Below are 117,652 nucleotides of genomic sequence, written 5' to 3'. Positions count from 1 at the left end.
CCTCATCTCTGGTGTGCTTATGAAAGATGATAGAGGTTAAGTTAACCAACTGAAGAAAGTTATTAACAGACACAACATGGTAAAAAATGTCAAGCAAACTTCGACAGTTTTTACTTTTTATAAATGCAAATCTGAAAAGTGTGTCCTGCATTACTCTGATGCTCCTGAATGAAACCTATTTAATCTAACCTTCAGATGTCCGCTAGTAAAAACTGACTCCTCTTGCATGTAATTTAATCACAGTATTCTTTTTATTAAAAATAATGATACTCTCAAACATATCAACGCTGAAAGTTATGGTATAGATAGTAAGGACAGTTGTTTGGATACTTTGCTTATCGTTCATTTCACATGTCTGGATTATTTGCTCATTAGAAAAATAAAACCTCAGACATCCTTAAAATATTGTGAAGTGTAATATTTAAGTTACTTATTTTGCATTTATTTGCATTCTTATTTAACAAAAATTTGTAACCATTTTGAGATTCATGCAGTTTTATGTTGAAATTACAAAGTTATTATTTTTGTGTTAACATAAACATTTTTGATGCCTTTAATTATTTGTCATTTTATTTATTCCTATAGGATCCAAAATAGTATTGAGCATCAGATATATACCTTAGTAGTAATGTTGGGTTGTAAGTTTAGCACCTTAACAGCCCTATTAAGTATACATGATTGTGAAGATCTTCGTAATTTGTTAGAAAATATTTTATTATTTTTATATTGCAGTCAAACTGTTTAAGGTTAATTATAATCAGTTCAAATTAATTAAATCCAACAATGGAGATTAATTCAGATCAAAGAAATACCAGACCAGTGATATTCCAGATGTGATACAGTAAAGTCAGTTGATTAGAAGATGGCAATTAGCAAAAAGTCTTGACATGTCTGTAAAATATTTTTAGTTTACAAACAGCATCATAAAGCTAAAAAGCACAGCAGACACCTCAGGGATGAAGGTCTAGAGACATTAATGATAAAGATATGCAGTGAGGGTCTCTACGGTTTAGAACTCAAACCACAGAGCTGAGGCCTCCTTACATGGGTAACCCTGCACCACTGCTGTGCCTGAAAATTAAACCTCATGGCCAGCGTGCAAAAAGCTGCTGGAAGTAAACTCATTGAAGGGTCTTCAATGTTCCAGTCAATAGATGTGGAAACCAGCTAGACATACCCGCCCCCCCCAAAAAAAAAAAAAAACTAAAAGCTATCATTGCACTGGAATATGGTTCCACATAGTTCTGTAACAGAGAGGAGTATGGATATACGGCACACTTTTCAGATCTTAACTGAAACATCCCAGTTTTGCACCACTCTGTATTGTTGCTTGATACAGATATCAATAATAAATGCACTGATGTTTGAACTGACAAAATGGAAAACTTCAACTAACAGGAAAACTGCTGCAAGGCATATAAGTATAAATCAGTATGTAAGACTGTTGGAAAAGAAACCAAAAACTTTAGCAGAGTTCCTTTTGAATCATCTCCTGTGATTATAAAGCTTTGTGTATCAGGTGTACTGCGGAGCATTAATAAAACTTGGCCTGGATCAGAGCCATCAGCAGCTGCCATGCTGGTGAGAGAGCTGCCTCCATCAGTGTCGGGGGGCTCTTCACACTGATATGGAGCTTCATCAGTCAGGGTGACTCCAGCTGTCAGACTGTAGATTTATTCAGCAGAGCGCGGCTCTCACAGAGTATAAGTATTGACTGATTACGCTGGGGAGGGCATGTGTGATTGTGTGTGCTCCCCCTAACCATAAACACACAGTCTTCCCACAGTCCCACAGCCATGGGAAACTAAATCCGTACCTGCTGCTCAGGAGGAATCTCTGTCTCTACGTTTTGGACAGCAGAGCCAGTGTGAAGTGTGCATCTGATGCTTTTCTATTATTAGCAGCAGCAGGGAATGATACACTTTTCATTACTCGACTGTGTTAGATGATTTGCATGCATCAGCAGCTGAATAGAACAGAGGTTCTGGTTTCTTTAATGATACTTTTAAGACCCTTTATACTCTCAATTCTTATTTTTACTTAATGCAATTTTTATTGCAATTCTCAGAGATCATTTATAGTTCTGACAAGTATTCGCAGCTTGGAATTTTGAAGGGATTCATTAAGTGTGAATCCATTGTACAAAAACAAAGTCTACCCCAAACAAAGTATCTTTTAATATAAAGCTTTTTCTGCATAAATGGGCCTCGTAGACTGGAAACCTAGGGGGGTATATTTAGGTTTTTATAAGCACCTTTTCCTTTTTCAATGATGAGGTAAGACCCCATGCAAGAAAGGTAGAAATAACAACACCCTCAAACCTATTTCGTCATTTTGCATTTAGGTTCTACAGCATTTTAAGGACCAAAAAAGTTTGAACTTGATGTTTTGATCTTGCTCTGATATATTTCAAGTCTTATCCTTATATCAGCATTAAAAGGATATAGTCAAGAAGACGCCACATGCCTCTCGCTTAGAGAGCGGTGTGAATCAGATTTAAAGGTTTCCAAGTATTTAATCACACTAAATGATTTTCCTGTGTGAACTTCAAGTTTTATGACTCTAATGTAAACAATGAGGACAGTGATACTATGGTAGGTGAAAAAAGCTCACCAATCCACTCTGCGTTGGTGTAATCATTCACTCAGCCAGGCATGGGATAATCTCAAAGGAAGGTAAACATACCTGTGGAAGTTTTTTAAAAGCTTCAGCTTTATTGTCTATTTGACAGATTGCAGCCAAGTCATAAAAAAAAAAAAAAAATAAAAACATTATCAGAGGAATCATTGCTCTTGGTAGCCTGAGGTTGATTTATGCTGATTGTACAATCTCTTAATTTAAAGCTAAGGTCATCAGCAAAGGTCATACCCATGCAGTGCATGTTGCAGAGCATGATACACTAATTTAGTGTTAACAAGTTATTTTCTTGCAAAAATGAGGGGACTTTGTCAGAATGTTTGTGTCAGGAACTAAGACGGCGTGCATGAGAAAGTTTTTGCGTCAAAGCGTTCCACAGTGGTCAAAAGGTGGAGAGTCCGGGAGCGCCACGACCCAACGGCAGCAGAGACATCCTTTGGAGGTAGATGTCTGGAGGAGAGGAGGGGTGACTGAACAGGTGAGAAGGAGGAGTGCTGGTGTCTGTATGTGAACACGTCCTGTAAACTGACCTGTGGCAGGGCCAGGTGGACAGGAATGTGCTGTTTAGTGTGGACGGGATCCTCCCTTCAGCACCCCAGCATGCCCACCATCACCCTACACCAGTGGGCTATTTATACCATGCTGTGGGAAAATAACATCCCCGGCAGTGCAATCTGGATCCGGCAGCGTTTATACTCTCCACCCACATAAACGCATGCAAAACAACACCCTAGTTCCCAACTCCCTGTCACAGACCGCTCTGGGCTAAAGTGCAGCAAGTAGCCACACTGAGGGAGGAAGCAACTCACCCATGTGTCGCTCTAGAGCACCGTACAGCCATTCTGGGTTTCAATTTAATCTACCAGATTGAACTCAAAAGTAAAATATCCAGAGCAAAGAAAAGAATAAACTGCAACTTCAGTAAAGATCCAACATGATTAAAACTATTATTTGTCTAAATCAAGCAGACTGGAAGAGTTTTATCACAGCACTTTGCTGAAGTATCCACACCTTTTTCACTTTTTTCATCTATTCTCACCAAAACCACAAACTACAGTATATCTAAGTGGGATTTTATAATAATTTTATGTTAAAGAGATGGACCAGCACAAAGTAGTCCACAGTTGCAAAGTGGGGAATTATGGAAATAGGAAATGATTTCCCAATGCAAAATAGCTTAGCTGAATCTCATAGTGAAAAACTGTAAGCATCATTGTTTAAGCCATCCCAATGTTCTCAGGTGCATTTTTTTTCCTAGGCTTTCATTGAGCCATTCTAGCCATAAAAAGGATTCAATCTAAACCATCCCGTTGTTAATCTGTTTAGTTATTTTTTTTTGCTGCTGGAAGCCGAACTTCTAACAGGTTTCCTTCCAGGACTGTCCTTTATTCAGCCCTTATCTCAACAGCGTTAAACTTGAACCACCTTGAATGGTGAGGTTATGTGCAGGCTTACTTCTCTGGCACATTCTGTCCAATATAAAAACCCTAAATGGTATATGCCGTCTACTTACAGTATATAGTTCTTTTTCAAGTCAGGAGTCTCGACCAAGTGCTTTACACTACATTTAGTTATTCACCCATTTACTTCCCACTGATGGTGGAAAGCTACTGTACATTGTAGCCACAGTGACAGAAGTGAGGCTGCTGTGCACAGACGCCACCTTGCCCTATAACCACCATCAGTAGGCAATGCAGGGGAAGTGTCTTGCCCAAGGACACTGCGGCAATGAAAGCCATAGCCGGGGCTGGAATCGACAACCCACTGTTTGCAGGGCAAAAGTTCGGCATCCAACGCCACTGTCATCCCTAGGTTAAAAAAAACACAGTTTCTCCGTGATCTATTTACTGTGTCTGATGGTCTTAATACTGCAGCACAGCTGGACTCTACAGGAAAGGGGGCCTCAAAAGACATTGTGGATTTCATTTAAGAGCAACTAAGTGAAGGGGGTTGAAAAATGCATGCCAATACTTTTTGGATTATTTGTCTTCAAAGAAAATTAAAAACAATGTATATTTTAATTTCAAATATTTCAAATATTTCAAATATTCTGCTTTGTGTAAATCCAAACCAGTGGTTAAAATGTGAGGAAATGTGAAAAGGTGCAATGTGCATAATTGCTGTTTTTTTGGCGGCCTCGTCTAACCCAAATTTTTGTGGGGAAGTAAAAAACCTTTAAATGATTGGTTAAATATGATCTGCCATGGTCTGAGGAAGCTTTTGACCCACATGCAGAATCAATAACAGACCAGCTTCAGATTAGATTGTTTAATGTTCTTTCAAGCAAGTGTTAGATGGTAGGTTAGGTTTAAACCTGGCGTGCCAGTCCAACCTCAGCGGGCTAAAGAGCAGGGAAGGTTAAGAGTTGCTGGCATTGGAGCCCCAGGAGAAAACCGAGCTGAAGGAAATCTGGAAGAAGGTGATAATCTGCTGATCTGATCCAGAGAAGCAGGAGAGAACCAAGCAGGTTACCTGAGAGTGCAAGGATTATAGCGTGGAAACAGCCAATTAAACATTTTTCATCAGGGACCTCTACCACATATGGTTTACCCAATGGCTCCCGAAGTGGTCTGATTTCAGATGCTGCCAATTCTCCAGCAGAAATCCTCTAAAAAGGGAAGGACTGTTTACCAGGGGCCAGAATATTTTTACCTTTACTGTATTGAAAAAATTTTCTATTTGTATGAACAAGAACCAGGAGAATAAGGGTCCCCCAGGGACGTGTTCTCACCCTCTCCTTTTCTCTTTGTAAAGGAATGACGGCACTGAAGCAGACCTGTATGTGAAACTCCCTAAGGTTGTAGAAGAGCAGGCATAAAGAGAGGTGGTGATCCACCCAGTGGCGGCAGAGCCAACTGGTGCCTGATCTCCCTAGGACTGTGGAGAACCAAACTTCCAGAACTCCTTGGCTGGCTTAAAATTCATTTTATATGTTAAAGCTGTGGAAAAAAATGTGATTCTTAGTTGTTGTTTTTTTCTCCAATATTATCAAATAGTAAAAGGATAAATCTAGATTACATATAATCAAAAAAGTTTCCCTTTTATTGACAATAAAATATTTTTTGTGAATTGTGTGTTTTGTGTGTTGCTCTGGTCATAGAGGAAGAATGCACTAAATTCATCTGTTTTTACTAGACCCTTTTTATGCAAATACCTTTATTATACCTCTACATAGTGCACCCATCGTGCTGATATCATCTTAGAAATTCACATATAGTGGACACTGCATGCATGGAACCCTGCTTTAGAACATAAGCGAATAAACAAAGTCAGTGTAACACCTGTTATGTTCATTTACAGCGTTTCAGACCTAAAAATACTTTGCAGTCATGTTAGTCTGGGGTAAAATGAATACAGTTCAGCAAAGATAAGCATATAACCTGAAGTGCTATCTCTTAATCAGCGTGTATGTTGGTACACACACATATATGTATATATACATATATACATGTATATATATATATATATATATATATATGTTAATATATTTGGGTTGAAAAATAACTGTGGGGTCCTCTATGCTGAATGTGTAACATACTGGGCCGCCCACACCACGCTTGTCTGCATTTTTTGTGCATTTAGCTTGCAGGCTACAAGTCATGGAGTGTAAAGTGAGCGCATTGGACTCATCTCCCAGGGTTAATTGTATCATAAATTCACAAGCTGCTGAAAGACAAGCATGGCTGGAATTCACACATGACACATTCACCTCACTTTCTGCCAGCCAACAGCCCAATGCTGTGAGTGTGTGTGGGTGACCCAGCTATTAAGTTACATTTTCATTATTAAAACAAATATTTGAACAAATTGAAAAACACTGATGGATTTGGTGAACGTTTCAAAGCTAGAAAAGTCCGACATGCCCAAATAAATATGAGGGATGGCAATAGACTTTTACCAAAGTTGTACTGGTTTAAGGGTGGGCACACTTTAGAAATGATTTAGAAATCTAGACAAAGATCAGACAGGAATTTATACTCTTCCACCACCTCCACTTCTTTTCCCATGTTGGTAATAGTATTTGACTTGCTCTTGCTTCCTCTGAAATCATTCACATTCAGGATCAGATGATCGTTTTCCCTCAAGGCTAAAAAGTGGTACATCAGCCCCTTTCTGATGCACCCAGCGACTGCAGAGTCACAACTGTTTTGTACTGGAAGTCAGAGGTGTGCAGAGTAAGAAGGAATGGTGAGAGAAGCGTCCCTGCGGTCTGTTTATCTTTCAAAGAAAATCAGACTGAATTTTGCTAAATGGAAAGTATACTAAAGAAGCATTATAAAAAGAGAACATAAAAAACAAAATGTATTCTTTATTTGTATCTGTTTTTAGTTTATCCTGAATGCAGCATCTCCAATTCTGACTGAAACCCGTAGTAAACAGAACATTTCACCTGTACTGGGTGGCTGCACTGAAAGGTTTAAGATTTAAATCATTGAATGCATAACCACATGCATATACAGATACTCTCTGTGGAGGAGATAAATGAACAAAGGTGGTAAGGCTTTTGCTGCTTCTATGCCTAAATTGGAATAACCTTAACATTCACATATAGATGTTAGACACATTTGCTGCTTTAAAAAGACATCATTAAAGATAAATTAAAATCAAATTGAAACATGATATTATACTCATAGCCTGTAGTGTTTTTAATCTGTATCCCCGCATTCTTTCCCATGTGGTTCTGTTACATTAAATTTAACCAAGTAATTTGCTATCTCAACCTTCATTCCAATGAAATATGTTCTTTGTCTTTAAGCTACCCTTAGGGAGCAGTGGGCTTCCTCTGTTTCAGGAACGTGGAGAGGTATTCAACCGGGGGACTTTCAGCTTTGCCATAAGAGTTCATTTTTTTACATCAGAAAAAAAACCAGAAAGACTAAAGCCTGAGGGTATAAAACCCATTCCACTGTATGTAGAAATGTGTTTACCGCAGCATATTATACCACTATACCAGAAACTTGTTTTCTTCGGTAATGCAGAGGCATGTTGGTAATAACTAATAGCTTTGTGTTAATCTAGTTGCCAACGTCACACATATCTACAGGTGTCTAACATTATCTCAGATTTCACCTCTTACCTTTAATTCTATCTCCATTCATGTGAATAAATATTTTACACACCTAACTGATCCTCATGGAATCTCAACCGCCTTCTTTTTTCTAATAGTAGGCAAACAACACCCTGGGAAGGACGTCATCTAAGATGGTGTTGTTGACCTGACACAACATGCCATGCAGGTTCAAGCCCAAAAAAACAGGTAAGAGAAAAAAAAACAAACTTCCACACTAATCCCCCCACCGTGAGAAGTTCCCGGTTCCCAGGAACCGGTGTGTATGTTTGTGTGGCAATAACGCACCAGGCCCCTTCAACTTCCCCTTTCAGCCTTTTGTATTTATGGCCCTCATCTCTGCCATACAGCTGCTGTCTCTACAGAGTTCATTCGCTCTGATTGGACGGGGGGTGGGTTGACAGGAGATGTTAAAAAGGGAAGAGACAGGGAAACAGCTGAGATTAGATGAGAAGCTGGGTGACAGGATGGATACATTGTGCTGCTCTTTCTCACCTTACTTCATCTATGCAAAAATATAATTTTAACAATCCTTTAAAGTACAACAATATATTCATACCCTGTGAAACTTTTCACTTATTGGATGTGAAGTGTAAAGCATTCTTATGAAGGAGGAGAAAATGTTTGCATGGTATCCTAGATATTTTGTTTGTTTTTTTATGTGGCAGGCATTTGAATTCAGTTCACTTTACTCTTTTATGTCTGCAAAATCAGATAACATGATACGATATATTTATTATAGTCTGTCTGCTGGGTTTGCTAATGTTCCATAGAAAAACTGGATTAATACGAAGATATATTGCATTTACTAAGGTATTGGGAATAGAGTCAAAAGCAAAATTTGTTTCCTCTGTGGCATGGTAAGGAAATAACCCACTCAGCAGAGGAGGAATATATCAGAAAAACTAAGAAAACTATTTGTTAACAGGTGCTATCATTCAACTTGGTAATAATAACCACCCATGTTCTGTTTCTTAGGATCAGAAAGTATGTTTTTGATACCAGTTTGGATTAATGGCAAATTATTTTATTTTACTTTACTAAATAATGGCTGTGTCCGAATGTCTGCTCTAACCTCTTAATCCCAATATAGAGCAGAGACTACAGAGTGGACCTCATAATGAACTCAGTTAACTGCCTATTCAGACAGATGATCACTACTTTTCACTCCCAGTTGGTCATGCGACTGTTTCTTTGTTCTTTCTACCCCTCAGAACAAATCCCATGATGCTTTGGGAGGAGAGCTCTTACAAAGTATTCTTGGATATATCTTCTCGTTTAGTGGCTGTACACTACTTTTCCAAGTGCATTGTGGGAAATTTTTAGTCCACTACTTTTTCATCCACTGCCCATAGTCTGTCCTGGAGGGCCGCTGTCCTGCAGGTTTAGAGGTTTCTTTGCTTTAGCACAGCTGATTCTGATTGCAGTTCAACAAAAGCTATCAATCAAAATCAGCTGTGCTGGAGCAGGAAACCTCTAAAACCTGCAAGACAGCTCCAGGACAGACTATGGGCATGCCTGCACTAGACATTTTGACACACATAGAGTTCTATGTAGGGCTTAGGGAGGACGTTTGGAAATAGCCAATAGCTTTATATTTTTTAAATATTGCTACATAAGGACCTTAGGAAAAAAATAATATAGCAATAATTTTAATGTTTTACTCTGACCTTAGTGATATATTGGAGCCATCCATCCAAACATTATTCTATATATCATCTTAATCATGTGCGGGCTCTCAGGGAGCCGGTGCCTATCTCCAGCAGTCACAGGCCCTCAACCATGCTCAGGTCACAAGTCAGAACAGGGGGACGCAGAGACTCACAGGGCAGACAACTATTCACACAGACAAGCCATGCATACACAACAAGGCCATGCATGATTCACATGGAGGGATTTGGTCTGGATTGAGTACCAGAACCTGCCGCTGCAAGGCAACAGTGCTGACCACCAAGGCAGATTGCTAAATTAGAAAAATTTAAACAATAGATGATTAAAATATCAAAAGTTACCTGTTTTATGCTTCACAATTCTTAGGTTATTAAACCACTAATTGGCCCAGATTAGGCTTCCCTACTTTCATTGTGCCACTTTACCAAAGACACCTGATAGTCTGGTTTTATTAGTGCTGTGAAAAATATTTATACCCCCTTATGTGTTTTTGTCCCATTTCACAAATACAAACCTGAAAATACAATTAATTCTCAAATTACTCATGCCACAGACAGTTTTAGATTTGAACGAATATTTCCTATTCGAGTCTGGATGGAAATGAAAACCATTTTCCAATAGATAAGACATTATGCAAGGCGATATGTAAAATGAATGAACTGCCTCTACTGTTTTATATATATTTATTGTTGCAACATGTTCATGTTGGTGTACTGAAAAGGCTTTTTTTGGTTATATCCTAAATTTTGAAGCTGGAGGACTCTTTGCCATGACCATAATCTTTAGATTAAAGAGGGCCAATATGGACTTAAAATATGATGAAAATATTTAGATAACAGTGATAATAAAAAGCATTTTTCTAAAAAATCACTGGCTTTTTTTTTGCAGCATTATTTTATACCACTAGGGTTCTACATCACTACCTACATTGAATCACTACAAAGGAAAATAATGCCTCGAAAACATGCTAAACAGAGATTCAAGGAAAAAGACCACAACATACACAAATACCTGACAGTAACAACTCAAATAAGGAACATCAGAATAAACTAGAAAGTTGAAATGATAACCTCATAATTTAAAAATGCAAGACAACAATAAAAGCTTGTGTAAATCAAGTAAAATAAAAGAAGCTAGACCCAAAATACACTTAACAGCAGGGTGTTCAAAAATATTGATATTTCAAAAAGTATTGACAATAAAACTCTGCTTCAATACCATACAAATTACCATGATTTATATGTCAGTGACTGATTATTTAACTATATATTTTTGATTTTTCTCTTTTTTTAATATTATTGTTCTTGTTTTTTGTCTTTTCATGGAACATAATTGTGTCTAAATAAAGAGATTGATTGATTGATTGATTGATTGATAAAGACAACTAGTCTTTGGGTATCTTGGTTATCAATCATTTTAGATTTCTGGAATATTGTCATTATGTTGGCACTGATGCCAGGTCTGATTACTTCACACACCTGCTTGGTTCCAGCTAGTTCTCATTACACACTTATCTGATCCACCTGTGACTCACACATCCACTTCCAGAAAGATGTGCTCACAAACCTTCGACGCTGATGCTGCACACTCTGATTCAGTTTTCAGTTAACGTCTTGAGAAATCGAACTGTTAATCCGCTTTGAATACTCGATCCTTCTGTTTTGATCTCCTTACGACACTGTCAAGTTCTGTGATATTTGGGTTAATTATGCTGCATTTATTTACTCCTTCCGTAAAAATTCAAAAGATATCCACTGGACTTGGTTTCCAAGATTTGAAGACGTTTCGCCACCTCTCCAGGAAGCTTTCTCAATTCAAATGTCTGGATCCGCAGTGAGTTTGAGTCTTATATAGACAAAGCCTTGTATCGCTTGGAAACATGCAAATGGTAACCGATGAATGGGTCGTTTGGTTCCATCGTTAGCCTATAATATCTGAAACCTGTCTATGATTCCAGACATTTGAATTGAGAAAGCTTCCTGGAGAGGTGGCGAAATGTCTTCAAATCTTGGAAACCAAGTGCAGTGGATTTTTTTTGAATTTTTACGGAATGACTATGACCTGGACTGAGAACCTTCATCAGCATATTGCATTTATTTACATTGTTATTTTACCACAAACTATAATTCTGTTAAGAAAAAAGTTCCACGCTGAGATTTTAAAAGGTTAATTTTTCATGTTAATATAAACATTTTTATACCTTTAGTTATTGGTCATTTGTAAAATTCCTATAGTATCAAAAATGGTATCCAGTTTCAAATATTTCCTGAGTGACAAGTTTAAAAGTTAAGTACCTTAGAAACCCTACTTGATCACAAGAAAAAAACTAAGAAAATGAATGAAAAAAAAAGCCCTTTACATCATGACAAGTAGGGTCACCTTTAAGGTATAGGGATGAACTTCTTTCAGTGGGATTATTGTAGGAAGTTCAGTTATTTTTAAAACACTGAGCCTGGTTCTGCTGAAGGTTTCTTCCTGGTAAAAGAGAGATTTTCCTCTCCACTGTCGCTACAAGCATTCTTAGTGTGAGGGTCAATGAGTCCATGCAATCAACTGGTTTTCCTTAGATGGAAAACTTTGTATCCATTTGACTGTATGATCTCGTGAACTGTAATGAGCATTGAGATGACGTGGTGTTAATTGTCGCTATATAAATAAACTGAACTGAATTGAAAAGAAGAGAATTACAGAAAACCGTTGACGTAATTTTCCCTGTCAGTCAGTCTACTGTACACAGACATTTGTCGAACACTAGGACCAAGCGAAAAACCGCTGCTCAAGCTGAAGCCTGCTTCCCTCAGTTTAGACCGCCCACAAGATCCTGATTGGCCATCCATCTTTTCTTGTGTGATTGACTGTCGCTCACTTTACAAACATTTGATGCGCCACTGAATGGGTCTGTGATTGGATGGTAAATGGCCTGTACTCATATAACGCTTTTTCAAGTCAGGTTACATTACCAAAGCGCTTTACACTACAGTCAGTCATTCACCCATTCACACACTAACTCACACCAGTGGCGGCCGGCCCATAGGGGGCGCTGGGGCACCGCCCTCCCTGATAAAAAGAGAGAAACGTAAAATATATTTTTAGAAATTAACTCATAAATGTCAGTTTTACTCTCTAGAGTGTTTACATATAAGCAAAACAAATTATATAAACTACATTTCCCTATCTACTGTCATTAATTTGTGGATTTCCACAGACAGACTCCTACCGTCTCTGTTCTGGGGGCGCTGATCAGACTGACCCACGTTTGCAGAGAATCTGTCAATCATGTACTATTGCTAGGTGAATTTAATGGCCAATCAGCGTCTCAGAACTTTATGGTCTTGGGGCGCTGAAAATACTGCGTTTTAACAGGCTTCTGAACCCAAGCGCAGGTGCAGACAATTAGAGGGACGATGGCGAACGTAACGAACGAGATGCAGCTTCCACCAAATTCGGTGAGATCCTTATTTATCTACCCGTTTGCCAGAAGAACATCCCTGTTGTAGGATATGAACATTTCATGTCATGGTTATTGTGACTGTGACGAATCCACATCCTCTAACTTTGCGCGCCACACACACATTCCTGTTATACTGTGTTTGTGAGGACTAATACACTCGCGCTGAGCCCTACAGTAGCGGTCCATTAACTTAAAACACACAAGCTGTCCTGGTTACCTACTGGCCAGTGGCGGCTGGTGACAAATATTTTTGGTGGGGCTGATATAGCCTAGTGTATGTCTCTAACTAATCCGGAATAAGAATTCAAATAAACAATTGGACAATACATACAATTTAACAGTAATGATTTAATTTACTATATAATAACAGTAACAGTGATGATTTGGGTCACTGTGACGGGGTTCTTTGGCCTCCAAGAATCCAGGCTCAGTCGGGTTACCGGCAGGGGGGGATTTACCATTAGGCAATACTAGGCAGTTGCGTAGGGCCCCAAGTTCCTGGGGGCCCCATAAAACTCTGTTTCCATGTATGGTTAATACAACTAATCCTTATTTGTGCACATTAATTATGTTTTTGATAAAAATCCTTTGGCTAAAATGCCATCAGAACACTGATAAATAGAGAGGAAAAAGGGACAAGAAGAGAGGGACAAAACCTAGAACAAATAATGGATGTCTATTCTATTAACATTTCTCTATCTGCAGAATGGGTCTGTTTTATGGGTTTTCTTCTCAGGGGGCCCCGTGCCTGTCTTTGCCTAGGGCCCCAAATTTCCTAAATCCGCCCCTGGTTACTGGTGTTGGTGATTTATTGTGCTCAAAAACTCAAAACAGGGTGCAAAAGAAACTAAACATGTACAAGATCCTCTGGGCCTCAGCCTCCCTCCAGTTACCAGCAATGTAACAAAGAAACAGAAAACAAAAATTGCCGCTTTTCTTCCCACAGCCCTCATTTAATAGTTTAAGCCCCTCCCCTCAGGCTCTCTTATTTCTGATTTCTTCTCATAAATCAGTTTTGTCCATATATCACCTCCACAAATAATTGATATCCAAAAACAAATAATTTTTACAACTTAATTATTTTACAGATTCATTGACTTATTCAATTACACCAAACTGGGTTTGAAACCAGCAAAGACGCAGCCAGACTGAAGATGACCACTCCCCATAGCATAAACACGTACACACCCACACCCCCACACACACACACACGGCTAACCCCACTGAAATATTAAGTGTGCACCCTCAATATGCCAGTACACACTGATGGTGAAACACACTGAAGTTAGTTATATTAAAAAGTACTCGTGTCCCCTCTACTTCTGAAATCAAAATTTCGTCCATGCAGAAAATTTAGTCTACAAGACTAGAGACTAGGGAGAAATGTTACCTTTTAATAGCACAGCATACTACCAGAGCTTTATGTTTAGATTATATGATAGAACGGTCCATTTGAAGACTTTAAATGCAGGAGGACGGGGCTCTAAATGGGCAAAGCTGTATAATTAATCCTAAGAATCTTGTAATTCTAATATAATTGTGCCCTAAATTTCATGGACTAATGTGGCCTAAATACAGAAGTTATGTAAAAGATACGGTAAAAGCCATGAATCATTTTGGTTTCTACTTAAATTATGCACCACTCACAGGTTATGCAAAACCCCAATAAAGTAAACTTAGATGACTTATTTTAATGTGATGTGTCACATTAAAGCAGAGACAATCATTTCATTGTGCTTGATTAACATGCTGCTAACGTTTAAAAGTATCTGGAAGTATCAAGTGCAGAGCTGTGGTCATATAACGAAGCTTACGTGCATAAATGTCGCCAACATTGTTCCTCTTTATGATTTTTTTTCTCCATTAGGAGCTGACACAAACTATTCCCCGAGTAAAATGGTGAATAATTTGACATCTAGAGGCCTTTCTTAGTCTTGATTGGTCAGTCAGATAAAATTAAAATTAAATAATTAAGGGGTTTAAAATCAAGTTATCTGTCTGGATGTTTGGCTAAATTAAAAAGCCTGCAGACTAAATTAAACCCACCAGACGGCTTGTCTGAAATACAGAACAGGCCTGGAGGTGAAGGTTGAGGTGATTTGATAAATTAAGGTGCATTCGCTTCATGACCACAAAGTCAAGTGTGGCTGTGAGCTCCTCTGGTTCCGTCTCTGTCTTTGACAGGAAATCTGATCAAGATAAATGGCAATATGAATTGGAAGCAGTGTGTGTATTTTAAAACATTAATAAGGTCTGCAAACGAAGCCGATGTTTCACTCCGCTCCACTTAAAAGCCACATGTATGAATGTATATGTGTGTGTCTGCATTTGTGTGTCTTTGACTCTGGCTCTGTGTGTTTAGTACATGTGCTGTATTCCTGACCTCTGATCACACAAAGTATTTTAATCCAATCAGCTTCGTTTTCACATGACTGTCACACACTCGCTGCTGCCATGGTAACGTGCAGAGGAAAAAGAGAAAGTACTGGAGAGAAACAGCAGGGCATGTTGTCGCCGCTTTAATCACTGCGAAATTAATGCACACGTTACACAAGGTGCTGTTAATTTACCTCTACAGCAGCAGGGTTTTTCTTTTCTAGACTTTTGCTACCATGACTTCTACTTTCTTATGTTAGGAAATTGACTGAAAGCAAAGTCTGTATGCACTTGTGTCCTTTTGTTATTTTTTTGCAAACTGGGATGATTTGTGTGGTTGCATGCAGACACAGGACACATCTAGCTTTGATGTAGGGTTGGGCAATGAGCGGCGGATCTTGAAAGCAAAAGGAAGACTGGCAGGATGGACGACACTGCAAAACACAAGAAGGCTGTCTCTCCTTGTGATGCATCTGGAGGCAAAGTAGTGGAAAACAACAAACACATTTCAGTACTATTGAGACAAGCTTGCTGCAAAAAAAAAAAAAGAAAAGACTTAAAGCTGTTTTAATGGAATAAGATCACATAGGGAGATAAATGTGATCAGTACAGTGACTAACTTCCCTTGAGAGGTGAAAAGGTTAGGTTGTGCCCTGTGGTTGTTTTTTTGGCACGCTACCCTCTGCTGCTTCTCATTTTTTCTCTGACATTTCCTGTTCTATCTCTAGTTGAAGACTCAAACTACTACAGCCTGCGTTTGCAACTCTCTGCCGTCGCCCCACTTTGAAAACTTTCTCATTTTAAATTGTTATGTTGTACTTGTGATTTAAAGCTAATTAAAGGCATGAGTTGCAGAAGGAGAAAGGGAATATAAGCTCTGTGTAGCAGCTCCTCATGTGTAATAGTAAGGAAAGCACTCAACCTGCTGGACATAAGCAGTATAAGCAAGCTCCTAAAACAGAAAGCTTAAATGAGCTGGGTTTACTTTAAGATTTTAAGGAAAGGTTGAACCATTGAGTATCTTTTTCTCCACCGAAATGTCTTGGAAAATATAGCTACATGTTTATATACTGTACCTGGGAGGATCCTCTGAGTCACAGTTTCCTTTTCATAATCCAGCATTGCATCTGTTCTTTTACTGATATTTCCTCAAAGCTGTATCAGCATTTCTTCCCCCCTACCTGGAGGTAATGGTTCCAGAATAGGGACAACTAGACATCTACGGGCCACCCTGTTGCCAAAGAGATAACATGCTATGTGTCTGACTCTTTTCCAATGATGTGGGTGAGTTTCGGGCCAATCTACTTTGGAATGTTGTAATTCATCCACAAGCTTCCATATTTATTAATTTTATAGCCTCTTACAATTACTCTTTATTTTTACCACTTATAGTCCATACATACATAGTCTCTGTACACATGTAGATATTTATATCCTGTATAGCACATCTGGATAGATGCAAACTACATTTCTTTGCTTTGTAATTGTGACTGTGTAATGAAAATACAGTAGAATTCTCTTCTATTCTACAATCACATTTTTAGTTTGTTTTTTTTGTTTTGTTTTTCGATCAGGCCAATAAAGGTGGGCAGTAACTACTTAAATGTACTCATTTCAATTTACATTAGTAAGATTTTCCCAAAAAAAAGGACTAGGGGGAGGTTTTACTGTAGCGTACCGCTTACTGTCACATGAGTAATATTCTTGTAAAGTATCCCTACTCCTACTTGACTTTTAGGAACTTGAGATATTGAGATAAACAGTAGAAATTATCAGTGGAAGTTCTTTATATATATATATATATATATATATATATATATATATATATATATATATATATATATATATATATATATATATATATATATATATATATATATATATATATGTTGATTATATATTGATTATAGTAAGGATTGATTTGATATGTCTTATCTTAAAAAATATTGACTTTGAAGTATTTCCTCTGCAGATTTTTTAAATTTTTGGTATTTTGTGATTATATGATTTGTTTATGTTGTACTCTTTAGAATACTAGAATTTGCTCATAAAGTCTGTCTGATTGCATCATTTCTAGACATTAAAGAAAACCTGATGACCTAGAAAATACTCTATGCTTGAGTAGTTGTTTTTTTTTTTTAACTCTCTCATTTATTTGATGAATACTTTTTACTTTTACTTGTGTGAAGAAATGTTGAAGAAGTGCTAATTTTACCTACATACAATTTTTGGTTACTCTACCCACCTCTGGAGACTATGTTTTACTATTTTTTTTTAATTTAGAGAAATATGTTTGCATTAAGGATCATTGTCATTCTATATAACCAAAGATTAAGAGCACAAGCTGTTGGACTATCATGAAATTCATGGTTCTATCAGTGTTAAAAATTCAATCCAGATGAGCTTTTGTGGGTTTTTTTGGTCAACAATAATTTTTACCTTGGAGCTTTCACAGGTCATATGTTAGATTTTCAGAACTTCCAGCCTACTTCATGTGTCAGATAAGTTCCTATAAACTCTAAACATGACATCTATCCTAATTAATTCACAATTCAAGCAATTAGTAATTAGTTGCCAGGATAGCTTTGTTTCTTTTAATGCAAAAAAGTCATTTGGAAACCAAACTTCACTTCGGATTTACACAGTCTACATTTGTCTAACAGTGAAATTAGTTGATCTTGTACAAGATGTGTCAAAAAATAGAACAGCAAAAGCCTCTACACTGAAAAAAAGTGATTTTCTGGTGCAGTAAACTCTATTAGAGTATTTGTCACAATTTCTACTCTGTATTTTTTTAAGCTTGAGCCAAAACTACAGTTTCCTTTTTTTTATGTAATTCCTGAATTTTTTGGACAGACTAAGTTTTACTTAAATTTTCTTATACTATTTAAATGTTTAATAGCAGTATGTACATAAACCTATAAATAATAATAAACTTAGCTAAGAATTTAGCTTTTTGAAACGCACGCATTGGCGCATGCACACTGTAGCTCACAGCAGGACTGATTCTCCTCCGAATCCAGACATTAGAGGATCACACACAGAGCAACAGGTAGTCCCGACAAGTCATTTTGGCAGGGTGCAAAAGTACTGCAAAAGCCTTCTTGCTGCTCATTGGACTGATATATGACCTGAACTAGGCATACCCTCACACTTTGCGATAAACTTTTGAAATCTTCCAAAAACTTTTCCTTGAGTTGGATGGATTTAAACTGTCCCCAAAAGTAAACAGCCTAAAGTCGAAGTTGCTTTCTTAAATGCATTCATGACTTTGTCATCTTAGGGTAGGAAAATGTGGCATCAAATGCCAAGAATTAGCAGTTAATCTTAGTGGAAGGTTGCCTGTCATCAATGTTTTTAATTTTTTTGCCAAATAAGGTATATGTTATTTCACGAAAAATAACAGACACCTTCATTCAAATATCTAGTAGAGAAGGAATTCTTCATATAGAATGGTTAGACAGTTTAGGCTATTAATTTACAATTGTGGTGGTTGTGGTCCACTATTCTGGACGACTGGGTTAAATGTTGAAATTTTATGGTTTAAGTGTGTAGGTTTATAAGATTTTTATCACGTTTGAATAGTGACTATATTATCAGATTCTGTGTTGGATGTGGTGTATATGAAATACTGTGTACTTGTTTAAAAGTCATACCAACCAATATTTTTTTCAATAAAAATTCTAATGCAGTACAAAATAAGGCACTTTTACTATTAATGCTATATTTGTACATGTTTTTTCCATTTAAATAGAGGCATATATAATCTTTACTCCACTGCTCAAAGTTTAAGTGGCTGTTTCTGTTCTGACCCTCGCCCAAAAGTTTTTTAGAGCATTTATGTGCAAGTTAAATATTCTTGATCTTACATATGAGTATATTTTTGTAATGAATGTTGAAACTCTCAGTTTCATAGAGTCGTACATTATTTATTGCATATTTGAAAAGTACGATCCCAGTTGGAGGGCTGCTCAGTGGGTAACACCGCTGCCTTGCAGCAATAAAGTTGTGGGTTCTATTCGCAGCCTGGAGTCTCTCTCTATGGAAGAATGATGAATTGGAGGATAATGCATGTTTCATTGAGTCTCAGATACTTTTTTGTATCCTTTATACTGTTTCCATATATTACAGGAATTCTACTCTTGCTTTTGGATGCTACCTGAAGTTTATTTGTGGTCTCCATCTGTAAAAAACCAAATTAAAATAATTATTTCATTAAATTTAGTAAAGTTTAACATATGCAATGAATTAAAATAAACATAAATACAGGACTTCAATATAAAAAAAACTATTAAAGCTATCATTGTGGCCTATTAGCAATGCTTGAACCTGGGGTTAACTTTGTGAAACAATAAGAAACCATTCTGTCTCTGCTTAAGAATTAGTTCACATATGAAATATTTTATGTTTCAAGGGAAAAGTATCAGTTTCAACCACTGGGAGTTTTAAAATGACAACATTTAACTCGAGAATGAATACCCTGTGTTCATAAGCAATCAACTCAAGTCAAGACCCCGTGGCAGTCAGGAAATTTTGAGCGAATAATTGTTTTATTAGACAGAAAAGAAAAAGACACGACATTCCTTCCTGCTACTAATGGAGGGAAAGAAACAACTCAGCATGAATCCACCTTGAGTCACTTCAGTTAAACTTCTCTCTTTTCAAAATGACTCGTATGTCAACCCTTTCACTTAGAATGGTTAGCTTACAATGCCTTGCAAACACATTCACATCCCACTGAAAGTTTCCTCAAGTGAAAGTAGTGACACTTTAAAATATTTTTACTCAAGCAAAGTAGAAAGCCGTAAAACTACTTCTAAATGTACGTTTTTGTCAAACAGTTACTAAAGTAAATGTGACTGAGTAAATTTAACTAGTTACTACTATCCACCTCTGGTCAGGGGTCTGCAACCTTGGATTTGTGGCTCACTTAATATCCTAAATAATACTGGTTCAAATTGCTCTTCGAAGAACATGATTACAGCTTTAAGGTAATAGTTTATGGAGGTTTGATATAAGCATGACAACTTAGAAGCTTAGGCTGACCTGAAGCAGCGTGAATTACAGTGGTTTAATAAACCATGCTCTAAATCATCCAGAGCTCATCTGAGCTTAAGGTCAAAGTTTACCACTATGGTGTAAATGTTAATATATACTACTTTTCTGCTATATTACCTAAAACCCTAAAAGATACTGCTGTTTGTTGTGTTGTCTCCTTTTAGTGTATTAAAATAATGTCCAACTCTTATTCAATTGTGATTGGTTTTTTTCTTGTTTGGCGGTTTAATGTATATGTAAACAATATTCTTTAATGTTCAAATTAGCTTATTTTGCTAATTCTTGCAAGCCCATCTACATCTAGTACTGTGTACTCTGTTATAGACCAACATCCATCACAAGGTACTGCAAAACTGTAGGGGGGAATATACTTTCAAAGGATTTACAAATAGACAAATTACAAATTCTAAATAGGGCTGCATAAAATCTTTTGCATCCAGTTGCCTTCAGAGGTTACGGAACTAGTAACCAGAATCTCGATGTGTGCGCAGTTTGGTCGCAGTAATAACCCAACTGTTCTGTGAAAGCCTTAGAGGTTTGATGGCGATTTGGATAGAGGACACCAAAGTTTAACCTCTTGACTTACATGCAAACGCTGTCACAAAGGTAACAACTCTCAGCTGAGCATGGTGATGGCAGTATCATGCTGTGGGGATAGCCTTTCCAAGAGGGAAACTGGAAACTGGTTAGGGTAATAGTGCTAAAGAGAGAGCAAGAAGAAACGTTCTAGTGACTGTAAAAAACTTGAGACTTTCAGGACAATAATAGCCCTAAACACAAAACTAGTTCTAGAAGGCATTAATTTAGATCAAAGTCTTACAGTGGCTCAAAGTCCAGACCCAAGGCGTCGTTCACAGATGCGCTCTAACCAATCTGACTGAGATTGGTTTCAACCTTCACATGAGCAAAGCCGATAGAGAAATACTCTATCTTTGCATTTGTAACTGCAGCAAAAGTTGCATTATGGGGGAGTGTTGGCCTAGTGGTTAGAGCAGTGCGCTTGTGCTCTGAAAAGGTTGCAATTACCTTGTTTTTTAATCCCTAGAGACTGCCACTCTGGGTCCCCTGGCATCGCACAACGGCAGTCCACTGCTCTCCAAGAGGATGGGTCAAATGCAGAGGTAAATTTCTCCACTGTGACATCATTAAAATGTTAAATGTAGTAGTAGTTAAAAAAAACCCCACCATGGTCTTAAAAACACATACACACTAAAGAAGACAGGTTAAGAACTGGTGGTTTAAAATTCACATCCTGCCAATTAAGTGAATTTCCCATGATATAAGCAGGTAGGTAAGATAATTTGCCAATGCAATAAGTGCAAAAGAACAAATTTCTTTGGCAGATCATCTGAACTACCTTATGGAATTAAGGGGAAATAAACTTATTTAATGAAAGTTTTACTTATTAGGATCAGTTTTTATGTAAGGGTAATATTAAATAAATTTTTTTATGCGGATATACTTAAACAGAAGAGACCATAACTGATTCAACGATTGAACCAATTTAAAGTGTTTCCCTCTACAATTCACTTTTATTTAGAAATTAAAGTCAGCTTTAAGCTTCAGTCGTATTAACATAGGATCACAGTTTCCATGTGTTAGTCAGGGGCAGAGTACCCAAACATTGTAAAGTAAAAGTAGCACTGCTTCATCCTATTTTTACTCAAGTAAAAGTAAAAAGCAGCCTTAAAGAAATAGCTCAAATTAGAGTAAAAAAAAAATACTTAGTAAAAAGGCTTCTCTAGTACTGAGTGATCTACTGACAATCCATGATCATAGCAACAGATTTTATATTTTTTGCTATTTCATTTGCAAAATCAATATAGTGTGTAAGAATAGGTTAAATTACAATATACTGTTTACTGCATTACCACTCAACCTCCAAAAGAAATGGCAGACTCAGCATAAAATAACATTTAACCAAGGAGCCTTGACTACAGAAAAGATGATAGTGCATCTCTCAACTGTCAGGGTTTGGTTGTGGTTTGAAGGACCCAAATGCAGAGGCAGAGAGGTTGAGGAGATTTCTTGTGGATTTAATTTAAGGAAACTGTTTAACAAAGGCAGGAAACCAAAAATCCAACTACGTTAATGATGAAACACAGACCAGAACCATGGAGACATCAAGGGAAAACCAAACACGAGGAGCCAGGGAGAGACGAGGAACGTAGACCACAGCATGGGAAGACAGCAAAGACAAGGAACCAACAAAGAGTGAGAGCAGAGGGAGAGCATACAGGTGCTGGTCATAAAATTAGAATATCATGAAAAAGTAGATTGATTTCAGTAATTCCATTTAAAAAGTGAAACTTGTATATTATATGCATACATTACATACAAACTCATATATTTCAGATGTTTATTTTGTTTAATTTTGATGATTACAAATGACAACAAATGAAAATCTCAAATTCATCATATCAGAAAATTAGAATATTACTGAAGACCAATAAAAACAAAGGATTTATAGAAATGTTGGCCAACTGAAAAGTATGAACATGAAAAGTATGAGCATGTACAGCACTCAGTATTTAGTTGGGCCTCCTTTGGCCTGTATTACTGCAGCAATGCGGCGTGGCATGGAGTCGATCAGTCTGTGGCACTGCTCAGGTGTTATGATAGCCCAGGTTGCTCTAATAGTGGCTTTTAGCTCTTCTGAATTGTTGGGTCTGGTGTATTGCATGTTCTTCTTCACAATACCCCATAGATTTTCTATGGGGTTAAGGTCAGGAGAGTTTGCTGGCCAATTAAGAACAGTGATACCATGGTCCTTCAACCAGGTACTGGTAGCTTTGGCACTGTGTGCAGGTGCCAAGTCCTGTTGGAAAATGAAATCTGCATCTCCAAAAAGTTGGTCAGCTGCAGGAAGCATGAAGTGCTCTAAAACTTCCTGGTATGTGGCTGCGTTGACCCTGGACCTCAGAAAACACAATGGACCAACACCAGCAGATGACATGGCACCCCAAACCATCACTGACTGTGGAAACTTTACACTGGACTTCAAGCAACGTGGATGAAGTGCCTCTCTTCTTTTCCTCCAGACTCTGGGACCTTGATTTCCAAAGGAAATGCAAAATTTACTTTCATCAGAGAACATGACTTTGGACCACTCACCAGCAGTCCAGTCCTGTTTCTCTTTAGACGCTTCTGACGCTGTCTGTGGTTCAAGAGTGGCTTGACACAAGGAATGCGACAGCAGAAACCCATGTCTTTCATACGTCTGTGTGTGGTGGTTCTTGAAGCACTCACTCCAGCTGCAGTCCACTCTTTGTGAATCTCCCCCACATTTTTGAATGGGTTTTGTTTCACAATCCTCTCCAGGGTGCGGTTATCTCTCTTGCTTGTACACTTTTTTCGACCACATCTTTTCCTTCCCTTCGCCTCTCTATTAATGTGCTTGGACACTGAGCTCTGTGAACAGCCAGCCTCTTTAGCGATGACCTTTTGTGTCTTGCCCTCCTTGTGCAAGGTGTCGATGGTCGTCTTTTGGACAACTGTCAAGTCAGCAGTCTTCCCCATGATTGTGTAGCCTATAGAACTAGACTGAAAGACCATTTAAAGGCTTTTGCAGGTGGTTTGAGTTAATTAGCTGATTAGAGTGTGGCACCAGGGGCCATCAATTTTGAACCTTTTCACAATGTTCTAATTTTCTGATATGATGAATTTGAGATTTTCATTTGTTGTCATTTGTAATCATCAAAATTAAACAAAATAAACATCTGAAATATATGAGTTTGTATGTAATGTATGAATATAATATACAAGTTTCACTTTTTAAATGGAATTACTGAAATCAATCTACTTTTTCATGATATTCTAATTTTATGACCAGCACCTGTATATAGCTGACAGAGACAAAGGGAGGGCTAACGAGCTGATAAGGAGCAGGTGTGAGAGGAGACAACGAGGGAGCCAAGGGGAAAGGAACACACACCCACACACTCACACACACAAAAGAGGGCAACAGAAAACATGAGAACTAACATAAATCTAGAAATTACAACAAAACTGGAATTAAACCAATAAAACTAGAAAACAAGGAGCAAAGTAAAGAACAGAACCAAGACCATGACATCAACGTTGTATATTTGTTTAAAACAAGCTTGTTACTCACAATGGATGGATTAGAAAGAAATTTTTCTCAAGTAAAAGAAAAAAGTAGAATGCTTTAAAACCACTCTTGAAAGTACATTTTTTTCTAAAAGTAAGTCAAGTAAATGTGAGTATAAAAGAAACTAGTTACCATCCACCTCTGGTCATGCATCTGTGGCTCACTTAATATCCTAAACAATACAGGTCAAAAAACTCTGCTGTTTGTTGCGTTTGCAGGTTTTCTGTATTTTAGAGCATTAAAATTATTTCCGTACTCATTCAATTGTGATTGGTTTTGCTAAAATCTTTGGCCGTTTGATGTAGATGAATAAAAAGGAAAAGAATAAACAATGCACAGTAATTAGCATCCTCATTGCAACACTGCTTCTTCTCCGACTTGCATCAGTACCATAATAATGATGGGTTTGATGTTATTCCCTTAGCGAAGGCTCCATTTCAGAGGTTAATGCATCAACTGTGACCCACTTCAGTTTCCACGGGAGTGATATTCAATCATTTCCCACTCTACTACCTTATTATTTGATAGCAAAGCTACAATGCGCTTTACATACTCACCTCTTTACAGCCCAACACAGACACTTTAACCAGTTTGAAAAACCTACAAACCGATCTTGGATGTTAATTCACCGAAGAGAAATGACTTCAATGCCACAGCCTTTGCAAAGTTAGGTCGTTTATTATTTAGGCATTTATTCTTCTTACGGTTCAAAGGTTCCAACAACTCAAACATCACTTTTCGTTTCTGTTCAGTTTAAACGTATTCTTAGCTATAAAAGGAAATGCAAAAAAGGTAAGAAACAGATTACATAGTGCGTAGCTTTCTGTAATTTAATAACTTACAACACAGAGACTGAGGTGGTCGGTTCAGTTTTGGTAAACACAGAATTGAGGAAATTCCAAAACGCTGTCTTTTCAATAGGTGAGCGACCCTAATGTAAGAAGAGATGTCAGGCTAAAACAGAAGTGGGAAACGATGAAATAGAAACAGAAATACAGCAATTCTGTGGATTAGTTTACTAATACAAAAAGGAAAAATCAAGACTGCTGCCCAGAGATGCATCGGTCAGGCTTTCCCGATTCTTTAAGGTGAGATCTACTCATTTTGTAAAAACAAAAAAAGTAAAAATCCTAATCTTAACTTAAGCAATGAGCGCAGCTTTTTTTTTTTTTTTTATAAGGATGGACGTTTTAATCTAAAGGATATATAATGGGTTTATGAGTAGTGCATGTTTTTATTTTTGATGCATTTAAAGCAACAGATCTTACAATACCTTCACTGTTTGCACATCATGGGAAAATTGTTCAGTTCCAATCCCTTCTCATAAGATTGGTGCATATCTAGAGATGTGTAAAATATAAATTTGCATGAAAACTGCAGGAATATAATAGGTCTGAGTCAAACTTAGCTGCGTATTCTCTTTAGTTACTTTTATTTTCACCTGCATCCCCTAATAAGCTTTAAAAAAAAAAAAAACAGAAGTTAACCTACTTTTAATCAACTGTTTTCTAAATAGTTGCGAGTTTAGAATACGACCCCCCCCATAGATATGTGAAATGACCAGCATGGCCAGAGGAACGTGATCAGGCTTCAAGATAGCTGATTAGCATCTGTCATCTGTATAATTAGACACAGAAAATTAAACCGCACACTCCTTTTTATAGGACAGAACAGCTTTAGAAGCTCACAGCACAGGAAGCTTTATTTTTTTCCTCTTGACTTACCCACAAATCACCTTCATAAACAGTTGCATACTCGCATACATGCACACACACACTCGCACGTTTACTCATTTCCTCTGAAATTCAGGGCAACTTCGAGAGTTTTACTGTATAACTGTTAATAATAAAACAAAGCATTCTGAAATCTTGTGTCTCGGATCAGACACGCACGCACGAGGTGAGGACATACAGAGCGGTTGGTAAAGCATGTCTGGAAGGTCTTCAGGGATCCTGTTTTTTCATCAAAAGGGAAAGCTTTCTCTCTACGTCCCCAGACTGTGTGCGGTTCGTTTTTTTTTTTTACTTCTCTACCTCCTTCCTCTTCTCCTCCACCTCCTCTTCTGTCGTCACTCAGAGCCACCAGAAGCGCACATAGACGATGAGCATTATGAAAAAGACGCCACCCGCTGCCAGCTTGGCGTAAGTGGAGCGGGTGTTCAGGTACTTGGCGTCGCTCCTGTACTTTTTCGACAGGCTTGACAAGTTGCTGGCCTTGGAGTCCAAAGCTGTGGAACAATAAGGAGAAGGAGGTGAGGGATTGCCAGAATATAAATACAAACCAGGAGCACTTTTTGATTTTTAAATGACAGTAAGAAAAGAAGACGGACCAGAGAGAGCCTCGCCCCTCTGCAGGACCTCCTCTATGTTGGCCACCATGATCCTCTGCACATCCTGGAGCTCAGTGTTGATGCTGCCCAGATTCCTTCTTGCTCGGCTGTCAATGTACAACTTCTTGGTTTTTTGAATGTATGTGTCTGAGAAAGCAGATACTGCAGTAAGCATGACGTGGAGATTTCCCAAATCTGCATGTTATGAAGTCACAAACTTGATGATGAACAAACAGTATCTACAGTTTATAATGCACTTCTGCCCCAAAGTTTGTTTCATAGTCTTATTAAGATGCAAACAGTTGTCTCAAAGCCCTTTTGAAGGTAATAGCTATCAAAAGTTTACATGCACTCATCAGAGACAGGAGATTATTGAACTGAGGCTTTTAATCAACATTCATTTTCATTGTTACGCAGATGACACCCGGATCTATTTATCCAGCAAATCCATGTTCTCACTCCCCCCCCTTATCCGTTACTGTTGAAATTACTGGCTCACCTTAAACCTCCTTAAAACTAAACAGTGATAAAACCAAACTCCTCCTTGTTGCCACCAAATTCACCCTATTCAAGATCAATAGCTTCCCTCTACCTACTGACAAGTCTTTGGTCTTCCCCTCCTGGGTGTCATCCTCCACTCCTCCTTATCCTTTCAGTCACACATGAATAACATTAGCCGGTCTGCATACTTCCACCTACCCAACATTAACCACCTTTCTCCCTCCCTGACCAATCACGCTGCCTCTATCCTTATCCACAGCCTGCTCACCTCCCGTCTTCATTATTGCAACTCTCTTCTGTCCGGCCTCCCTCATTAATCCCTCCATAAACACCAACTTCTACAGAAGAGCACTCGTCAGAACCCCTCTTTTCATCATATTATCCCCATCTTTCAGCAGCTCCATTGGCTCCCAGTTCAATTCTTTTTTATTTATTCCATCTTTTATTGTCATTACACTGCCACAAGTAGGTGGGCTGCCATTGTGCGGCGCCCGGGGAGCAGTGTGGGGTTGAGGGTCTTGCTCAGGGAGCCAGAATTCAGGCTTTGAGGATCGAACAGAGTACTTGCAACCTTCTCAGAGCACAAGTGCACTGCTCTAACCACTAAACCTATTAATTCAGAATACAATTTAAAATCCTAAATACTTTTAAACCTTCCATAACCTTGCTCCTCCATATTTTTCAGACCTCCTCATGCTCCTTCAGATCCTCCTCCTCCATCCTCCTCACTGTAACCCCAGCTCAGCTTCTCGCCATGGGGATCAGGGCTTTCTGCTGCTCTTCTCCCGAACTCTGGACTCACTCCAGCCAACCTGACCCCAGCAGAATGAACCACACTCAAACCCACCTGTTCCAGAATGCTTATTTGTAAATACACTGTTCTTGTCCGTATCCATAACTCTTTGTCTATACTTTTCTTTGCCCTGTATTTGTATTTTTGTTGTTTGTAAAGTGACCCTGGGTGTCTAGAACGGTGCTGCTAAATCAAATGTATTATTATTATTATTATATTAGGATTATTGAGTAATTTTGTGGTAACAAAGAAGGAACTTTACTTTGGTTTCTATTTTATCTCAAATTAATATCAGTCAGATAAACGACCACAACAAGTTATTTATAGGATAATAGAGGAGCATTATGTACTAATGTGGGCCTTTTCTTTCATAAGAGTGAAGGCAGTTTGTTTGGCCTTAATAAAAGTGTGCGACTCTCCAGGTGAAAAATATAGTGCAACCTTAAAGGCAAAGCAGAGGCATGAGGATGCTGGTGACATCTGTTCTGTCAGGTCCGATCGGTGTAACATGTAGCACTGCTCTAATAAAAGCCCCTAAACCCGAATGTTAGCCCACTTTTAAATATTTAAAAATAGATTTTGATGCATTTTGGGATTTTTTCTGGTTAAATCACCCAGCTGTAGCCACCTTCGAGCTGTCAACAAGAGGAGAAGGGCCTCTAAGAAACGTCTCAACGATTCTATTCATCCCATTATAGTGTAATGCAACTCTAACCAATTATTAGGTGCATGTATACATTTCAGACTTTGTGTTTAAAACCTTTGTGAACAAGAAGGTTTCCCAATAAATTCAAATGTATTATGTTGATTTGTACCCATATTCTACCCTAGTAAAATAACATTCCCAATAAACATTTAAAACCTAAAATTCAGAAGACATTTATGTCCATGATGAGTGTTTGTAAGCTTCCTAGCAGAGCTGTACGTATAGAAAAGGACCAGTACATGTTATCAATGCCAAAAACAGTTTGTTTTATAAACCATCAGGAATACTTTCAGGCTCCACAGGTGGATTTTGTTTCTTACCAAACTCAATAAAGGAGTAAGGACGGGATACTGTGGGGACCTTCTTTCCATGCTGCTCATGAAATTCTGCCTGCAGGTCTTCCAGGTAAGCAAAAGCTAGCTTCTTGGGAAAGCCTGCTTCAGACAGCACAAGGTAGCAAACTCCCTGATCTATATAATAGCTGCAAGGAGAACCACAGGTTGTGTCAAAAGTACAGAGCAATGGAAGTGGACTAGAAAAAAAAACCCTATAAACAATGTCTTTTTTTGTTATTTTATCCAACAGATTTTAAGGATTAAAAAACAATCTTGTAGCTAAAATTGTTAAATTGGCTTAAAGTCCAAAAAAGGAGTTTTAATGTATTTAATGAGTAGGGAAATAAACATAATATTAGTGTGCAATCGAGTTTAGCTAGTTAAGTCTCTAATAAGACAATTTACTCTGGCAGTTGACATTTTTTTCCGTTTGATCAAACACTCACTGAAACGCCATAGATCCAGCCTCTAAAGTGCAGCGCGTGGGACTCTGCTCGTTGAGTTTCCTGAAAAGCTGCTTGGCCTGAGTTTGATACTGCTGAAGATCTCGACCCACCTAAAGAATGATTAACAACAAAAATCAAAACCTAGATCACGCAGTTTGGTAAACGTTCTAACCATAAAACACTGAGGATAACAAAAGCTTTGTTCTATGAGCCCCTTTACAGGCTGACGGCAGAAGCAAATGATAATGGCAACTTATCCAACAAAGTGGGAGAAAAACATACACTCATTAAAGCTCACAGATTCTAATGCATACACTCATTAAGTTCTATACTTTGTCTGGAGAGAGTGCATTTAAATGAAGGTTATGCTATCTCTAAGAGTGACGACGGGCCCTTATAGGCCGAGTCTGATTGCAGCAAATGACAATTTTAAGACTGCAGCATCACAGGAAGACGGATGATGTAGCACAGAGCAGAAACACAACAAACCTTCTCGCTTCCCTTTTGAGAGCACACAAGAGAGTGAAAGAAAAACACGTTAGACTTCTATCAGCTTATGCACAAAGCAAAACAGCTCATTGTGTGACAGTGGACCTCATTTAGTGCAGATGTCACTGCTCTGATGCATAAAATATTCACAGATTTGATAAGAGCCTTCATTTTCTAATTGCGATCTGATCCTTAACTCTAAGATACATTGAAACTGTTTTTAAGAGATGCCAATAAAACATAAACATGCCAATACTGACCTCTGGGGGCTAATAGGGGTAAAGCATCATTATGGATGCAGTATGTATAGCTAAAAGTATGTATATAACTTTTATCAGAAAAAAAATATATTTTCTTTATTGCATTAAAAACATTTTTTTTATGTTTTAACTATGTGTTAAAGAATGTTTCACCCTTATATAAGACTTACACATATGTGTTAGCAAATGGACTAAATTTAGGTAAGGGGTGAACATTGATCAAAAAAGGCCTCTTCTGGAAAAACATCTCCAATCTGGCCTGCTGGATACAACAACCTGCACCAAATAAGAAACTTGGTCGTGTTATCCCTTAGAGAGGATGAAAGTTTGTTTCTTCTTCTAAATAATCAGCTATTTGAGAACTAAGCAAACTAAGCACAGCTTCTCCTGTGCCGCATTCAGTTTCTTTACCCATATCAGTGTTTCTATTAACGGGAAAATACACCCGATCGTCGCCAAATTATGTCTGGATTGATCTTGAAGGATGTATTTAGGTCAATCCGACGGTTCAAATGTCTGATGAAGAAAAGGATGATGCAGGCATCATCATGTTTCACTCTGTGGATTGGGTCGAATCTGATTTCCACATCATCAGCTGTGTAACCTATGTCCTTAGGTGAACAGGACTCCTCATGGCTTCCATTCAAAAATTCATTGGTACCAGATTAAAGAGGTCTGGATGTAAATCCATGGCAGAATTATCATATTATTATCTTTAAAATCACATGTTTTATGCCTACTTTTATAATTATGCACCAGTTTGAGGTGGCATTTCACATACGATCCCAAAAGATGAAAAAGTGTGGATGACGCCGACTTTGCAATGCACTGTAGTTATAGCACGTCATAATTCTAATAGATTCATATCTGGACTTTAGTGACTAAAATGAAATGAAGATGATAATTTTGTGTCAGGTAGGGGGGAAAAAAACTGCTTTCGGTTAAAAAAACAAAACATGTCATTTTAAGGCAACAATACCCGTTTGTATTCAAGTTCCTGTTTCTGATAACTCAATAGTGTCTTATACATTATTGTTCCCACAAATTCAGACTTGTGAAGCACAGGATTTATGACTGTATTAAAAAAATGCCCGTACAAAATTAATTGGGTTATGATAAAAGTTTTTTGCTATCTGCTACCGCTCTGGCTCGGAGCTCGTCTGCCTGGCTGTGTGTTTCCTGGACGGGGCCGCCATTTACAGTTGCTTTTTGTATCTCTGCTTCTGTCTCCTTGAACCCCAGTCGGCCGCTCACACGGAGCCTGGTTCTGCTGGAGGTTTCTTCCTGTTAAAAGGGAGATTTTACTCTCCACTGTCGCTACAACCATGCTTAGTGGAGCGATTGCATTTGAGTCAATGAGTCGATGCAATCAACTAGTTTTCCTTAGATAGAAAACTTTGAATCAAATAGATTGTATGATCTGGTGAACTGTAAAGGGCCTTGAGATGACAGGTGTTGTGAATTGAATTGCTATAAGCAGAATCTATGCAAAATCTCATCAAGCCTTAAATTAGTCTTTTTTTTGGTGAAGTTGTAAACAAAAACACCACCATAAAAAAAAACAAAAAAAAAACATAATGATGGGGTGTGAATATATCACTCATAAGTACTTTTCTAATGTTAAATAAAAAACATTACTGTAAGCTGTTTTAGGTAGGTGGGCCTATTGATGGGAGCTCTAACTCAGCTGATCAAATCCAGTTAAACACAACAGCTACTGAAAGATAGGTTTTAATCATCCCATCTGGATGAGGCTGGGCCCCTACTATTGTGATACACCTGACATTGTCACTGCAATATCTCCTAAGTAAAACCTCTATCAGACTGAGTAGAAAGGTTGAGAAGTGAACCTGCTCGTCCTCCTGCATTGAAGCGGCCAGCGGCAGACCGTCGGCCAGCCGAGCGATCATCGTCAGTAGCAACATCTTTGCCAAGTGTCCGGCTGTGAGTCAAGGCTCTGGAGAAAGTCCCAGCTGGTTGGCAGCGGCGATTGTCTGGCGGACGGGCTGTAAAAAGTGACAACACACAGGAGAGACGCGCTGAGCTGGCCGGAAACGCCGCAGATTTGGTTGTCACAGTCAAATATGTCCGGTCCGGAACTGAATTCGCTTACAATGTTCCGCGCTCTCTTAGAAAGTAGTGCAAACATGCATTTTAGAAAGGAAAAGGAAAAAAAAAAAACATAAAAAAGAAAGAAATTTATGCATAAACGTAGCTACGGAAGAGGATTAGGGCCACTGAAAAAAAAGTTAATTTTTAAAATTTATTTCAGTTTAATATGGGAAAAAGACTTGAATCTCAGAATTCTGACAATTTTCTCAGAATTCTGACTTTAATCTCAGAAGTCTAACTATTTTCTCAGAATTCTGAACTTTCTCAGAATTCTGACTTATTTTAATCAGAATTCTGACTTTAATCTCAGAATTCTAACTTTTTCTCATATTGTACTGAAATAATATTTAAAAAGTCAGTTAACTTTTTTTTTTTCAGTGGCCCTAATCCTCTTCCGTATGAAGCTTACCACATAGACTTAAATAGTTTTCCTGCTATACTGTTGCTTTCAGCTGCACCATGTTTGAGAGGGAAGGCTTCTGGTTTAATTTGTCTCAGAGGTGAAAATATGATAAAATAGAAAAAAAATATTCTATAATATAGACTGACATTATAATTTAGTGATCTGTTGTCAGCAAATGCACAAAGCTCCAACGTGCACATCTGGCCGTGGTGAACTTTGGCCTTTTCTCCCATAGTCAACGATTAATATGTTACTTAATGTTAATTAATTAATGTCTTGATCTTTATTAATGTTTATGGTTTCTGTAGCAAATCTGAGAGTTGTATTAGACAGGACAGCTGGACAAATGGTTGGATGACTGGATAATTATTAATGTTGCATAGTGACTAGCCTAAACAGGCTTTCAACAAAAATACTAAATTAAAGAAAATAATACAAACACAAACAAACATTTACAGAGACAATAAATTACATATTTGACATATAGAGGATTCATAATTGTCTTTCCGCAGACATTTTTGTTAAATAAGGCTAAAATTCTCTTCATTAAATAGCCATCTCAACACATCAGGATTTTATTGTTGAAGAAATTGAATCACAAATCACAACCATAAAGGATAGTAAAATAAAGAGTTAAAATTAATCCCGAACCACATTGATCACAAATCACATATAAACAGTAATGTTCAGGGTCCCCTACGTATCTTTCCACTTCAACCAACAGAGGAAGAGAACCAGTTTTTAAAACAGTGACCTTTGTCTTCATTTAATGTCTTCTTTCATATTTACACTTCATATCCTAGGACCATTGCTCTTTAAACCTCCGATAGTTAAATTATGATGGCTATGCTAATATGATCCTATGCTTATGGAAATATAACATTTCTGCTGCTTGTATCTGAGTTTGGAAATACATTTCCTGCACACTGCTTGCTTCTGAATAAAACAGGAACACTAGGTTGGCCTATTTTAAATTAGTTTATTTTTTTCCTATTCGATATCTACATGCTCCTCAGATTATAATAAATAACAGCATATGTTATCACAACTATGCAGAAGACAGAGAGCTGTATGTTATGATGTCACCAGGGGACTATGTACCCACTTCAATGCTGAGTTAATGCATAGAAGAAATCAATTAACGGATGTGCCAAAATGCTTTCAGCTGAAGCAAAACAAAACTGACATTTTAATTTTTGGTTCAAATGACATATGATTGTTGAAAGCATTTGAAAGTTAGCAACCAGCTTTAGTTAACCTATAACTAGAAACCACCAATCAGGCTTTTGTCTTGGTGTATTAATTGACTCAGACCTGAACCTTCAGAGCAACATCAAGACAGTAACAAAGTTGGCCAACTATCACCTAAATAACATCTCTGAAATTAAGGGAATCTCAGCAGAATTTTGAAAAAAATAATTAATGTGTTCATCTTCAGTAGAACTGATTACTGGCATGTTGTCTTCATGGTTCGGCCTAATAAGTCAATCAGCCAGCTGCAGTTGATCCAGAAATCTGTGGTTCATGTTCTTACTAAAGCAAACCAGAATATATTACAGACTCCCTGTTAGTGTATCAACCAACCAGACCTCTTATGAATCTGGAACAAACTGCCAGAAACAGGTAAAGGGGTTGAAATCCTTTTTTTTTTATTATTATTATTATTAAATCGATTAAAACCCCAATTTGCTTAGAGTCCCACTTCCTTTTTTTTCTTTCATTTTTTATTCTTTCCAGTTGTTTTTATAATTCATTGTTATTTCATTTAAATAGATATATTTATTATTTCTATTACCATTATAACACTGCAATTCACTTTTCCTATTATGTTTTTTTCCAAGTATAGAACCTTGAATTTTCTTGCTATGGAAATGTGCTGTTTAAATAACCTTGCCTTGCCACGTTCATTTCAGAGTTTAAAGTCTTTCTCTCATCTGGTCCAATCTGTGCAGCCTGAAGGCTTGGCAGGCCAGAGTCCAGGAAATAATACTGCAGCCTTTACTTTATGCTAGACATATCATTACATTTCAGACAATCCTGCTCTGTAATTTATCACATCAAACGATATTAAAGATAACATTTCCAACATATATGAGCAGACACAGCTTTCACTGAGGAGTGTTGCTGTCAGATGCCTGAAAGAGGATAAGCACTAGATTTGTGTTGTTTTCCCCTAGGCAGTCCTCTTTAGAGAGGGATTCACACAAACAATGTGCAAGTCATTATATGTCACCTAAGTAAATCTGTAGCTCTTGTGGGACCTCTTGTGGTTGGGTCTGGTACTATCTACAGCTAGATATGAACTCTACAGCTAAATCTAACTTCATATTATCACTTAAAAACTCTTGTATAGTCATTCAAAATGAAATATCACAGTTTTGAGAAATACTGTAATAATTAACCTTTAATTTGGTCTCCAGTTTGGTTTGATAAGGTATTCTGGTGTTGATGCACAAGCGTTAGTGTAACCGTCCAGTAGGCTGCGGACTTCTTCTGAGGATTGTACTGAGGACATCACACTAAGAACTCTGATCCCCCTTAGCAACTAATTTCAACATGGAGGAGCAGTGGTGCTGCTCTTCTCCTTGCCCCTATAGTCCAGCCACCCTAAAAGGAAGCTGCTTAAGATGCCTGAATCTGGGATCTTATTCATTGTGTTATGATCCAAGGCTCATAATTAGAAATGAGTGTCTGAGCATAGGCACACCTGAAAATAATGAAAATAAATTGATGTTTTCCTAGTTAGGAACCAAATCGCTAGATGGAGAAGAGTTGACTGTGATCCTGGGTTATTCTAGCTACTACAGAACTTGCAGAAAGTCATTGACTGTAGAAAGACCAACAGAAGCTCTTTAACTGATCTGAAGACAGCAAAGAGCACAAGGCTTCCAAACAAGAAGCTCTCCTTTGCTTGACCTTGGATGCATACACAGATCTCAGTGTTGTTAAACAATAATCTGATATCCCTTATAGTGACGTTATATGGTCTTAGTAAAAAACTAAGACCAAAAACCATTTTATCAAGATAAAATATAGTTTAATACAGCGAGCGTCTGTCCTGACTGTTGTTAATGTTTAGATTAGGGCCCCAGGGTGATCTGCAAATATTATTGTGTGCAGCATCTGTCAACAGAACCACAGAAAGATGCCAACAGTGTGCATAGATAGAGCTCGACCTTCCTGCAAAGCCTTGCAATGAAGCGACCTAACATGACCCTTGACCTCCCAATCCAGACAAGACTCCAACGGACAACCAAACACTCATGACCCTAAAAGAAATGGAAAACAATTTGAGCTTGTGTATTCAGCGCAATAAAGAAAATGGCAAGGGCATGAATCGCAAAATATTTATTAGTAAAGACTTTGAATAGTGTTAAAATACAGATCATTCAGTTAAATTCCCTTTTAATGCACAATACACACAAACTCAATGTAAACAACAAAAACAACATATTATTCTCCACTGGATCATTATTTTAGTAAGAATGCCTTTTTTTCTCCTTTTAACATCAGATCATAAGCTGTCCTTAACAATGAAAGTTCAAGACAATTGGGGGGAATTTAAATTTTAGGTTTAAAGATCAAACAAAAAAATAAAAATATTGACCTTTTTTTCTCATATGGATCAAAACATGAAGAAAAGTAAACTTTTCCATTTCTAAACTTCCAAAAAGTTAGCCTGATCATTCACACAGGTAGTTAAATGACCCAGTACTCTAAATTAAAAGGAATACAAGAGAATAGAAAAGAGTAGAATAGAATGCAATGTTAAAATGGAAAAGTCAAGATCAAATTAGAAATATCTATCCTTTTATATGTTTTTTTATTTTCTTCAGAAATACATGTGAAGATCTGGTGGCAGATTAGCGGTAATTGGAATATAAAAGCTGGTAACTGGTCCTAACCGTCACTGTACTGTGAGCATGATCAACAGGAACAAAGAAAAGCACGACTGTTTACTGAATGAACTAAACCCATGAACCTTTAGTCAAAAATACTGTGGTATTTCTGTATGATGAGCTTAGAGTGATTGGGAGGGCACGGCATCACCGGGAGTCGAGGGGGGCCCAGAGGCAAGCCTGACACCTCCATCATCAGCTGCTTGTTCACTCCAATATCAAAACCTGTCGAGACACAGAAAAACAGTTTTCCTCCCGAGGTAGGCTAATGAGCTACAGGCAAATTCCTCAGTCTAAGCTAATTTTAGAGCTGAAGATCATGGCTATCACTCACCCAGTTTTATGGCATAACCAACAAGCTCCTGGATTTTAAACTGTAGGTGGAGATTTGACCAGACGTTACACAAAAAAGGCAGAAACTAGACAGCAAAGTTTATGACAACAAATAAGAGAAAAACTGGGGTACCTGAATTGTTCGGGCAGTGACCAGATCTCCAGTCTCAAATGCTGAAATCAGCTGGTTGACATAGCATCCCATATAGTTATATGTGCTATAGGAGGAGAAAAGTATAAACATAATTACCTACAGTGTAATATAGCGATATACAGATAATGGAAGTAAAAGATCACTGACCTGCCAACAGCTCCATTAGCTCCCATTGCTAGTGCTGCTAACAATTGCTGCAGCACATCAAATAAAAAGGTTGTTTTAGAAAGATTGGAGCAATTTTATATCTGGTGTTAAGAGTTATCTTTAATTATGATGCAAAGGGCTGTGTATGTTTCTCCATTAACTTTAGATCATTTTCCCAATCATACCACAATTCTATAAGGTATGAATAAGTTCTAATATTTTAATAATACACCTAAAATATCTAAATAGTTGATGCAGAGAATAAAGTAAGATCTCTTTTATTAGGATAAGAATAATCACCTTTATTGGCATGCATCACAAGGTTAAATGATGTAAGTCAGGAGAGAAATGATTAGACTGGAAAGATACTGGGCAGCTTTAATAAATACAATGGCTGACACGGGACTAGGTTTGATAATGTCTGTAACCGGGCTGATTAGAAGCCACAGAACTCAGACTATAAGACTGGACTCCAGCTAAGTACACAACCAATCAGACACTGAGAAGGTGACACAGTGTCTACTGATAACACTGAGGTATAAGATCGGTTGTGACTGTTTCTCTTAGATCTCCATCAGCAAAGCCACAGCTGTTCTCCAAAAAAAAATGTGTCTGTCTTATTTAGATCAAATATTTTAGCTCCCGTTTGAAAAGGATGTTATTACTGTGGATGGCTTCAGGGTTAAGGAGCTGGGAGGACAGTAGAAAAGATAGTCTGTTCTATAAATCAGACCGGTCAATCATTTCTGTAATAATTTGACCATGTTTTCGATTCTTATCCTGTTAAAATACCAATTTGCAGTTGACTGGTTTAACCCAGCCGGTTTTGATTTACAAAGTGCTGTTATTTTAAGAGTTCACGTCATTAACACAGGTCCACAGCATCATAGATCCTATGCTGAACTTAACAGTTGGTATGAGTTTTTTCCGTCAATATTCATCCTTCATTTCAGTCCGGTCCCTCTTTGATTTTGTTGCAAAAAGAATTGGGGCGGTCAATGAGTGTTCACTGATCAGCCAAACAGTAATGACCATAGAGCACTGAAATAAATAAGTAAATAACTGAATCTGTTAGGTTGAATACTTCAGGCGAAATATTTAAAGGAGTTTGACGAGGAGCAAACTGTAATGGGAAGACAACTGAGCAGAAAGATCTCCATGACTGCAGTTAAGACCACAGTGATCTGTATTTATCAAAAGTCGACCAAATAAGGAACAGCGGTGAACTATGGAGACAAGTAAGCTGGACCTGTTCTGCTATCAGCAACTAGCGGAAAGCTTTAGATGTTTGAGCTTACAGCTCTAAATGCTCCAAGATGGGCAGCATCAATCTAGTCAAAGTGATCAAATAATTCAAACACCTTAAATTTTTATTTTACTTTGGCCCTGATAGCAGAACAACACCAGAGAAAATGATAACGTGGGGAATGACTGACCTCGTCCACACCGTAGAGGACCGACCAGTGAGGCTGGCTGTAGCTGACACACTGGCCGAAGTCCAGCAGGTCGCTCCCACTGAACTTCACTCCTCTGAAGGTTGGAATTAGCTTCTCGATGTCTTCTATCACATCTCTGACTGGGACTGAGGAAGACAGAAAGAAAAATAAATGTAGACCGTTTGCTGTGCTTAAAAAATATTACAGTTAACAGTGGAGCAAAGATCAAAGCACTGACCGTTTACCCCAGTGAATGCTGGGATTGTGTAATAATAGAAGGGGAGATTTGGAGCAGCTAAAGCGACTTCCTGCAAGAATCTCCTCAAAGCATCTGAAAGAGGTGAAACCGGCCATTTTAGACAATCTTATAGTATTGATACATAAATGAAAATCGGAGGCAGAATCCAACGGTAGGAATAATAATAAATGACACGTAACATACGTGCAGACTTGGGCTTAAAGAAGGAGGGAGAAATGACAGCTATCCCATCAGCTCCAATTTCTGCAGCGTGACGAGCCTGGTGAAGGAAACAGAGTTAGTCTCAGTTTCAGCCTGTTTACCAGTTTAAAGCAATGCAAATATTCTAACACCTTATGACTTTAAAACCACTAAAGGTTTAGATGTTTTTCCTTTTAATTGGATACCAGAGAAAGTACTGTGGTGATTATAATAGAGTCAGTGGCCCTGAGCTTTTAACACAAATAAACAGTCAACATTTTTTGTAAAAATATGTCATGGCTGTTGTTTTAGAGCAGGTTTGCATATTGATTATACCTGGATTTTAGTGAGTTTTTACAGAGGCCACTTTTATTAGGAAGTTTAGAACTTAACAAATAGACTGAAAAAGGATTTTTAGGAAGAGCTTCCAGAGGCATACTGACCAAAACGCTTGAATTAAAAATCCCTATCATTGTCACAATTAAAGAAAGTCTGCATTAGAACCAAAACCAACAAATATGATCACTGAAAAGGAGAAGAGAAGGAAAAAAGGAGGAGAAAAAGGAGCTATATTAAAAATAATCAGTGGTGGAAAGTAACAAAGTACATTTACTTGATTATTGTACTTAAGTGCTATTTTTGAGTATCTTTACTTTATTGACTCATTTGTTTATGGAGGGTTGAGGGGAGATGTTCTTATAATTCTCCCTCGATTACATTTCAAAGTCAAATATTGGACTTTCTCCTCCACTTCATTGCTAAGAAGCTGCGATTTCCTTGTTTCTTTTGGCTCAGCTTAGCTTTTTAATCTGCTGTTGCTGTTTTTCTTTCTTGAAATGCAATTTCAGCATGCATGATAGCGGCACTTAGGAATGAATTTGGAAACCACTGTTTTAGAGATTTGAATGACAGTCCACAAATGAGAGAAACTCAGGTCAGATATTATTTGTAGTTTATACAATTTATTAAGCAGTTAGTTGTTGCCATGTGGCCAAGTTGCTCCGTAGGGCAAGTTCTCAAACCAGTTTTTTTTTTTTTTTTTGTAATAGATTCAATCTTAAACCTCTATTCTATAGTGAAAGTGTTAGGAGGATGAAACACTCATGCTTTCCCATTGGTTTGTTTTTTATATAAGAAAAAATAATCAAAATATTTTCTGTACTTTACAGGTGGTGCAGAACCTGTAGCAGGTCTATGCATCAATACATCAGGTGGTTTCTGAAAGTTACAAGGTTCTTTAAAATACTCTAAAACTATTACAGAAATATACTGATGTTAGAAAATTACTAAGTATTTTTTTAACACTTAAGTACTTTTAAATCTATATGGTTTTGAATACTTAAATATTTTCAAAAGTGAGTACTTCAATACATGAGAACATGTTTGACTGAGTAAACTTTACTTGCAATTGAGTAAGATTTGGCTATAATTATCAATACTTTCACTTAAGTATTACTGTTGAGTACTTTGTCCACCACTGCCAATAAGTAATGCTTTAATATCAAAGTCTGGTTTTGCCATTTGTGCATACAGGGAATGAAAAATTCTCAAGTGTGAAGGTGAGAGCAACAGCGATTTGCTGTTGGAATATGCTTTTTAAAGGCATTATGCATATACACAACACTAAACTACAAGGCTGAAGTTTTTAAATCAGTGGGAAAATGTAGTTAAAAGTAAAGGGACAAAAACAGGACTTTTACGACCAAAACAAACAAAAAAACAAGGCAGCAAACACTTCTCCTGGCTTGTTGTTTTTACCAGCTAAAGGTACAGTCACTTCCATAAGTGTTGCTCAACACCTGTTTTATTGGAATGAGTCACACGCTATGGGCATACATTTTTATAATCTGTCATTAGGCAATAAAACAACTCACCAGATCCTGGGAGTCTTTGAGGCTCATGCATCCAACATGCACGATGGTGCTATCCATTCTGTTAAGACAAGTTTTCAGAAATCAATTGCTCCTTCTACAAAAAACTGGATGTATAATTGTTGAAATGAAATTAGAGATCACTCACTTTCCCTTTGCTTTCAGACACCATTCCTCTGCCAGGACCTTCCTCTCTGCAACAGAGAGAGACATACTCTCTCCAGTGGTGCCATTGACTGAAAGCAACACAAAGCATGTTTTATTTACACATAGTGCCTCACATCCATTAACTTATTAATGGAAGGACAATTTATGGATTTAACTCCAAATCAAGCCCAAAACACATTGATGCTCACTGGAAATGCTATTATAAAAGGATTTCTGTACCTACTGGTGGTTCTATTTCCATATGAACTAAAAGTGCAATGAATAATATTTAAATCAGCACTCCCATGCAATGGTAAAAATAAAAAATAAAATTGGTCCTAGGGACCTATCAGTGACTGTACTATGCTGGCAAATATCAACAAAAGAAAGTGCAATTTATTTCTGAATCATTGATTTGTAAATCCTTGTTAAAGTAAAAGACTAAAGGTACATTTAGAGCTTAATCAGTTATGTGCTTTATCATAAGAAATGGTTTTATTATTAATTTATTAAGGAGTATTTTTACAGGCTTAAGGCCCTCTTTATCCCCTGGCTAGAACTACTCATGCATCCAGTAAATAAAGGGTTAAAACCATAATTTCTTTTTTACATAAGTTATAATATTCTTATATGAAAAAAACTGGATGTTGTTAGACGTTCAATTGAAACAAAAAGTTAAAATAAAAGAGGTTAAAAACATCTTCAGAACAATGCAAATTAAATATAAATCATAAATACAGAGAAGGATGAACTATGAGCAACTTTATAAGAAACCATATCTTATTACAATGAAGAGGCAAGTTTTATTGTTTCATTTCAGAAGATTTGACTACTTTCAAAGACCCCTAGTTGTCAATGGTATATTTATTAATCATTAACATAAGAGCTGTCAGCTAAATATCTGTGCATCTTTACATTGAACACTTTCAGTTGCGGAATGATACTAAACCAACTAGATAGACCAAACAGCTATGAATCTTTAACCCTTTCATGCATAGTGATCCCTACAATGCACAGCTGTTTAAAAGTATTTTTTTTATATTTGCCTTCAATTTTGGGCACTTATGCATATGAGTCCAATCTAGTGGACGCTATTGCATCATCCCATAAAGAAAAATCCCATTTGTTGATCATTGCAATGAAAAAAAAAAAAACAAGATGGCTGACACACAGGGGAAAAGACCAAACACCTCGGCTATTTCAGTTTCTACAGGGGAGCACCATTACAACAGAATACCATATTACTACTGAAAACTAAATTACAATTATATCTAGTGTTGCGCCGATGCCATTTTTTGGCCCCGATACCGATACCCGATACCTGGCTGTGCAGTATCGGCCGATACCGATACCATAATAATGTAAAATAATCGCCATCATGGCTTTGTCGAGCTGCTGCCTACCTTTGTGAAGCAGGAAAAAATCTAATACAAAGTGAATCCAGTAGAACTTTTTATTGCCTACCAGGAGTGGGTGACAATAGTTGAAGAAACTTATGGCTCTCAAAATGGTATCGGTGCTCTATTTGTTGGTACTCGCCGATACCGATACCACCATTTTAGGGCAGTATCTGGGCCCCGTCCAATACTGGTATCGGTATCGGTGCAACACTAATTATATCTATGCAACTACTTTGTTAGTGCATTCATTTTTTACAGTATAAAATGCATAAAGTACACATGAGGCGACAGATAAATATTTCTTTATAAAATAAAGATAGAACAAACATTTCAAACCTTGTTTTACATTCCTAGGGATGTATGAAAACACCAAAAAAAAAATCCTGACTGGGTTTATCATAATTCATGCATGAGAGGATTAATACTGATATAATGCGGGAACATATCAGACATAATGAAGATCAACAGAAGGAATCCCTATTTTGAACTTACCAAATATGCCCTTTACACCTTGCTTTTCTTTCAAGTAGTCAACATAAGGTCCAATCACTGATAAGTTGACTTCACTGTTTTGGGGAAAACAGGAAAAATATAGTTCCATGCATATGGTGGAATACAAAATGAAAGAGAAACACCAAATGTATAGAATGATGATGGCTATACATGTCAGGTCTTAACTAATACACACTCACTCTCCTCATATCATCATCATATCTCTTTCTGTCTCACACACACTCAGTTATACAAATAGATCACTAAAAGATGTAAAGGTTTGCAGTGTTAGAGGAGCTTCTAAAGGATCCTTACCCTTGCGCAGTGAGAGGAGTGAAGGTGGCTGCCAGCAGACCTGTCACCTTTCCGTCAGCAGCAGGAGCCATTGTTGAATCAACAATCTAAGCTAACACACATAAACACAGAAGCAGGAACAGGAAGTACAACTAAACAGCTAGCCCGCAAAGAAAGACATGAGACTGTTTACTGACTATTTTCAAGCACTGTGAGAAACAACAAGCATATTAGCAGTGTGTACCCAGTTATTAGCCCTGGAGCTACCAAGAAAATCCTATTTTTCTCTCTCTCTCCTTATTTCATCTACTTCCTGGCAGCTTCAAAAACAACTTCACTGTGCATACTGCCATCTACTGTCAAATACTGCACAATGGTATTTCCTAACCTGTTTTTTGCTGTCAGTGCCATTAAACGGGATTAAGTGTCTTGTAAAAGCACAATTAGAATCATGAAACGGCATTGAAAACATGCAGACGGTCAGATTAGATCAATGCATGCATCCAGTAATTTAAACATGTTCACTTTTTCCCAAATTACGCTTAGTAATATATTTTTCTTTTATGTAAATCATCAGTTTTTTGTATCTCTTTAAATCCTCCTCCTTTTAAGATCCACCTTAAATCTCTTCTACTATCACCTAAGATATTTGTTTTTGATACCCAGCACAACTGTTTATCTGTCTGACCTCTGACTCCTAACATGTGTAGACTGTCTGTGCAGATAAATCATTTACATGGTCTGACCTCTTCACTGCTAACATTTAGGTTGCAAACCTTTCAACTGATAATACATAATTTTAGGTAACCCCAGATTCTGTTTCCTAGAAAAAATATTTATTTCATTTCCAATACAAAGATTTGACGTTATGAAATAAACACAGTGATCTGACATACCAGGTTAGGAAGGACTGGTGAACTCCAAGGTATCAACTCCGTATATTTCACTATATTTCTTTGGAATGGAAGAGAGTGAGAACACAGTTCAGTTATTACAACAATAAACCATCATGCTTTAAATCTTAGACTAAGACTCAACTTTATTTATCCCTTGGGATTACTCCTTCAGGGAAATTCTGGTTCCAGTAGCTTATATAGACTACAAAGAGTTAAAGCAACATGCCCTTAGAGATAGAAATACAACAGGTAATATAAAAAGAATCTATATAGTATAAAAAAGTATAAAAAAGAAAAAAGTTGTAATGTCCTGGAATATGTTTCTCTTAGATGTAAAAATATCTGCACAGTAGAGAGCTAAGAAAAGACTACGCAGTATTTGACTTGGATTATTGCACTTGTACTGCAGATATGTACTGACCTTATAAAGTAAGTAAAAAATTACACAGGCTGCACAGTAGTTGGTATGTGTTATTGCACAGTAAGAGAGTATAATATTGCACGAGTGACAATAGGAGTCCATCACTTAATCTGGGTGTAGTGATGGACTCAGACCTGAACCTTAATGGATTAAAATCTCAGCATGATTGTGAAAACAAATTAATTCATTCACCTTTAGTAGAAATGATTATTATCAAACAGCTGCAGTTGATCCAGAATGCTGCTGCCTGTGTCCTCACTAAAATTAAGATGGTGGAGCACACCACCCAGTTCTACAGTCATTACACTGACTCCACATATCTAAGAGAATAGACTTTAAAATACTGTTTTTAGTCTATAAGTTACTTTTGGCTTGGCAACAGAATGCATTAAAGATAAAATACCAAAGTTACTCTGAATACCCAGAGTGAGAAACATGGAGAAGCAGTCTTCAGTTCTTATTATTAATCTAAAAAAAAAAACTTCAGAAAACTGTTAAGGTTTTGAAACCCCTAAATTTCTTTAAACTGAGATTAAAGACGTATTTGTTTAGTAATATAAGCTGATAAGCTGATTGAATTACCGAAACCAAACGTCCGACACTCAACTTACTTCATTATTTTTGGCACACACTGCATGATCAAAACATACAATGACTTATATCTCACATTTGTGGAGCTTTTATTTTCTCTACCCAAGAGTCACTAAAGTTTTCAGATATTTCATTTGGAGATTGAAACTTTTTCACATCCTCTGCAAACTAGCTCATGTTAATAAAGACACTGCTAATGTGTGTTCATTTTCAAGCCTTTCCTACATTTGGCAGGAAATTTTAGCCTGTAATTAGACTCAAATATCAGGTTTTTTAGAGGGTTAAACATGTTTTCTTTCAGGTTTGCTCTGTATCTGTCACAGTTGGGTGGTGGTTTTTGAGGACCCAAATGCAGAGACCAGGAGGCAGACATGAGTCTTGCAGATTTAACAAGGCAACTAAGGTAAAACCAAAAATCTTTTTTGGTTTTTCATTGGAACCCAAGGCTTCTTTGACATGTTTGCTGTGTTTCTTAAGTGGATTTTTCCAAACTGCAGACTACAGTTGACCTGTAAAACAGATCCCCAGATCCAGATACCTGCAGGTCCTAACGAGTTACTAAATGCTTTTGTCTGCTTCCTTGACTAACTCTCTCTTTGCTTTAAGGAAAATGAATGTCTTGGTAGATTTGCTCAGAGTTTTGAGCAGTGGAGCTCTTCTTTAAATTTCTTCACAGCTTTATTTTTGCTCTGCCTGCCATGCTATTTGTTTATCATGATGCTGTTGCTCCATACTGTTCTACAAGATTCTGAAGTCCTCACAGATTGGCTCGATTTGTTTTATTTTTTCATATTATTCTAATCTAATTGCACAGATGCTTAATCTTTACTTTTCCAAGTCCCACGTATTTCTCAAGTCTTTATCATTCTAAAGCCAGGACTAGCAAGTCCTTTGCCTAAAGATTCAAATCATAAACTTGCCATAGTGGTGTATATATATAACAACACCCTTAAAAGATAATGGCATGAGAAAAAAATAAAGAATGTGGAAAAATATTTTAGTTTTTGCTTTGATGGTTTGTGTGAAAAATGTTTAATCTAACTCAACAGGTATCAAATCTTCCTTACTAACTTTCTTTGTTTATTGTTTATTTAAAGAACCTGCATATTTATAAATGCATGAAGCAAACCTAATTTTATTTATTTATTTTTTTGGTCTGAAAGCATACCCTATACTAAGTTATTTTATCATCCTCTTACTCTTTGTAATTAATGTTAACATTTCTACAGCATTTTCTTTCCTATTTGGCATTATTTACAAAATTTTCTAAATTCCTGTTGAGTCATATCCTCTTTAATCTTCCTGATTCTGAGTTTTTGAGTAAAAATCACCAGAGGAGGAGAAAATGCTGCGCAAAAGTTGCTTAGTTGACGGTTTTCTATAAAACGTCTACTAAGCAACTTTTGTTGCTGTTGAAGTGGCTAATATTCCTATTTCATAAAAAAAAGGCAATGTTTAACTAACAAAGGCATGTCAAATATGCACAGGATACTGAAAAACAAATCCTAACTGTGACTGGTTTTGAATATTTACAAAAATATTGTGAGGTGACACCTTTAATACAAAGAATATATATATATATATATATATATATATATATATATATATATATATATATATATATATATATATATATATATATATATATATATATATATATATATATATAAAGAAAAAGAAAACAACGTTAAAAAAAATATCCATATATTTTTGTACATAGTCCGTTAAAACGTGGTTTAACGAAAAATAAATATAAATAAATATAACTTCCATCCTACCTCTGTCCTTCAGTGACGGTCTTAGCGCAATGTTTTAAACATTTTTAACGGTAGGATTTTTGCATTCGCCAGAGATTTGCTTGTTTTACGGTCATGTGAAAATATCTGAAACGTCACGATCGCAGAGGATCATGGGATACGTAGTTCATGCAAAATTAAAGAAAAAAAAAAACCAACGGAAACAAACAATACAGAGATCATATTTCAAACACATTAACTTTCGACGCGTGCTATTTATTTATTTTTTAACATGGTAGAGCTGGTCCTCCATGCACCATATTTCAAAATATATACGGCAACATTTTTAATGTATGAATCATCTGATGCCTTTAGATGTTATAGGAATTTTGGCGATCAAGTGCTAAACTCCCACAAGGAACAATTTGCGAAAAAAAGAAAGAAAAGTAAAAAAAATTCTGTGCTTTTTAAAATGTGTACTTTCTGGTCCCACGAGATTGAATTGTTACCTAAACGTTTTGAACAAAAAGCGGAAAACAGCTCAAATATGCCAAAATAATCGATTTTTTCCTCGATATAGATGCGTTTTTTTGTCTCGTTATGCAAAAAAGGGAAAGAGGGACATAAGTGATCGATACTAAAGTTTTTTGTTTGTTTGTTTGTTTGTTAAACTGCCGAAAACAAGTGTTTCCGAGTAACTTTGAAAGGGGTCAGAGCTGAGATGTAATGCACAAAATAATTTATATCCTGAGCACAGACTGTCAGGCTGCAGGTTTATTCTCAGTCGGGTAGTTCACAGGGAAATCTAACATGTGATGCAGAGGATAAACAATTACACGTTTTAAAAAATCTATGAGCACATCTCGAGATTCGGTGCGAAATGTAAATCCGTCTGAAGTAAATTTGTGCCCGGAAAACTAAACTCAGGGTAAAGAAACGGAAGCGGATGTTGTTGACGTTTCCTTAGAGTATCCGGCTAGGAAGACGGCTAGTTTGTAAGCGGAACCCCATGTACTCGGCGAGTTAACTCACTTTAGGTGCTAAATTACCGAGGAATTAGCCCGACAACCTTTGCTGTCTAACAACTAGGACGCTATTTGAAAATATATTTAGGAAACAAGATTCGGGCGTTGTCATTTGCACTGTTTTTATTAGCATTGCTAGCTAATTAAGCTTTGACAAGTGCTTGGCTGCTGACGAGAGATGGAAAACTGTCAAGCGGAGGAAATCATTAACTTGTGTCTTTGAAAGCTAACTTTCTAGCTATGGGAAGAGCGTACTCGGGGTTGTAGATATATATTTTTTTAAAGTATTTAGTTCTATCTTGTTTGGTTAAAGTCATGCTGAACTGTTATAACGACATTGAAAACTGATCGTTACACATTAGTGTTTATATCGCTGGCCTTAATTACCAGATTAGATGATTCCCTTGTCATTGGCACGTTTGGTTTTGTTTAACTGAAGGTGTTTGCTTAAATGCAGAGTTTAAATGTCTGTCTCTTCCTTGTGGGTGTGTGGCATGGGTTCAGGTGACAGTTTGGAAAGGTAAACAGGACCTGAAACTGTTTGCACTGCTCACATCTCATTTCTTGTGCATTTACTTTGACATCTAAGTACTTGAAAGAAACAACATTCCTCTCAACCCTTGGATTGCACTTTTATTTGTTGGGGGCGCAGATATTAACCTTTGGATTCGCTGTAGATCAGATTAACTTAAAGATATGAACTCAAAGGCGTAAGTGGGTGAGTGTCATGGTGTCTGTTTGGGTCAGGGTTGTGGTGATGACTGGATCTTTGGTATAAACTGCAGCTGTGTGCTCATTGCTGCGATCATCCCCACACTTCCTAACATGCAACCTGTTCTTGGCCTGTTGATGCTCTTGGGAGCATTATGCCATTTTGGAGATGCTATGTCCCGAGAGGAGAAGCAAAAGTTAAGGTAAGTTAAATGACCTGATTGATAAATGACAGAAAAATAACTTTATACTAATGTTTTGTGTTTTTATTAAAGGAACCAGGTGGTGGAGATGTTTGACCATGCTTATCAGAATTACATGGTAAGATTTCATTTGTGTTTAAAACTTTCTTGACTTGGTATATGTATCTGAACATCTGAATACTTATGCAGCACAATCTTGTCCACAGCTTTATGTTTAACCATTCATTTGTTTTGAACAGTTTGGTCATATTCTGTTTAAAAACAAAAATTCTGCATCATGGAAATCCCTTTTTTTTTTTTTTCATCATTCCAGGATCATGCATACCCCGCAGATGAGCTGATGCCTCTGACCTGCAGAGGTAGGGTACGTGGGCTTGAACCCAGTCGAGGAGACGTTGATGATGCACTTGGGAAGTAAGTAGCATGCATTGTTTTGTTTTTCTGTTTCATGTTACTGTGGGAACAAAAAATGTGTTATATTAAAAATTCATCCTTTGATTATAACGATTAACTCCTTAGGGTCAATTTTTGCAAAAGCCAGAAATTGACTATGTAAAGGAGATTTTTTTAATGAGCTCATCATCAAAGGGTTCTGTTTTTGCTTTAAATTATGATTCATTTCATCTGTTCTGAGATGTTTGGCACTTACGTAGCTCTGATAAGAGGTAACCATTGCAGTATGTTTTGATATTAGACGAGTGGTTGTTTTCATGACTAAACACAGTCGCAGATTTATGACAAAAAAATGTGATGAATAAATGTCAAAGGTCTTTTTCTATCATTGTAATAAATACCATGAAATACCAAAAAAAGACTCCTTATCTGTTGAGTAATAATTAACTTTATATTTAAGATTAATTTTCTGTCTCTTCTAGGTTTTCTTTGACCCTCATAGACACCTTGGACACTTTGGTGGTGAGTATTCTTGATATTTAGTTACTTTGCATGATTTGTTGAATAATATTGTATGTACAACAATTTGTAAATGTAGCAGGGGTTCTTCTGCACAATAAAAGCATTCAGAGAAGAATCTACAAGAATCCACTGATCCCAGAATAGCACAGCTTAACAACATTGGTCAAATTAGTCGGGTGATATCAAAGTAATTCGCTTTTCCTAAACTGTAAAGTTAGACAAAAATAAAGAAAACAAGCAAAGCAATAAAAACCAAACAAATACAAATTCCGTAAAATTTACATAATCTTTTAGTTTTAGCTTGGCTTGTATTTATTTATTTATTTTTTTAGCTTTAAACTGCTTTTATTTGCCTTGTAACTGTGGTTGATTTTGTCTTTTTTCTGCAGCTGCTGAATAAGACGACAGAGTTTGAAGCTGCTGTCAGGAGAGTCCTTTCAGATGTGCGGCTGGATAACGACATCGTGGTGTCAGTCTTTGAAACTAACATCCGAGTCCTTGGGTGAGATTTAACTAACCTGGCAACATATATTTCTTATTTCTGTAGTATTATCTATGACAACTTATTTTACTGAGAGGCTTAAGTAAACACTGGACACCTGATCTGACTTGATACAAAATAAGAGACGCAGTGGCTTCTGTTGCACTGATGTTATATTTTTATTTTTTTACCATTTTCTCACAGGGGTCTTCTTGGTGGCCATTCTATGGCTGTGATGCTGAAAGAGGGAGGAGGGCACATGCAGTGGTACAAAGATGAGCTTCTGCATATGGCCAAAGACTTGGGACTCCGACTGCTGCCAGCCTTCAACACCAGCAGCGGCCTGCCTTATCCCAGGGTGAGACGGACTCTAATTCACCTTCAGACTGTCGCAGTTCTCATCATAACATGCTCAGAAATAAAGTAAAATCTTATTGTAATTGTCATATAGCAGAAAAAACATCTTTGTGTATTCTATTAAAATATGTATTTTTAATTCATTCCAAACAATAAACTTTTAAAATGCAAATAAGATGCAATCCGTCTCGGATCAAAACTTATTTGTATTTTTCGCTTTACTGCACCGCCTGAGACTGAGAGAGCTCTGAAGACAATTTCATGCTTGACTTGTTTCTGCGTGGAGTCTGTTGCAAATCAATCAAACAAAAAACAGGTCTTTAATGCTTCATTTTTTTTCTCTCTTTTAATTACAAGATAAACTTGAAACATGGCGTCAGGGGACCAGAGACAAGGACTGGTACAGAAACGGACACCTGCACGGCGTGCGCAGGCACCATGATCCTGGAGTTTGCTGCCTTAAGCCGCTTCACCGGAGACCCTGTGTTTGAGGTAGAAACTCCATTCATCAGCGTGATAATCAACCTGTTTATATTAACCTCCAGTTTTTAGGGTTATATTTGACTGATAATTTTTGTGCTAAACTGGTCTGACTCATAAAACAAAATAAGTTATATTTTAGAGCCAGTGTGGGAATGTAATTTATGTAAAAACTTTACCACAAAGCTTATAACCCTGCAGAAAAGACATTCGTGTATAAAGCATCAAATACTTTAGCTCCATCCATCAAGTACATCTAGCTTACTTAAGATCATGAATAGAAAATAAGACAATTTGGTATCTATTCAAGCTTACAGTTTTGCACAGATCAAACTTGTTTATACACTAATCAGATAAAATATCTCAGAAATATGCTTTAATACAGATTCAAGTAGCTAGTTAGCTGTTGGTGGTTAGGTTTATTCCAGCCTCAAGACATCCTGTTTGGTGTTGTTTACTTAAAAGCTACTGAAATCTAAAGGTGTGGTTGAATAAACGCTGCCTTATTAGTTGACTTTTGTGTTATAGGAAAGAAAGCTCTGATCTAGAAAGTGCATCATTGTTCATGTTTCTATTCTTTTTCTCCAAGGAACAATGCAAATCATCTAAGAGGCGGATTTAGTTAATGCATCTACATTTTTTATTTTTGCTACTTTAGGTTATAGTTGGAAAATAATGGCCTGTAATGCATAAACCATTTGATTAAAACTCATATAGTAATACAAAATGAATTAGTGCTGCAGAAATGTAAAACATATCTGTGAAAGTACCTGAACACCTTTTGTAAAAGTAAACTCAGTCAGCTCTTGACTGGGTTTAGTTTGCTTTAGTTTACAGATGTCTTTCTCACAGCAGATGTCTGCTTCTAGAGACGGCAGCAGGAAAAACAAACATATGTCACTGATAACAGTGAAGTGTTAGACGATAGGAAGAAAAAAAAAAACAACAACTTGTGGAAAGGTAGAATATTTAAAGAGTACCTGACAAGAAGTTTTAATTCTCTCTCTACTCCCCTTTGTCTTCTCATTAACTCTAAGCAGCTTCCCTGTTCTCGATGCTGCCACCACCGTGTTTCACTGTGGGAATGCTGTGCCTGGGGTAATGAGTAGTGTTGGTTTTCTGCCAAGCACAGGGCTTCGTATGTGGGCCAAAAAACTTTATCTTGGCCTGTTGTGGCTTTCGTCTTGCTACTAGGTCACACTTTTCAGTTTTGATTCTTAATGAAAAAGCAAAAGCACATATGATTTTCCCACCACTTCACAGTCATGCATAGTCACACACAACTTTGTGATGCTAGCAATTTGCAGTGTTGTGCCTGAACGCGTTCATTGAACGAAAGTTCATGAACTCGTTCATATTTTGGTCGAACGTGAACTGAACGTACTGTATTACTGCCTGATGAACGTTATTGTGAACTCGTTCATTCTGGTGTCTGTGAACGGCACGCTCTCTCAGTTCAGCTCCGTTCAATAGGTTGCCAAATTTCTATAGAGTCCTCCAGGCGAAACCCCGGCTAAATCACACCGTAAACAGGCCTTAATATGTAGCGGGAAAAACACCCAATCTGGCAACACCAGCTACCATTGTCGTAGCCTACAGCCGCGTGCGTCATCGAAACAAATTGCAGCGTGGAAGCCGCAGCAGCATGGAGACAACCATGGAGGCGACAAAGCAGCAGTATGATCACTTAAAACAGTTTTATGACCAGGTGGTCGGTGAGGATGATGGCAACAATCTTAAATTTCTCTGCAAACTTTGCCCGCCGGCTTTCAGTAAAAAAATCGGCACTTAAACCTGCCTGGTATAATTTTCCAGGATTCCAGGATTCCTTCTTAGTATGTACTGAAATGGAATTTCAAATGGAAAAAAATATTAAAATTAAAAAAACATTTGCACCTTAAAGACAACTTTCCTGTTTTTCTTTTAATAATTACTCATAAAAAAGACCATTCAAGCAGCACATTTTTCCTGATGTTTTTGAGAATATACTGTAGGGGTGAAAGCTGCAGCTGCTACTAGTGTGAAGTGAATGGACAGCAACAAAGCATTAAAGCAACAATGGGGAAATGCTGTCCCCTCAATGCTAATGTAAACCCTGGTTGGATAAGGATTCAAAACTGGATATGAAGATGAAATCTGACGCACAGTTTGAGTGTTACAACTGATAAAATAATTGCTGTCTGTGGTTCTACAGTAGGCTATGGTGTAATTGAGCAATATATGAAAAAAAAGAATTATTAACTAGTTCATTTTTTGGAACTGTGAACTTAGTTCAAAATTTTGAATTATGAACTATGAACCGAACTAGTTCATTTTAAAATGTGTGAACTGAACTTTGAACTAGTTCACGTAGAAAGAGAACTTTCCTAACACTGGCAATTTGTGTGTAACTTCACCAAATAAACAAACAAACAAAAAAAACAGAAAGTTCAGGGAGTGTATTTGTAATTTAGCAAGGCAGTCTGTTATGCTGATTCAACCAGAGACTGATTATTTACCTTGGCAGCTGTGAACTGCTGATGGAGCAGAGAAGCAGGCAGTAAATAATACACACTGTAGATTTATTATTGTTTTTTAGATTTGTAGTAACCTGTTTTTCATGCATTGGCAGGACCATGCGCGGAGAGCCCTGGACTTTCTGTGGGAGAAGAGACAGAGACACAGCAACCTGGTGGGGACCACCATTAACATCCACTCAGGAGAGTGGGTCAGAAGAGGTGAGAGTTCATGGAGTTTAAAAATATCAGTTCATTTGGACCAAAGGTTGGATGGCCTCAAAGGAAACCCTTGGCCATTGATCTCCATGTCAGGCAGCAGAAATCTTTTAAAAGATCTCTTCTGTTTGCTTGCAGACAGCGGCGTTGGAGCAGGAATAGACTCCTACTATGAATACCTGCTAAAGGCTTACGTCCTCCTGGGAGATGACCTGTTTCTGCAGCGTTTTAATATTGTGAGGACGCACACATGCACACACCCCATAGAGCAAATCGATTCCCCTCCTTTATAATAACATTAGTCATGAGAGCATCCCTTTACATACTGAAGCAAGATTATGCTTTTAAACTTCTTTATATCTCCTAAGTCCTAAATAATGTTCCGTGGCATGCTTTTAAGGTCCCAGACGTCATCTATTGATCTGTTTTCTATCATGAATGATAGGAGGGTCCATGAGTCAATATCAGCGGAGCTTTAGCCCATTACCTGAGATACTTCTCTCTCTTTTCTGTCATATGCTCCAGGGGCATGATGGGAAATTCCTAAAATACATATTTTTAGACAGTTTTATCATGTGTGGTTAAAACCATGTCAGTTTTTCAGCTTTAAGCACTCAGTGAATAATATGTTTATTATTGATTTGTTCATACTTGGCATTAAATATTTAATAATGCTAAGCAGGCTTAAGGTCATGACTCCAGGGGCGTTAAGCTCTTCGGGACATGGATGTGCATCTAAAAATGTAGTTTCCTATATCCCATCTCTCCTGCATGTGTAGCACTATGCATCCATTATGAAATATATCAGCCAGCCTCCTCTGCTGCTGGACGTCCACATCCACAAACCCCTGCTTCCTGCTCGCACCTGGATGGACTCCCTGCTGGCCTTCTTCCCCGGTCTGCAGGTCAGATCCGCTTGCGCTGGTCCACAAAGATCAGGTCTCCTGTCTGGTATTTCGGAGTTTCTTTAACCCGATGAATGTTGCTTATGTTTCAGGTGTTGAAGGGAGATATCCGTCCTGCTATCGAAACTCATGAGATGTTGTACCAGGTTACTAAAAAACACAACTTCCTCCCAGAGGTAATCTGTTACTGCACCAGATTTAACATGATTTGTATTCCCCAACTAAAACTAACTCCAAATGAAGGCAAACCTCTGCTGATTATATGTTGGACTTTAATTTTTTTTGTGTTTTTTTTTTTGTGTGTTAATTGTAGAGATTTGCAGCTGTCATTACAGTGATGTTTATGATTGCAGCGCTCCAGCAAAGCTCTGTATGTTTTAGTTTTGTCTACTGGTCCTCGTTTGCTCTGATGTGCTGACCGCTTCCCCCTTCTTTGTTTTTCCTCAGGCGTTCACCACTGATTTCAGGGTACACTGGGCACAGCATCCCCTGAGGCCCGAGTTTGCAGAGAGCACCTACTTCCTTTATAAGGTGATTTTCCAAGTGATATCTTTTCTCTTCACTGCCCCAGCATAGATGGAAATATCCATTATTCTGACTTATTTCACCGTCAGAGGATCGATCATAATTTACTTATCTGCCAGACGATGTTATGGAACATCTGTGAAATTGTTTGTCTTTGTTTTAGCCTCCATTTTAACGGCTTTTAATAGCTAATGTACGGACGCTCCCAATGACCCCACCTCTTTGCTCCCTTTCCCACCAGGCCACAGGAGACCCTTACTACCTGGAGGCAGGTCGCACCATCCTGGAAAACCTCAACCGCTTCGCTCGGGTTCCCTGTGGTTTTGCTGCTATGAAGGATGTGCGCACTGGAAGCCACGAAGACCGGTCAGTATAAACAGATTCATGTTTTCAGCAATGATGATATACTGACTAGACATGGTCATAGTACTTTAAATGCCATACATCCATTGCTTTTTAAAAAAAACAAAAACATCTTAAACCTTTCCAACTTCTGTCACAGCACAAACAAAAAGGTTTCACTATATTACATTGTAATTGTAATTTTTTGTTTTGTAAATGGAAATTTCAAAATTGCAATCTGTGGTTTGAATTTTAAATAAAATCTAATCAAATGTCTTATCCTGAAAAAGATTTTATGTAAAAAAAAAAAATGTTTTCTTTTTATATTTTATGTATATTTTTACATAGATTTTTTCTTTTTTCTAATTTTGTTTTCAGATTTAGTTTTACTAATTGGATTTTTTTCCAACGTGCATTTTAAGGATCACATTCTCTTCACTTTAAGCTCGATACAAACGGTCGCTCTTGACCAATGGAAATGTTGCATGTTCCCAGAGGTGAAGAGAATGGGATCTGAAAAACACAATTTAAAAAGAATGTAACACTCAAAAATAAGCTCTAAACAGAAACTTAAGAGATTTAGAAAAATATATTTAACAAAGATGCAAAAATCCAATAAAAAAATTGAAGGTGTAAAATCTGAGAAAACGGCAAAGTTAGTCTGAAATAATTTTTGTTTTTAACAAAAACACTTTTCAGAGTTTTCGGGATTTTATTTAGTTTTGCAAATATTAATTTACAAAATGCTTTCTTTGCTTGCAACAATAATGGAACAAAATTCACTCCATACATTTTGAAACAAAAAGCAATTCAGGTAGCCGATGCTAACTCTGGAGGTGTTGCAGAGTTCCACTGCTCGGGTGGGACAATCTGTTAACAGGACTGGTTTAAGTTGTGCATTTGACTGATGTGGCCTAAATCAAAGAGCTGCAGGAAGAATTTCATAAGGAGAACTGTTTACTTTTATTATATTGGAGAAATGGCAAACCTGGAAAAATATTTTTTAGTCTAATACAACATAACTTTTAACGTTATTTGCAACGTGCTGTTAGTGGAACAAAGTAACTCTCCACCTCCAGTGTATAACATGGTAGTGGCAGCTTCATGCTGTAGGGAAGAGTCAATGTAAGGAAACCTTTCAAAGCACATTCATGGGCTGCGATTGGCCCAGTTAAAGTTAGGACTTAATTCATCCCAAAGGTTTAAGTTTGGTGATGCCGTCCATCCACTCTGACTGAACTTAAAACTATTTATTAAAGAAGATTGGATAAAAAAACCACTCTGGTTGGCTCTAAAAGGAGGCTCTGCAAAGTATTTGATACTTTAAGTTCACAGTTGTGTTCTACTCTTTCTAATTTAAAGTTAAACGTTTTAACACTAACTGTTAGCAAAGTTAAATAAATTGATTTTTTTTTTAAAGCCCTATTATATTATAGTAAAATGAAAACATGTATTTGATTACAATACAAAACAGCATAAGTAACAATGACCAGTGTTGGGCACGTTACTTTGAAAAAGTAATTAGTTATAGTTACTAGTTACTTCTCCCAAAAAGTAACTGAGTTACTAACTGAGTTACTCCACAATAAAAGTAACTAGTTACTAGTAAAAGTAACTATTGCGTTACTTTTGCGTTTCTCGCCCCCGTAAACCTCACCACCCAGCCCCCACCTTCTCGCCGTGTGTTTCCAAAGCCAGCTGAATAGAGCGGACGACAAAGACAAGAACCTGCAGAGAGTTTAGCATTTATTGCAACTCAACGTAAATGACATCAGGGGGGAACGCCATGTGAAGTTTTTTAACAGGGCATTCAGATCTGGTGTGTATATGAACTTAATAACTGGGGATGTCTATTTCTGAAATCCTGTGTGTTTGGGTTGTTATAGATACTGCAACATCTATCTATCATCTATCTATCCATCTATCTATCCATCTATCTATCCATATATACTCTGTCTGTGACATAAAATATGGATCTCCATCCCTGCCACAAAGGCCATCAAATAATGTTTAAAATAATAAATACAGTAGGTCGAAAAGGCAGAGTATCCATCCATCCATCCATCCATCCATCCATCCATCCATCCATCCATCCATCCATCCATCCATCCATCCATCCATCCATCCATCCATCCATCCATCCATCCATCCATCCATCCATCCATCCATCCATCCATCCATCCATCCATCCATCCATCCATCCAGATTTCTCCCTTTCTCCATATAGGCTATGGAGAAAGGCTACCAGCAGAAACACCCACCTACCCAACTGACAGACAGAATCTCACTATACATCAGCCAAGCTCATCCTCCCCTCTCTCATGACAAGGCGCGCACGAGTCCTATCATGAAAAAAGGTTCATTGTGCGACCTGAGTAACGCGTAGTAATGGGGTGTCGGCAATGGTAACTGCGTTATAGTTACAGTCCAAGTAATTAGTTAGATTACTCGTTACTAAAACAAGGTAACGGCGTTAGTAACGCCGTTACTTTCAATGCCGTTAGTCCCATCACTGACAATGACATTAACATAAAAGGAGAAAAAATGTTGGTTAAATGGTATATTAATTATTACAATGTAATTAAAAAGAATTTATACACATGAAAAAAACAAATGACACCCTTTAAGTCAAATATCCAACATGCTGGTATCAAGGCAAACTCAAGTCAGCTTTGTATAATGCTACAAAATTTCGATGAGTTAAATATTTTATATCTAGGATTTAAACAAATCATTCAGTTTGTGCTGGTTGGGGACATGTAAACCCAGAAGCTTTTGTTATGATAGAACAAAGATCCTAGTCAACTTAAATCAGGTCCTTGGGCTTTATTTGGTAGCAAATAAACTGAGGAACTAAATCCTGCTTTATGTTTCATCCTCTGTTGTTTTTTTTTTTTTTTACAGAATGGACTCCTTTTTCCTCGCTGAGATGTTTAAATACCTCTTCCTGCTGTTTGCTGAAGCTGAAGACATTCCCTTTGACGTGGAAGACTACGTCTTTACAACAGAGGCACATTTACTCCCTCTGTCTCTCTCCACAGCGCCCAACTCATCATCCATTCCCTCTAACAGAACGGTGATTTATTTTATAATTGACATTTTTCAGAAACTTGATAGAAGCGTTGAAGCACGACTCGGTAATGATCAAACCATTCCTGCCATTTCAGTCTGAGGAGGAGCTGGATGACTCCAACTTTGACTGGACGTGTCCTAACACTCGGCTCATGTTTCCCGATCCCGCCTTCCCTCGCAGCCTGAGAGAGCCAATTCGAAGTGCCGTGGACAAGAGCTGTCCCCGTCCTGCCCCGTACAGGTATGCGAGAATACTGGTTTAACCAGCTCAAAGTCCTGTGCTCATGTAACGGCTGAGCTGCTCCTCTTCTGCTTCAGTTACAGGGGCTTTGTTCTGTAGAAGGCCATGGGTTTTACTCAATACTTTTCACTCTTCCTTTAGGGAACCTGGCATGGGCCGTCCTCCCTTGAGAGCTCAGGACTTCATGGCGAACAATCCTGAACACCTGGAGCTGCTTCGGAGGATGGGCGTTAGTCTCATCCACCTGAAAGATGGCCGGGTGCAGCTGGTCCAGCATGCTACTCAGGTTAATATGACAGCAAGAATCCAAAACACGCAGCTGGTTCCCCTTAAAACTGAAAGAATTTTGTCACCCCTCTCTTGTATTTGTGGTGTTTCTTTGAGGCATTTTAATTTTATTTCTTTAAAGACTGTCTCCTCTTCCACTCTGTGGCGTCTCCATTTAGGCTGTGAGCGCAGTAGCAGCAGAGGACGGGGTGCGTTTCATGCAGGAGATGATGGAGCTGTCGAGCCAGCAGCAGAAGGAGCAGCTTCCTCCCAGAGCCATCCAGATCGTCTCCCATCCGTTCTTTGGCAGAGTGGTTCTAACTGCTGGACCAGCACAGTTTGGCACAGACCTGTCCAAAAGTTCCACTGGGGTGGGTGTGCTTGTGCCTCTGCTGGAGGGATGAATACATCTTTCCCTATTTCTTAGCAGAAAGCTTCTTCTGGAATATAATTTATTTGGGTTTTAGATGTTCAATTTAGATGGATGAGTGATTTATTGGTGCCTCTTTCCATTTTTGTCCTTTCATCCGTCGTGCAGGTACGAGGTTTTGTGACCGTGGCCGAACCTTACAGCGGCTGCACTGAGATAACAAACGTCGAGTACGTCCAGGGCCACATCGCTTTGCTGCAGCGCGGACAGTGCATGTTTGCAGAGAAGGCGAGGAACATCCAGAAGGCCGGCGCCATTGGAGGCATAGTCATCGGTCAGTGGATAGCAAGCTGCACCAGACAGATGCTGAATGCTCTGTGACTAGATTAGTGGGCTATAAGTGCATTAGCTTTCAAGACATCCAGTCTAGCATTGCGCTAGACCCAACAGGATGGGCGAACAATTAAACAGCGCTTTGTGGAATCAATCAGGCTCTATTCAACATCCTTTTACATTAAGGACATCTGGTTTTAGGAATACAAATTTTGTGCAGTTTATTTAAAAGCCGTAATATAGAGAACTAGCTTAGAGCCAATCATTTTTTGTGGATATTTTTTCAGCGGTTTTGTTTTTCTTCTCTCTTAGACGACAATGAGGGCAGCAGCAGCGACACAGCTCCTCTGTTTCAGATGGCCGGAGACGGCCGCAGCACAGATGACGTCACAGTGCCTCTGCTCTTCCTGTTTCATAAAGAGGGGAACATCCTGCTGGAGGCGCTGAAGGAGTACAGAGAGGTAGAAGTTCTTCTGAGCGACAAAGCCAGAGACAGAGGTGTGACTTTATTCTTTCCTTTAGTCCCAGACTTCAAATATAACTCTTTACATGTTTTAATCACATCACTTGGCCCCAGACTCCCCACTGACTGAGTCTCTATTGGCTTAGTTTTATGAAATAAGATGTTTAAATGATTTGGAGAATAATTGGAAGCTAACCACCTGTGGTTAGAGCCAGACACAGTGGAGCAAATTCATCACATCATATTCAAATATTTCTTTACTTCTGATCTTACCTCTATATCTTATAACTTTAAAATTTTCCCCTCTTTTTCTTTGTTTCTGTTGCTTTTTGTTACTTTTACTCCTTTTGATGAGCAGCAACTATATTCAAAGGTAAACCTCTGCCTGGAAGTCTGATTGAGGGCAGTAAGTGATCTCTTCTTTTCCCACTTCTCTGAGTGCTTCTCAAACAGAACCACCCACCCACCCATCCATCAACCCGCTCATCCGTTAACCTACCGTCCATCCATCCATCCGCCCGTCCGTCAGTCCACCTTTCCGTCAATCTACCCGTCCATCCATCCACCCATCCACCCAACTGTCTGTCCAGCCATACACCCATTCATCCACCCATTCGTTCATCCATCAATCCACCCATCTGTCCGTCCATCCACTCATCCGTCTGCCCATCCGTCAGTCCACCTGACCGTCAATTCATCCATCCATCTTTCCATCCGTCCATCCATCCATCCATCCACCCATTCACCCATTTATCCATCTATCCATCCATCCACCCACCCACCCATCCTTTCTTTCATCCATCCACCCAACTGTTCATCCATCCATCCATCCATCCATTGCACCATCCATCCACCAATTTGTCCACCCATTTATCTACGCATTGAACCCTCCATCCATCCACCCAAATATGTGCTGTACTTGTGGTGCAGTGTTAATAATTCCACTGCTTTGAAATATTATTCTCCTTGTAAATGATTTGATTATTTACTTTTGCTGTAAAAAAAATATTTATTAACCTATTTTCTAACCTCTGTAATGTCACAGTAGCCTTGTACGTATGCATTTATATATATTTATAATCATTTGTATTCTTAGAATCGGGTGAAAATTATCAGGGAAGTTTCTTTATTTTTTCCATTTATCACACGTCTCGGTTTGGCTGCACAGCTATGTGAGGAAGGCTTTATCCTGCAGGAAACATGACTCACCATCAGCACCATGCTGTTCGAGTTGACAGCCTCTTTATGAAAACTGTTCTATTTTTGACCTGGAAGGGAAGCCTGTTAGGATTACTGGCACAAAAAGAAAAAAGTGTATGCTACTTGTACTGATTTTTCTGCATGATAGCTTATCGCACCCTTGCTTCATTTTTAGGTGTAAATGTGCAAGAGGAGGAGGAGGACTGTCAAACCGAAGCAACGACTCCCACTTCATTCGAACCTGTTAGCCAGTCACAAATGAGCACAGAGGAGCAGGAGGAATCTTCTCCTGAGGAAGTTACTCCTGCTCAAGAGGAGGTCAGTTCTGCAGGAGAAGTCAGAACAGAGGAGGAAAACAGAGCCATAGAACCACAGGTAGATGCTGCTCAGCCCCAACAGGAGAGAGACTCTGAGAAGACTGAAGAGCCTCAAGGTGACACAGACTCAGACAGCCATTCAGTGGATGAACTGCTAGCTGATTGGCGGGAAGACTTGGAGGCTTTTAAGCAGATGGAGAAAGACGAGCTTTGACAGCAATTATAAACATCTCTGCTTTTTAACTGTGGTTTTGCCCCAGCAAAGGGAGGGGACCCAGAGGGGGCATATATTCACACAGAGGGGGCCATCAAAGCTTTATTTTACATTGTGGAAAGGTTTTACCCTCAGAAGTTGCCCCCTTTATTGTAACCGCGCGAGTCGCTGGGTAGATCACGAGTAAGAGACCAGGGATCTTACCTTACTGTCTGAAACGGCTTCTGTCTGTGTGTCTTTATTTGAACAAGTTGGACCAGATTGATTAACAGCTTATGTAACTGTACCATACTTTCCATTCTGCTTCTTCTAACTGTTTTCCTGTCTATGCATTTCTGACTGTTTTTACTTAGATGAGCTTCCTTCTCACCCGTAAATCAATTGACCAGTGTAATACGTTTGAATGTGCAGATTACATGTGATTAACTGTTTTATATTTTATATTATCAACACCCATTTATTGGGGTAAAAAAAATGAATATGGGGGAAATTAAGGAGAAAAATCTATTTTTATGGCTTTATGTCTGAAAAAAAACAGATGAAAAAGGTTATAATTTCTGGAGTATATATGTATATTACAAGATATGTAAGTATTTATTTGCCCAGATAGGTTGACTGAATTAATACAGTGTTTTTTGTGCAAACAGTAAGTTCCAAAACAAACAACTTTCTATGAACCAGATTGGAAAAAACACCCTTGCTGCATTAATGCAAAACATGGCCCGCCACTGGGGGGTGCTACCACAGTTGATTGTTATGATGGACTCTAGAAGAAGCAGTTTAATGACTTGAAAGGAAGAAATTCAATAAAGATTTAAGACGAAGTTGTCTGAGCTTTTGAGTTAATGGTATTTTTCAAAGAAAATGTTTTGTCTGGAGATTTCTCCTTAACACTGGATGAAGGACAACTTCAAAATGATAAGTAATGTCAAATTATATAGGGAGAGGAGAGGGTTGAAACCAAGTGGATGAGAAAGCTCTCATAAATCTGAAATAATAGTAATCACATCTTGACATTAAAATAATAGGAATGTCTGAGTCAAGCGCAAAGGTTTTCAAATCGGTTATTTCCGGCACATGTTTCTATAAACAGTGGGTGGACGCCCACGTCAATCACTTGAGTCAACGTGACACAGATGTAATTGGGAAATTCACAGTATGCACCATAGCATTACTTTCAGAAAGATAGCAGCTGAGCTAGAATAACAGCTTACACTAATTAAATATATATATATCTATAAGGTTCGCCTGTGGATTTCTGTAGTCTTTAATCAAAATACAGTTGCCCTGAACAGGAACAGTGAGTCATTGGTTTTGAGTTCATGTGTGCTCCTTATGTAATGTATTTATAAACGGCGTGAATTATTTGAACTGTCATATGAAGAGGAAAGATGGTAACCAAGCAGACTTTAAGATGGAAAATTGTTAAAAGTTGTTTCGACTGTCAAAATATTTTTCTTTAAACCAGCTGCTAAACTTGATCTTAGACTAAATGGATTTTGAGATTTGTGTGAATGTACTTCTTGATGTCATTTCAACTTTTTACTCTAAAAGGAAATTCAATAGTTATTCAGTTAAACTGATTAACTTGCTACTGCAGTGTATTATTAAATATTTAAAACCTAAAATAATATATAATTAATTAAATATATAATGTACAGCGGGTAAAAAAGTATTAAACGCTCAGTAAATATATAATCTAGAGGTGCTATTGACATATTCTCAAAAGATGTCTGTAACAATCCATGCAATCCACACGTACAACAAAAATCAAACCATACATGTCCAGAAATTAAGTTATGTGTAATTAAGTGAAATTGCACAAGTAAAAGAGTATTGAACACTTTTACTGAAAATCATTTCTTACTTTGTACAAAAGCCTTTGTTGGCAATGACAGCTTCAAGGCACCTCATGTGTGAACTTAGTTGCATGCATTGCTCAGGTGTGATTTTGGCCCATTCTTCCACACAAACATTCTTCAAGTCTTAAATATTTCTTGGACCTTTTCCATAAACTCCAATCTTTAGTTCTTTCCATAGGGCCATTTTAGCAGCTGTATTTTCTTTCTTGGAAACCAATTAAGTGTTTCATTGGCTGTGTGTTTGGGGTATTGTCTTGCTGAAATGTCCACCCATGTTTCATCTTCATCATCCTGGTAGATGGCAGCAGGTTTTTATCAAGAATGTCTCTGTACATTTTTCCATTCATCCTTCCTTCAATTATTTGACGTTTGCCAGTACCATATACTGAAAACAGCCCCATACCATGTTCCCACCACTAAACTTCACTGTTGGTGTGGTGTTGTTGAGGTGACGTACGGTGCCATTTGACCTCCAAACATGATGTGTATTATGGCTTCCAAAGAGTTCGGTTTTGGTCTCATCTGTCCAGACTATATTCTCCCAGTATTTCACAGGCTTGTCTAAATGTTGTGCAGCAAACTTTAAACGAACTTCAACATGCTTTTTCGGTTTATGGTGAAATTATGTTTTTTCCACTTCTGGTGCCGTGTTCAATACTTTATCCTCTGTATCAAGTAAATAATGATCTAATCGAAAACAGTCAGGCTTTATTTAATGGTTTTTGGACAAATACATCCAATCATCCATCCAAGAGGGAAACCCAACCATCCTTCTCTCAGGCCCCACCCTCCAGCTAATTCAGGGGGATCCCACCATGTCCTAAGGCCAAACTGTATATATACAGTAGCAGCCATTCAAAATGGCCCTTGCCAGTCAAACTCCAGCCAAATGGCAGCCCACTTCCCTGCAACTCCCAGCAAAATCCCCTCCAACTTCCAGCCAGTGGAGTGACCCCTTCCTTCTCGTGGGAATGCATATATTTTTACCCTGACTCCACCCTTTCACTGAATTACAGGATCTGACCAGGAGAAGGCGCTTCTCTTTAGATCTTAATGTACACAAATCATGACAGAATATTTTAGTGCAAAGATTGATGTTTAAAAAGGAATTGCTGGGGACCAGCCAAGGGCGCATCAACGAAAGTGTTGAAATTTTGAATGGCTGGGTCTTCCTCTAGGTATTCCTTCCAATGGTATGACTGGTTTATCTCCAAATGTAGGTGCCTAATCAGATGCTCTGACCTCCTAAATGTACTCCTTTGAACCATGACATGCACAGGAACAGGCGGCAGGAGCGGTCGCCCCCCGCCTTGTGGCCCAATTGCTGTCTTGGGACCCAAAAATGCTCCTTTGGATCCAAAACACATGCTAACCGTCTGTGCTAAAGTGCCCTATTAGGAGTCAAAATGCAAGCTAAAGTACCCTCTATATTTGTGGGGACATGCTATATGTGCCCTTTATTTCTCAAAAAGTCTGTGCACACAACTGCCTTGGAATGGATGAAGCAGGTTCTATTTTGAGCTCTCCCTGGATGACACAACTCATAATTTTATCGCTAAAGGGTGCAACACCCCTTGCATCTGACTCTACCATATTCAGTCCATTTTTCCTGATACTGGCTCTGTAGTCTCCCTTTGGTCCATGGACCATCCAACTGGTAAGATTGAGTATTCATGTGATTATGTACTGGCCATTTTACAACATAAACAACCAAGGCTTTTAACGACAGTTGTCTCTCTATCAAGCTTAAAGAAGATCACTTTTTTTTACTTTGGGTCTTCTCTATTTCTAAGCTCCTACCATGAATTAATTTACTGAAATGTTTAATTGATTCTGTATGTCCCATTCAGCCATGCTTGCTTTATACGCACAAGACGTGTACAATATGTTTGTGTAGGAACCTGACTGGTTTACCATGTAATTCTATGTATTTTCCCCAAAGCAGATGTGTTTCACTTTACCACTGTGTCTCTTCCTGTCAGGCTCATGACATTCCCGCCAAAGTGCTTCATAGATCCAACCCAGGTTGTGTCTTTGTAGGTCCAAGTAGACCCCTGGTCTACCTGTGTTGGACCTACAACTACACAACTGCAGAGAATTGTGAGCAGTCCAACCCACATCATGGCCACATGTAATTGGTACGTCTTCATACACTGCAATCTGTTTTTCCATCAAATTGGATTCTAAATCACGTTAATGGTGTTTTTTTCTTAAAGGGGTCATAGATTGATTATACAGTGTATTTTGGTACTGGTACTTAAGGTCTCTGAAGAGGGTGTGTAACATCGGTAGGCCTGAAAATGGCATAATTGCTGTTCTATGAGCCCTAATGCAAGCCTGGTTGTTAGTCCCAGAAGGAAACGACTGCTTTTCTTCTTTTTATGGTACGCTCATGAACATTTAGATGAGCTGTGCGCTGATTAGTTGGTTTACAACGAGCGAAGCTGCTAAGCAAAGACGCATCATAGCAACAAACACTCACTCACTGAAACATCGAATTGTTGATATGGTAGGGTGACCAGACGTCCTCTTTTTCCCGGACATGTCCTACTTTTTTCATACCTAAAAAATGTCTGGGGGGGATTTAAAAATCGTCCGGGATTTTGGTTGACTACAGTGAAGCAGAACCGAGCCGTGAGCTCTGGGGCTAGTTGTGCTAGTATCGGAGCGACCAAACCGACCCAGTGACAGTAGCCTGGACACCAGTAGCACGGTAACGCAGGCGGGGGGAATGCCCGGTCCGGTCCAGTCAGCGGCCCACATGGGTCGTGTTCTTTAGACAATAGTCATACTTTGTGACCACTGATGAGGGAACATAGATGAACTGGTAAGTCCTCCACTTGGCACAACCCAGAGGAGGCATTCTACCCTCTTCCAGTTGAGGACCATTGCCTCAGACTCGGAGGAACCAGCTCTTGTTCCAGTTGCTCCAGTCCATCCTGAAAGCCTGATGAATCCAACAGAACCAGACCATCTGCAAAATAGCAAAACTGACATCCTGAGTTTTCCAAACCAGGCCCCTGCTCTATACAACAAGGCCTTGAGATCCTGTCCATAAACATCACCGACAGGACTGGTGACAAGGGGTAGCCCTTCTGGAGTTTATTCATGCACTAGGAACAGGCTTCACTGTGTGTTAAGTAAACTATGTTTTGGTCATACAAGAATAACCCAGTCTTTAAAATGCAACCCCAATACAAAATATTGGGGTTGCAATACCTGTGCAGTGCTCCTTAAAAACACACTGTAGGTCTTGCTATCATTACTGCAACTTTACCTTGACTTCTATTCAGTTTACATTCCTTTCTAAAGCCAAACCCATGCTCTTCCCTCACTGTTACTATCCCATAGTCAGTGATGGGACTAACGGCGTTGAAAGTAACAGCGTTACTAACGCCGTTACCTTGTTTTAGTAACGAGCAATCTAACTAATTACTTTGACTGTAACTATAACGCAGTTACCATTGCAGACGCTGGCGGGTGTTAACGTACAGCACACACAGAGAGATGGAGAGTGAGGAGGATCCAGCAGCAAAACAGCGTTTTTCAGATGGAGATACCGGTGTTACGTCGAGCTGCGTTTCTCCATCACATACCGTTTCCCCTGCATCTCCGCACAGCGCAGGCGGCACGATTCACTGCGCAAGCGACAGGACACGCGCATGCTCCCTAAAGGCGCGCAACAGTCGCCCTGTGCTCGCGCCACAGGAGAACTATGGAGAGCGTGAAAGATCAAATGATAGCCTATATGGAGAAAGGGAGAAATCTGGATGGATAGATGGATGGATACTCTTTATTTTAAACATTATTTGATGGCCTTTGTGGCAGGGATGGAGATCCATATTTTATGTCACACACATCTAGATAGATAGATGGATAGATAGATGTTGCAGTATCTATAACAACCCAAACACACAGGATTTCAGAATTAGACATCCCCAGTTATTAATTTCATATACTCACCAGATCTGAATGCCCTGTTAAAAAACTTCCCCCCTGATGTCATTTACGTTGAGTTGCAATAAATGCAAAACTGTCTGCAGGTTCTTGTCTTTGTCGTCTGCTCTATTCAGCTGGCTTTTGAAAGACATGGCGAGAAGTTGGGGGCCGGGTGGTGAGGGTTATGGGGACAAGAAACGCAAAAGTAACGCAATAGTTACTTTTACTAGTAACTAGTTACTTTTATTGTGGAGTAACTCAGTTATTAACTCAGTTACTTTTTGGGAGAAGTAACTAGTAACTATAACTAATTACTTTTTCAAAGTTATGTGCCCAACACTGCCCATAGTTAACCCTGACTAAAACGGACGTCCCTCTCCCAAGCCACTTGGGCCAGCTCCTCCCGAGGAATCCCAAGGTGTATCCAGGCCACCTGAGAAACATAGGGTGTGTCAAAATGTCCGTCCTAACCCCTAAATCCCACAACTACTATATAGAGCGAAGACTATATAGTGGACTTTATAGTGAGCTCAGTTAACTGACCGTTTGGACAGATGATCACTGCTTTTTGCTCAGTTGGTCACGTAACTCCACCTCCCCATGCTCCCGTTATTTGTCACTGCTGTCAGATAGCAACAGCCGTAGGCGACAACAAATCTCATGATGCTTTGTGAGGAGGGCTCTCCTTAAAAGCTTTCTGGGACATATCTGCTCGTCTAGGGACCATGGATGATCACTACTTTTCAAGGTGCATTGTGGGAAATTTCGAGTCCACTACTTCTTTATCTGCTAAACATTCGGACCCTCATCTAAAGTGGTGTGACCACTAAATAGTGCCCTAAAGTGGTTAGTGCGGACATTCGGGCATAACCATTATTCCTCCAGCGTGTCCTGGGTCTCCTCCCGGTTCAGTGAATGTTGTGGCCTAGCTTTGTTGACACAAAAAAAAGAGTAAATCCACAAAGGCCACAGAATAATTTTACGCAGGCAAAAGAAAATGTATTCCGGGTAAACTCCTTTAATTTCCTCAGTTTATTTTCTCCTTAGGCAAGCAAACAGAAAAAGACAAACGTTTTCTTCATGTTTCTCTTGCGCTGGTAAAAACAAAAAACATACATCCACCCAGATGCATGCTGGTCCTACCATTGACAGCCTATTTATAAAAAATTATTCACCCAATTAATCATAACTAACCATAACAAAGGAACATGACTAAATATCCAAAAAACATAATCTCATAACAGATATCAAACAATAAAGTAAAAATAAACTAGATTAAGCGCAAAAACAAAAAACGTTAATTATTTACAAAAAATAATTGGCTCCTAGAGTGAATATATGACTAGTAATAGATTATGTATTTTATTCAATAATTCCTTCATGTTTTTTTAACTGCCAAACAAAAACTTAAAGCAATAATTTTAAGGAATATGTGGCACAAAATTTAGGCACTTTTGGCCCTCCATACTTATGTGAAACGTTTATGGGGTTTTATGGGTTGCAAGTTAAGTTTTGCGAACTAATTATTTAGAAAAAAACGAGGTTAATACGGAAGATGATTAGGGCCACTGAAAAATAAAAAAAAGTTCACTGATTTTGAAATTTTATTTCAGTTTAATATGGGGAAAAAGTCAGAATTCGGAGAAAAAAGTCAGAATTCTGAGATTGAAAAAAAGTTAGCTGATTTTTAAATTTTATTTCAGTTAAAATTCTGAGAAAAAAAGTCAGAATTCTGACATTTTCTTAGAATTCTGACTTTTTTCTCAGAATTTTAACTGAAATAAATTTAAAAATCAGCTAACCTCTTCCGTATCCGTAGGTTAACATTTAACGTGTTAAAAAAAATCCTGCAAACGGAATATAGGTTTCTATATAAATGTGAGTAATTTCTGCATGAATTAAAGCAAGGTAAGTGGAAATGGAACCCCGCATTTGATGTGATCCAGCCCTCCGCTCCGTCACTGCTGGCCCCCGCTGCCAGCAGTGATTGGTGGGTCGGTGGGGTAAGATGGCTGCGCTGCTGCGCGCCGCGCATTAGTGGCATCCTGGTAAAATGACGCAGCCCACAGTTTACGTTCATACCTTTCAGCTCTCAGCTTCCCAGTCTCCATAGCTCCGATCTCACTCCCCGGCACAACAGTCCCGGAAGACCGCCAGCTGTCTGGCTCTAACTCCTGTGGACCGAGCAGCACCGGTTCCTCTCAGTAAGTATCAGCTCCCATTGGTGCGTTTTAATGCTCCAGCCGGAGCCACGTTGTGTCATTTCTCTGAGTTAACCGTGATTATGCGCTGCGCTCTGCTTCCTCCTCACACACGGAGCTTCGGGGGTTTGGTTGTCTGGAAGCTCACTCAGACATTACTGCTTTTCAAAAAACATACATATTTATATATATATATATATATATATATATATTAGTTTGACGTTAATTTTAACACAAGAAGAAGCGAAAGTGAGACGCGCTTTCCGATTCGGACAGCTTTGGCTCAGTCTAAATTTTCCACTCCCCCCTGCCTGGCTGTGCCGCCCTGTCCCACTGAGGCCGACTGTTTGAGTAGAGACAGAGGGGAGACCTGTGCGCACCGAAGCTGCAGGCCTGTTACTCCTGAAGGGAAAGGAAAGCACACACAGACACGGGTCCCGCGGATCTGCCTGCCCTGCGTGGAACAAAGCGCCCAGTGTCTGCCGCTGGTGCAGCCCGTACACAGCTGTTGGAGCCTGGGGACTGGACGGAGCTGCATGCCGCTGGTCCTGCACAGACTGCTGACTTCCACCTCCCTCCCCTTTCAAGCACAAGAAATGCTTTTTGGCTTGAAATATCAAACTGTTGCTTATTATGTCTGCTGCTGCTTCATGCAGAGCCGGAGCAAGATTGAATGAGGACCCAGATCTCATGTGGGCCCCCTGTCTGACAATTTAAACTTACTCCATCTTTGATCATTCATTAAAATATACTTTAAATATACTATCCAGATTTATTATGTTGTTCCACTACCAGTTTGTAAAAAAAAAAAAATCACAAGAGCTGAAGCTACAGACTAGAGTCCTGCAGGATTCGCGGGACCCAACGCAAAGCAGTGTGGCGTGGGACAAATATTGAAAGCTCAGTGCGTGTGGGGGCGGGAGTGGTGATAAGTGGCAGTCCCGCAAACTAACAACGTGTTTTAAAATGTAAAATAAAGTCAGAAATTATCAGTCTATGTCTATCATATATATACATCACATGTGCTGGGTGGGGCTCCATCATATGGTGTTTAAAATTATTAATTATAACTTATTATATTTTTATTTCATACGTACATATGACACGAATTGCCTTGAGCAGTAGGCGAACGTCGGAATCATGCGGGAATTGCTTGCGGGACAAACTATTACAGGTGCGGGCGGGAGCAGGACTGAAAATCATAATTCTTTGCGGGAGCGGGCAGGCACGGGACTGGAAAATCTGTCCCGCGCAGGCCTCTACTACAGACGACCTTTGACAGCAGTGGTGGTTCTATACAAAAAAAATTAGTTTATGGGAGCACAGAGCAAAACAAATAACATAAGGCACAAGAATGCAAGAGTACATTTCCTTCGCTTATTTTTTTAGCCATAAAGCCAAGGTTTAACACTTCAACTATGGCTACGTTCCCACTGCAGGCTTTGATGCTCAATTCCGATTTTTTTGTGAAATCCGATTTTTTTTGCGTTGCCATTCGCATTTCCAAATATATGCGATTAGTATGTGATCTCCTGTGTGAAATGCATTCATACAGCTTATGTGTCCTGCATGCATGGTGGAGGAAGCAATGACGTCACAAGCCAGCCAGCGTCCGCATCATCGTCCGCCATGGTTGTTGCTTTTCCTGTTGCTTCTGCGTAGCAAGACGCAGAATAGTGACCTTTGTCGGGTATTAATGGCGTTCAGGTCGGATGAATGCGACCTGGCCGTTCACACACAGGTCGCATTTGAAAAGATCAGATTTATATCGGATTCAGGACCACCGAGCCAAGTGGCCTGGGTCGCATTGGAAAAAATCAGATCTGTGTTGTTCAGACTGCCATAAAAAGATCAGATCGAGGTCGTATACGGGTAAAAAAATTGGATTTGGGTCACTTCAGACTGCAGTGTGAACGTAGCCTATGATCCTATCTTGGTACGATTGAAGCTTAAAGAAGACTGTCATTTCCAACTTTCCAACTTTGCGGAAATTGTCCATGTAGAATATTGAATTGGTTAAAAGGACAAATCAGTAATGGTCTCTTCCGTCAGCGCATGTCATCATAAGGAACTGATGTAGAATTGCACTAAAAATAATTATTTTAAGTGAATTTGAACAGGTAAATAAGCTGACCTGCCAAAGGAGTATTTCTACTCTTAAAATAAGATAATTAGATATCACGCACCTAAAATGAGGGAGTTTTTTCTTGTTTTAACATAAATTATCTTATTCCATCTGCAATGTTTATTTCCCCTTTAAATGAAGGGAAAATACACTCTAAGAAAAATTGACCTATACCAAAGATTCTGCTGTGTTTTCAGTACAGGGACTGGGACTGGTTGTATAGGGACACTGGCCCCTGTTGGCTCCCTGTCTAGAACCGGCCATGTCTGACAGGGCTTTCCATTAGAGGCCAAGTTTAGGTTAAAGTGGCACAATCTCCAAGGTGGTTTTCTCCCAGTTTCCCACTTGTGAACACTGGTATTCACCATTATCTCCTGTTTAAATCCACTATTAAGCCATAACAGAAAAAAATCACTGCTCTACACCCTATTTTGTTCATTTTGATAGTGTTGAAACATAATTTCCTTTAAGGTTGCACAAGAAAATACATTTTCATGCTTTCTTCACTTCACATGAGTCAAATGATCAACAACCGGATGTCACAATAACAGAAATAGATGGAGGAGGCAACAGGAAGTAGTAGTAGTGGGATGAGGAGATTTGGTGTAAACAAATGTTCACTTGTGATTTTAAATTCCTTTCTTTGTTTAAACACCAGAAATGTTGCATTTTCAACATTTTTTTTTATAAAAACAAAGAAAACAAATTCCACAATTGTAAAAATGTAGTTTTTTTTTCTGCATTAGCAGAATATTGACCTAGTTTCTCTCAGATTTTAATAGAAATCTAGCTGTTTGCTTAAAGGTACAGAGGAGGATTTTTTTTTTTGCAGGTGGATCATCAAAATAAGTGGTCCTCCTAATTGTCAATCATTCTGGTGATATGTTTAAGTAAGGCCGTCCTATATGCTCGTCCCAATTTTTACTTACGTGTGGTGATTCTGACATAGTGGAAGAATTGCAAATGTTCTTTTGGAAAGTAAGCTTGTATGAGTGATGCAAACAGCAACTTTTAAACAGAGCGTGCACAAGGAGAAAATGGGCTCGTGCACGCTCTCACACATGTTTAATAGGCGTTTCCTCTCAGGAGCGGGTACAGTACGTTTCTGTAGTTATGCAGAATACAAGTGTACGCCTTTTTAAACTATTAGGCATATTAGGAAGAGTAAAAGGAAATAAGGAAGCTAAGGATCTGTTAGGAACAACGATCAGTAGATTTAGGGCTCATGTGACGTCACCAGATGCAGACAACATGATAATAACATGTTTCATAGGTTACAGACTGGATCTAATGTGGACTGGGTTCATTTTTCAGTGAGGTTTGTTCGTAGTTTGAATTTGACTTGTCACAATAAATTGGTTACTTAACAAACAGTAGACGGTTTACACATGTCTTAATGTTTTTAACGTTTCCAACATTCCACCTTTTATTATTCATCTCTATTAATTATGACTCTTCCCTTAAAGGCTAAATAAAAGCCGTTAACTTGAAATTCAGATGAAAACGGTGCGATGTGTCAGAATCCCAAAGATCTCAGTCATCACATCACCTTAGGCCGTTTGTCATCTGAATAAGAAAGTGAAAGACAAGCCCGGTTGCTACTGAGATCACAGCTAATAAAGCAGTTAATGATGCCTTTTTTAACAAAACTAGAAAGCTAACTAGTTCACCGGTTCACAGTGATTGAGTTTCTTATGACACACTCTGCACAAACCTGTAAATAAGTTTTGAATTTTGTATCAATCATTTCTGTAAGCAGTCATAAAGTTTGCTTATACCGAGGATTGGCCATGTGTTTATGACTGCTGAGGACAGCTGCTGGAAATGAGCAACAAAGTCACAGTTGGAACAGTTAGATTTGATAAAACGGGCTTATTTGCAGCTCATTAGCATCATGTCTGTTTTAAACCTCCTCCAGGAGTTTCCCAGCTGCGTGCCTTCAGATCAACCCCCTACTTAGTAAGGCTGATTTATGTAAGGACTTCCTTACCAGCCGCTGACGATTACTGCTTGAAATCTGACGTATCGGCGTATTTCTTTCATCATTTGTTGTGCAGCTCCCGGCTGTGGACACTGCGGGGCTTGCTGGAAAAGTCTTGGATCTGATTTAGGCGATTTCTATGCATAAGGCGAAGTGAAGGTAGCCGTATGAGAAAACGATTTTGAGTGTCAGATTATAGTCAATATCACATTGCAGAAATATCTGCCTTAAAGCCACACTGAACATGCTTTAAAAAAAAAAAAAAGAAAGGACAAATCTGATTATTTAAGTCTGGACATGAACACTCTTTAGAAAGCTGGGTTAGAGGCTACCAATGGTGATTTGGAGCCCACTCTCTGCTTTATTTCTCATCTCTCCGCCCCCGTCGACCTTCCTTCAAGTCTTTCCTGCACAGCGTGGTGTTTATGTGTTTGCTTATCGCTCACATACAGCTTTTTTTTTTTTTATCTGGTGACTGCAGAAAACACCAAAACTTCTTGCTCCATTTCTGCAAGGCGTGAGGAGGAGCTATTCCTAGCCAACCTCCTCCTCTCTGTCCTCACCCTCTCTATCATCATCATCATCATCCTTTGCCCTGTGCCCTTTTAACCCCCAGCTGATGAAAAGCAGCTCAGATGAGCATTTTGCCCCGTCAGGGTCTTCAAGCAACAATTTGTGGTAGGTTTCCTTGGTGACCAGCGAGTCTTCTTGTCTGGGCGTTGGAGGAAGCCCCCGTGTCTGTCTCTCGCATGCCGTTTGTTTGCTTTGCAGCCGTTATGCTCTCTATGGGGCAGAGGCCAACGCTGTCAGGTGGGATGATGTAGTCCACACTGCGGTGCAGAAAGCACAAGGCCAGCATAACCTGATCCCCCTGTTTGATCAGAGGGCAGCACCGGACGCCCGGGTCGTCCAAACCGAACCGGTAACGGTCAAACCTGCAAGTGCTGCTGCATCAGATGTGAAAGCTGCAGTTTCTGATGTGGTTTTTGGGTTTTCAACGTGTCTGCGTGCACTGCAGTAGATGTGCCGCTACGTGGTTGTGGGCTGTATTTTTTTTTCCAGGTCGCTTTTCTGACTCTTTGCCTTTTATGTCATAAGGGATCGGTGGTGCAGCCTTTGGCGGGTAATGCTTGCGCCTGTGGCTGCATCTCTGTCTGTGTCCCTGACTGTGTTTACATTTCAGCTTATGCTCAGCTGGAGCAAGGAATTGGAGGCAGGGTACTGCATCAGTTTTTTTTAGTTTTTTTTTACTATTTCTTTTTTTTTTTTTTTTTTATCTTTCCTTCCTCTTTTCTGCCCCTGAAGTAACAGGATCTTATCTCTTTATTGTGCAAAGGAAACAGAAGGTTGTCTGCAAGCCTACATGATAATCTCTTTGGAGGAACCTTCATTCAAAGTTTATTGAACTCATAAAGTACTATAGGAATTAATCTGATGAACAGGTGATAAACATGCTGATCAGACTTATGAAATTTGGCTGCAGTTCATGTTATTGAAAGGAAGCTAATCAGTTTTTTATGTAATCATGAAAATCGTTGAATTGGCCACCATTTCCTTCATTTGGAGTGATCAGTGTGCCGATGCGCATGAAACCGATCTTCCACAAAGGTCTTAAAGTTAGCCAGTGTTTATGCTCTAAACCCCTTTTTTTTTTTTATATTTGTGTGCCCTACCTTATATACAGTTAAAACAAGTTTGTTTTGTTTTGCACGTAATGTTTAAATGTTTTTCAGTTAAACAAGATTGTGACCTTATAACTCCTGCCGGTATCAGTTAAATAAAAATAATCAGTTTGGAGGAAAAATTTGTATCGGCTGATCGGTGCGTCCCTAAATATGGTCACAAATGTCACTGTGCTGTTTAGTTTATTTAGTAAAATGACACAAAATCGAGTTTTATTGTGAAGCAGAAAAAAATAGTACGACTTTGTAAATGTTTTATATTAGACGTAATTTGGGATTAATTCAAAGTGGATCCAGCTGTGAAGGATCCAGCTGTTAGATCATTAGCGAACAAACGGCACAGAGATCCAGACTTCAGTGAGGAGGCTTAAAGCAGCAGTTCCACCTAAACTCTGGAGGAGCTGCCAGGATCAACAGCTTAGGTGGGAGAATCTGTAGAACGGGTGATAAAAGTAGTGAGAGGAAAGCTATTATTTAACCTTAGTTCCCTTCCCCCATACTTGGGTCGGCTTGACATCACGTTTCCTCCTGCGCTGAATGGCTGGCTTGTTTCTAAACAAAACCCAACATGTTGTACCTCTAGAATCAGCTGATCCCAAAGAAAACAACCATTAACTCAATTATAAGCCAACTATACTCCACAAACGGCAATAATTAAGAATTGGTCATCAAATTAGAGGTCATAATTTTCCCTTCTTATCTTGTTTTCGTCTATTATTCCAAAACGCGTTCTATCCTGGCTAATGTGGGCTCATTTTGTCCATACCACTCCACAGAAAAGGAATACCAATTTGTATATCCCACAAATTAATAATCCATCAAGCAATTTTTTTTCCTATGAAACAGTAAAAATATAAGGATAGAAACACATATTTATGTGTCATGAGATGTGTGTTTTACATTTTAAATTGTCTACGCTTATTTACCAATTCATCTGCTCCGAAATTCTCAGTATCCAGAATACTGGATGAAAAAAATCACTCCATGTAAGAAACGCCATCGTCACTGTAGCCTTTCACTAGAGTCTTCATTTCATTGGAATTCCACAACTCTGCGACCAATAAAACTTTGATTGATGTATTTTGTTAACCAATAAGATACACTTTCTAATCAGAGGTGTAGGGGCGGGCTGAAACAATGATGTTTATTTATGTATTCCGAGGAGAAATAATTGGAGGATATGTACAGAAATTGTGTGTCAAATTTCTGAAAGATGAAAATTCGAAATATTATAAAAGAAACTTCTTGAATGAAAATTGGTGTAAAGCTACATGTAGAAATGTGGTTTTTTAATTGTCCAATTAGTCATAACATTCAAATAATCCAGTTGGGCGCTTTTTGTCCTAATTTGGATCAAATTGACCTTTTCCATACAAAAAGGCTTACAGTTTCATACTGCTTATAACTAGATATAACTAGACTTTTAACTTTTTTATATATATATATATATATATATATATATATATATAGTAGGGCTGCAACAACGAATCGATAAAATCGATAAAAATCGACTTTTAAAAGCGTTGGCAACGAATTTCATCATCGATTAGTTGTGTCGCGCGATTAATGCGTCATCCGCCGCCGCCGTCATCACTGCCACTTGACTGAAACGGGGGAAGAAAAAAAAATTACGGCAGAGCGAGTCAGCACCGCAGGTGCGCAGTGTTGCCAACTCAGCGACTTTGTCGCTATATTTAGCGACTTTTCAGACCCCTCCAGCGACTATAAAAACAAAAAAAAAAGCGAATAGTGACAAATCTGGTGACTTTTTACGGTGTCACTGGCGGCCTTTGGAGACTCTTACGTGAACGCATGTATCGTTCCTACTCTGCCGTGAGGCGCCTCCCCCATCTCAACCCCGTTCTCCCACAGGAGTCCCTTTCAGCGCTGCAGTCAGAGGATGTTTACCCTCAGCGTCCAGACTGCAAATGAAGCGCGCATGCGCCGGGATCGAAGGCGCAAATTGATTACAATAATTAAAACAGCCTTTATAAATAAATTAACTTCAAATTATGAGAGCAAGGCTTTTAAAGTTTAAATCTTCTGGCAAAGATAAAGTAAAGAAGATGCTGCAATTTATGGAAGTAAAGCAGAATAAAATCCAGCAAGATCAGTAATATGTCAATTAATTATATGCCACATTCCCATGTAAATATCTGTCTTTGGAGGATGTGTTTTTTAGCCCTAGTTCTCTCATTTTTATTCCAAATACAATTTATAATTTGAATCACAGGGCTATTTTTATCTCTATGGTCAAGTATTTTCTCAAGTAGCAACTTTAACTGCTATACTTTCCTGTCTTAAAAGGCAGAACTCTTCTAGTCTAAAAAAACTCATTGGTTGAAATGGGGGGACCTATTGTTTGAACCCCTTAGGGGCTTTTAAACAAAAAATGTCTTTTTTTGCGCTTTATGAAACAAAGTAGCCTATATTTTGTGGATGTACAGTTACATTTCTCATGTAAGTTTGCGTAGTTTTAACATAAACATTTATTTTTCATATTGCACCAGTACAGTTAATGAGCAACCTGTACTTGTGTGCTTGTTTGTTCTGTCTAAAATGTTTATTTTGGAATAAAGAGGTAAGTATAAAAAATATTTTTTGTCCGATTCATCGATTAATCGAAAAAATAATCGGCAGATTCATCGATTTTTAAAGTTAGTTGCAGCCCTAATATATATATATATATATATATATATATATATATATATATCTTGAACAAGTGTAGCGAGTTGGAAAGGGTCAACTATGAATTATACGCAAGATTATATAATATGAAAATTGCATTTTTATGCAATGGAAGAAATAATTTTTTTTTTTTTGACATGTTTGAAGTTGCATAGCTCAGGTTGGGTAAAACATACATAGTTTGTACACATTTCTCTAGGAACGATTAGATTTAAGCTTTCAAATGAAATGCATTACATAATATTTTTACTGGCCAACAGCATTTGGGTTTGCAGTTAGTTTGTGCATAAGCTATAAAAAGATGAGAGCTAATTCAGTTCAAAAGTTAATTTCAAAGGAAAATTAAATGTTGCAATAACTTCTAGGTTTTTTTAACCAGTTCATGTAGGTGTTGATAGCTGTAGGCAGGGAGGATCTTCTGTAGCTGTCTGTCTTGCACCGGGTCTGGAGAAGCATCTGACTGAAGACACTTTGTTTTTGTTTAAAAATGTTTCTGAAGAGGATGCTGTCTCTTGTCCATAATCTTTTTCACTTTATGAATTATTTACCTTTGGGAAATAATCTCCAGAGGTTCTAGAGGAGTCCCTAGAACAGAGATGGCCTTCTTTGTTTTTTTTTTTGCTTGTTGAGCTACTTTAAGTCATTTTCTCTGATGCTGTCACTCCAGCTGAGGATGGCAGAACATATCACACTCTCCACAACAGACTAAACACTGAAGGACCTAAGCTTCCTTTAGGAGGAGGTACAGCCTGCTCTGTCCCTTTCTTGTAGACTGCTTCACAGCTGCGTCGCCGGTCAAATTTGTTCTCCGGATGAGCACCATTTATTTAAGGGGGGTTAAAAAACAAAACTGTTATATCCTAAAACACTCAGGGTTATAATTCTAGTTTGTATTTAAAAGGAAAAAGATAAAAGCTGATCTTTCTCCTGCTTTACGATTGATTACGCAATAATTTGTTGCTCTATGAATTAATTCCTGTAGTTATTTTTATAATGGGAGAAATAGCAGGAGGTGTGATTCTGTTGTACATCTAATATTTTTTTATTTTTTATTTTTTTTTACTGAAATAGCAATGTCGTTAAACTGCAGTAACATAGAATCTTTTGGAACATGCATTTGAAGCTCTGTGAAAACCTCCCCATGTTGAGAATCAGGTTCAAAACCACAAATTATTGGACAGAATTAGCGCCAGTAGGAGGATTTGTGTTCAGCAACAACAAATGCAATGTATTGCTTTGAGGGAAAAAAAAAGGATACAGAATATACGTTTAGAGCATAATGAAGGTTTTTGTTTTTTTAAATGCATATATCTGACAGCTCAACAACCTGTCTTCCCAAATGAGAGAATTTCACCATCATGACCAGATCTGTCCCACAGCCGTCACGGGCAACACTGACCCCCCCAGCTCAGTGTTGACAGGCTCTCAGAGGGTGTGTCTGCCGGTTTACATCTGGAAAGAGGAGCATCACTAATATGACACCAGCCATTTTGAGATGTGAAGCACAGGCTCCTCCGCAGCACCTCAGAAACAGGCAAACATTTCATTTTGCTTTCCGTCTGTTCAGCCCACAGACTCTTGCCTGAAACGGCTCTGGTACAATTTATCCGGCAGCGTGCTGCTCACCGCTTATGCTCAGACTTATATTTCTATTTTCAGCCGTGATAATCACTAATGAATATTAATGTGGGTATTTTCTCGTTCTTGTAGCTCGTGGGCAGTTTTTTTTTAGCGATTCAGATGGATCTGGGTAAGGAAACGTAAACAAGGTTGACCTTGCGTGGTGGCTTGCTGTGTCGAGGTGGGCCCACGCTGTCGGCCTTGCAGCTGTCGCTCAGAAAAATAAGAAAAAAACCACGATGAACTGATTCACTCATACTAATAGATCCATACACTGAAGCAGACGGTGGAAAAGCTTCCCTAAACCTGAGCACATTGAGCTAATCTCTCTTCATGCTACCTTAATGCTGTTATTACAGCTTTATCATCTAGGAGGTCTTTACTTAAACCATGTTTTAATGTTAAACCACCTGTTAACCGTGTCATGCTCTGACCTGCTTCTTGTTTCGTCACAATTTGAATAAGCAGCTGAAAATGTCATCATGGGGACTGAAACAGGCCTGACGGCTCTTTGTAACGATTTATTTTCCACCTGAGATCTCCAGGGTGTAACCTGAAACACCTTGGAGGAGAAATGTCAACCCCAGATCAAACCCATTCAAATGGGGTTAGTTCTGTGTGGTATAGTTCCTTTTTTTTTGTTATTTGCAAGATTTTAGATCTACATTGTGTCGTCTACTGCATTTAAAGCCTGCCTCTGAGGCACCTGATCGTCCACATTTGAGCTGAAAGAGCAAATTGGGTCTCTCTTAGGTTCCTTTGGACCCTGGAAAAGTCTGGGGGTTGATTTAACCCTTTTCCAGTTTATAAAATAGTTTTATAGGCTTTTTATTTCTGTCAAAATGTATGTATATGACATTATCGAAATGTATATGATATTGCAATATCACTATATATTGCTATATTTTACCCAGATATCAAAATTAAATGTATAGATAAAAAAGCAATTGCTGTATATGTTCCTCACAATCCATGTTGTTTGGGGTTTGAGTCGGTCTACATCTTTTACTTTGACCTCCTCAACTGCATAAATGGTGCTTTGGTGCGCCGCAAAAGTTCCCGTGGTGCCATCTACTGAGTGGCGGTGCAGAGGTAGCCCATTTTCCCTCATTGTTTTAAAAATTAAAAGTTTTTTAAATCGATATTGGGAACTGAAACAGCAATATTATATTGGGTGGCTGAAAATCCGCCAAATGGATTAAATATTTTTCCACCAACACAACCCTACTTATCATATAGTCTTATCATGTTATAATGCTGTTGGTCTCCTCTCCTAATGGGCTCAAATAGAGGCATTGAAAGTCCTAATATTTGGTAGTTTTATTTATGTTTACACAAAATTTTATTTAATGTATTTGCATTCAAAAAAGTGTTATACTGTTTTACCAGTTGTACTGTTTATATAATACATGATTACATGGATCAGCTTGGATCATTCAGAATGACTTAATCCTGACAATCATTAACATGTATGCTAATCTGATTATTGGTAGGAATAAACTTTTTAACTCTGGTTCTGCCGAATCCGATACAAATTGTCCTCCAGGCATGTTTATGTAATTTATTTTTAGTTCAATCGGCCATTTATTCCAATTTGCTCCTGTCCAGGTAACAAGCAAGTGATTGCAGAATGTGGTTGACAGGGTCTGCATTTAATCCAAGACAATCCTGTCCTGAAACCTGTAACAGTTACAGAATTGAACTGATCTGAGTTTGTTTAGTTACCAACAGAATACAGTGAAATGACCCTTTACCTCACTGCTGATCATTACTGCTTTTTGTAGGGAAAAAAAAAAAAGCAAACACCCAATTTATCTTAGATTGTCATAAAGAAAGAAAAATGTCATAAAGAACTTAAAGAGATGATTTTTAATAGAATGGATTACAAAGTTTAAACCTTGTAGGAAGTGTGAACTCTAAAAGGGAAGAAAATCTGCAATCATACATAAAATAGCCGTGTTCCATTTAAGAGCAGCTCGGTCTGTGTGTTTGCGTTGGTGTGGCCTGTCAGACTGATGGAGAGCCCAAAGATTAGAGGTGAGGCACTGGCTGCCTGGTTAAAGTAAATATTATGAAGCATTGGACTCAAAGTTGTTCAGAAGAACTGTTCTGTCGAGGGAAAAGCCACACAGACCGAGGCGCACAGAGGCGGTTCCTCATCTGCAGGTCAAGCTGCTTCAAAAAGATGACATCAGGTAACAGAAGAGGATATAAGCCAGTTGCTGCTGTGAATACAGAGTTCAAACCGTCTCAGTCATCACTTCTCAGGGAGGGAACTGCAGCTCGTCCCTTCTAGTAGAAATTTGACCCAACGAGAATGAGTCGGGTTATTTTGCTGCACTTTAAAGCAGTAATTACTGCCCAGTTCTTTTTTTCACACAGAATCAAAACCAGCTACACATTTAATGATATTTTATCACATTGCAATACAAACGACGTTTGTCTGACAGAATAAGTGTGTTTTATTTGCAGTCTCGCAGAGTTCGGTTTCGTCTTGAGTTTAAATCTTGACCTTTGCTGCTAGAACATGGTAATAAAGATGTAAAAATGTAAACATTTCCTCTTCATATCCCCTTACTTTAATGTTACCAGAGCCGCCCCTGGGTGTGGGGAAGCCGTTATCAGTCGGTTGTGTCATGTAGGTCGGTGTAAAAGCTCAAAGCCCCTGCTTTATCTGTCCTAAAAACACCTTTGACTCATAATGGTCATAATGGTTTTGAGTAGTCCTAATAAACCTGCAGCTTTATGCTACCACCACCGTGCTTTACCAGTGATGCCGCGTTTTGAAGTTTTAAAAGTTTGCGTTGACTCCTCCAAATATTTTCTTGTTATGAAGATTTATGGACCACGCCTAAAAGGCGCCTGGACAGCAGCCAGTTGAAACGAGCTCTACCAATTCAGCTGAGAGTTTCGCTGCAGAGGACATTTACAGCTCTGGGAAGTCATGAATTATTGTAGTCTATCTCACTTCTCCCATATCACTGATTTTAGTCTGCATAATTAAGTTTATCAAGAGTTGTGTAAATTACTCCACAATGATGGGACTGAGTCAGACTCCACAGACTTGTTGCTCAGCTGTTTGTTTCCTTGTAAATTGCTCAGGACTGACTTTATGGCTTTGTGCTGTGCACTTGGGACACATGATAGAGCCACGCCTGAACAGGAGCCAAGATATGTTTGCGTTGTTGGCTGTTGTTCCTCTCATGTGATCCATCGCAGCCTTGCTGTCATGTGATTGATTTAGTTGTTTTGTTTTAACTCCACAGCATTCAGACTGGGCAGTGTTTTAAAGTCGAGGAGATTTGGGAGCAGTGTCTTCACCAATCCGTTAAATACAAATAAAAATCACTGCACTGATGGTTTACTAAACTTACTAAACTATGGTTGTTGAGCGTGTTGCATGTGAATGTTTTTTTTTGTATCTTTGTAATGTGAAAAATCTATTCAGAAACGTAACTTCCTTAAATTTATTTAGTGAATTTGCCAACAAACATCTTCTGCTGTGGAAGGTGCTTTTGTTTTTTTCAGTAGAGTTCACAGCTGCTCAGTAGAGTTCAGTTTATTATAGAGAAGTGCAGAAACGCACACATTATCTTGATAAAGCTGCATATTAATCAGTGTTGTGTCACAGGTGGGTTAACAGAGAGGCCTGCCCTGGAGTTATAAATCTCTTCTTCCACAGGTAGTCATTGTTAAACTGAGGCCTCAGTGTTAAAAAAACAAACCAAAGAAAAACCAAATACCAAAACGAGACCTGTTTCAGCAAAACTTCCATCTCTCTCACTCTTCCATCAAGCCAGTTTTTCAGGCTCTCAGGCTGATGGTTCTGCCTCTGGCTCTAGCCTGCGTCTCAGAAACCTTCACACCTCTCAGCCTGTGAGCACAGTGCATGTTTATGCAAGCATGTATATCTCCACATCAGAGTTTTGGGTTTTTATTTTCCTCATCTTTGAGTTCCTCCTTTGCAAAGCTCCCCTGTAGAGTCAGCTCTTTCTCAGAACTGACAGCACGTCACGTCCCAACTTTCAAAGTTTGCAGGCGTGGGAAAGTATTTCTTTTTGCCAATTCATCTCCATTTTAAGCATTTTTATGTATCTCTTTGTGGTTGGTATATCGCGCAACTTGGCAACAGTGTTTTTTTTGACAGCCATCTTAGATTTAGTCTTAGTTTTCGTCTTCAGGATGAAAACCCTTATTAGTTTTAGTTGCATTTTGGTCATTACTATATGTGACGGTTTTAGTTGATTAAAACTCAAAAATATTTTAGTCTTGTTTTAGTCTGTTTTATGTTGCAATTAACAAGAATGCTAAACTTTAGCCTATTAAACTAGCCCCACCTGCCAGCGGCCAAAATCATTTTTGCCTGTGAGTTTGGTCTAGCCTCCATCAATGCCCCAGGCCCTAGAACTGGTGGGCCAATCACAACGCAGAGATATGTTTTGAATTACTGGATGCAAAGCTGGTGTGGTTTTGAGGGTGGGATGACAAAGCGACGCGATGCTGGAGAAAGCACAACAATGAAGATGGCAATTACTATTGAACAGTTCTCGCTTGGGAATCAGTTTTGGAAGGATTAGACTTTGGGTTTTCATTGAAACGTGAGCAGGAAGGGGCTCTACGCTCATTCATTTTAAAGAAGGACGTATTCGGCTTTTTACCGACATGCTTCTGTCGCGCTTACTATGTCACAGTCGGTTGTGCTCATTGGACAGAGCATTGGCCAGTAGGCACAGACAGAGGTTTGAAAAACAATGGGTTGTTGTCATCAACAGTCTTCCGATGTCTCATTCATCGGGGCCAGACAGTATATCACATTTAATCTCACATTTAGTCTGGTTTATCAGGCTAGTTAACCTTTACAATTTCGAATAACAGCCAGATTAATTACCAGACTGACAGCTCTTGCCTAGATACCATAATAGCTGGGTATAGAATGCTGCCGTGCAGTTCATTATTGCTGTTGGACAGAAAACAGATTTTCAATATTAAAATAAACTTTTTTTTTATGAATTAATGCCCTACTTTATAAAACAAAGTATCTCACAAAATTTGTGAAAGTAGCAGATCTAGGTCAACAGATCATATTGGTTAATATGAGGGTTAGATTTCTAGCTGATAGACAGGTGTTGAAATTCTTATTTGGTACTCTATATATACTTATTTGGTACTCTATATTATGGTACTCTATATTATGGTACTCTATATTATGGTACTCTTATACAAGTAAATAGTAAAATAAAATAATACATTTTAGTTTATGGATTTTTTATTTTTTTTAGACTGTCTTTCACAGTGGACATGCACCTACAATGACAATTTCAGACCCCTCCATGATTTCTAAGTGGGAGAACTTGCAATATAGCAGGGTATTCAAATCCCTATTTTCCTCACTGTATAAATTATGCATTACACACAGTTCACTAAAATCTTAATTACTCTAAAAAAAGCAAAGAACAAAAGCAATCTTCTTTCCACTTTGGCAATTTTTTGGTTTTATTTCTAAGAATTTATCTCTGGTTAGCGCTGCACAGGGGTCAATATAAATTGAAATTCATAGGGGTCTGATATAAAAATTACACAGAGAACCAACATAATTACCTTCTAATGCCATGGCAATCTAGACCTAAATTTAAAAAATGTGTGACGAAAATGTTGAAATATTCAAGTAGACAGAACAAAGTGCTATGAGAGAGAAATATTCAAAGATCTATGTACCTTTTTCATCTGGCTCTTTTAAAAAAAATATGCAGTAAACAATTAAATATTTGCTTTTGACAAAATTTAGGGATTTCCTTTGTTGGAAATCAAAGAATGTTTAGCATCACCTCTTGTGAGCTGGAAGAAATAAAATCTTTATATTCAGACAAAGGTTTTTTTTTAAGCTTGGCAGAGGATGATCAGCTACATATAGTTTATTAAGTAGCGAGGGCAGGAAGAGCCTTACTGCTGAGAGCGAACCATCAGCGTGGAGCCTAAAGCGCAGACTCTGAACTAAGCGCACAAAGAGGCATTTCAGCACAAGCACAGCTGGAAGAGCAGAGTTTGTCAACAGTTCAGTTCGCATTACCATTGCGGCTTGTTTTCACCTCCACTGCTGCTGCCATGGTCCATCTGTGGTCATGCAGAATTTGCACTGCTGCACTCCAGGTGGGTGGCATGACCAAACAGGACACGGTAGTACAACTGATACTGCTTAGCAGATCACAGCACAATGATGCATTTTAAATGTCTGACCGACCACCTACTAAAGGTTCTATTATGTCTTGTCTACAAAGATCCATGTTTAGCTCATCAGTTTTCATTATCGTCATGAAAAAAAGGAGCGTCAAACAAATAATTTTGTCATCGTTGACGAAAACGAAACTGCTTGGCACCCTTTTAAAATGAGTTGGATCTCTCACTTTCTAAGGCTTATAGTTTCTGAGGAGGTGACCATGACCTTTTGTGGTAAAACAAAAAAAAAAAAACAAAGGATAATCATAGAAATAATGTAAGAAGTGCAACCCAATGTGTGGTATTAACAGATTAAGGTGCTTCTTTGTTAGTGGAAAAAAGACCTATGTGAAGCATGCAGAGCAACACGCACCAGTTTTCCCCTCCCAAGCAGTTTGGATCTTTTTTATCCCTGTCACATGTAGCCTCTTGATCAGATCTTGTCGGCTCAACATGTGTCTGTGTGTGTATGGGGTAAAGCGAGACGGCTGGTGCGCTCGCTGGACTAAGCCTGCCCCATTGACACACTTTAGTTTTCAATGGGTGTATGTGAGCTCAGAGTGGCACAGTGCAGCTGTCCTGTGGGTTAAATCAACACCCAGAGACGTCAATGCCGTGGTCTGGCTCCCGGTGAGGATTGAATCTCTGTGAGGGACGCAGGAGGGACGCCTCGTGCCGATTCCAGCTGTAGTTCCAAAAGTTTATGCAAAAACCGTAGGAGGATGCAAACTAGATGGGAACAAGAATATTCTGATCCTGGTGAGGCCTCCACTGCTGTGGCTGTCATTGCTTTGCTAAGCGGTTTTATAAAACAGTCCGTGTTGCGTTTTTGAATATGTGACATTTCTTCCCCCCCTTTTGCTGTTTCACTGCAGATGCTTTTCTGTAGTCTAAAGAGGTGATAAGCCGAGACTTTGCAAAAGCATTTTCACCCTTTGGATATTGTAAATTGTGTTATTGGACACTCTGCGACCTTTGCCTTTTTATAGGCCTCCCTCTGTATTTATAGGTGTATTCTGCTGTGTAATAGTCCGCCTACTAGGTTTTACTCAAAGTAATAGCAGCTTACGGATCCACAAAGTCTAACATTATCTCCGCTAGACAACAGCCCTTGGTCTGTGGAGTCTATTTTTAACTTGTTCCTATTTACAATCTTGGTGCTTCGATACACTTAAATCAAAGCCCTTCAAACAGAGGCTGCCCACACACAGAGGACCCTTTGAAAATTTAGATCTGTCAAGGCTTCACAGGTTTTTCAACACACCTCCTTCAGAGCTTTCCCTAAAGGGAGCTCCTGCTTTCCTGCTCATTCAATATTTACCTGAGTTCAGAGCAAATGCAGCGCCTTGCAAAGATGCTCGTATGTTTGATTGTGTTTTATTGGGATTTTATGTGACAGACCAAAGAGGAAGTATCTTTGGTGTCTTATTAGTCTTATTTCTCTACCAGCTCTGCACATCACCACATGGATCCACCCCAGACAGACCTCTATATTTCAGTTATAAAATGTTTTGAGTCTCTATTGGACTGGGCTTTGACTAGGACATTCTTTATAGTTTTCATGTAAGGCATTTTATTGTAGGGTTGTTGTTGTTTGGTTTCTGTTAACTTGTCTTTACGCCATCACCTCAATGGTGGTAAAATCCTGTCAACATAACTGCCATATAAATCTGCCAATGTCTTATTTTTCTAATGTTGTGCAGCCTTATTAACAGCCAAGGTATTTAATTTCTAGTGATTGTATTTATTGAAAAAACAAGTTGGAAACCCTCTTCCTTTCACTTCACAATTCATTACTGATCTGTCTTTGTCTTTTATTTGAAATTACAATTAAATACGTCAGTTGTTGTGGTTTTAATATCTGTGAATTTGAAGGTGTGGGTGTGAATACTTCATCAGACTAGAGAGGAGCTTAACTGCTTGCTCCACCCTGGGCAGCGGCTGCTGGTGTAGCGCTCTCTGCTCCACCGTGCTACAACCAGACGTGACAGCTCATTACTCAATGCACACACCTCGTCATGAGAGGCCTAGGATTCCCGTTTGTGTCGCTCGTTTTGCTCAGACAGATTGTAAGGGATGAGATGATGTAAGACAGCCTCTGACTGTATAAAGATCATCCTCGGTGCATATGGTTGAAGGAATGAGTGTACAGCAGAGTTGTAGCTGTGGAAGCGTCTAAGGAACACCACAGGTGTCAGCAGAACAAGCAGCTCTTGGGTCTTTTGGGGAGGTGAATTGGTCCTGATTGGGCCTCCCTTGGTACGGCTCTGTCTCACCGATGAGTCTTTTAGGAAATTAGTGAGCTAAATTTAGTCTCTGTAGATTAACGATTCTCCAAGAGAGCAACGAAAGGTCCGTTCCCCCTTTTAAAGCCCAGGTTGTGTCAGAACTTTGATGTTTCTGCATCTCTCCGCACGAAAGACACCTGGTTCTTTGTAGCTGGACGGGTCCGGTCTGCTGCAGCCTGAACACAAGAATAAACACCTCTCCTATCAGCTTCAAACACTTTGAGTGTGGAAAGGGGGGCAGGCGGTGCGTTTGAAGCTCTGCACTTGTTTTTTTTTTTAAGCTCTCACTCTATCCAACCCTTTTCTTGACTTAGACTGGGACAACATTTATTGTTTGGGGTGCAAAAATTCTCAGTGGCAGCAGTCAGACGGGATCTGACAACAACGCCGTTATGTCTGATGTGACTGACATGGAGACCAACGGTGGTGGGATGTGATGATGGACAGCGAATCCTCACAGCTTTTGTGTCAGCTGTCCTGCATGGTGGGAAGATTTACCATCATGTTTTCAAGATGATATAATTAAAGAAGCATTAATTATGTTTGCTGAAGCATTCGTCAGCTTTAACAGCTAAAACCAGAACTTTTTGTTGTATGTTTTTTAAATATCAGACAGAGTCTTCCTCCTGACAGAAAAGCAGTAGCTGAGTCAAGCTTGTGGGTTGCCTTGCTTGCACTCCCCCTAATCTCTTCCCTCAAACTCTCTATGGGACTGAGTTTAGGGCTTCTGTTCTTCAAACTGTAGTTTTGTTTTTCTGTAGCCCCTTTGGGTTCAGGATTATGTTTTTATTTGGAAGATCCAAGATTTAACTCCTTGGAGAACGTCCTAAGAATGTCCCTAAGAGGCGAACGTTCCCGTTACCTCAATCTTTAATGCTAATTGAAGTCCAACTATGACATTTAAAATGCCTAATAATTAATTAAATTAAAAGGATTATACATCAACATTGAACATTAATTAATCTGCAACATGGTCTATATAGTTGAACAAGTGGGCTTTAAAATAGTAATGTAGATATAATTGTTTTTTGCTTGTAATTAATGTAGAGGTTTTAGAGCTTTAGATTTGTGCACGTTGATAGCTTTCAGCTGGCTTTAGAATAGCTATGAGGCTGAAAATAATGATTTCCAAGCAGTTTAACAAAAATGAAATATACTTTGCAATATAATTAAAGAGAGTTACACTAGTGCAGAAAAACAGCCTTAACCTATTATTCTAGTTTTTTTGTGTCGGGGGGAAAAAAATGGTAAATAAGTGAAGTCAGTAGAGAAAGTAAAAGCAGCATGTTGGCAGGTGGTTGTAAGTCTGTTGCTGGCGGTTAGATGATGTCAGGAGCTTCTTAAGATTTGAGATGCTTCCAACTGAGTTTATAAGTTTTATTCCTGCATATAATGAGAAAATCGCAGCAACATTTAGCCTTTGAGTTCAGTGAGTGTTTTTCTTTAGGAACGCCGTCATTGAACCAGTGAACACCCGCCCACCCTGCAGCTCCTCAGCCAATCAACATCATCTATCAGCTCATTCCTCCAGTAAAAATTAACGCTTAAGAAAAGTCGCTTTGATAGTTGTTGTAACGCTCTGCTTTAGATTTTTCTAGTTATATTGTGCCCTTACCTGTATGTAAATACATATTACTTTTTTATTGAAAAACTAACTCCATTGTTATGTTACGCTATTATAGTCTAAATGACACTTATGCCGTTTTCTGTTTGTTTTTTTATTTATGTTTATGCTCTTTTTGTTCATGTCTTAAAGTAATTATATCTTCACATGTGAAAAGTTTGCTTGTTTTACTGTTACTTGTATGGATCAGTTACATACACTCACCGGCCACTTTATTAGGTACACCTGTCCAACTGCTCGTTAACACTTAATTTCTAAGCAGCCAATCACATGGCGGCAACTCAGTGCATTTAGGCATGTAGACATGGTCAAGACAATCTCCTGCAGTTCAAAGCGAGCATCAGTATGGGGAAGAAAGGTGATTTGAGTGACTTTGAACGTGGCATGATTGTTGGTGCCAGAAGGGCTAGTCTGAGTATTTCAGAAACTGCTGATCTACTGGGATTTTCACGCACAACCATCTCTAGGGTTTACAGAGCATGGTCCGAAAAAGAAAAAACATCCAGTGAGCGGCAGTTCTGTGGGCGGAAATGCCTTGTTGATGCCAGAGGTCAGAGGAGAATGGCCAGACTGGTTCGAGCTGATAGAAGGGCAACAGTGGTTCAAATAACCACCCGTTACAACCAAGGTGGGCAGAAGAGCATCTCTGAACGCACAGTACATCGAACTTTGAGGCAGATGGGCTACAGCAGCAGAAGACCACACCGGGTGCCCTCCTTTCAACTAAGAACAGGAAACTGAGGCTACAATTTGTACAAGCTCATCGAAATTGGACAATAGAAGATTGGAAAAACGTTGCCTGGTCTGATGAGTCTCGATTTCTGCTGCGACATTCGGATGGTAGGGTCAGAATTTGCTGTCTACAACATGAAAGCATGGATCCATCCTGCCTTGTATCAACGGTTCAGGCTGGTGGTGGTGGTTTCATGGTGTGGGGAATATTTTCTTGGCACTCTTTGGGCCCCTTGGTACCAATTGAGCATCGTTGCAACGCCACAGCCTACCTGAGTATTGTTGCTGACCATGTCCATCCCTTTATGACCACAATGTACCCAACTTCTGATGGCTACTTTCAGCAGGATAATGCGCCATGTTATAAAGCTGGAATCATCTCAGACTGGTTTCTTGAACATGACAATGAGTTCACTGTACTCAAATGGCCTCGTCAGTCACCAGATCTCAATCCAATAGAGCATCTTTGGGATGTGGTGGAACGGGAGATTCGTAACATGGATGTGCAGCCGACAAATCTGCGGCAACTGTGTGATGCCATCATGTCAATATGGACCAAACTCCCTGATGAATGCTTCCAGCACCTTGTTGAATCTATGCCACGAAGAATTGAGGCAGTTCTGAAGGCAAAAGGGGGTCCAACCCGTTACTAGCATGGGGTACCTAATAAAGTGGCCGGTGAGTGTATATTTGGAGGACTACACACAGAAACAGCCAGTGATGGCATGTTTGAAACTTTGTTTGCACACACACAATAGCACCCTGTTTAGTGTGCCGAGTAGGGCTAGATGATTAATTAATCTGATCGATTTTCTTTTTTTTTTTTATAGAATTTTTCATGCATGAAGGTATCATTTTTTTTCCTATTTGAGGTTCCATAGTTCAGAGTCACATCAGTTCATCATTTGTTCTTAGGTGTGTTCCAATAAAAGATCGGTTCTTTTACTCTGTGATACCACTGTCTGCAAACAGTTTGTCACATTTTCATTGTTTGTTGTGAAACATGATTATTTTACAAGCATGCGTCAAAGCTTGGATTTCATTGCCCTTTAATTTGAGGTCACCTTCCAGAGGGGAAGATTGAAAACAACGTTAGTTTATGGAAGCAATACGTCATTTTATTATGATACTTAAGCAAGGGGTAAAAAAAGGTTATTCTGATTTGGAAGGAAATAAGCGGCGATTATCGCTCAACCAGAGTGTCAAGTATAAACTTAGCTTTACAGCTTCTCCCAAAATCTTCAGTGTCTTCAGGCTTGTTCGGGAGTAATCCTCCTTCCTGAACCGAGTGATTGCTTTTTGTTCTGGTCTCTGATGTTTGGGACGGATGAAGTGGGAATCTTTTGGCATTTGGAAATTTTAACCAAGAATCTACCAGTTTTGATGTCCACAATTGTTTTATAGTATCTATTTTAATTTATTTAGATATTTTCTATGATGTCACACAAGAAAGCTGTTTTTTTGTTGTTGTTTTTTTAAAGGTTTTGCCTTAAAACGCATCCACTTATTATTACCCATTTAACGCTGATGCTGTGAAACCTGCAAAGCCATTACACCGTTATTCGTTTTATTTTGTTAAAGTCTTTTGTTTGTGTAAATACATCTTTTTCATTTAAACCTTACTGCCTTAAAACAGGAAACCTTTCATTACATTTAATGACAAAGAGGTTGAAAAGGGTCTTTTCATATAGAAATCGACTAAGTTGATTATTTTCTCTTTATGTAACCAGCATCTGATGCAGCCTTTCTTCCTTAATAATTTTATTGTGTTTGTAAAGATCTTTTTTCTGTCCTGGCCAGGTGTGAGTGCGATGAGGAGAAGTTTCAGACAGTGAGGCCATGGGCTGCACCTCAGCCAAGCAGGTGTCGGCCGTGCCCAACGATGAGGACGGACGCGGCAAGGCGTACAGCAATGGAGACCTCTACTCAGGTCAGTGCAGCTGGGGAACTGATGTTCTTAATGATCTCAGAGAGTCCAACTGCACAGCTAGATTCTCTGTTCTGGAAAATATATTTCAGCAACCACAGATTGGTTTACACCTCATGTAGGACGGAGGACGGACCCAGAGGGGGGTTATGTTGATGATGGGAATGAAACCGGTGATGAATGTTTCAGCACCGACCTTAGTGAAACGATAAAGTAATGACTATTTTGCTAATCAATTAACCCTTTAAAGCCTGAACCAGGAAATAATTGACAGAAGATTCTAATTTTCCAAATTTAGAATCGTCATTGAACTTTTTGACAAATGAAATAACTATATACATTTTGTAAAAACATTAAATTACATCATTTATTTGCATCAATTTTGATATATTACGCATTTCTATATCATCTTTTATGTTTTCTGTTCACTACATGTGTCTGATTATGTAAGTCAGGGTTTCAAGAACAAAAACATCACACTGATGATGCAGAGGTTTCAAAATCTACTGTATCAAATATGATACACTTGGCTTTAAAGGGTTAATATGTATATCGTTTTTTTTTTTTTTTATTAATCAAATCATAATCAGATTGCTCCTTAAAGATTTTACACAGAATTTAAACCAGGTGAAGCTAAAACGAACCCGATGAATTCTGGATAGACTTTTCTGACAGACGAAAAATATTTTTCAGTTTAATCACAAAATATGTTTCATTTTTTTCTTATTATTTTTTTATACAGTTTCTGTATAATTAATGAGTGAGTTGATCTTTCAGATAATGGCACATTTTTTTCTCTATACCCCAGTTAAGGATTAATTGATTACTAGGTTGGTTAATGATTATTCCAATAATTGGCTGATCAGGATGAAGGTGATTGTTTCAGCCCTGCTGTGTTAAAGTGGATGAAGTAAAAAGTTTTATTTGTATCCGTGTTAATCGTTCACAATTATGTGACATTGTACATGAATTAAAGCAAAAAGCAAAAAAAAAAAAAACTCTCATATGAAACAAATGTTTCCTAAAAGGCAATTTTCCTGATGGTAAAGCTGCTAAGTCACATCGGTTCTTCTATAAAATAGTTGTGAGTTTTCTGGACCTGTAAAGACAGAATATGGTCATGTTCAGAGCAACTTTTATCCAGCGGATAGGAAATTGAAACTGGATGAGTTAAACAGGTGAAGGGTGTTTTTCTTTCTCCATTTGCCATTCCGAAGAACATATCAATGTTTAATATAGAGTTTTGCTGTTAATGAGAGCTTTTTTTTTTCTCACAGGATCCCAAGTGGTGCTAGAGAGGATTTTTGACTTTGTTCTGTGTTGAACCGTTCCTGATCCATATAAGAACTTAGTCTGATAATGTGATGGGCTGAAAACAGGCCCGGGGTTCATTAGTGACTGATATAAACGGCTGCAGCTCTATCTTTAATTGTATGCAGCCGGCTGTGCTGTAATGAGGGACGGGAATGAATAAGAGGATGGCTGGTTGGAGGATTAACTGAGATTAAGAATTAGGAGAGAAACAGTTGGATGGATTGTGGCAGATAATTATCCATAGGAGCCCCCCACCCCACCCCCCATCTCCCATGGTTTGCCTTCGACCCTTCTCTGCTCTTCCCTCCACCTCCTGTGGACTTTCTGCTCTTTCCCATCCCCATACTCTCCCTCAGACACGTTCTTCCGCCTCACCCCAGAGATTTCTTTGCACTTTCTTTTTTTTTTTATTAGTTTTTTTTATTTTTTCACTGCAGTGAAACCAGAAATGTACACAGAAGGAGGCGTTAAGAGAAGATTAATTTGATGAGAGGGAAAAACAGACTGACATGCATTGAAGCTCATCATTTCGTCTCATTTTCTATAATCTTTCCAACCTCTTTCAGATCACCCTCCTCCCCCTTTAAGGCCTTGTCCACTTCTTCCTCTTTCTTCCTGCCACTCTATTTTAACCCCCCTCCCCATCCTATCTCCCTCCTCCCACTTTTCCTGGCTTCATCTCCCAGCGTTGCTCTCCAGCTCTTTTCCTCTCGTCTCTTGCACAACATTAGGTCAAAACCTTGTGTCCTTTCACATCCCTTCCTCCCGCTTCCTCCCAGCCTGTCCCGTCCCCTTTCTGATGTCTTTTGATTAAACTGGAATGTGGAGTAGCTGTAGACGGGGCAGACCGCTGTTTGGACTTGTCCACACATATTTACGTAGAGCTGCGACTTTTCCAACCGAGGGTTTCCAAACCACATCCCCTGTGTTATTATTTTTCTTCCTCATCTTGTCTTCCATGTATATCTGCTTCTGTGTCATCCTCATAATTGAGATGGAAAGGACCAGCAGCTCTGGTCAGCCAGTCTGTCTGCCTGACGCTCATAAATTCACCCCCAGTGGACTGCATGTCTTTGACTATGCATCGTCCATCAGCTTGTTTCATTGCACTGTGAGCTTCTCTTCTTTCTGACACTGATCCGCACACCGGTAGATCTTTAGTGCGAGTGCATCCCAGATATTTGGGCTTCTCCATCCAGACTCTAACCTTAAACCACCCACCCACCCACCCACCCCCACCACACTTAGTTGCTCCCACACAATAACCGGAAAAAGGCTGAGCTCCATTACACAAACGCTGAGGGACGACGAGGGAAAATGGCAACACTCTCTCTCCTTCCTTTGGCATCACGCTCCCGGTCTGTGTAATAATCACAGTGAGAGGAGATCGGTGGGAGCAGATAAGGCTGTAATGTGCTGCATGTGTTTGTAAAGACTGCATGATGCAGCACACAAACATTTATTTAGAGACGCAGCATACAGCTTTTACTGTGTCTATAGAGCTCCTGTCATAGAAATCTCCTTTCTAGGTTCCAACTCTTGTTTTTTTTAAAGGGATAAGCAATCCCAGTGGTGGGTTTAAGGGGCTGCAGCTCTCTTTACCCCTCAAAAAAAAAAAAAAAAAAACTATTAGAAATGAAAATGTTTTCTAAGTGTATTCTTATTAGGGCTGGGTATTTTGGCCAAATTCCTGAATCGATTCGAGTTTGATTCATACAGTTCTAAATCGATTCATTTCGATTCGATCTGTTTTCACAGTAATGAAAGTGGTTCAACTGTTTATTTTTTCCTGTCATATTAAACAGAAAGTGCAAACTTGTAAATCAGTTTAAACTTGAGATGTGAACAAAACCGTCTCAAAAGTGCAAACTTTTTTGTGAAAAGTGAAAAAGTGAAGCCTCGCTCGAGCAAGCAGACGTGACACAGCGGGGGCACAGCAGACGTGCATGAGCTGCATTATCTTCACTGCACAAACCGTATTTGCAGCATTTCCTGTAACAACTGCAGGGTGTTTGGTGGTCAGCCCCCATTTGTTAATGTCTTAAGTCAACTTATTGGCTATATTTGCAGGTTTCTGGCTTGAAGTCATCTTGGTGGTCTGTAGCACGAGATGCAAGGCGCCACTCATCATCAGTGTCGAGGGAAGTGACCTTAATGTCACACGTCCAGCACATTATCTTTAGCTGTTTTAAATCCAAAATGGTTCCAGACATCAGACTTTAGTTGGGACAGCTTGGTGAGCAGTGTGTTACCCTCATTTTCGGACACACCTGAATATAAGCCGCAGAAGCTAAATTGCATGATTTGTACATATACAAGCCGCACCGGACTATAAGCCGCAGGTTTTTTATGTTTAATGTCCGTCTTTCTCGCTGTCGTTATGTCTTCCGGAGGACCTCCGAGTTCCCCCGCACGCGGCTACCGTACTTGTGTGTTGAAGCAAATGTGACGTCAACATGGTGGATGATAAAATCCATAGATTTAGGTATTACCTTAGTGGCCTTTAGCTGTAAAAGTCCATAGATAAGCCGTATTGTTATATAAGCCGCAAGGTTAAAAAATGGGGAAAAAGTCACAGCTTATAGTCCGAAAATGACGGTACTTGGTTCAGCATTTGAATGTGAACGTCACGCGTGTCACTTAAAAACTAATCGATCTCATTCCCTACACATCGATTTAGCAAAAATGTAAAGGAATCGATCCAAAATCGATTAAATCAATTTTTTTTACCACGCCCTAATTCTTACAGTGCAATGTGCACTGTTGCTCTTAAAACCTAAATAACCTCTCAAACTCCAAATGTCTCACTGCAGCAGTGGAGAGTGGCACGTCTGCACAATGCTTGCTCACTCAAATTGATTTAAAAACAGGAACCGCACACATTCAACACATGATCTCCTGGACAAAGTGTAAGACCGAAAATAAATCACACACATTGCCATATGCACCCTGCTGCATGTTGTTCTTTTATTGCTTCATTTGCAGCTCGCCATGCTTTAAAGAGGACGTCTGACATAATTATGAAACAATAAGCTATGATTTCTCCTAAACATCCAGCCGCAACGTAATATACCCTCCCGAACTTTTATGTCCCCGCAATAACCCAGAATTTATTCAGTAATCAATTTAGTCCTTGTAAATATTTGAAACATTCATTTTTAAATCAATACAAGACCGATTAAGTTAAGAATATGGCATTTTATTTTCTCTTTAAGTGAATTGTGATTTATGATGGATATAAAATGCTTCAAGCAGAAGATGAGGGTGCAACATGACCTTCTCATAAAACAAGATATACAAGGAGTCTTTAAAAAGAGGCAGATAACCGTAGTTTTTTAACTTTAGCATTTTTTAGATGACTTGTGAAAACTTTAGAGCAGCAGAGACTGTTTATTCCCAAGCTTGCACTGGTTTCACATTTACTAAAGTGAGCCAAATAAGGATCTACGGTTGAAGCAGTGATGAGCAACTCGTTGTGTTTTGACTCCCGTTGTGATAAGAAGTTAAAGGGGCTCATTCCGACAACCTCATTTCTACATATCATAACAGTCAAAGCTCTTATGTACTTAAGCTGTTTGTCTACCAACAAATAATCCTTGCCTCCATACCGTGTTGCTAACATGTGGAAAAAGTTCTTACTAGAAAAGCATTTAAAAGAGCTGCTCCCATTAAAATCTGTACAGTCTCTGGTTGCATTATATCAGGAAAACATGCAAGTGTAATGTTGCATCTCCAGTGGCCTCTAAAATCTATATTAGGTATGAGTATGGAGGGCAGTGTGAGTTCATCCTTATAACTGCTTAGTTAAAATATTTAACGTACAGCCTGAATGTATGGAACCTGAAGCAGAATACGCTTCCAAATTTAGCATGCAAGCAATCTTCATTGATTTTTGATGTATTGCACATTAGTATTTTTTATAAAGATTGCAGTTTGATACCCTGTGCAGCTCTTCTGCAGCCATATTTGATGGCTTGGTTGTTGAAAGCATCAGGTCAAATTACAGCTGACTCCTCCTATCCGTCTACAACGCTTCTCCTCTAGGACTACCACTCAGAAAAGGCTCATACCTCCCTGAATTAGGAGTTCATTCCAGGTTCCTATTATCGTGTGTATGGTGGTGTTGCTCCTTACAGCCTAACATGTATTTTAATCCTTTAAATGACATGCAGTAGCATCTTTTTTATCTTTACCAGTGAACCTGCCCGGGCGGTTTTCCGTGTTGAGGAGAGCTGCTGGAACTACTTTTCCTGTACGTCTTATGCATTAGACCAGAAATACATGAAAATCCTGTGAAAGATCTGCTTAAATCAACGATCAATTTCAGTTAGAAAAAATTATGATGAAGTCCTCAAAAATTGAAGACTAAAATAAGAGAAATTCTCTGCCCTCAAATCTTCAAACCATCCCCTCGCATAATAGCAGAAATTGTATAAGAATTACAAATATAAATCCTCTCCACATTTTCTATTCTGAATTACTGTTGCTCTCATCACACAGCTAGCTATTACCACCAATCTTTGTGTTTGTGTTTTTTTCCGTCTCTCTTTTTTTTTTCTTAAACCAACACTGTGTAATTTTTAGTCACTAGAGGTTCTAGACCTGTAACATCCAGGTTCAGCAATGCTGACTACACATACAAGATCTGAATCCATCGTTACATATGCAGGGATTTTAGAATAGCCACGTGCTGCATGTTGACCTGAAAAGTAATTTAATATATATTAAACTGGATTACTAGCTTATTTTCGGACAGATGCACTTCGCATATGGCATAACCCGCAGATTGCACACCCTCTGTCAATGCTCCTTCCCGCTCACACATGTCATGTGGAGCACTTGTGCAGTCATGCCAATCAATGAGAACTGTTCCACATTCACCGATTCTCGTCCGCACTTCACCATCCACGTACACCTTCTCCACCCTTCACCATCAAAATATGGAGCCGAGCGATTTTTTGTTACGCTCCGGTTTGTTGGAATAACGACTAGATCGGTAATTACAACTGCATTGCCTGCTGATGGTGGTCAGAAGGCCCAGTGGAGCCAGTGTATGGCAGCTGTGGCTACAATGTGGCTTGCCATCATCAGTGTGTGAATGACTGAATGTAGCGTAAAGGCCTTTGGTTAAATCCTCTGACTTGAAAAAGTGCAGTAAAGGTATAGGCCATTTACAAATTGGAGCATAATTCTTATACAGTATATTCTTAAAAACTAAGACCTTTTAATCAGATTATTGGATGAAAACTATTGTTACTTCAACATACCAGGAAGCTGATTTCTCACCTCGATCAAAATATTTACTTTTTTAAAGAAACTACTTATTGTAGGCATGGCTGAAGCGATAATGAGTTTTTAAGTAGAGAAAAAAACAATTTTGTATGATCCTAACTGTCCTTATTACAAAGACCCAAAACGAAAAGAAAATGCTTGGGCAGAAACATCTTTGGTTGATGCTGAGTTTTAATTATGTCATATTAAATTAAGCATTCATTACCACATGTTTTACTCCTATGAATTGAATTATAATATATCGCGCATTCTCTCCTCGAGCTCCAAAGAAGTCAGACCGGCACAAGATGGGAGGGACCGTGGAGGCTGTAGGCTGTGCTTTGTGCAGGCGGTCTGGAATGGAGTGGGGTGGAGTGGGGCGGGGCAGTTACGGAGGATGTAGGATTTCGGGTTTAGTCAGTCTGGCTTACCAGGCTGCCTCAAATGTGCCAAAGAATTCATAAAATTAGAAATTGTTTTAGATTTATTAATGTCTTTGTTTGAAGTATAGTGATTTTTTTTTATATTAAACAGTTTATTTGATTTAATTTTGTCAGCTTCAGTTTTCCATACACAGAAGAAAGGTCAGGCCTTTGAGTTGTGTGTTATGACTAAAATTATTTAAGGACAGACAGAAAACCCATACTAAGTTTCTTTTTATGGAAAAAATGGCTTCAGAGCTGTATAAAAATTGTTATATGCTCTGTAATGTTTATTTAGATAAATTTGGTGTTTAAATTTGGTCTCAAAGGGATGACAACCTTAGAAAGGGAAAAACATCCAACTTCAAAATCTACCATGAATTAGTTTACAAGGCCGAAAAGTGCCTTCTATGTGGAAAGAGTTTTTTGCTGGTTTAACAGTTGGAAGTTTCTATCATTTCTGGGCCTCCAAAAAAAAAAACAACAACCCGGTTTTCTTTCTAATTTTTGCTCAATGTGCGTCACTTTGACTCTCAGTTCAGGTATAGATGTTGATGCCAGGCTGGTGATGGCTTGCAGCCAGTTGGGCTGGAAGGTAGGATGCTCAGCAGGAAGGACGGAGTGACACAGCCACAGGACAGGCCGAGCTGCGAGAGCAGACATCACCAAATATGGCCATTTAAATGACTCACCAGCCTTGCAGACACTTGGACATAATGACATTCAAATTCAGAGACATTCTGACTCTGAAAACGTCCTACAAGCGCATCCTTGCGCTCGCAGCGGGTCCTTAAGGTCAGCGCAGAACCCAACTCTCTAATCTGCATAGAGAAAGATGTCCACATCAACAAAACCACAGCTTCTCAAAATAGTCTTTTCATCCCTCTCTCCTCTCTGACAGTTTTCCCTCTCCCTCCCACCCCAAAAGCGAACCCCGGCAACTGCATGACGAAATGCCTGTGTCATTTCTGTTGACTGGAACGGCAGCGCATGGGGATGAGACTCTCCGGTTTCTGCACCTATCTAATCTGCAGTCTGTGATGCTGTAAGCCAGGCCACTTTGATCTTTCTATATTCATCACTTTAAGCGTAGTCAGGTTCCTTTAGCAGGATGAGAACATTCTGGCATATCCAGCATCATAAAATAGCATTTCTTGATAACCATTACGTACGAATGTACATTCTGATTCCTTTCTGTGGCCTGCTGTATCCACCCTAAATGACAGCTTACACAGCTTGACATTGGTGTAAACGGTTGTAGTGCCATACTGGAGAGCAGAGGAAGCGGCTCTCCATTCTGCTTCCTGCTTCTTCACTGTAATGTGCCATGTGTTTACGGAGCACATCCAAGCTCGGTGAGCCTGCGTTGTGTTACGGAGCTCTTTATGTGCGGTGGCATGCTAAGACAGGAGCAGCTTTGCTATAACTTGTTTACATTCCTGACACAAACAGCAGAAGATTACGTCCTCTTCACCCCCCTTTCTGCTGTGTCCTCCACAGATGATTCCAAAGCACAGAAAGGTGTGCGGTTGTGCTCAATCGTAAAGAAGCAGGTGATCAAAGTGACGGAACATGATGAGCAGAGGGAGCTTTGACTGGGTACAAAAGGGCGCGGACAGAAACCCAGTCGCTGCTGATAGCGAGGGCAAAAATACAAGACGTGCAACAGATAAAACCAGTTCTTCAATATTATATCACCATTGGCTGTTAGCCTAAAAAGTGTATGTCCATCATGCCGGTATTAATAACCTGATAATATTCTGTGCTACTTCTGTTCAGCACATTGTCAGATGGGTTGGATCTTTTAAATAGTCTCCTGTTTTGGTAGGGAAACTACCGTTTATTATACCCTAGTTCAGCACCATCTTCTCGTATGAACAGTCTCCTGTAAATTTCCTGTATTATAAAATTATATAACACCCATTGATCTGCCTCTGTCAACGGAGCTACCGCTAGTCAAAGTCAAAATCTTATCACCTTGTTGTTTGCAATTGGTTGATAAGTGTTTATTTTAGATTTCTCATGCACGTTTTAAAGATCTGTTGGATATTGGAGCCTGACCGGGGAAGTCGGATGTCGAAAAAATTTCCCTTATTTTCAAATCCAAAACTTGACAGGGATGATTAATTACCTATGCTATGGGTTTTTTTTCTGTTCTTGAATTTCTATTCAAAAGTGGAACTGACCTAAAAGAGGGTAGATTGAGTTTGAAATCTTGACGAAACATCCCATCGTTTTAAAAAACATTGGTAGAATAAAGGGGTTCTTGTCAAATTAGGAAACAGAGTGTTTCATAGTTTTATTTGAAGTTTGTGTGGTTAAGGTCTCTATTTTAAACAAAGTATGTCAGCTTCTTACTATTCAAAAAACGCTGCCAGGGTCCTGTAGCCTGGGTGCCAGTCCGAACTTAGTCCCGCCCACAACGTTTGAGGTTGGGAAGTTTGGTCTGGCATTGCTCAACAGTAGCGCGAGTATGCTCGCACAATATCTGGCGGGCCAATCAAATTGTCAGGGTGGGCTTTATACGATGATGGACAGATGATCAACAGTAAAGTAATCAACCATGTATCCAAAGCGCTCTTGGGTGACAACAACAATGGCTGCCGCTGGAGAGTTTAGGTGAGTAGATTCTGCTATTAGGTCTGTTCTAGAAGATATCGACAGCAAATTAATTTTAAAAGAGGAACAGAGAAACGCGATCAAGGCTCATCTTATTCTAGGCGTGCAACTGCACGCTTTGATTTTTGTTGACAACAACTATGCGTCGCTTAACATACGTCACGCACTCCGTTGCTCTTATTGGTTGTAGGTCTATCCAATTGAGTGCAGAGGCATTTTTTTCCTGGTTCATTCAAAACACACCCCATAATCACAGCTCTATGGAGCAGTATCAGACTCATATTCTGACTAGAATTGAGTAGGACTACATCAGGCTAAGGGTCCTGACCAATACCAGTGAAATCTAACTAGTTCTTATATTGTTGTGCTGTCTCTCCATTTATTAAAAAAAAGAAAAGAAAATCTAAAATAACATAGTTTAATATGATTTTACTGGTTCACTTCATGTTAACTGAGGGTGGAGCGAACACCCCAAAGACCTGAAAGGAATGAAAACATTACGTTACCAGAGCTTTACAATCATTTTCATTTAAAGTATTTGTTTTAATTCAGAATTTTACTGGATTGTTTTATGAAAAGTTGAATTAACCTTCAGTGGAAATCATTTATATTCTGCAGTCTGCGAAGACGAAGGGCAGCGGTGGGAGTTTGCCACGCCGTCTCAAAGGAAATCTTAAAGCTTTACTGAGCTCCTACTAACTGTCTTAGCCGTCCTAGCTCTCCATGTAGCCAAAAAGCTGTTCATCTGATCCTTAATCCGCTTCCATTTTCCTCCTTCTAGTCGCTGTCGTCTCATTTTTTTTCTTCTGTTTTCTCTGGTACGTTTTCCTGCTGTTTCTATATCGCTGCTTTCTTATTTATAATAGTAAAGCAATGTCTCGTGTAAAGGGATTTGCTCTGCAGCTGCTGCTCGCACATTTTAAAATCTTGCATGGGGTTCTTGTATTGCATTACCATCGACTAAATGTGGCTAAAATCAATAGAATAATGAACAGTGTGGATTATATAATGCAGTGACAGTGCAGGCAGGAGATTTTGGGCTGCACAGTGACTCAGTGGGCAGAACAGCTGCCCTGCAGTAAGAAGGTTCCGGTTTTGATTCCCAGCTCAGCGTCTTGGGGAGTGTTAGCCTAGTGGTTAGAGCACTGGGCTTGTGCTCTGAGGAGGTTCCATCTTTGAGCAAGGCCCTTAACCCCACACCGCTCTCTATGCACTGCACAGGGGCAGCCCAAAGCTCCCCAAAGAGGATGGGTTAAATGAAGAGTTAATTCTCCATTGTGAGATCAATAAAGTTCAATTTCTAACTTCTAATTTTTTGTTTTTTTTCACTCGAAATTTGTATTTAAAGGCAAATGAAAAGTAACTGCTGATTGTTTCATCTCCTGGTCCTCATAAATGCATATAATTGGTATTTCCCCCTCCTTTAATCACAACAACTTTTCTGTTCTTAGATGAATACAAGATGAAGGGAGTAGAGGAGGTGAAGTACATGAGGGGGGAGGAAAACCGGGTGAACACACGCAACCAAGAGAACCTGGTGAGACGCACACACTCCCACACAGAGCAGACAGTCCACTGACAGCCTGTCATCTACACACACTCAGACGTTCTTCTGACAGCTCATCAGCTCCAGCCTACAGCTGGACACACACAAACACACAGCATCTTTTTGCACAAGCACAAATAGAAATGCACAACGGCAAACGGAAAGCTTCCTCACGAGCAGGTGGAAACGACAGTCTGGCGTGTGTGGAATGCGTAGGCTGAGCACATGGTCGGTTTCTCCCCACCATGGCTGAAATATTTCGGTTTTAAACCCATAAGGGAGGTCTCATGAAGTCACTTTGTTCTAAAACCTCATAAATGATTTTACTGCCTACTATGTCTTACCTGACAGTGTAAATAAATAATAACCTGAGACACATTATCTCTCGGAATAAATTTATTTCTTCCTCAGGACAGAAAAGCTCTGAACGTTATGACGGTGAGATAGGAGAACTTCTTTTTTTCCTTCATGTAGATGGACATCCTGGCAAGTGTTAAAACGATAATAATAAATCTGATTGTAAAACACAAGAGGATTGGACTATAGGAAAAATACAACTTTATTTAACAATGAAAGCAGAAGCTGAGCCTGATTATTCTTTATAAGCTACAAACCTACTATCTGATCTAGAGTTTACCCAGAACACACTGTGGCTTCTATGTTTTATATCGATTTATGAAGACAAAACTCAAATGTTTTCCAAGGAGAAGCTTAAAGCATCTAATAGAGCTGCACTTCCTCTCAAAAATAAATGGTAGCATGTCTGCACACCTACCAAGAGATATATGTCAAACCTAAATTAAAAGGCCAGACAAAGGCGGTAGAGCTGGAGGAATAATCAAAAGGCTCCTGGTACCTGGAGAAGCTGCAGAGATCCAATGCTAAGGCTGGAGAATTAATAGCAGGACAACAATCTCTGGAGCTCTAAATAAATCTGTTTTTTTATGACAGAGTTGCAAGAAGAAAGCCACATGTGAAGAAGCCACAAGCTGCAAATGTAAAATGAATTTGGGTTAGATGAGAAGTAAATGCACCACTATAAAGGAGACGGCTACATGTTTAACTTTTGGCCAGTAGGTGGCGCATTTGCTCGCCCTCTGTCATTTCAACTTCAAATTGTACCATTTGCCAGCCATTGGGCAGGTTTTGGTAATGATTGCTGTTACCATTAGGAAAAAAAAATTAACTTGCCTGTCCAGGAGGAAAGTGGAAACCTCCATGTGGCTTCTGAGCCTCTTGCTTACTTAAGTCGATGTTCAAAGGATCATCTTTGTTTTGCTTATTTCTTTGCCTCTTTTTTTATGGCTTGAATGTGAAAAATGTAACACTGAGAAAGAGCCATTACTCAGAACTATAACACATGACTTTAACCTACAAGAATCCTTTCTTGTTGATGTTGTCATTGTAACCAGTGTATATTTTGTCTCCGTCCGGATTTATAGACTAATATATAAACTACACTTACGCTTTTCAGTCATATTTATACTTTTATTGTGCACCACTCTAGATGTTTAATGGTTTTTCTTGTTTTTGTTTTTTTCTTGATTTAAAAAAAAAAGAATGAAAAGTTGCAGCTCTGACTTTTTTACAAAATGTTTGTTTATATGGAACACTGTGATGGAAACCAGTACTTCACATCCTGTCAAACACATCACCCACTTAGTGGCAGCACCATCCTGTGGCTTCACAAGGACACTAGAGGCAGTCTGACTTGATGGATGGATGGATGGATGGATGGATGGATGGATGGATGGATGGATGGATGGATGGATGGATGGATGGATGGATGGAATGAAACACTGGGCAATCTTTGAAGACTACTTGTTAGAGTTGGAAAGAGTTTAATTCCTGCAGGAGAACAAACCTAAACCTAAAGAAGGCTACGAATGAAATGCTTCAGCTCAAGAGATGTGTTAGAGTGGCCTAGTTAAAGTACAGATTGTAATTCAATACTGAATCTGTGGAACGTTTGAAAAAAAGTGCTTCCATTAACTGCAGCAAAAGACTTACAGGAGCTGAACATTCAATTTTTTTTATTTTATCCATGCATGATTTACAGTTGTGGTCAAAAGTGTACCTACACTTGTAAAAAATCATAATGTTATGGCTGTCTTGAGTCTTCAATAAGTTCTACAACTCTTATTTTTCTGTGATAGAGTGATCGGAACACATACATGTTTGTCACAAAAAACAGTCATAAAATTTGGTTCTTTCATAAATTTATTATGGGTCTGCTGAAAATGTCACCAAATCTGCAGGGTCAAAAATATACATACAGCAACATTAGTATTTGGTTACATGTCCCTTGGCCATTTTCACGGCAACTAGGCGCTTTTGGTAGCCATCCACAAGGTCCTGGCAAGCTTCAGGTCGAATGTTTGACCACTCTTCTTGACAGAATTGGTGCAGTTCAGCTAAATGTGATGGTTTTCTTGTATGAACCTGTTTCTTTAGCACTGTCCACATGTTCTCAATGGGATTTAAGTCAGGACTTTGGGAAGGCCATTCTAAAACCTTAATTCTAGCCTGGTTTAGCCATTCCTTTACCACTTTTGATGTGTGTTTTGGGTCATTGTCTTGTTGGAACACCCAACTGCGCCCAAGACCCAACCTTCGGGCTGATGGTTTTAAGTTTTCCTGCAGAATTTGGAGGTAATCCTCCTTCTTCATTATCCCATTTACTTTCTGCAAAGAACCAGTTCCACTGGCAGCAAAACATCCCCAGAGCATAATACTACCACCACCATGCTTGACAGTAGGCATGGTGTTCCTGGGATTAAAGTCCTCACCTTTTCTCCTCCAAACATATTGCTGGGTGTTGTGGCCAAACAGCTCAATTTTTGTTTTGTCTGACCAGAGAACTTTCCTCCAGAAGGTTTTATCTTTGTCCATGTGATCAGCAGCAAACTTCAGCCGAGTCTTAAGGTGCCTTTTCTGGAGCAAGGGCTTCTTTCTTGCACGGCAGCCTCTCAGTCCATGCCGATGTAAAACACGCTTGACTGTGGAGACTGACACCTGTGTTCCATCAGCTTCCAAATCCTTGCAGACCTGCTTCTTGGTGATTCTTGGTTGACTCTTGACCATCCTGACCAATCTCCTCTCAGCAGCATGTGATAGCTTGCGTTTTCTTCCTGATCGTGGCAGTAACACAACTGTTCCATGCACTTTATACTTGCGTATAATTGTCTGCACAGTTGCTCTTGGGACCTGTAGCTGCTTTGAAATGGCTCCAAGTGACTTCCCTGACTTGTTCAAGTCAATAATTCGCTTTTTCAGATCCACACTGAGTTCCTTTGACTTTCCCATTGTAGCTTTTGTAGCTGAGTCTAATCACTGGGTCAAATGAGCCCTATTGAAATGGGCTCATGAGAAGTCAACAGCTGTAGTCAATCAGAATCACTTAGAAGAAGTGAAGAGGCCATGACATGAAGCTAATTTGATTGACACAACTCGCTACATCACCAAAGTTGACAAATTTTGTTGCTGTATGTATATTTTTGACCCAGCAGATTTGGTGACATTTTCAGCAGACCCATAATACATTTATGAAAGAACCAAATTTTATGACTGTTTTTTGTGACAAACATGTATGTGTTCCGATCACTCTATCACAGAAAAATAAGAGTTGTAGAACTTATTGAAGACTCAAGACAGCCATAACATTATGATTTTTTACAAGTGTAGGTACACTTTTGACCACAACTGTATACTAAACACAACTTTAAAATGGAAAACTGTCCTTTTTTCCTCCATTTCCTTGGGTTATCAACACTAACTCCTTGCAGGAGACTGGACACGGCGCGCCTGCAGAAACACTGACTGTAGCTGACCTTGATTAGAGCTGATAGTCTGTTTTATTAGATGTTCCTACATTATATCTGTGACCCATGTCCTCCAGCTGCTGGATGAGTGCATAGTTCAATCATTCAGGTTTTGATTTGTCGGTAGCTTGGCTTCCCTGCCGATATGAGTCATTTGTTTGGGATGTGTTTTGTCCGCTGATGTTGAAAACTAAGGATGTGTGTTTTCACTCTCAGGAGAAGAGTAATGCGGAGCACAGGGGCAAACTGCAGAAGGAGGCGGCTGCAACAAACCTCAAATCTAGGTAAGCTGACGGCCTCAGCCTCTAGATCTACTCCAGAAATGTTTTGTTAATCTACCAACGGATGCGTTTATATATTGGATCATACTGGATGATGGATTCAAGGAAAAGGCAGAATGAATTGTCACAGGAAGCTGTCCAACCGTGTGGTGCCAACATGTCCGACATGAGCGATTACAAAAAGGGGTTTAGAGCGGGGAGAGAAAGCTAACCCTCCATTGTGTCAAATATCACAGCCTCCACTTAACTTTAATCATCCAGGTTTTTATTTATTATTCCTCTGAGAGGCCGGCAGCACTCAAACAAATCTGTTAAAGGGCTATTCCACTCAATTCGATGTAACATGAAATCACACAGATCAAATAATCTGCATGTTTTAGGTTAAAGTTTTTACAAAAAGGAAATATTGCTGTAAGATTCCTTTAAATGAAATAACTATATTCTGAGAATGGAAAATGGATCATATATATTTGCATTTGCAGACTTTATTTTCTGTTCTATTGGATAGAAGTTGAATATATCTATCCACGTATCTTTATCCTTCACCTCTCTGTCCATCTGTGCGTACATCTATGCAAACCTATATACATGCATAGATACATAACCTTAAACTGTCCATTTAACCTGCCGTTTGCTGTAGACAAATATATACCATGAATTCAAAAATGAATGTTTGCTTTAATCTGTCAGAAAGAGGGGTCTGTGAAAGTACAGTTTTCTTATTTTGGAAAACAATGATGCAATAAGGTCCTATTTAACCTAAACTGGAATAACTAAAGTTATTTTAATGCTGAAAACTATCTTTAGTGCTACTATTACAGTTAAAGGAGAAAATCTGATTTTTCTCTCTGAAAGCACCACAGGATGAGACGTTAGGAATGGTTTACATTTATTGATGGAGGATCTGCTCATGTGTTGGTTCATTACTGTGACCTTTTATTAAACTATCACCTCCTTCACAGTGCAACTCCTGTAAGTAAATAATCTGAAGTGTCTGGCTTTTGTAAAGCAGCTTCGCAGGTCCACCTCAGGAATGATGGCAGCTATGCGTTGCACATTATTTGTCCTTTCAAGGACTGTTGTAACCATATCTTTTTTTTTTTTAAATTGAATTATTATTCTAATTCCTCAGTAGGTTCTGAAACGGATAATATCTTGGCCTGTAGTGGGAGCGTTTATTCGTGCTTGCTCTGTGGGGGGTGGGTGTGTAATGGAAAATTCTCATGATGTATTTGTTGCCTCCCTTCTCCTCCTCCGACTTCCTCTCTCCCTCCCTCCCTCCCTGCCTCTGTCTCCCCCAGTATTCACACGTCAGAGAGCCAGCAGGAATTTTTCAGGATGCTGGATGAGAAGATTGAAAAGGTGAGATCTGTGTATGTGTGTCTTCAATGGTGGGAGGGGAGGCAGTTTAGGTGGATGTAGATATGATTAAAAAAAGGGAAAAACCATAAAATGAAGACACAAAAGCATAAAGAGATCCTTTCTCCACATCATCATTCTATGTTTAATCTCAAGAAGAGACTGCTGATCACTGTGCCGTATATGAACACTGGTTTTTGTTACTTGCTGGTATGACTGAAAGCTCAGGCACAGACCCTGTGTTTTACAGTGAACCAAGAAATGACTCATTTTTATTTTTGCCCTCTGCTTAGAGCACTTTTGTACTTGCAGCTAAATTTAAAGAGAATCTCGTCATTTCCTGAGAGATGAATGTCATATTGTCAGCTGGTAAAGGTTGTGCATATTGCTCTCAGTTCACACTATTGTTTTCTACATTCAAACCAGATATTTGGGTCTTTAAGCAGCCTTGGTGACACGCGTCTTTTTTTAGTCAGCCAGATAATGTTTTGTGGCAAGTATGACACAAACTTTATTTAGCGTTTGCTTAGAGTCCATCTGGAAGTCCATCTGTGCCCAAGTTTGTATGGAGCTGCTGCTTCAGTATCTCTATATGTTCCCTTTTCTTTAGAGGCCATCTATTTTTGTGAAGTGCAGTAATATCTGCTGCAGTCATCCACCCCCACAGCATGATGCTGCCACTGCTGTGCTTCAAAGCTGGATAGCGTTTCCATCATTCCTCCAAATGTGAAAATTGGTGTCCAAACATTTACTTTTTTTAGTTTAAACAGACTAAATTATATTTCCCTAAAGATTATGGTCACTGTCTGAGTGGAGCTGCAAACTGTAATCTGGCTTTATCAGTTGTATTCCTACCTCACAGGTCAGCCTTTCAGTTAATCTCTGCACAAAACTCATTTAGCGCAGATCAAGAAGCACATTTCACACTAAAACAATTTCCCTCCATTAACTATCTGACCTTTATTTAAAAAGTTTTAGAAAAGGATAAACCAGAACTGTAGATCACATAAGTCCTCATCCTGGCTGATATTTTTGTTAAAGGAGCCATAACTTGGTATATTTACAAATATAGTCCTCATGAAATTATCTTTAAATTCATGTTAAATCATTTTAAGAAAAAGTCATTAAATGAAGCTCATTTTGACCTTTTTTCATACTCATACTTCATACTGGAAGGACACAAAAACACATAAGTTACCATAGTTAATCAATTTAGCATATTAATGTTTAAGTCAGTAATAGAAAATAGGGCTGCATGATTTAAGGGAAACCACTGCTCTCAACTCTTGGATTGGTTATCATTCTCTGAGCTTTAGAAGATTTTCCATGTTTAATATCTAAGTGACATGCAAATTGTGAAATCTTGGCATTAGAAACATTATAGCCCACCAAATATTTAGGTAAATACAAATACAGCGCCAGCCAAAATTATTGATTCCCCTATTAAAGACGTATAGAAATCATTTGAATTATAGTAGGAAGGACAGTGCCCCTTTTTTCCACTGGTTGGCAGACCCAAGATGCCAGTCTAAATTAAAGTGAACTTTTAATTCGGTTTTAACCTCCTTTATTCTGGGAAGTTAAATATGGGTTCCTGTCTGGCAGAGTGGAAAATCAAAATGTCCCTCAGTGTCAAGTTATATCTATACCCACACTCACACACACATATATATATCCATATCCTTTTAGGTTTGTGTTCACCTTTGATAGTACAACAATGTTTAAGTGAGATTTAATGAGGAAGTGCACGTTCGCTTCAATCTCCATCTTCCAACCAGCTGCTTGTTTTCATATGGTTGCATAAAACAACACAGCAAGTAAAACAATGCAGGAAAAACCATCAAACAAGCACAATACCACTTTAAAATCAGATAATCCAAATAGTGTTAACTGTGTTTTTAAGGCAATAACAACTAGCTCATTGTGCGTGATTAGTTTCTCTTGCACAACAGGCTGAATACAAAAGCGCCAACTGAGCCAGATGAGTCTACATACAGTATGAGTTTGTTCTTGTTATACAGTATTAGGCTACATTTTATCTTTAAGTTTATACTCATAGGAGTCAGGTGACTTATCAGGATCAGTAAAAAAAATTGGTTTTGCCAAGTCAGTGCACATAGCATAAATATCTGTTGAAAAGGGTACTGAAAAATAAATGAAGTAATAATAAAATGTTTAAAAAATGAAGCTTTATTAATTAGACCAATTCAATTCACTTTATTTATATAGCGCCAATTCACAACACAAGTCATCTCAAGGCACTTTACAGAGACAATTCAACCAGATCATACAGTCAAAATGATTTAAAGTTTTCTATCCTAGTAAAAACAGTTGATTGCATCGACTCATTTACTCGAAGGCTCTGAAGATCAGAAGTAATTCAAATAGAAAAAGTTAATTTATTGATTATCTGGTGGATTTGATGGTTTTCAGCTAACATAACCTTCTAAAATATTTACACCCTCACACTAAGCATGCTTGTAGCAACAGTGGAGAGAAAAGACTCCTTGAACCTTGGGTTCAAGGAGACAGAACCAGAGATGCAAAAGGCAACTGAAAAAGGCGTCCCCATCCATATTTATGGTGTCGAAGAATAGAAAGCCCATCTGACTGACTCCAGAAGTAACCACTTATGTGTTAGTCTCTTTTGTGGCCTTCATGGAAGAAGTTTTTAAGGATGTTTCACAGGAAAAACAAACAACTGAAGTATTTGACACATTTGTTTGGATATGACTAAAACTGAGTTGTTGTTTTTTTACCGTCATATCTGTCCATAATCTGGGAGCACCATGTTTTTCCCTGTATTTGCTGCCACTCGGTTTCACACTGAGAAGACATGGGATTGATTTCCACTTTTATGCTGATGATTGCCAAAAGTATTTGTCCCTAAAGCAGGGAGCTGGGTTTTCATTAAAGTCTTTATTAAACTGTTTAGACAACATTAAAGACTGGCTGGCCCTGAACTTTTTTAATTTTATCCAGAGGAAAACGGTTTATAGTGTTTGGGCCTAATCACCCTAGTGACTCCTCTACTATAGACCTAGGACCCCTGACACCATATTTTAAATCGACTGTCATGAACTTAGGTTTTAAGGTGGACATTGATTTTAAATTGTGAAAGAAAATCTGAGCAGTTGTCAAATCTTTTATCTGTTACCGTAAGTCAATTGGCTAAACGAAAACATTTTCTTTCCTGGCAACCCTTTGAAACAATTATATATACTTTTATTTCATCTCAATTGGATTACTGTAGCGGACTCTATGTTGGTGTGTGCCAGTCTTTGCTGTCTCACCTACAGCTGGTGCAAAACGCAGCTGCTCGTCTTTTAACGGGAACTCCTAATGATCACATTACTTCTGTCCTGGCCTCACTCCACTGGCTGCCTGTTCATTTTTGAGTTAATTTTAAAATTCTTCTGTTTGTTTAAAGTGCCTAAATAACCTTGCTCCATCTCACCTCTCTGAGCTTCTTCACCCCTGTTTGCCTCCTCGGTCCCTCAGGTCAGCAGCTCCTGCAGGTACCGAGGTTAAAGAGGAAGCTCAGCGTTCTCTATCGCTGCTTCTCGTTTATGGAGTAGCCTCTCGCTGTGCATCAGGGAGGCTCCTTCCCTGCAAAATTTTAAAACACGGCTCAAGACTTACTTTTATTCATTGCCTTTAACACCTGCAGGACTTAGTTGTTGTGACCTTGCTTATTTAGCTTAAACAAATTCATATTTGCTTAATTTATATTTGTATGCTGTATTTTATTACTTTTATTGTGTTTTATTATTTTTTAGCTATTATCTGCATTTTGTTTTATAGCTGTTTCAAAGAGCTCTACAAATAAAGATGATGATCTAAAGCTACACTAGATGAGATTATAGCCATGTTTTTCAAACTGTGGTACAAGAACCACTGATATGTCGGTCATTGTAGTCAAAAGTAGTAATAGTAGTATAATAGTACTAATGACAGGTAATAGAACTTGATTACTCTACTTCATGTTCACTAAAATGTTTAATATTGTTCTCATGCTAAAGATTAAATGATACAAATGATCAAGCATTAAAAACAAATGGTTAATCTATTCGTAGTTCAGCTATTTACAGGTTTTATATGTTTTTCTTCCTGCCTTTCAGAACATTTAAAGTCACATAAGACATTGAACTAGGGGGCAGAAATCTTTAATATATGATAGAAATCTGTAGTAGCTATACACAATATTGCAATAAAATCATTCCTGATGCTTTGCAGGAAGAGGTTTCCTTTAAATCCTCAATTTATGATGCAGCCTTGGCATTGGAATCTATTTGTGTTCGGGGGAGAGACGGGCTTTTAGGGACGCTTTGAAGAGAGGAGCAAAGCAGACAGCTCCTCACCTCCATGAAGGGAGAACTCACCTGTCAGCATTTCACTATCTCACTCAGCATCTCCTGATCCAGCTCTGGGCGTTTATTTGAATGTGATTGAAGTAACAGGTGCTGTGTGAAGACGGCCCTTTAAACCAGCTTTATTCACCCTCTGTTTCTTCTGTCTTGCTGTGTTTTTAGGGGCGAGACTACTGTTCGGAGGAGGAGGAGGAAGACGGGACATAGCACACCGGCCCCCACAGAGTCAAACCCTCCCCCCCACAGACAGCCTCATTGAGTGTGTGTGTATGTGTGCTTGAAAGAGAAAGTTTTAATCAGTGTTTTTACAGGGGAGGCATTGGGTGTGACAGGACACCGTTGGTGTGTGTGGGGGTGTGGAGCTTTCTGGACCTATGGCAGTGATTCTTTAAGTGCAAATCAAAGAAGGTATGGGACAAAGTTGACCTTCGTCACGGAATACAACGCTCAGCACCTCACTCCTTCAGGCTGACTCAGAGACAACGGACAGATTGTCGTCTGACCTGTTGGGTCAAGCAAATACTTCCTTTATTCGGACTTCGCCGCCCTCCACCTGTCCGTCTGTGTTCGTCCGTGTCCTCGGTGGCATGACCCTATAAATATAACCCATGCAGTGGGACTAAGGAACCTCTGAGTGGATATCCATTAGAGATAAGTGTCTCTGTGGGTGTTGAGGACTGGAAAACCCCTGAAGCGAAAAAAGAGGAAGATTGTGGTGGATCTTTGCTGAACTTTATAGTCCGACTACCTTCAGCCGAGCTCGCCTTGTCCACATGGGCTGAAAATGAGAGGGAGGAGAAAGAGGGATAAATATGGAATATTTTAATATGAGAGTAAGGAGGGAGCTACGGTAGTAGTTTAGAAACTCCTGAATTCCTCCTTCCTTTTTAAATCAAACATGGTTTATTGTTTTTTTATTTTATGTCACAACCACCTATTCAGGATAAACGTATCCCTTTTTAATGTTTGACCTTATCTTGGTCTTTACTTCCATCCTAGTCTGTCATTGTCTTTTTCCAAAATGAAGCTCCAAACTTTAGCCCTTCCTCCTTTAAAGCGCCCTGTCTTACACACACACTCACACACACACGAAAGAGGTTTTTTATGTTTTATATAGAGAAACACATTCGCCTTATTTCTGTGTGGAAGACAGATGTCACACTTTCCTTACACACATTTTATTATCCCATTTGCAGATGAATATGTGCATTAATCAGAGGTACCCATAGAGCTTATTTCTGCCATCAGTCACTATTCACACAGTTTTACATCCCTTCATCAACATTGAAACAACAAAAACTTGGATGAGCTTCAAGTGAGAATTTGTGGTTGTTCCTGAAACACACCTATTTTTTTTGTTGTTGTTTTTTCTTCCACCATCTTTACTTGGATACGCCCTGTTGTATAATTTTTGAATATGTTTTATTTTCTATTAAAGATGAAAATGTAGGCGCGCTGAATGTTGTCTTTTATATGTGCTTTCTTAACTACAGTTAGGTGATGGGTGCCTTTAAATAGATGCTGCCAACATTGCTTTAAAGCTGCAAGGTTGTGCAATGCCCCCTGCTGGTGTAATATCAACACTGCAGCCCAGTAAGTTCAGGGTGCAGTTTAATTTACAAACACAGCCTGGCCATATTATTAGGCAGTTGCTGTTGTAAGGCCATTTCAGTTTAGTTCACAAAGTAGATTCAAAAAGTTTTCTGACATTCCTCACACATTTACGGTTCATGCAGACATGTTGGGAAACTGTTACTAATGTTCAACAGAAGATGCGTGCTTCATCCTCTTGAAGGGGTAAACGGGGTCAATGCTTTGGTAGGATGGAGTGTTTAAATGTTGCTCAGTTGTTGATGAGGGGCCCAAAGTGTGTCAAATAGTGTTTTGTTTGGGCCCCTTAACTCTGACTGGAGAATCGTAGGCATCTGACATTTTTGTCAGGTTTGCAGGTATAAACTAACTTCTTTGGAGGTTTAAATTGGTTTTGCTAAAATAGATTTTTTTTCATCACAACCTTTTTCTGTTAAAATGCTCCTTAGAGGCTTTTCAAATAAAACCACTAAAAGAACATTACATAGCCCAGTGTGAAAAATGAAAAAGACATTAAAGCAGATATTTCCCTTTTTTATTATTTCACCGATATAGAAGGTCTTTATCTCTTGATGAATACGATGATCTTGTGCCGACATATATCATGAGAAATTGATTTTGTTATCTTCAGTAAAGGGCCCATAACATGGTCAATTCTACAGGGGTATTGGACCCTGTATAGAACTGCCCATGGGCACACACCTGTCTATACAAGGTTCCACATTGAACAGTGCATGTCAGAGCACAAACATCAAGCAAGAAGTCAGTTGAGATTGTGTTGAGGCACAGATGGATTTCTGCTCCAATCATGGTCCCAATGAGGACAATAGCTTCCGTTTCAAACCACCTGATGCTTTATGAACAAGTAAGTTGACATCATGAACAAACTTCTCCAAGTGTCTCACGTTTGAATGTTACCTTTTCCAGCAACATGTTTTAGCCCCTTCCAAAGATGCTCAATAGGATTTAGGTCAGGGCCCATAGAAGGCCACAGAATAGTCGGTTTCCTCTTAACCATTCATGGGTGTTCTTAGCTGTGAGATTTTAGGTCATTATCCCGTTGCCAGACAAAGGACCTGCGACTGAGTCTTAACATTTCTGACACTGGGCATCACATTTCTCTGCAGAATCCCTTGATCATCTTGAAATTCCATTGTACCCTACAGAGATTAGACCCTCTGTGCCAGAATAAGCAAAGCAGCCTCAGAGCAAATGGAGCCGCCTCCTTGTTTCACAGAAGGGACTGGTTTCTTCTCTTGATATGCTTAATTTTTTCATTGAGGAAAGAGCTGATCGGACTTGGCAAAAAATTCCATCTTTGTCTAATCTCTCCATAGGATATTCTCAAAAAAGTTTTGTGTCTTGAACTTGAGGTGCAATCTCTTTAAAAGTTTTTCCGGGCTATTTGGTTAGCATTCATATTATCCATCTCTTTATTATTGATTTTCCTCCCAGGGCCAAATCCAGGAAGGTTGGCTAAAGTCCCAAGGATCTTAAATATCTGAATAATATGCCACTGTAATCATATCAACATCAAGCTGCTTGGAAATATTATTATAGGCGTTGCCTTTAACATGCTTTTCTATATACCGGTATATATATTTTTTCTAATCTCCTGAGACAACTCTTTCATTATCTTCCTCTGGTCCATATTGAGTGCAGGAGACACCATGTTACCCAACATCACAGTGACTACCTGTAGCCCTATATATGGGCCCACTGACTGATTACAAGATTGTAGACTCTGTCAATCAGGTCACTTTACTCTGAGCGAGGTCAGCTCAGAGTTGAACATAAGCTTGAGTATGAAGCAAGTCCTCATCAATGGAAGACAGATAATAAAATCCACCATTCAATTGGGGAAAATATATTAATAAAACATAAAGTAGTTTTAAATGTCATTATCTAAATAATATCTTTTTGCCTCATGTTTTAAGAAGTGGGAGAAATATCAAGATTCTAGTTTCAGATTGAAATAAAATTTTCCCTAAAAATTTGTACAATAAATTATGAAAATATGTCATTTAAGCACCAGAAATT

At 38.8% G+C, this 117,652-nt stretch overlaps 4 protein-coding genes across 8 annotated transcripts; 2 read left to right on the top strand and 2 right to left on the bottom strand.

The window, feature by feature from the left end:
* Positions 1-26,027: 26,027 nt before the first annotated feature.
* Positions 26,028-32,313, bottom strand: sec22bb (SEC22 homolog B, vesicle trafficking protein b). Of its 2 annotated transcripts, XM_038279040.1 has the most exons (6): positions 32,082-32,313; positions 29,972-29,983; positions 29,483-29,592; positions 29,022-29,182; positions 26,702-26,848; positions 26,028-26,599 (listed from the first exon to the last, which is right to left on the bottom strand). In XM_038279040.1, the coding sequence occupies exons 1-6, from the start codon at positions 32,154-32,156 to the stop codon at positions 26,445-26,447; spliced, it is 660 nt and encodes a 219-aa protein (XP_038134968.1). In that variant the 5' UTR covers positions 32,157-32,313; the 3' UTR covers positions 26,028-26,444. The 2 variants fall into 2 exon arrangements, with proteins under 2 accessions (XP_038134968.1, XP_038134969.1); XM_038279041.1 differs by lacking the exon at positions 29,972-29,983 and having other exon boundaries at positions 32,082-32,312.
* A 3,766-nt stretch (positions 32,314-36,079) lies between these two features.
* Positions 36,080-47,181, bottom strand: npl (N-acetylneuraminate pyruvate lyase (dihydrodipicolinate synthase)). 3 transcript variants are annotated; one of them, XM_038279039.1, is made up of 13 exons: positions 47,045-47,181; positions 44,255-44,312; positions 43,380-43,465; positions 43,065-43,138; positions 41,174-41,261; positions 41,029-41,086; positions 39,158-39,233; positions 38,954-39,046; positions 38,716-38,861; positions 37,280-37,326; positions 37,112-37,196; positions 36,980-37,019; positions 36,080-36,870 (listed from the first exon to the last, which is right to left on the bottom strand). In XM_038279039.1, the coding sequence occupies exons 3-13, from the start codon at positions 43,448-43,450 to the stop codon at positions 36,731-36,733; spliced, it is 918 nt and encodes a 305-aa protein (XP_038134967.1). In that variant the 5' UTR covers positions 43,451-43,465; positions 44,255-44,312; positions 47,045-47,181; the 3' UTR covers positions 36,080-36,730. The 3 variants fall into 3 exon arrangements, with proteins under 3 accessions (XP_038134967.1, XP_038134964.1, XP_038134966.1); XM_038279036.1 differs by having other exon boundaries at positions 43,380-43,470; positions 47,045-47,180; XM_038279038.1 differs by lacking the exons at positions 44,255-44,312; positions 47,045-47,181 and having other exon boundaries at positions 43,380-43,666.
* Positions 47,182-47,937: 756 nt separating this feature from the next.
* Positions 47,938-62,571, top strand: edem3 (ER degradation enhancer, mannosidase alpha-like 3). Of its 2 annotated transcripts, XM_038279034.1 has the most exons (21): positions 47,938-48,941; positions 49,014-49,059; positions 49,255-49,355; positions 49,817-49,856; positions 50,246-50,358; positions 50,542-50,695; positions 51,052-51,186; positions 53,786-53,891; positions 54,027-54,124; positions 54,668-54,793; positions 54,886-54,969; positions 55,241-55,324; positions 55,560-55,684; positions 58,565-58,736; positions 58,828-58,973; positions 59,115-59,259; positions 59,420-59,611; positions 59,779-59,944; positions 60,256-60,441; positions 60,765-60,812; positions 61,782-62,571. In XM_038279034.1, exons 1-21 carry the CDS (start codon positions 48,853-48,855, stop codon positions 62,135-62,137), a joined length of 2,712 nt encoding a protein of 903 aa, XP_038134962.1. In that variant the 5' UTR covers positions 47,938-48,852; the 3' UTR covers positions 62,138-62,571. The 2 variants fall into 2 exon arrangements, with proteins under 2 accessions (XP_038134962.1, XP_038134963.1); XM_038279035.1 differs by lacking the exon at positions 60,765-60,812 and having other exon boundaries at positions 47,945-48,941.
* Positions 62,572-69,917: 7,346 nt separating this feature from the next.
* On the top strand, positions 69,918-115,482 carry zgc:92140 (uncharacterized protein LOC447854 homolog). The gene is made up of 6 exons (XM_038279033.1): positions 69,918-70,142; positions 92,893-93,022; positions 104,097-104,182; positions 108,229-108,296; positions 109,595-109,655; positions 114,185-115,482. The coding sequence occupies exons 2-6, from the start codon at positions 92,932-92,934 to the stop codon at positions 114,227-114,229; spliced, it is 351 nt and encodes a 116-aa protein (XP_038134961.1). The 5' UTR covers positions 69,918-70,142; positions 92,893-92,931; the 3' UTR covers positions 114,230-115,482.
* Positions 115,483-117,652: the final 2,170 nt, after the last annotated feature.

The sequence above is a fragment of the Cyprinodon tularosa genome, unplaced genomic scaffold, assembly GCF_016077235.1.
Source record: "Cyprinodon tularosa strain WSP-4 unplaced genomic scaffold, ASM1607723v1 ctg147, whole genome shotgun sequence".
NCBI classification, from domain to species: Eukaryota; Metazoa; Chordata; class Actinopteri; order Cyprinodontiformes; family Cyprinodontidae; genus Cyprinodon; species Cyprinodon tularosa.
Note: the sequence above shows the minus strand (reverse complement) of the source record. Positions and strands in the feature narration are given on the sequence as shown.

Excerpts from the sequence above, each read along its gene's own strand:
- sec22bb (XM_038279040.1), bottom strand. The coding sequence starts at position 32,156 with ATGTTGCTACTGACGATGATCGCTCGGCTGGCCGACGGTCTGCCGCTG. Across the intron at positions 29,183-29,482 it reads GCTGGATCTATGGCGTTTCA|CTATTATATAGATCAGGGAG; the intron begins GTGAGTGTTTGA and ends TTCTCCTTGCAG. Across the intron at positions 26,600-26,701 it reads GAGGGGCGAGGCTCTCTCTG|CTTTGGACTCCAAGGCCAGC; the intron begins GTCCGTCTTCTT and ends ATTGTTCCACAG.
- npl (XM_038279039.1), bottom strand. The coding sequence starts at position 43,450 with ATGGCTCCTGCTGCTGACGGAAAGGTGACAGGTCTGCTGGCAGCCACC. Across the intron at positions 39,234-41,028 it reads TCAAAGACTCCCAGGATCTG|GCTCGTCACGCTGCAGAAAT; the intron begins GTGAGTTGTTTT and ends TTCCTTCACCAG. Across the intron at positions 37,020-37,111 it reads TCACTGCCCGAACAATTCAG|TTTAAAATCCAGGAGCTTGT; the intron begins GTACCCCAGTTT and ends CTCCACCTACAG.
- edem3 (XM_038279034.1), top strand. The coding sequence starts at position 48,853 with ATGCAACCTGTTCTTGGCCTGTTGATGCTCTTGGGAGCATTATGCCAT. Across the intron at positions 50,359-50,541 it reads ACTAACATCCGAGTCCTTGG|GGGTCTTCTTGGTGGCCATT; the intron begins GTGAGATTTAAC and ends ATTTTCTCACAG. Across the intron at positions 55,325-55,559 it reads GCACCTACTTCCTTTATAAG|GCCACAGGAGACCCTTACTA; the intron begins GTGATTTTCCAA and ends CTTTCCCACCAG.
- zgc:92140 (XM_038279033.1), top strand. The coding sequence starts at position 92,932 with ATGGGCTGCACCTCAGCCAAGCAGGTGTCGGCCGTGCCCAACGATGAG. Across the intron at positions 93,023-104,096 it reads CAATGGAGACCTCTACTCAG|ATGAATACAAGATGAAGGGA; the intron begins GTCAGTGCAGCT and ends TTCTGTTCTTAG. Across the intron at positions 108,297-109,594 it reads GCAACAAACCTCAAATCTAG|TATTCACACGTCAGAGAGCC; the intron begins GTAAGCTGACGG and ends TGTCTCCCCCAG.